Source organism: Ranitomeya variabilis, chromosome 3 (assembly GCF_051348905.1).
Source record: "Ranitomeya variabilis isolate aRanVar5 chromosome 3, aRanVar5.hap1, whole genome shotgun sequence".
Classification (NCBI taxonomy): Eukaryota; Metazoa; Chordata; class Amphibia; order Anura; family Dendrobatidae; genus Ranitomeya; species Ranitomeya variabilis.
The window spans coordinates 569,216,284-569,360,462 of NC_135234.1; the positions used below are offsets into that span (position 1 = coordinate 569,216,284).

The 144,179-nt window shown below is 42.1% G+C and overlaps 1 protein-coding gene across 5 annotated transcripts; it reads right to left on the reverse strand.

The window, feature by feature from the left end:
- Window positions 1–329: 329 nt before the first annotated feature.
- SCEL (sciellin) lies at window positions 330–118,545 on the reverse strand. Of its 5 annotated transcripts, XM_077297199.1 has the most exons (26): window positions 118,426–118,543; window positions 86,514–86,556; window positions 85,415–85,541; window positions 85,267–85,329; window positions 81,336–81,401; window positions 78,729–78,794; window positions 73,638–73,661; window positions 73,476–73,538; window positions 66,811–66,879; window positions 65,644–65,676; window positions 64,976–65,050; window positions 59,340–59,384; window positions 54,733–54,798; window positions 52,005–52,076; window positions 51,228–51,287; window positions 47,813–47,872; window positions 46,891–46,947; window positions 45,298–45,351; window positions 43,000–43,056; window positions 41,992–42,042; window positions 14,118–14,582; window positions 13,549–13,587; window positions 12,746–12,823; window positions 9,898–10,006; window positions 4,746–4,848; window positions 330–1,763 (listed from the first exon to the last, which is right to left on the reverse strand). In XM_077297199.1, exons 2-26 carry the CDS (start codon window positions 86,545–86,547, stop codon window positions 1,747–1,749), a joined length of 1,953 nt encoding a protein of 650 aa, XP_077153314.1. In that variant the 5' UTR covers window positions 86,548–86,556; window positions 118,426–118,543; the 3' UTR covers window positions 330–1,746. The 5 variants fall into 5 exon arrangements, with proteins under 5 accessions (XP_077153314.1, XP_077153315.1, XP_077153317.1 ...); XM_077297200.1 differs by lacking the exon at window positions 43,000–43,056 and having other exon boundaries at window positions 1,613–1,763; window positions 118,426–118,545; XM_077297202.1 differs by lacking the exon at window positions 66,811–66,879 and having other exon boundaries at window positions 1,613–1,763; window positions 118,426–118,544.
- Between the last annotated feature and the right edge of the window lie 25,634 nt (window positions 118,546–144,179).

The window sequence follows — 144,179 nt, forward strand, 5'->3', positions numbered from 1 at the left end:
GTCCATATCAAGTTGTTTATTCTTCAACCAAGGGGTCAAGGGTGGTATAAGGGCAGCTATGTCACTCATTTTCTAAAGCCTCTGACATTTTTACACTGTTAATTATAAGAAATGATAGCATTCTTGTGAATTGATTGTTTTTCATGTCATTCTTCATGTATTCAAAGATTATTTGGCGTATCTCAGCTATAGTTTAACCAAATGCACCCTGGAATAAGTACGAAATACCTGATGCTCATAGGCTCCAGAAGTAATTCCTTATTGATATGTAATATGTTTGTTATTATCATGCTGATGTTAAAAGATAAATAAATCTCAACAAGAAAGGATTGGTATTAAAATAATTATATATTCTTATAGTTGACATTTCATGTTTATCAAAACAGAAAAAAAGTTTACATTTTGATCATAAAACATAGTTTTAGTGTTAAATGACTAAATATACCCATAGAAGAAAATATATTTGTGCCACTATAAGTGCTTAACATAAGAAGTCCCAAACGCATGATTTCAATTTAATCTATCTAACAAATTTACTGATACATTCTGAAAATTTGTTAATAAATCATGTAACAGAAGAAAAAAATAAAAATATTTAAAATTAGGGCTAACCATAATAGAGTATCTTAATTTTGTTTAGATTAGGAAAGATAACATGTGCACTGTTAACTGCTGGATATATTAGAATATATATATAAGACATAGTATTCACTTCCCTATACAAATGCCCATTGGGCTCAAATTCCTACTAAAAACACATTCATGTCCTATTTAGACCAATGGGCTTTAGAAATGGACCACTTTCACATGGCAGTACATGGCAAGTCTTCTGTGATTCGGATGCACTCATAGGGTCCAATAACGAAGCAAGTCCATTTCCTTTCAGACATAATGTACATTTAGTGATCACTATGGAGACTGAATGAGACATTTGCTGATGAAGGTGGTCATGGTGGAGTAGGATTTCATTCCAAATTTTGCAATGGGGCCCCATCAGTATTTGTTACTCCTCTGGATTTACCTGTAACTTACAAATATTAAAGCAAAAAAGCGTCTAAAACAGAAGTAGCCTAAGGGCTCGTGCACACAACCGATTTTCTTGTACGAGTGCTCTCCGTGATTTACACAGATTATACTTGTACCCATGATATGGGGCCATGCACATGTCCAATTTTTTTTTTCCTTGAACCAAGTGGTCAGAGGAAAAAATTGGAGACGTGTCCTTTTTGATCCGAGGGTCTGATCAAAAATCGGCAATGCAAGTGTATGGGTCCATGAAAAACACTGGACCGCACTGGAATGACATCTGATCTAACTCTGCATTGGATTAGAATAATTGGACTGTTTTTCTCAGATGTGTAGAAAATAGTCTTCTGACAATACCTCAGGAGTTAAAATATTGTGTAATGAAGCTGCTTCGGTGATCCCTGACATAAACCCATCATATCAGATTTATTTGGCAAGAAACCTGTCTACATTCATTCCTTATCGTGTAGACTAATGGCTAAACCACAGTAATCCTATTAAGTGTATTGTTAGACAGCAATATATTGTATTATTCAGTCTGGGAGACAACAGGATGTTCTAAGGCTCTAACACGACTTATACAATATTACATTATTATTCCTAAAGCCCAATATATTTAAATAGTAATGAGTTTAATCGTTATCCTATATACCCCCACCCCTGTTGTTTGAAAGAGTGCTATTGAGCCATGTTTCATATGTCTTCTCTTGGTTTACAGTTTTAGATGATCCATTTTTCTGGAAAAGAAAGAATAAAATATTTTAGGGGTTATATACAAAATAATACGATATTGCCTTAAGTAACACATCTATGACACCACATACAGCTGGAGTGATCCTAATCTAACTAATAAAACATGGCTTGTGCGTAAAATAACCAGAGTTAATGTGATTTGTGAAATAACTGATGTTGCTCTTCCTCTCATTTGTTCACTGCTGACAAACGTGTCTAAGATTTGTCATGCCATCAGTCTTTTGCACTATAGTCCAATACTGTGACCTAGTTTCTGTCTTTTGCAGCTGGAGATGTGACCAGTCTGACTACACTTTTGGAGGCCAAATTGGACATGCTCATAGGAGATATGCCAACTTGACTTTTGATTTTTTCCAGATAGCTTACTAAACAATCACCCTCAGAACATGCATGTCTACAGCCCATAATTCACACATTAGCAGCATTCACTTTAAGCTGAAAAATTATGATATTTACAATCAAAATAATCTCTATGATTTTCTTCATCTTCAAAAAATTTACGGACACCTTATATTTTTTACAGACAGGTCAAAAAAGTGGCCAATTTCAGATTGAGAACTTGGACTGCACATAACACTAAATGTTTTTAATTTCTGTGCTACTACTAGACCATCAAAGGATCATCATACATGTATAGTGGTAGAAGTCATCAATAGACCTGGTTATCCACCTTGGCTATTCCTCCTAATAGCCAAGGTGGATAATCAGGTCTATTGATGACTTCTACCACTATACATGTATGTTTATGTGACAGAACACAACAGATTCCTTATATAATTTATGTCCATATGAAAAACATGTTCACATCCTACAGAAAAACTATTCAGATGCATGGAATGGATTTTATATGTTAACATATCTTTAATGTATTGTTAATTCAAAATAAGCATGGCTTGTTTGAAAAGATCTTGACATATCACTGTTTCATGGTTTCATCAGAGGTGAGGGTTCTTCCATTTCTCTAAAAAAGTGCAACTTGATTTACCATAATTAGATATGAAAATCTGAAGTTACTTTGAGCAAGTTGAGAAAACAGTAAGAACAAGGTAAGAACAAAGCCAAACAATAGAAAAGGCAATCCATCTGACAATCCTGGTGAGATAAGGCTCCATGGAGGAAGGGAGGTAGCTAGCCACATGTAAAATGTAATGGACTTGAACATGGCTATTGGACTGCATAATAAAGGTATTTTCCCTTTGCCCTGTGAGAGCTGTGCGGGCACATGCATCTGATCTCAGTGATAATAGAAATTATAACATGTCTGTGCTAATAATTTGTAGTGTGCTCCTGCTGGTTGCCATAAGACAGGCAGGACACTATAGAAATGTACCCTAAGGGTGATGTTTATTTGGTGGTAAGAGAGGATTGTTCACTTTGCGCTATGAACAAGTTAAAGGAAAGACTTTTTGTTTAGACAAAGGTTTTTATAATTGAGACTGAGACAAAGCATCTATCAGAGAGCTTATGCATAGCCACCGCCTATCTTACTGATACTTAGATCACTATTTTACACATTAATAGATTCAGTTATTATTCACATTTTGCTTAATTACAATTTACTAATTCCTTTTGTTTACATTATTTTCATTTGTAAAGCGGTTGATAAAATTGCTTTAATCAATGGACTTAAACCTTGTACATATTAATTTATTCCATTTAATGTTAGGGGTCGAGATCCCGCCTCTGCACATGGGGAATCTAGAGCCATCTCCGCTGCGGTCTCCCATCCTTCTCCAGCCGCAGTGGAGCCTGCTCAGCGGAGATGTCGGTCCCAGCGTCTTTCTTAGTCTGACTCTGTCCAAAGGGTCACTGCTGCTTTTCCAGTTTCTGCCATTAAAGCCAGTACTGGGCAGCGGCGAGCAGACGCTTCTGGGACTAAGTCCTGCTTTTCTCGTTCTGAGCATGCCCAGAGTAAGATCTCTCAGTGGAGATCGAGGGTCACATGTTCAGATACTGCAGCTAAATCCATTGGTCCTCCAGGAAGGTCCTGAAGGTGCTCAGGCTCTGTAGCAGCCTCTTATTGGTCCTTCTAGGAAGGTCCTGTTCTTGCTGCAGCTATTTAAGGTTCTCATGACCGCACGGCCATGCGCTAGTATTGAATCAATTTTGTGCATGCGCCAGTGTGGTCACATTTATGTGTGTGTTCAGGGACTCGGCTGAAATAAGCCCCTAGAATGCCGGCACCTCCGGCAAGGAGATTGTGTGTGTGTGGATCTAGGGCCCCGGCTGAAATAAGCCCCTAGAATACCGGCTTCTCCGGTGAGGAGATGTATGTGTGTGTGACCACAGACTGCCTTCAGCTCGGCAGTTAGCTGTGAACTCCTGTGGGGTTAACAGGGCACAGCGTCTTGTTTCCGTGCGACTCTGTGAAGTAACAGAGGTCGCTTAAACCACCATATAGTGCCGTCATTTGCTAGCAGCAGGTTCCTCCTGCACGGTGGACCCCGGGCTGCAAATGCACCAATAATAACATCTATATTTACTCGGTGCGTTCCGCTAGCCCTAACATTTAGTTTGTCAAATACCAATGGAAAGGCCATTTAAAGTCTAATGCAAAAGCCTATCACATATTTGAGGAAACCCCTAGGATACGTGAAAAGTTGCTGGTCAGTGAATGTCTGACCTCTAGGTCCCCACCTATTCCAAGGAGAGAGCTCCAAAATGGAATGACAGCCAAACATGTGGGATCTTGGCAGTTGAAAAAAAGAACAAATGGAGCAAAGATATTTTAACAATGTGCTCAGCTATCGCTGACGGGCCCATGTAGAATTACGGTAATGGTGCTCATGCATAGCATTTTGGAGAGACATTTTGAATCATCACCGATCCTATGGATAGATGATTAAGGGTTATGCCCAACAATAAAAGGTAAGTGAGATAAAACATGACAAAACAACTTTTAATACATGTGTTTAAAATCATGATTCCCTTATGCTGTCAGTTAGCGTGTTTCCTTATGTACTTACCTCTTGCAGCAAAGTAGCAAGGCTCACAGTGAATAGTCTGCTTATAGATCCACATACTGTCTCCAGCCTTAAGATTTTCTAAGGTGCCAGAACATGCTTCACACTAAAAGAAAAGGCATTTTTCATATCAATAGAATGACGATCTCAGCTCTCTCTATGTCAACTGCAATGTATTTTCATATGTTTTTCTTTGGATTTTTTTTCTAGGTTTCTTTTTCTTAAACCATGTATAATTAGTTATTTGGGGACATCAGTAATATAGTATAATATAACATTTTGCATATATATTATTTAACTCTTTGTCTAAAATATATACAGTATATTTATAAATACCTGTATAACTTAATAAAAAGTATTAGTTAATGTAGTGGTAGGCGTCACTTGTGTTACTGTTGTTCTCTAACAGTGGCATTTAACAAGCGCCTGCAAGGGGGCTCATCATTCCATGCACCCATAGGCACTCGTGTGAGGTTATGCGGGTCACCGATGGGTTGATATGATAGCAGGGGTTCTGTAGAAAACCTCCATGCTTGTCATTATGCAGCTCATTTGAGACCCAGCCTGCAGCCGGGCTTCAAAGCAACAGCGATTTCTGCTAGATAGAGCGATGCTATGGCATCGCTATATATAGTACATGGGATCAGACAATTGTAGCTTCGAATCTCTTGCAGAGACTAACAAGAACAGTGAAAAGTAAAAAAATGGTTAAAAAAATATGAAAAAAAATACTGAAAGTTTAAATCGTACCCTTTTTCCCCATTAAAAATGAAAATAATAAAAATACATATAAGTGGTATTACCACATTCAGAAAAGTGAGGTCAATCAAAATATAAAAATGACTAACCTGATCGGTAAACACAATAAACCCCAAAAATTCAGGAATGCCAAAATTACGTTATTTTTGGTCGCTGCAATTCCATAACTAAATGCTGTAACAAGCCATCAAAACATCACATCTATCCCAAAATGGTATCAATGAAAAGGTCATCTTGCAAAAATAAGCTGTCACACAGCTCCATCGACTGAAAAATGGAAACATTATGAGTTTTGGAAAATGTCGACACAACCCCAAAATTGTATTTTGCAAAATTCAGATTTTTTTTCCACCACTGAAATAATGAAAAAACCTGGACATGTTTGGTATCGCCGTGGTATTGATGAGAAGAATCATATTTCACGATCATTTTTACCACAAAATGTGCACCATAAAAACAATTTACCACAATCTGGATTTTTTTCTCGTTTTCCAGTACATTAATGTACAAATGAATGGTGTAATTCAAAAGTACAACTCGTCCTGCAAAACACAAGCTCTTATAGGTCTATATGGATAGAAAAATAAGAATAATGGCTCTGGGAAGAAGGGGAAGAAAAAAATAAAACGCAAAAGACAGAACTTGGCCCCGTCATGAAGGGGGTAATTTAGACTTTCGTTAAAGAGTATGGAATTGAAATTGTTTCTGTATTACATGTATCTAAGTACACAGAAGTGGGACTAGGCACACTATAAAAGGTGAGCTGACTAAAGAAGTGGGTCTAGGCACACTATAAAAGGTGAGCTGACTAAAGAAGTGGGTCTAGGCACACTATAAAAGGTGAGCTGACTAAAGAAGTGGGTATAGGCACACTATAAAAGGTGTGCTGACTAAAGAAGTGGGTATAGGCACACTATAAAAGGTGTGCTGACTACAGAAGTGGGACTAGGCACACTATAAAAGGTGTGCTGACTAAAGAAGTGGGTATAGGCACACTATAAAAGGTGTGCTGACTAAAGAAGTGGGTCTAGGCACACTATAAAAGGTGAGCTGACTAAAGAAGTGGGACTAGGCACACTATAAAAGGTGAGCTGAATAAAGAAGTGGGTATAGGCACACTATAAAAGGTGTGCTGACTAAAGAAGTGGGTCTAGGCACACTATAAAAGGTGTGCTGAATAAAGAAGTGGGTCTAGGCACACTATAAAAGGTGTGTTGACTAAAGAAGTGGGTCTAGGCACACTATAAAAGGTGTGCTGACTAAAGAAGTGAGACTAGGCACACTATAAAAGGTGAGCTGACTAAAGAAGTGGGACTAGGCACACTATAAAAGGTGTGCTGACTAAAGAAGTGGGACTAGGCACACTATAAAAGGTGTGCTGACTAAAGAAGTGGGACTAGGCACACTATAAAAGGTGTGCTGACTAAAGAAGTGGGACTAGGCACACTATAAAAGGTGTGCTGACTAAAGAAGTGGGTCTAGGCACACTATAAAAGGTGTGCTGACTAAAGAAGTGGGTCTAGGCACACTGTAAAAGGTGAGCTGACTAAAGAAGTGGGTCTAGGCACACTATAAAAGGTGAGCTGACTAAAAAAGTGGGACTAGGCACACTATAAAAGGTGTGCTGACTAAAGAAGTGGGAGTAGGCACACTATAAAAGGTGTGCTGACTAAAGAAGTGGGTCTAGGCACACTATAAAAGGTGTGCTGACTAAAGAAGTGGGTCTAGGCACACTGTAAAAGGTGAGCTGACTAAAGAAGTGGGTCTAGGCACACTATAAAAGGTGTGCTGACTAAAGAAGTGGGACTAGGCACACTATAAAAGGTGTGCTGACTAAAGAAGTGGGACTAGGCACACTATAAAAGGTGTGCTGACTAAAGAAGTGGGTCTAGGCACACTATAAAAGGTGTGCTGACTAAAGAAGTGGGTCTAGGCACACTGTAAAAGGTGAGCTGACTAAAGAAGTGGGTATAGGCACACTATAAAAGGTGTGCTGACTAAAGAAGTGGGTCTAGGCACACTATAAAAGGTGAGCTGACTAAAGAAGTGGGACTAGGCACACTATAAAAGGTGAGCTGAATAAAGAAGTGGGTATAGGCACACTATAAAAGGTGTGCTGACTAAAGAAGTGGGTCTAGGCACACTATAAAAGGTGTGCTGAATAAAGAAGTGGGTCTAGGCACACTATAAAAGGTGTGTTGACTAAAGAAGTGGGTCTAGGCACACTATAAAAGGTGTGCTGACTAAAGAAGTGAGACTAGGCACACTATAAAAGGTGAGCTGACTAAAGAAGTGGGACTAGGCACACTATAAAAGGTGTGCTGACTAAAGAAGTGGGACTAGGCACACTATAAAAGGTGTGCTGACTAAAGAAGTGGGACTAGGCACACTATAAAAGGTGTGCTGACTAAAGAAGTGGGTCTAGGCACACTATAAAAGGTGTGCTGACTAAAGAAGTGGGTCTAGGCACACTGTAAAAGGTGAGCTGACTAAAGAAGTGGGTCTAGGCACACTATAAAAGGTGAGCTGACTAAAGAAGTGGGACTAGGCACACTATAAAAGGTGTGCTGACTAAAGAAGTGGGACTAGGCACACTATAAAAGGTGTGCTGACTAAAGAAGTGGGTCTAGGCACACTATAAAAGGTGTGCTGACTAAAGAAGTGGGTCTAGGCACACTGTAAAAGGTGAGCTGACTAAAGAAGTGGGTCTAGGCACACTATAAAAGGTGTGCTGACTAAAGAAGTGGGACTAGGCACACTATAAAAGGTGTGCTGACTAAAGAAGTGGGACTAGGCACACTATAAAAGGTGTGCTGACTAAAGAAGTGGGTCTAGGCACACTATAAAAGGTGTGCTGACTAAAGAAGTGGGTCTAGGCACACTGTAAAAGGTGAGCTGACTAAAGAAGTGGGTCTAGGCACACTATAAAAGATGTGCTGACTAAAGAAGTGGGACTAGGCACACTATAAAAGGTGTGCTGACTAAAGAAGTGGGTCTAGGCACACTATAAAAGGTGTGCTGACTAAAGAAGTGGGACTAGGCACACTATAAAAGGTGTGCTGACTAAAGAAGTGGGTCTAGGCACACTATAAAAGGTGTGCTGACTAAAGAAGTGGGTCTAGGCACACTATAAAAGGTGAGCTGACTAAAGAAGTGGGTCTAGGCACACTATAAAAGGTGAGCTGACTAAAGAAGTGGGTCTAGGCACACTATAAAAGGTGTGCTGACTAAAGAAGTGGGTCTAGGCACACTATAAAAGGTGTGCTGACTAAAGAAGTGGGACTAGGCACACTATAAAAGGTGAGCTGACTAAAGAAGTGGGTCTAGGCACACTATAAAAGGTGTGCTGACTAAAGAAGTGGGACTAGGCACACTATAAAAGGTGTGCTGACTAAAGAAGTGGGACTAGGCACACTATAAAAGGTGTGCTGACTAAAGAAGTGGGTCTAGGCACACTATAAAAGGTGTGCTGACTAAAGAAGTGGGTCTAGACACACTATAAAAGGTGGGCTGACTAAAGAAGTGGGACTAGGCACACTATAAAAGGTGTGCTGACTAAAGAAGTGGGACTAGGCACACTATAAAAGGTGTGCTGACTAAAGAAGTGGGTCTAGGCACACTATAAAAGGTGAGCTGACTACATTTACTTCTTGATGCAAAGTAATTCTCAGCTAGCATTATCCAGTAATTGTCAATCCCATTAGTTCTAAGGAGGTTTTAGGGTTTACGCATTTATATTTATTGATTACAAGCAAATCAGTTCTTCCCTTTACAAAATCACAGGAGTATAACTGGTATACACTTTGTATTGAATAGGTTTGCTTTAAAAAATAAATTAAAAATAATAGCAACACAACGCAAAGTTACTGTGTATACTGCTGTACAATAAGCTTCTCCATTTAACACAGTGACTGTGGAAAGATCTTGGCTGTAGCCCAAAGTCCAAATACAAAGAAGTATTCTAATATCAGCCTAAATCATCCCATTACATCAGGGAGGAAGCTTTAGATTTATTCAGAATGCACCAAAAAATTAAGAATAAACAACTAATATATTACTTTTTGGGTCTTGAGGGTATATGGCTGTTTGTTTTTTGCTTTAAATCAATATTAATAAATAGATATTTTAGTTCAAGGTTTGCTTGTTATGTTACAGAACTAGAACATGAACACTAATAATCATCATATATGAATGGAGCTACATCACTTCTTTATAAGTACTGATTGGACACTACAAGTACAAGACCAATTTCCTGTAAATGAACTATAACCTACTCAGTGAATATCAGTTTTATTGTTAGATACTGGTAATGTTACATTATCTTCCTTGTTCATCCAACGTGTTCATCCAACTAGATCCGTTATCTTACATGTGTTATATTGGCTGTTTCACTTACCTTGAAGCATGTGGCATGGCAGCAAATGTTCATGTCTTTCAGAATCATTTTGGCATCAATGCCAAGTGGTTTGCGACAATAAGTACACATATCCTTTTCCATGACAGATCTGATAAATGAAAATAGTACACATAAACATACTTATAGACAGACACCTAATAACGCTTTTTGTCCTCAAGACAGAATAGAAATAAATGTGCATGCCACAGCAATAAATTTAAATGAATAAAATTGTGACTATTGTAATATGCAATATAATTGGAATGTCTTCAGTGAGATCCCCACCAGCACCGTAAGAAAGTCTCACGGTGCAGAGACAAGTTCACCTGGAGAAATTCATTGCGGTAAATTTGAACTGCGGTGAACTCGCCTTTGCACCTTGCGACTTTCTCACAGTGCTAGCGGGGATCTCACCGAGGTCACCGCAGTTCAGCCTGGCTGGAAACACAGCCTCAGTGACCGTCGGTAACCTTGATGATGTCACAGCATCAGTTGTTCTCAGCCAGGACAGTTGCATCTTGGCACTTGGTTGAAAACTGTTTATCCTCCAGGCACAGATTACGGTGTGGCACAGAACGATGGACAGGTGAGGGATATTGTTGTTTTTTAAATTTTGTTTTATTACAGGAGATGAGGATTTCAGTGGAATTAAAGGTACCGTTACACTAAACGACTTACCAACGTTCACGACCAGCGATGCGATCGTTGGTAAGTCGTTGTGTGGTCGCTGGGGAGCTGTCACACAGACAGCTCTCTCCAGCGACCAAGGATCAGGGGAACGACTTCGGCATCGTTGAAACTGTCTTCAACGATGCCGAAGTCCCCCTGCAGCACCCGGGTAACCAGGGTAAACATCGGGTTACTAAGTGCAGGGCCGCGCTTAGTAATCCGATATTTACCCTGGTTACCATTGTAAAAGTAAAAAAAAAACACTACATACTCACCTTCTGATGTCTGTCACGTCCCCCGGCGCCCACAGGGTTACGCACTGCTGCCGAGAGCTTCCTGCACTGACTGAATGTGTCAGCGCCGGCAGCAGCAGTGACGTCACCGCTATGCTCTGCTTTATGGCCGGCTGGCGCTGACACATTCAGTGCAGGGAAGCCGCCGGCGGGGGACGTGACAGACATCAGAAGGTGAGTATGTAGTGGTTTTTTTTTTAACTTTTACAATGGTAACCAGGGTAAATATCGGGTTACTAAGCGCGGCCCTGCGCTTAGTAACCCGATATTTACCCTGGTTACAAGTGAGCACATAGCTGGATCGGTGTCACACACACCGATCCAGCGATGACAGCGGGTGATCAGCGACGAAATAAAGTTCTGGACTTCTAGCTCCGACCAGCGATATCACAGCGGGATCCAGATCGCTGCTGCGTGTCAAACACAACGAGATCGCTATCCAGGACACTGCAACGTCACGGATCGTCGTCGTTCTCACTGCAAAGTCATTTAGTGTGACGGTACCTTAAGTGTTAGGTGAGAATAACTATGTTTGTTATTTTTAAATAAAAAATTTAAAAGTGTGTTTTGTTTTATTTCAAATAAAGGGCATTATTCTGTGTTTATTTATCATACAACTATAGGATTAATAATGGATAGTTGTCTTATAGACACCTCTCCATTAGTAATCTGAGGGCTTAATGTCACCTGACAGTACAAAGGTGACATCAACCTCACAAATATGAATCCCACTTGCCACTGCTCTAGGGCAAGTGGAACGAGCTGGGCAAAGCGCCAAAATTCTGGGTGGCTGCTGGCAGCTATTTTTAGGCTGGTGGGGTGGGCAATATCTATGGCTTCTTACCAGCCTGATAATACCAGCTCCCAGCTGTTTGCTTTAGCAAGGCTGGTTGTCAAAATGGGGGAGACCCCACACAGTTTTTTTTAATTATTTTAAAAATTCTAAATATGGCATGGGGAACTCTCTATTCTTACTAAAGCTGATAGCTGAGGGTTGCAGCCCCCAGCTGTGAGTTTTACCTGTCTGGTTATCAAAAATACAGGGGAACCCAAGCCATTTTTTTTTTTTTATTATTTATTTACAGTGCAGGTGGAGGCTTATAAATACTATCATCCTATCCTGCTCTCACTGTTATTAGCATCAGTAGGCCATCGGCTGATGGGAGCAGTAGCCCCATCCATCAGCTGACACCAGTGACTGGAGGTGAACTTTATACCTCCGATCACAGCTGCTTGCTCACGTTGTCATTTGATAGCGTGAGAGCTATGGCTCTCTGACCGGCAGTGATGATTTTACTGGCAATCAGAAACATTGTTTGCCACGCTGTCATGAACATGACAGCGCAGCGAACACCCGGTGTTCGAGGGTTGTAACCCAAACAGTAACACGGACTTCCTGGTGAAGTCCATGTTCAGTGTCCATGCTCGGATAGTAGGTGTTCGGTACGGATGCCAAACTTTACTGTTTGGGTTCACAAATCTTTATCTATGTAGAAACAGGAGGTCAATTTTCCCTACATGTGTAACTGCAAAAGTCCCTGGCAGGGGGGAGGAGGGAGCAGCTGGGTCAGGAGTTGAAGAGGGGAATGATAAATGCAGGGACAAGAGACTTCCTGTTTCTACAAAGAGCAAAGAAAAAAATAAGAATTTACTGAGTAGAAAGGCAAAGTGAGCAATTGATAATCTGGTGATTGCAATATGTTAATAGGAAAAAATTGTGCTTCTTTAAGGTAAGCTAGTACTGACACTGCCAATCTATGCAGAATGGCAGGCTTGTCAGTCACCTGGGATAACATGCAAAATCCACTTAAACTTTGATCATAATGCTTGGAGATAAGTCCAGTCAGCTGTAAGTGTCCACAAGTGTGTGCGCTGCTGATACTTACCGATCAGATGTAGAGTAAACGGTTTTAATTGAATTGGATACAATGTTTGATCCATATGAATTCGAGGAGGAGTTCCGGCTAAAAGAAAGGATTCATTTTTACTATATGTCAATGCTATTACTGATTCTAGTAAATTAGGATCTAAAAAAGTTGCAGTAAAACTTAGACTATAACTACAGACAGGGGGTTCTCAATAGGAGAGGGGTCTTGATAGTAAAATTATATAGCAGTCCTTTTCATGTGACCTGTACAAAATGCACCCATCCATTAGACAATAGCAGTCAGGAGGATGGGCGCAGTTAGTCCTAAGCAGCTTCATTGGCTGTGTACATGAGATATGTACCTATGATTACAAACCTGCATCTAATATTTTAATTGTAACTCCCTGTGTTTTATGTAATATAGATTAAATGGGGGTTTCTGAATGGGGAGCTATGCTCTATATGTTATGTATATCTTTTGTATTTGCATTAATTACTCCACTGGTCTGAATAGAATGTAAGTTAATACTTATGCTCAGATAATCATATATGGAAATGTTTCTTGGTAAGTTGCAGTATCAGGCTTCATGCACATAGAATAGCTTTGTTATTGGGCTCTATTGAGGCAAACCTCCCATCTAGGCTTAATTGACATTTTTTTGTAATTAACAAGTGACATCCTCTTGCTGTTTAGAAACAATTGTATAACTGGTGAGAAATATGTGAATATATGTACTCGTTAGTGGGTTATATAGTGATTACTTCACTAATGAATAAAAGTATTTAGAAAATAAGTATACTATAAATGTAATATTTCAGTACCTTACATCTCCATAAGATGAATTCGGAAGAGATGAATAACTGAAAGACAAATCCATGTGCTAATTTTGAAAAACATTCCCAAATACAACAATATTTGTAATTATAATTATTCAAATTAAATACCGAAAATAAACTGTGAATATTATTTTTAAAGGGGTTACCTGGGCCATGTCTAAAACCAGGGAGGGACTGTAGCATGCTGAATCCTAACAAGGTGCAATAAACTCACTGTTAGGATTCTACTCTTTCTATCTTACTTGACTGCTTATGTGCAATTTTCATACTTGTGATCCTTGTGTCAACCACTTCTCTTCTCTCCCACTTATCTGAATGGTCTTAATATAGATAAAGAGATAGCATGTGCTAACAAATATTCAAATTGCATATGAGCATATGACCGACCACTTGACAACTGCCAGGCATGTGATATTACTCCCCATTAGGAGTCAGTATGTTACACTTCTTCCCTAGTTTTAGACATGTCAAGGACAACCCCTTTACAATAATTGTAATTTATAAAGAGGCTAAAAGTTGTTTATAGAGAATGTCTCTTTTTGTTATTAATTTACCTTGTCTCATGAGTAACAGTCACATTCGAACGAGAATTTGGTCCATCAGTGTTGTCTCTGTAAGAAGTAGTTGTACGGCGAGATGGAACATCATAGGTATCATCAGTGACTTTGTAGGATGAAGAGGTAGTTGACCGTCTGTTTGGCACATCCTGGTAATCAGTAACTTTAGAAGTAGTGGTTGAACGTCTGCTAGGTACATCATTGGGTCTTTCCATAATATTGTAGCTGGTTGTTGTGGAGGAACGTGTGTTTGGTGCATTATTGCTTTGTTCCTTTACATTGTAGGTGGTAGTTGTGGTGGAACTTCTTTTTGGCCCATCACCGGCTTCTTCTTTAACATTGTAGGTGGTAGTAGTGGTCGAACGTCTGTTTGGCAGATCATTGGTTTCTTCCCTGACATTGTAGGTGGTAGTTGTGGTTGAACTTCGATTTGTAAGATTAGTACTAGCAGGCTTGGTTGTGCTAATATGATAAAAGAAAATAATTTCAATACACTCTTGTATTGCACCCCAGATTACTGACTTAATGTTGTAATCAACCATTGTTTATAATGACATTTCAGGATGATCATTCAGATGCAAAATGCAATTTCTGCAGAGAGAGAAAATTTCTAGAAAATGATCATTTAAATACTTCCACTGCTAAATATTGCACTTAGAACCAAAATGAAGGCATTGGGTAAAAATGAGAACCTTTACTACATTCCTGTATCGTTGCAATCAATAGACTACATCAGTGATCCCCAACTCCAGTCCTCAAGAACCACAAACACATCATGTTTTCCGGATTTCCTTAGTATTGCACAGTTGATGGAATTATAACCTCAGGAGTAATAAGGATAGCCTGAAAACAAGATCTGTTGGTGACTCTTGAAAACTGGAGTTGGAGAACATTGGACTACATGATGATCGTTATTCCATAGAGACATGCTGCAGCATTGTAAGACATCACATACTATAACTGTTGGCAGATATGCAACAGATACAGAATTGTGTGCAGGAGGAGATTACACTTTTCTGACAGTAGATGGCGATGTTGTTACTGTTATATGCTTAGTTGAATTTAATGCATAGTCTGGTACTTTGGTTTCACTTTCTCTCTGGTAAACGGTCTTTTAGACGTCCTGTTATGCTGTATTAAGAAGCTGATGCATGTACCTCGTGTTATGTGTAGATGAAAGCTGAATTACCCCATATAATCTACTCCCACAAGTTTCTTCTGCGACCAAACTATGCAACAATAATACCCTCAGACATACAGTTATATGAAAAAGTTTAGGCACCCCTATTAATCTTAAGCTTAATGTTTTATAAAAATTGTTTTTTTTGCAACAGCTATTTCAGTTTCATATATCTAATAACTGTTGGACACAGTAATGTTTCTGCCTTGAAATGAGGTTTATTGTACTAACAGAAAATGTGCAATCTGCATTCAAACAAAATTTGGCAGGTGCATAAGTATGGGCACCCTTATCATTTTCTTGTTTTAAATACTCCTACCTACTTTTTACTGACTTACTAAAGCACTTTTTTTGGTTTTGTAACCTCATTGAGCTTTGAACTTCATAGCCAGGTGTATGCAATCATGAGAAAGGCTACTTAAAGTGGCCACTTGCAAGTTGTTCTCCTGTTTGAATCTCTTCTGAAGAGTGGCATCATGGGCTCCTCAAAACAACTGTCAAATGATCTGAAAACAAAGATTATTCAACATAGTTGTTCAGGGGAAGGATACAAAAAGCTGTCTAAGAGATTTAACCTGTCAATTTCCACTGTGAGGAACATAGTAAGGAAATGGAAGAACACAGGTACAGTTCTTGTTAAGGCCAGAAGTGGCAGGCCAAGAAAAACATTAGAAAGGCAGTGAAGAAGAATGGTGAGATCAGTCAAGGACAATCCTCAGACCGCCTCCAGAGAGCTGCAGCATCAACTTGCTGCAGATGGTGTCACTGTGCATCGCTCAACTATACAACGCACTTTGCACAAGGAGAAGCTGTATGGGAGAGTGATGCGAAAGAAGCCGTTTCTGCAAGCACACCACGAACAGAGTCGGCTGAGGTATGCAAAAGCACATTTGGAGAAGCCAATTTCTTTTTGGAAGAAGGTCCTGTGGACTGAGGAAACCAAGATTGAGTTGTTTGGTCATACAAAAAGGCGTTATGCATGGCGGCAAAAAAACACAGCATTCCAAGAAAAACACTTGCTACCCACAGTAAAATTTGGTGGAGGTTCCATCATGCTTTGGGGCTGTGTGGCCAATGCCGGCACCGGGAATCTTGTTAAAGTTGAGGGAAGCATGGATTCCTCTCAGTATCAGCAGATTCTTGACAATAATGTTCATGAATCAGTGACAAAGTTGAAGTTACGCAGGGGATGGATCTTTCAGCAAGACAATGATCCAAAACACCGCTCCAAATCTACTCAGGCATTCATGCAGAGGAACAATTACACTGTTCTGGAATGGCCATCCCAGTCCCTAGACCTGAATATCATTGAACATCTGTGGGATCATTTGAAGAGGGCTGTCCATGCTTGGCGACTATCAAACTTAACTGAACTGGAATTGTTTTGTAAAGAGGAATGGTCAAAAATACCTTCATCCAGGATCCAGGAACTCATTAAAAGCTACAGGAAGCGACTAGAGGCTGTTATTTTTGCAAAAGGAGGATCTACTAAATATTAATGTCGCTTTTCTGGTGAGGTGCTGTCATGGGGAGACTAGGTGTGCGAGAGCTAATAACCCGGGCCCCTGCAATTTCCCTCAGACTAGGGAAATCCTGACTGACCCTCTACCTGGAGTTTACACTGATGGTGTGCATGTCCAGGCCTCGAACCTCACCCTGTCTCCTGTTTCAACCCTAGGCTGAAACCTCCGCCCACCACACAGTGAAGAGGTAATACACCAATACCCACAGTTAGCACAGAAAAAGATAAAGGAAAATATACACCACGCCGCAGTCACTCAGGAATACACTATAAATGTGCAGGGCAAAATAAATACAAATATAGGAAGGAGTAAATAAGACTAAGGAAAATACACCACCAGCAACGAATCTCCAACAACCAGCTCTCCACTTCCGACCGAGATAACAACGCACAAGACAGAAGCTATAATCGGCGACGCCCAATGATCAGGAGAACAATTTAAAGACAATGGGCATGGCCCAGCTTCCAATCCGAGGATCAGGTAAATTAACCCCGGAACAGCTAGATAAAATCTAGCCGACGCCAATGAGCAAATAGTGGTCAAAAGCGGAATTACCGCTGTCTGTCGAACGACCTGGTCTGAACAGCGTCCGACATGACAGTACCCCGCCTTCTACGAGGGACCCCAGGGCCCTCACGGCTTATAGGACCCGGCTTGTCTGGATGGCGACGATGAAGAAACCTGACCAGCCGATCCGCATGAATATCCGAGGCTGGTACCCAGGACCTCTCCTCAGGCCCATAACCATGCCAGTGTACCAAGTACTGTAAAGTGCGACGCACTACACGAGAGTCAATCACCTTGGAGACTTCAAACTCCAAATTACCATCCACCAAGACTGGAGGTGGCATAGGCGCCGCGTCCACAGAACCCACCACCTTCTTTAGAAGAGACCTGTGGAACACGTTGTGTATCTTATACACCGTAGGGAGCTCCAATCGGTACGCTACTGGGTTAATGACGGCGGTGACCCTAAATGGACCAATAAACCGTGGACCCAATTTAAGGGATGGTATTTTGAGTCTTATGTTTTTTGTGGATAACCACACCCAGTCATCCACACTCAGGTCCGGACCTGGCACACGCCTACTGTCAGCCACACGTTTGTACCTAGCACCCACACTCAACAGGCGCTGTTTAACTCTCCTCCAGACTGATGACAATTGTGCTCCTAACTGATCCTCCTCCGGAACGCCGGAAGAGCCCCTCTGACTCAAGGTACAAAATTGAGGATGTAGCCCGTAAACACAAAAAAACGGAGACTCCCCAGACGACTCCTGGTGGTGATTATTGATGGCAAACTCAGCCAAAGGAAGAAAGGTAGACTACTCCTCCTGGTTATCAGAGACAAAGCAGCGTTGGTACTGTTCCAAATTTTGGTTCATACGCTCAGTCTGACCATTTGACTGAGGATGGAACGCCGAAGAATGAGACAACTTGATCCCCAGCCGTGAGCAAAATGCTTTCCAAACTTTTGCCACAAACTGAGACCCCCTATCAGACACGATGTCAGATGGAACCCCATGAAGTCTGACCACCTCCTGCACAAATACCTGAGCCAGAGTCTTAGCATTAGGCAACGAAGGCAAAGATACAAAGTGCGACATTTTAGAAAACCGATCAACAATCACCAAGATGACCGTGTTCCCAGCTGATGAGGGCAAATCATTGATGAAATCCATGGAGATTTCCGTCCATGGCTTACCAGGTACTTCAAGAGGAAGTAGTGTGCCAACAGGACGGGAGCGGGGCGTCTTAGCCCTAGCGCACGTGGTACAAGCTGACACGTATGAGAGCACGTCCTGTCGGATCTTGGGCCACCAAAACCGACGTGACACCAACTCCAAGGTACCTCTAACCCCTGGGTGGCCAGCCAGGACAGCATCATGATGCTCCGCCAAAACCTTTAAGCGGAGATGAAGCGGTACAAAAGATTTGTTGATGGGAAGCTCAGATGGTACCTCCTCCTGAGCCTCGGCAATCTCAGCCTCAACCTCGGTAGTGAGAGCCGAAACCACAACACCCTTTTGGAGGATGGGTACTGGATCTTCCCGAGGTTCACCCCCTGGAAAACACCTGGACAGAGCATCCGCCCTAGTGTTTTTAGACCCCGGTCTGTAAGTGACAACAAAATTGAACCGCGTGAAAAACAATGTCCAGCGAGCCTGCCTGGGGGGACAGATGCTTGGCTGACTCCAAATACAGCAGATTCTTATGATCGGTAATAACAGTAACCTGATGTACTGACCCCTCCAAGAAGTGTCGCCATTCCTCAAAGGCCAACTTGATTGCCAACAACTCTCTGTTGCCGATATCGTAGTTACGTTCGGCGGACGACAGTTTCTTGGAGAAATAGGCGCACGGACGCAAACCACTCAAAGATGAGCCTTGAGATAGTACCGCCCCCACACCAACCTCAGACGCATCGACTTCCACAACAAAGGGTTTTGATACGTCTGGCTGCACAAGAATGGGGGCTGAAACAAAACTGTTCTTAAGAAATTCAAATGCGCGCACAGCAGCCTCAGGCCAAACGGAGAAATTGGTACCCTTTTTAGTCATGTCAGTTAGCAGTTTAGCAATGATGGAAAAATCCTTGATAAATTTCCTATAGTAGTTAGAAAACCCAAGGAACCGCTGAAGTGCTTTCAGGTTATCAGGACGTTCCCAATGCAGCACCGCTTGCACCTTAGCGGCGTCCATTTTAAAGCCAGAAGCAGACACAATATAACCCAAGAAAGGCAACTCTTGAACAGAAAATACACATTTCTCAAGTTTAGCATACAGCTTATTCTCTGAGAAGCTGTAACACCTGCCTGACATGATGTAAATGAGCATTACGGTCGCAAGAATATATGAGGATGTTATCTAGGTACACGATAACGAATTTCCCCAAAACATGCGAGAACACATCATTGATGAAATGTTGGAACACTGCAGGTGCGTTAGTCAACCCAAAAGGCATCACCAAATTTTCAAAATGACCCTCAGGGGTATTAAAAGCCGTCTTCCACTCATCACCTTGACGGACTCTTATGAGGTTGTACGCCCCCCTGAGGTCAAGCTTGGTAAACCACTTAGCACCCGCCACCTGGTTGCACAAATCTGGTATCAGTGGCATCGGGTATGGATCACGAACCGTAATCTGGTTCAACTCCCTGAAATCCAAACACGGGCATAATCTGCCATCTTTCTTCTTCACGAAGAAGAACCCTGCTGCCACCGGCGAGGATGACGGCCTGATGTGCCCTTTGCTCAAGCTTTCAGCAATATAATCTTTTAACGCTTGCCTCTCCGGACCGGAGATGTTAAACATCCTTGCTTTAGGCAACTTGGCCCCTGGTTTAAACCTGATAGAACAGTCATAGGGACGATGTGGCGGCAACTCTGAACAACCCTTTTCAGAGAACACATCCACAAAATCCAGAAGTGACTCCGGAACGTTTGAAGTCACCGCAGCCACACATGTGGCCAGGCAATTCTCCTGGCAGAACTCGCTCCACTGAATTATGTCCTGAGTTTTCCAGTCAATTACCGGGTTGTGCATGGACAACCAAGGAAAACCCAAAACCACCTGAGCAGGAAGATTCCTGAGCACCTTACATGTAACCCGCTCGGAATGTAGAACCCCAATGTGGAGTTTCACCTCAGCCACAAATTCAGTAATCTCCCCCTGAGAGAGAGGATCAGCATTGATGGTGACCACTAGGGTTGAGCGACTTTCATTTTTTTAAGGTCGAGTCGGGTGTTGTGAAACCCGATTTTGTCCAGAGTCGAGTCGAGTGCAGTCGGCCGATTATCGCTGAAAGTCGGGGATCGACCGAAACACGAAACCCAATGCAAGTCAATGGGGAAGCATAGTCGGCAGTGAGTGGAGGCCAGGAAAACACCTACAGTGCCCATTTTAATGCCAAAAACATCCATTCTTGTTTCTGAAGCTTGTCAGTCTTTATTAACTTTATAATAATAGTTGGGCATTGGAAATTGGGGGTCATTTGGCAAAAGTTGTGGGGGGTAGGGCTGGTTCAAGGTTTTAGTGGGCACAGGAAACGTGGACTACGTCACGGCGGTGGAGCAGTGAGAGGTAAGTATGTCAAGTTTGCAAGTGCTGTGATCCTAAGCAAGCAGGGGGGCCCACTCGTTGGCATTGGCACTGGCACAGGGCCCCTCAAAGTACAGCGGTGTGTTTTCACGGCGGGGGCGCCTCCCACCAGCAGCGACACTTTTGCGTACTCTGAGGGGCCCTGTGCCAGTGACGTCGCCAACGAGTATGCCCCCCCCACCTGATGAAGGAACCTGCACTTTCATCTGCACCTTCCTCTTTGTCCCTGTGTAAGGTGGTATAACATGCGGGAAGGGGAACCTTACTTTCAGCAGGGTCAGATTCTGGCTGTGTAGAGTGCAAGGGGAATGTAGTGGTCTGGGTCAATGTACCAGCAGACTCATCTAGCAGTGGCTGGGCAATGGGCAGGATGAGGAGGAAACAGATATAGGGCCAAAGAATAAAGTAGGCTAAATGCAGTTCAAAATTGGTAACAGGACTAAACAGGCGGCACTGCTTTGTTCAGTGGAGTAGCAAACCCAAGAGCAGCAGACACTGTTTTAAGGGCCCAACCACACTAGTAGGCCAAATGCAGTTTAATATCTGATACTATAGGCCGAAAGCCAGAAGGTAGAAGCTCAGCTGTATTCAGTTGAGGACAACACCAGGCAGGGGCAGACACCGTTAGTAGGCCGGAACCACCAATCTTTTAAAAACACAGCACTTAAAGAGAGCCAGAAGGTAGAAGCTCAGCTTTATTCAGTTGAGGACAAACACCAGGCAGGGGCAGACACCATTAGTAGGCCGGAACCACCAATCTTTTAAAAACCCAGCACTTAAAGAGAGCCAGAAGGTAGAAGCTCAGCTTTATTCATTTGAGGACAACACCAGGCAGGGGCAGACACCGTTAGTAGGCCGGAACCACCAATCTTTTAAAAACCCAGCACTTAAAGAGAGCCAGAAGGTAGAAGCTCAGCTTTATTCATTTGAGGACAACACCAGGCAGGGGCAGACACCGTTAGTAGGCCGGAACCACCAATTTTTAAAAACACAGCACTTAAAGAGAGCCAGAAGGTAGAAGCTCAGCTTTATTCATTTGAGGACAACACCAGGCAGGGGCAGACACCGTTAGTAGGCCGGAACCACCAATCTTTTAAAAACACAGCACTTAAAGAGAGCCAGAAGGTAGAAGCTCAGCTTTATTCAGTTGAGGACAAACACCAGGCAGGGGCAGACACCGTTAGTAGGCCGGAACCACCAATCTTTTAAAAACCCAGCACTTAAAGAGAGCCAGAAGGTAGAAGCTCAGCTTTATTCATTTGAGGACAACACCAGGCAGGGGCAGACACCGTTAGTAGGCCGGAACCACCAATCTTTTAAAAACCCAGCACTTAAAGAGAGCCAGAAGGTAGAAGCTCAGCTTTATTCATTTGAGGACAACACCAGGCAGGGGCAGACACCGTTAGTAGGCCGGAACCACCAATTTTTAAAAACACAGCACTTAAAGAGAGCCAGAAGGTAGAAGCTCAGCTTTATTCATTTGAGGACAACACCAGGCAGGGGCAGACACCGTTAGTAGGCCGGAACCACCAATTTTTAAAAACAGCACTTAATGAGAGCCAGAAGGTTGAAGCTCAGATTTATTCATTTGAGGACAACTTGAATTAGGGACTGCAGACAGACTTACCAGGCTGTCCCCTGTGTGGACCATGCATCCAATACATTAACCCATTGCGCCACAAAGGACACGTAACCTTCCGTGGCCATGCCTACCGCTCCATGTGTCTGTTGTCAGGTGTACCTTTGGACTCACAGATTGACAGAATGAAAGGACAATGTGGTCTTTAACATGCTGGTGGAGGGGTGGGATGGCTTTTCTCGCAAAAGAATTGTCAACTGGGTAGCTCATAGCGTGGTACAGCGTAGTACATCATGGCTTTATTAATATTAAATAAAATAAAAAAATAGGCTCTATGCACTGTAAAATTGGTTCCAGGGGTACACGGGCAGCAGTGGTCAGGTCAGTGGAGGCCTAGTGGAAGGAGGGACCGCAGACAGGCTTCGAAGGCCTAACATACTAAAATGGGCTGGCTGTAGGCACCTTAGAATTGGTTCCAGGTGTACACGGGCAGCAGTGGTCAGGTCAGTGGAGGCCTAGTGGAAGGAGGGACCGCAGACAGGCTTCGAAGGCCTAACATACTAAAATGGGCTGGCTGTAGGCACTTTAGAATTGGTTCCAGGGGTACACGGGCAGCAGTGGTCAGGTCAGTGGAGGCCTAGTGGAAGGAGGGACCGCAGACAGGCTTCGAAGGCCTAACATACTAAAATGGGCTGGCTGTAGGCACTTTAGAATTGGTTCCAGGGGTACACGGGCAGCAGTGGTCAGGTCAGTGGAGGCCTAGTGGAAGGAGGGACCGCAGACAGGCTTCGAAGGCCTAACATACTAAAATGGGCTGGCTGTAGGCACTTTAGAATTGGTTCCAGGGGTACACGGGCAGCAGTGGTCAGGTCAGTGGAGGCCTAGTGGAAGGAGGGACCGCAGACAGGCTTCGAAGGCCTAACATACTAAAATGGGCTGGCTGTAGGCACTTTAGAATTGGTTCCAGGGGTACACGGGCAGCAGTGGTCAGGTCAGTGGAGGCCTAGTGGAAGGAGGGACCGCAGACAGGCTTCGAAGGCCTAACATACTAAAATGGGCTGGCTGTAGGCACTTTAGAATTGGTTCCAGGGGTACACGGGCAGAAGTGGTCAGGTCAGTGGAGGCCTAGTGGAAGGAGGGACCTCAGACAGGCCTCGAAGGCCTAACATACTAAAATGGGCTGGCTGTAGGCACTTTATAATTGGTTCCAGGGGTACATGGGCAGCAGTGGTCTGGTCAACGGAGGCCGATTGTAATGAGTGTCTGCCAGTTAGTAGTCCAAAACAACAAATAAATGTGAATGTCTCGCATTAAAACAAAACAAAAACACTAAAGGGTGCAATCATTAGGTTCAGGGGTGGGATCCTCTGCGTTGTTTCAGACCTACTAATTTAGCGCAAAGTATTTACTGTGGTAAATAGAGGACACTGCCCCTGACTATGTTAAGTACCATCATACATGTCAACACAATGGTATTGTCAGTGGCAGGTATGGAAGGATGTCAGCGCATAGACTAAACATTGGTGGAAGTGTGAGAGATAACTGTGGAAGTGGTAGACCAATGTTTGACCTGGGGGTGGGTGAACTCTCTTGTGGCCGGCGGTACAGGCCCAGGGCCCCTCATGTTACAACAGTGTGTCTGACGTTGGGTGCGCACCACCACCGCCAGAGACACTTTATTGTACTATGAGGGACCCAGTAGCAATGCCGTCGACCAAAAGCGAGCACACCCACCTCTTCAGACAAACAGCAGTCTCACGGGTGCTTGCGCCAAGTCGCAATACCACGGCCCCGTGTGTGGAGTTTGGCCAATTAGGGAGGTGTAAACATGTCGTATGCTGGACAATCAGCTGCAGCAAATTAGACATTAGAAAAGTAATTCACAGTAGTCCACAGGCAAGAGCTTTTCATAGGAAAGCTAGGTGTCGGCCGGGCAAGGTGGGGCAAAAGATTTCGAAATCCAGTTGTGGTTCATTTTAATGAATGTTAGATCATCAACATTTTGGGTAGCCAGACGAGTCCTTTTTTTGGTTAATATTGAACCTGCAGCACTGAATACTCTTTCTGATAGGACACTTGCTGCCGGGCAAGCAAGCTCCTGCAATGCATATTCTGCCAATTCTGGCCAGGTGTCTAATTTTGATGCCCAGTAATCAAATGGGAATGACGGTTGAGGGAGAACATCGATAAGGGATGAAAAATAGTTAGTAACCATACTGGACAAATGTTGTCTCCTGTCACTTTCAATTGATGCAGCAGTACCTGTCCTGTCTGCGGTCATAGCAAAATCACTCCACAACCTGGTCAGAAAACCCCTCTGTCCAACGCCACTTCTGATGTGTGCACCCCTAACACTCCTAGTCTGCTGCCCCCTGGAGCTCGTGTGAGAACGATCACGTGCGCTGTGTGCTGGGAATGCCTGAAGCAAACGGTCAACAAGAGTTGATTGTTTGGTTGCTAATATTAGTTCCAAGTTCTCATGTGGCATAATATTTTGCAATTTGCCTTTATAGCGTGGATCAAGGAGGCAGGCCAACCAGTAATCGTCATCGTTCATCATTTTCGTAATGCGTGTGTCCCTTTTTAGGACACGTAAGGCATAATCCGCCATGTGGGCCAAAGTTCCAGTTGTCAAATCTCCGGTTGTGATTGGTTGAGGGGCAGTTTCAGGCAAATCTACGTCACTTGTGTCCCTCAAAAAACCAGAACCCGGCCTTGCCACGCAACCAATTTGCAGTGCCCCCGGGAAAGCTTCCGCATTAAAAATATACTCCTCCCCATCATCCTCCTCGTCCTCCACCTCCTCTTCGCCCGCTACCTCGTCCTGTACACTGCCCTGACCAGACAATGGCTGACTGTCATCAAGGCTTTCCTCTTCCTCTGGTGCAGACGCCTGATCCTTTATGTGCGTCAAACTTTGCATCAGCAGACACATTAGGGGGATGCTCATGCTTATTATGGCGTTGTCTGCACTAACCAGCCGTGTGCATTCCTCAAAACACTGAAGGACTTGACACATGTCTTGTATCTTCGACCACTGCACACCTGACAACTCCATGTCTGCCATCCTACTGCCTGCCCGTGTATGTGTATCCTCCTACAAAAACATAACAGCCCGCCTCTGTTGGCACAGTCTCTGAAGCATGTGCAGTGTTGAGTTCCACCTTGTTGCAACGTCTATGATTAGGCGATGCTGGGGAAGGTTCAAAGACCGCTGATAGGTCTGCATACGGCTGGAGTGTACAGGCGAACGTCGGATATGTGAGCAAAGTCCATGCACTTTGAGGAGCAGGTCGGAGAACCCAGGATAAGTTTTCAATAAGCACTGCACCACCAGGTTTAAGGTGTGAGCCAGGCAAGGAATGTGTTTCAGTTGGGAAAGGGAGATGGCAGCCATGAAATTCCTTCCGTTATCACTCACTACCTTGCCTGCCTCAAGATCTACTGTGCCCAGCCACGACTGCGTTTCTTGTTGCAAGAACTCGGACAGAACTTCCGCGGTGTGTCTGTTGTCGCCCAAACACTTCATAGCCAATACAGCCTGCTGACGCTTGCCAGTAGCTGGCCCATAATGGGACAACTGGTGTGCAACAGTGTCATCTGTCGATGGAGTGGTTGGCCGACTGCGGTCTGTGGAAGAGCTGTAGCTTCTGCAGGAGGACGAGGAGGAGGAGGAGGAGGGGGTGAGAACGCCTACAGCCAGCTGTTTCCTACACCGTGGGCTAGGCACAACTGTCCCGAAATTGATGTCCCCTGTGGACCCTGCATCCACCACATTCACCCAGTGTGCCGTGATGGACACATAACGTCCCTGGCCATGCCTACTGGTCCATGCATCTGTAGTCAGGTGCACCTTTGTACTCACAGATTGCCTGAGTGCATGGACGATGCGCTGTTTAACATGCTGGTGCAGGGCTGGGATGGCTTTTCTGGAAAAAAAGTGTCGACTGGGTAGCTCGTATCGTGGTTCAGCGTACTCCATCAGGGCTTTGAAAGCTTCGCTTTCAACTAACCGGTAGGGCATCATCTCTAACGAGATTAGTCTAGCTATGTGGGCGTTAAAACCCTGTGTACGCGGATGCGAGGATAAGTACTTCCTTTTTCTAACCAGAGTCTCATGTATTTAATATTACAGTCATGAAGCACCAATATACTCTGTATAACTGAGTGGTAAGTACCAACTCTCTCTAGGCACTCCTCAGGTGCCCTTCTGGGACTACTCCAAATCAATACATAGACAAAAACACGGAGGAAAAAAGTCCACTTCAACATATTTAGAAAACAATATACAAAAGATTTATTAAGTAATCAATACAAATACAAATATGTAAAATACAAAACATGGGTGTATTGTTAATACCGCCATATAGCAGAAGACACATAGGAGGAAATGTGGCAATGACCAAGTCAGGGGGGGAGTTCACATATACACCTTTTGGGTGGCAGCGTCAGCTCAGAAAGTAAAGAGAATGTACGACCAAATACAATCACTACGTCTAATTCACATGGCACAAGTAGCCCAAAGTGCAAAGGTCATATCTTCATAGGCACATATAATTGCTGCTTACCCATTATGGATCAGGTGTGTTCTCCCCACCTCACTCGGTCCCCCCGGACGCGCGTTTCGCGTGGCTTTTTCAACAGGGTGTATCCATAGTGTGTCTCATTGTGTTTAAATATCATAGACCCGGAAGTAGAATCGGTGACGCCGGCGCATGCGCAGTAGCGTCCAGAGTGCATCGTTCAATAGGGCCATCACAGTGGGGAGTGTATGAGAGGCGGAGCTCCACCTTCCAAGCACAAGAAGTGTAGTATTTGTATTTGTATCAAATATTTGTATTTGTATTGATTACTTAATAAATCTTTTGTATATTGTTTTCTAAATATGTTGAAGTGGACTTTTTTCCTCCGTGTTTTTGTCTATGTATTGATTTGGAGTAGTCCCAGAAGGGCACCTGAGGAGTGCCTAGAGAGAGTTGGTACTTACCACTCAGTTATACAGAGTATATTGGTGCTTCATGACTGTAATATTAAATATTGTTTTTCTGTGTTTCCCACAGCAGTTAGTCAGAAGTCAATGGATTTTCGTAGTCGGGACCAGACATGGTTGTCTCGGCTGCAGGAGGCCTTTAAGGAGGATAATGTCGGCTCTACTATTGCGAGTGGTGGTGATTCTAGAGAGAGGATTGCCAGGCTAAGGTTATTGCTGCATAAAAGGACAAAGCTGTGGTGGAATAGGGCCACTTTGGGGCAATACCTGACTCGCAACCTGATCCCGAGGGGCTTACGTGTCCAAATTTTCCCCTCTTATCCGATTGAAGACGAGGTATTCAAAACCGAATGGGAGAATATTGCTAATATATGTTCCAGAGGTTTCATCGGTTTGCTTATTAAGCTAGATGAAACCAAACTAGTGGAACTGGAGAAGGAAATTGACGATATTCAACTATTTATAAAAGAAGATTTGACACCAGAAGCATTGGGGAAACTTAATGGTGATCTTGAGAGTGATTTCCTCAAATGGGAGCAAGAGATAAGTGCGGTTAAGACAAAAAAACTGCAAAGAGACAATTCAGACTACCGCGATAATCACGTGTACAGGTGGAGGACAGGGAGAATGAGAACTCGTCCAACATCACTGGTTAGGTCGGGCTCAATGTCATCCGCTACTTCAGTGGATGAACTGAGTGTGACATCCGACCAATCTAAAAGCACACATGGTGATAGAGGGAGAAAAATACAACCTAACAGAACTGCAAAAGGAAGATATACCTCCCAAAAGAGAAAATTCACCTCCCCTCCTACGTATGAGCGGAAGGCGAAAAATAACAACTTAGAGGTGATTAATCTATCTACCCATCCCCTCTCCAAAACTCAGTCTGAAGTCCTTAAACTTGGTCTTAATTTTGTTCCATCTAATCAGTTTAATTTTTTTACAGTTGTAAAAGACACGCATTTATTTTGTCGTAAATTACTATTGAAGAAGTTACACGCCCCAAAAAACTCTGGTAATCAATCTCCTAGTGATGTGGAAGCCGTTGCTCTATCGGCCCTGGAGGATCTACTTGAGGAACAACAGCCAGATTCAGTAGGTAAATTTCCTTCTTCAGTTTTGCCCAGATCATCCACCTTCCCCCCTTTGTCTCTGTGTCCACAGATAGACATTTTTTGCAGATTGGTCATCGAGGATCTAGTTAAGATTCCAAGGGGACTTTACAATGACAATCTAACATCAGATCAAAGGAAGGCGTTGAGGGAGCTACAGGCTCTGGACACAGTAGTTATTAAACCTGCAGACAAGGGGGGGAATGTGGTGATCTGGCCAATTGAAAAATACGAAAAAGAGATATTTCGACAATTAAAGAACAAAGAAACATATCGGTGTTTACCCCAAAATCCCACCTCGGTTTTCTCAGGAGAGTTGGAATATATCTTGGAGTTGGCGAGCGAGTCGGGTGTTGTCCCCAAAAGGGTCCTTGATGGACTTATGCCAAGGTCTCCTAAGGTGGCTACCTTCTATGCCCTGCCCAAAGTGCACAAAGATGCTGTTAACCCACCCGGACGTCCTATTGTCTCTGGCATAGGAGGGCTATGCGAGAATATTTGTAAATTCATTGATTTTTATTTAAAACCTTTGGTGGAGACGCTGCCCTCCTATGTCAGAGACACTACTGACGTGTTGAGAAGGGTGGACGGGCTGTCTCTGGAGGCGGGCATGATTTTAGTCACCATTGATGTGGAGTCATTATACACCTCGATTAGACATGCAGATGGTCTGAGGGCCGCCCGCTTCTTCCTTGAGACTACCAACTGGGATGGCCATTTTTCGGAATTTATTTTGGAATTGCTTGAGTTTATTCTAACCCACAACTATTTTGTTTTCAAAGATAAGTTTTATTTACAGTTACAGGGCACTGCAATGGGCGCGGCGTGTGCGCCTTCGTATGCAAATTTATTCTTGGGTTACTGGGAAAGGTTTATTTTCCAGGGCGATGGCGCACACGCCGCGGACCCAGTGGTGGGCTGGTTTCGCTACATTGATGACACTCTGATGGTGTGGAGTGGTAGCGAAGCCAGCCTATCCAAATTTATGCAGGCCCTGAATATTAACAACTTTAATTTGAAATTCACATATACTTGGCATTCTAGGGAAATTAATTTTTTGGACATTACGTTGTGTGTTGCCGAGGATGGCTCCATTGAAACAGACTTGTATCGCAAGGAATCCTCTGTGAATTCCTTGCTTCATGCCTCCTCGGCACACAACTACTCGGTTATAAAAGCCATCCCAGTTGGACAATTCTTGAGGAATAGGCGGGTGTGCTCTACGGATGCCCGCTTTGAGAGACCGTCCGCCATCCTCACGGAACGGTTTAGGGCACGAGGATACAGTCATCGTAGCATTAGGGCAGGGTATGGAAGGGCCAGACATACACGGAGAGAGGACTTGCTTAGGGGGTCGAACAGATCAGGAGCGAAGGATGAGATGGCAATTAGATTCATTTCTACTGCGAATTGCCAATGGCACCGTATTCGTGAGGTGTTAAGCAAACACTGGTCCGTGTTGCAGACCGATAGTGCCTTGGCCCCATATCTCACAAAATCTCCTCTGATGACACAAAGGAGAGCCAGAAACCTGAAAGATACTCTGGTAAGGAGCCATTATATAACAACAAAAAATAAAACATTTCTTGGTGCGAGGAGCCCCAGACAGGGATGTTTTCCTTGCGGCTCGTGTGTCGCGTGTCCGAACATCCTTAGATGTGGGACCTTCAAGAGTTCAGATGGGAGCAGGGAATTTAGGATAAGAGAGTATATCTCATGCAACACTACTTTTGTGGTCTATTATGCGACCTGTCCCTGCTCCCTGATCTATGTCGGTCTCACATCTAGGGAACTCAAGGTTCGGACGCGCGAACATGTAAGGGATATTTTGGCAGGCAAAGAAGTAGAAGACCCATCGGTCTTAAAAACATTACCCAGGCACTTTCGGCTGTTTCACGGATCAGACCCTAGGGGCTTAAAAGTGAGAGGGATAGATTTAATACATGGAGGTGTCAGGGGTGGCAATCTGACCAAGTTACTCGCACAGTGCGAGTGCAAGTGGATTGTCACCCTTGACACCCTTGCCCCTAAGGGACTTAATGAGCAGCTCAGCTTCGCTCCTTTTCTGTGAGAGTCCCGTAGGTTCTCTGTTGTGTTCGTTACATTACTTGGCTCCAAAAGTATACTTCCATAATTTTCCGGCTTTGTTCTGACATGCAGCGATATAATAGGGATGTAATATGGAAAATGTTCCATGACCTTTGACCTGGCTGTCCTCTCTTGGGTGACTCTTTCACCATTCGCTTTTAATATTTTTTTGTATTTACTGTCTTGTTGTGTGTTTTCCTTTTAGTTTTTATTAGTCGTCCATGGCTACGCACTGGTGATGACGCCGCAGCAAAACCCGGTGAACGTTTCGGAACCTGAAGAGAAGGAGTGTCCTTTACATATTGCCTATATGTTGTCTATATATATATATTTTTTATACGTGGTCTACGTTTTTTCATGAGTTTACACTTTATGTGGTTTTTATATGCTAACATTATTCTTTAGTGAATGTTTGTATGAGTTGCTAGTATGTTTATATGATTTGTTCTAGTTTAGGGGTTGGGGGTCATTAGTTATTCACTAAGTTTCACTTGATATCCCTGCGTCTTTCAAGAATGTGCAGGATCATATAGCAATTTTAACCTTGTTGGTCTATATCTTAGCACCGTGAGAGGACCCTTTGACATTGAATATGTACTTTGGGACTGTAAGCGACAACTAACACATAGTACAATTTATTCCCCAGTGTGTTATGGGGTCTGTTTTATTACATATACACGGAATCACATATATGCTTCACACGCATGATATATGTTTTGTTCACATATTTATATGTATGTTATTGTTTCTTTTTGTATTTTGTCTTTTTATTATAGCGCCCCTTTTTTCTTCCTCTTTTTCTTTTTCTTTTTCTGTTATTGTTTCTATGTAACTGTATACACTCTGAACATATGAGGTGCGTTATTATTTTCTGCACCTTTTTAGCGTCCCGCTTTTTCACTCTATTGGGGACGTTTCTAATCTATCTAGCGTTCCGGTTTACGTATATTTCGGGACGCTGCGGCGTTCTGTTCTTTGAGCGATCTTAATTTTATCACTAAAAAAATGGCTGTAGCCAGGGCTTTTTATTGAGAATTGGTGGTGCGCATGCCCGGTGTCGTCCATTGTAGCCATCTTCTTGTGGACCTATCACTTACAAGTGGGGAGTGCTACACTTCTTGTGCTTGGAAGGTGGAGCTCCGCCTCTCATACACTCCCCACTGTGATGGCCCTATTGAACGATGCACTCTGGACGCTACTGCGCATGCGCCGGCGTCACCGATTCTACTTCCGGGTCTATGATATTTAAACACAATGAGACACACTATGGATACACCCTGTTGAAAAAGCCACGCGAAACGCGCGTCCGGGGGGACCGAGTGAGGTGGGGAGAACACACCTGATCCATAATGGGTAAGCAGCAATTATATGTGCCTATGAAGATATGACCTTTGCACTTTGGGCTACTTGTGCCATGTGAATTAGACGTAGTGATTGTATTTGGTCGTACATTCTCTTTACTTTCTGAGCTGACGCTGCCACCCAAAAGGTGTATATGTGAACTCCCCCCCTGACTTGGTCATTGCCACATTTCCTCCTATGTGTCTTCTGCTATATGGCGGTATTAACAATACACCCATGTTTTGTATTTTACATATTTGTATTTGTATTGATTACTTAATAAATCTTTTGTATATTGTTTTCTAAATATGTTGAAGTGGACTTTTTTCCTCCGTGTTTTTGTCTATGCAGAGTCTCATGTAGTGTGAGCTGGACTGGAGAGCTGGAGATCGTGGAACTTTCGGGTGTGCCGGTGGACATGGCAGTCTGAGAGACGGTTGGAGACGGTATTGTTTCCGCCGGTGCCCTAGATGCAATATTTCCTCCTACAAAACTGGTGATTCCCTGACCCTGACTGCTTTTGGCTGGCAAAGAAACCTGCACAGATACTGCCGGTGGTGCGGAAAATGGTGGCCTTACAGTGACGGAAGGGATGTTGCGTTGCTGACTAGCTTCATTGGCCGAGGGTGCTACAACCTTAAGGGACATTTGGTAGTTAGTCCAGGCTTGAAAATGCATGGTGGTTAAGTGTCTATGCATGCAACTAGTATTGAGACTTTTCAGATTCTGACCTCTGCTTAAGCTAGTTGAACATTTTTGACAGATGACTTTGCACTGATCAATTGGATGTTGTTTAAAAAAATGCCAGACTGCACTCTTCCTAGCATCGGATCCCTTTTCAGGGATTGCAGACTGAGCTTTAACCGGATGGCCATGCTGTCCTCCAACAGGTTTTGGCTTTGACACGCGTTTTGGGCCAGATACGGGCCCGGCAGATGGAACCTGTTGCGATGTTGATGCCTGCTGCGGCCCCTCCTCCACCTCCGCTTCTGAACTACTGCCGCCTGCACCCTGTTCCCCCAATGGATGCCAATCGGGGTCAACAACTGGGTCATCTATTACCTCCTCTTCGAGCTCGTGTGCAACTTCGTCTGTGTCACTGTGTCGGTCGGTGGTATAGCGTTCGTGGCGGGGCAACATAGTCTCATCAGGGTCTGATTGTGGATCAGTACCCTGAGAGGGCAATGTTGTGGTCTGAGTCAAAGGAGCAGCATAGTACTCTGGCTGTGGCTGTGCATCAGTGCACTCCATGTCAGAATCTACTTGTAATGGGCATGGCCTGTTAAGTGTTTCACTTTCTAAGCCAGGGACGGTATGTGTAAAGAGCTCCATGGAGTAACCCATTGTGTCGCCTGCTGCATCCTTCTCTCTTGTTGTAGTTTTTGCTGAAGAGGACAAGGAAGCGACTTGTCCCTGACCATGAACATCCACAAGCGACGCGCTGCTTTTACATTTACCAGTTTCAGAAGAGGAGGCAAAAGAGCTAGAAGCTGAGTCTGCAATGTAAGCCAAAACTTGCTGTTGCTGCTCCGGCTTTAAAATCGGTTTTCCTACTCCCAGAAAAGAGAGCGTTCGAGGCCTTGTGTAGCCAGACGACGAAACTGGCTCCACAGCTCCAGACTTAGGTGGAATATTTTTATTCCCACGACCACCTGATGCTCCACTACCACTACCATCATTACCAGCTGACAATGAACGCCCACGGCCACGACCTCTTGCACCAGACTTCCTCATTGTTTTAAAAACTTAACCAAAGTAACTTTATTTGTTGCTGTCAAACAACTTACACGGTGAGCTATAACTTCAGAATGATTTCAATATCCCTTAACAGGTTGGTGAGACCCCAAGGAAAATCAGGCACAATGTTACACACTCTGTTTTCTGTGGCACAAAATCACAGAGATGCCACACACGCAGGACTGTCACTCAAGCACAAATGTCAATATTAATCTCCCACCTATTTTTTTTTTTCTCAGGGAGACCAAATAAGATAAAATGATTTTTTCAGGGACAATTTAGAAACCAAATAATTAAAAAAAAAAGGCTTTCTATGGCCCACTGAGTGAGAGATGGCACACACAGGAGTCAGGAGTGGCACACAAGCCCTGACTGAGGCCAATATTTTTCTCCCACTGATTGATGTAGTGATTTTTTTTCAGGTAGATTTTAGAACCCAAATCAAGCAAAAAAATAAATAGGCTTTCTATGGCCCACTGAGTGAGAGATGGCACACACAGGAGTCAGGAGTGGCACACAAGCCCTGACTGAGGCCAATATTTTTCTCCCACTGATTGATGTAGTGATTTTTTTTCAGGTAGATTTTAGAACCCAAATCAAGCAAAAAAATTAATAGGCTTTCTATGGCCCACTGAGTGAGAGATGGCACACACAGGAGTCAGGAGTGGCACACAAGCCCTGACTGAGGCCAATATTTTTCTCCCACTGATTGATGTAGTGATTTTTTTTCAGGTAGATTTTAGAACCCAAATCAAGCAAAAAAATAAATAGGCTTTCTATGGCCCACTGAGTGAGAGATGGCACACACAGGAGTCAGGAGTGGCACACAAGCCCTGACTGAGGCCAATATTTTTCTCCCACTGATTGATGTAGTGATTTTTTTTCAGGTAGATTTTAGAACCCAAATCAAGCAAAAAAATTAATAGGCTTTCTATGGCCCACTGAGTGAGAGATGGCACACACAGGAGTCAGGAGTGGCACACAAGCCCTGACTGAGGCCAATATTTTTCTCCCACTGATTGATGTAGTGATTTTTTTTCAGGTAGATTTTAGAACCCAAATCAAGCAAAAAAATAAATAGGCTTTCTATGGCCCACTGAGTGAGAGATGGCACACACAGGAGTCAGGAGTGGCACACAAGCCCTGACTGAGGCCAATATTTTTCTCCCACTGATTGATGTAGTGATTTTTTTTCAGGTAGATTTTAGAACCCAAATCAAGCAAAAAAATAAATAGGCTTTCTATGGCCCACTGAGTGAGAGATGGCACACACAGGAGTCAGGAGTGGCACACAAGCCCTGACTGAGGCCAATATTTTTCTCCCACTGATTGATGTAGTGATTTTTTTTCAGGTAGATTTTAGAACCCAAATCAAGCAAAAAAATAAATAGGCTTTCTATGGCCCACTGAGTGAGAGATGGCACACACAGGAGTCAGGAGTGGCACACAAGCCCTGACTGAGGCCAATATTTTTCTCCCACTGATTGATGTAGTGATTTTTTTTCAGGTAGATTTTAGAACCCAAATCAAGCAAAAAAATTAATAGGCTTTCTATGGCCCACTGAGTGAGAGATGGCACACACAGGAGTCAGGAGTGGCACACAAGCCCTGACTGAGGCCAATATTTTTCTCCCACTGATTGATGTAGTGATTTTTTTTCAGGTAGATTTTAGAACCCAAATCAAGCAAAAAAATAAATAGGCTTTCTATGGCCCACTGAGTGAGAGATGGCACACACAGGAGTCAGGAGTGGCACACAAGCCCTGACTGAGGCCAATATTTTTCTCCCACTGATTGATGTAGTGATTTTTTTTCAGGTAGATTTTAGAACCCAAATCAAGCAAAAAAATAAATAGGCTTTCTATGGCCCACTGAGTGAGAGATGGCACACACAGGAGTCAGGAGTGGCACACAAGCCCTGACTGAGGCCAATATTTTTCTCCCACTGATTGATGTAGTGATTTTTTTTCAGGTAGATTTTAGAACCCAAATCAAGCAAAAAAATTAATAGGCTTTCTATGGCCCACTGAGTGAGAGATGGCACACACAGGAGTCAGGAGTGGCACACAAGCCCTGACTGAGGCCAATATTTTTCTCCCACTGATTGATGTAGTGATTTTTTTTCAGGTAGATTTTAGAACCCAAATCAAGCAAAAAAATAAATAGGCTTTCTATGGCCCACTGAGTGAGAGATGGCACACACAGGAGTCAGGAGTGGCACACAAGCCCTGACTGAGGCCAATATTTTTCTCCCACTGATTGATGTAGTGATTTTTTTTCAGGTAGATTTTAGAACCCAAATCAAGCAAAAAAATTAATAGGCTTTCTATGGCCCACTGAGTGAGAGATGTCACACACAGGGATGGCACTCTAGCAGAAATGCCAATCTTAATCTCCTACAAAAAAAAAACAAAAAAAAAAACAGGGACTGTCCTACAATTACTATCTCCCTGCAGTAATCTCAGCCAGGTATGGCAGGCAGCAATAAGGAGTGGACTGATGCACAAATTAAATAAAAAGTGTGGACAAACAAAAAAGATAGCTGTGCAGAAAGGAAGGAACAAGAGGATTTGTGCTTTGAAAAAAGCAGTTGGTTTGCACAGCGTCGTACACACACAGGCACAGCAACGCAGCTATCAGGGTCAGGGAGCCTTCTAGGGCAGCCCAATGAGCGACAGCGCTGAGCAAAAAAAAATGTAGCTTCCACTGTCCCTGCAAACAAAAGGTGGTGTTGGACAGTGGAAATCGCTACAGCACAAGCGGTTTGCAGCTTTATGTACCCTGCCTATCACTATCCCTGCTTCTGAAGAAGCGGCAGCAACCTCTCCCTACACTCAGATCAGCAGCAGTAAGATGGCGGTCGGCGGGAACGCCCCTTTATAGCCCCTGTGACGCTGCAGAAAGCAAGCCAATCACTGCAATGCCCTTCTCTAAGATGGTGGGGACCAGGACCTATATCATCACGCTGCCCACACTCTGCGTTCACCTTCATTGGCTGAGAAATGGCGCTTTTCGCGTCATTGAAATGCAACTTTGGCGCGAAAGTCGCGTACCGCATGGCCGACCTCGCACAGAGGTCGGATCGGGTTTCATGAAACCCGACTTTGCCAAAAGTCGGCGACTTTTGAAAATGAACGACCCGTTTCGCTCAACCCTAGTGACCACGCGGATAGGATGAGACAGTTTTTCAATCCTAAAACCTGCTGTGCGCGCAAACTCCTCATCAATGAGATTTGTGGCTGAACCACTATCCACAAAAACAGTAATTGGCAGCTCACTGCCAGCGATAAAAACCTTAGCAGGGAGCATGCATTGAGAAACCACCATTGAGGATATACATAAGCTTAGATTGGTCTCCTCCACACCCTCTGAGCTTAGATGTTTTCCGCCATTGCGTTTTTCATAGACAGCAGAGGACAGATGTTAATAAAATGACCAGTTTTACCACAGTAAAAACAGGCTCCCTGCTTCCTGAGCTCAGGGACTCGACGCTTCACATGTGACACCCCTGCGATTTGCATAGGCTCCGTGGGCTCACCTGCAGCAACCTCACGTGAACCTAAACCCTCTCCCATAGGCGGTGTCTCATGCTCCCCCTGACGCAAACGGCGATCAATGCGGACAACCAGACTCATAGCGGAATCTAGAGAAGCAGGAGTCTCGTACATCAGAAGGGCTTTTTTAACCCTTCCAGAAACCCCATGAATAAACTGACTCCGCAATGCTGGATCATTCCATTGTGTATCGATCGCCCAGCGACGAAATTCAGAACAGTAATCCTCTGCAACTCGCTCCCCCTGGCGAATAGTGCGTATCTTAGATTCTGCTAGAGCCATTCTGTCAGGTTCATCGTAGATTTTTCCAAGAGAGGAAAAAAAACTCTCCACAGAGTCAAATGCAGCAAAATCAGATGGCAAAGAAAACGCCCATGCTTGGGGATCCCCGCTTAACAATGACAACACCAGGCCCACACGCTGAGCCTCATTACCCGAGGAGATCGGGCGCATACGGAAATATAGTTTGCAAGCTTCACGAAAAGAAACAAATTTACTGCGTTCCCCAGCAAATTTTTCAGGCAAAGGGAATTTAGGCTCAGCAACTCTTCCTGTTGCTCCAGCTTGCACATTAGATACTGCTAGTCCCTGTTGCTGAACTGCCCCCCTCAACTCAGTGACCTGTAGGGACAGCGCCTCCAACTGGCAGGTTATGGAAGTCATGGGATCCATGACAAAAGAAAAAAAAAGAAACCCCTTTGTTTTTGTTTTTTTTTTCCTTTTTTGTTGTTGGGCCGATTATAATGTCACGGGGAGACTAGGTGAGCGAGAGCTAATAACCCGGGCCCCTGCAATTTCCCTCAGACTAGGGAAATCCTGACTGACCCTCTACCTGGAGTTTACACTGATGGTGTGCATGTCCAGGCCTCGAACCTCACCCTGTCTCCTGTTTCAACCCTAGGCTGAAACCTCCGCCCACCACACAGTGAAGAGGTAATACACCAATACCCACAGTTAGCACAGACAAAGATAAAGGAAAATATACACCACGCCGCAGTCACTCAGGAATACACTATAAATGTGCAGGGCAAAATAAATACAAATATAGGAAGGAGTAAATAAGACTAAGGAAAATACACCACCAGCAACGAATCTCCAACAACCAGCTCTCCACTCCAGACCGAGATAACAACGCACAAGACAGAAGCTATAATCGGCGACGCCCAATGATCAGGAGAACTATTTAAAGGCAATGGGCATGGCCCAGCTTCCAATCCGAGGATCAGGTAAATTAACCCCGGAACAGCTAGATAAAATCTAGCCGACGCCAATGAGCAAATAGTGGTCAAAAGCGGAATTACCGCTGTCTGTCGAACGACCTGGTCTGAACAGCGTCCGACATGACAGGTGCCCACACTTATGCACCTGTCACATTTTGTTTGAATGCAGATTGCACATTTTCTGTTAGTACAATAAACCTCATGTCAAGGCAGAAACATTACTGTGTCCAACAGTTATTAGATATATGAAACTGAAATAGCTGTTGCAAAAAAAAAAATTTTTACAAAACATTAAGCTTAAGATTAATAGGGGTGCCCAAACTTTTTCATATAACTGTATTCATTGAGTAACATTGGGCATGAGAGAAAAGTCAGCCAACCAGGCCAATTTTAGCCGCATTGGTTTTTTCTCTAATGTTTTTGGGTCTCTTTACTGTCACTTATGGCAGACGTCAGGAAACATTCACTATCCACAGAATTGGTCATATCTTGCTGGTCACTGGGTGTCCACCACTGAGGCTTTCCCGATTTCAACAATAAAGCTCTAAAGTACACCGTTTGAATACAGCAAGGCCTCACATGTGAGCCACCACTCTATTAATTATTTATTATCTATGAAACTGTCGGAAACAGTAGAGTACATAGATTTTTGAATGGACTGGTAGTGTGTATGTGTAGCCAAAGCCATCACTTTATTCAAACAGGGCTCTTCAACGCTCCGTTCTCTGGATCGTGGAGTTTCCTGCAATGGGGCCTACAGCGATCAACACCTTATCACCTATCCTATGTTGAGACAACCCCTTCAAAGGCTCATGTGCTATGCTACATTATAGTTCTTTAATAATGTCACCGCAAAGGTGCATTCATTTTTTGCTGCCCCGCTGCATGCCTCTGTTTTAATAGAGAGGCATGCAGAGGATTTCTCTGTTGGGCCCTGAGTGAAGAAGCATTGCTTGAAGGAGAGAATAGCTCCATACACACAGTCCACTAAAGCATTCAAGTAGGTGCAGAGCTGTACAGTCTCAATGCACAAGGCTCTGTTATGTGCAAAAGCCCTTCATGTGATTATCCATTAAGATTAATTTGGGGCTTTTTTTTTTTTTCAAGGATCCTGGAACTGTATAAATGACAAATTTTTGATAATGTAATACTTTCTATGCATTTGTTCAGTATTTATATTTATGTAACAACCAGAAATTCTGTACTTAGTACAGATCCTATTATAGCATTCCACTAAGGAGTTTTTGGAGGAAATACATTTATTCATTAAAAAAGTAGTCCACTTATGAGAAATAGTCATATATTCACAGGATTAGTGACAGATTCAAGATCAATGGGGGTTTCAGACCATGAAACCTTTACTGACCACCAGTGTACCATTGTGCCCCCTGTTTGAATGAAGCGGCGGTTGTGCATGTGTGTAAGTCTATGCATGGAATGTCAGTGTGCATGCGCGACCAGGGAACACAAGTTACTCATTCTGGCGGGGGTCTCAGCCACCAAGCCACCATTCATCTAGTATCTATCACCTAACCTGTGAATTGTTTTTAAATATAATACTCTGAAATACTGTCTATTGAATACTGCTATGATAGTATATAGCTGTGGAACAAAAACATTCGACTTACATACAATTTCATTTTGAGTGTTGTTTCCACTCCCGAGTCCCGAATGCATGTAATAATGAATATCCCTCTCTGACATGCCTAATAATTGGTATAGAGCGTGACAAAGCATCCTGAATGTGAATGGCAGTAATTGTCCACATTCAGACTCTAAATTTAGCAAGCATCATTTTCGTGCAGCTGAAATTAGTCACAAGTGCTCAGCCCTTGTGTTTTCTGATGCTTGTTAATTATTCCCATGTATTTCAAGGACACAATTTCCACCGTACTATACATAGTAGTAAAATATTAATTAATATAATGCTCCATTTTTTTAACAGAATGCAAAGTAGATGAGGACTAAAGTTCAGAACAAAGCTTCCATGGATCACTGTCAGAGAATGTGTTCCATATTGTCCATTATTTTATTTCAGAAACTGAGCTGTTTCCTATATCAAGAAATCATATTCCTGATTTAAAGTTTCTAAAGAAAGAAGCAATCTGATTTATTTCTATAGAAAGTCCAATAGGGGGATGACCATGATGTCTTGTGAGTACAAATATATACTGTATATAGTGTAAACATGTTCTAAGTATATATACAGGATAACGTACCCTATACCATAAATGATAAGCAAATAATTATGTAGTTCTTAGCTCCCCCTATTGGTGGAGGAATCACAAGGAAAATCAGTGAAAGACCATCAAAATTTCAGCAGCGGCACCCTAACTATGAGAAAGTGATTGCTTAGTGATATGTCAACAATTCCAGCAAAAGCCTCTTCAGAGAGGAAGAGGACTTTAACTCTAGTGCCAACTGTTGGAAGTAGCAATCATAAAAGTCAATATCGAGCCTTGCCACTTGCCAAATTTGGTTTAAAAGGAATCTGTCACCTCAAATTGGCGGGCTATGTAAATGCCCTGTGTCTTGTCTGATGGGCAGTGTTTCCTCTTCTTTCATTCACCCCTTCCTTCCCCGCTGTCCACAATATTTTCTTGAATTTGAGTAGGTTTCTTCCGTAGTTCACGTGTGCGCAATGCAATCTTGCCTCGTGCACGCGCAGTATGCTTTGCCTAACTGTGGGGAAAGCTGAAAAGCATTACTGCACATGCGCTGGCACACTATGTCCCGAAAGTATTTTGCTGTGTTCTGGGACATAGTGCGCCGGCGCATGCGCAGTAATGCTTTTCGGCTTTGCCCACAGTACGCGAGGCAAGATTGCATTGCACACGCGTGAACTACGGAAGAAACCTACTAAAATTCAAGAAAATATTGCGAACAGCGGGGAAGGAAGGAGTGAATGAAAGAAGAGGAAACACCGCCCATCGGACAAGACACAGGGCATTTACATAGCCCGCCAATTTGAGGTGACAGATTCCCTTTAAGTCCTCTTCCTCTCTGAAGGGGCAATTTGTATATTTAATTTCCCAGAGGACCATGCATGGTGTATAAGTCTCCTCACTCGGACATGCCAGGCCTGGCTTGTCACTCTCCACAAGGAGAAATGTTACCCTTTATATTCTAGCAATAGGGAACGCATTTATCTTTTATTTTACCTTTTTATCAATTTAGATGACATATATTGGCTTAAACTTAAATTGACCACTTCATGGTGAATTAAAAATCCAAATCACTATGTGAATACATTGGGTTTAAATTAGCACGATGTCATCCAGGGTCTAAAAATTAATCACTTAGACTCACCAAACATGACAGTGTAACCAGTAATTATGTCAAAAACTAGACTTCAAGAATATGGAGCAATGAATTACCAATGGTTGGATGCTATACCACAATGTCATAAAGTATTTCATTGCAATTCCATTACAATTCTTACCCTTTATTTATATCTCCACCAATGGAAACGAGGTCATCTAGATCTTGACTTCTTAAAGATAAAAATACAGAATAAAAGAATCATAAATAGATCTGACATTAAGGGAGAATTTTTCATAGCCAAATTAAACAATATCTGAGGGTAAAATCCTCAGCAGCAAAACTTTCGGTATAAAGTTGATGCTCAAAAAAACCTTAAAACATTACATTCTCCATATCAATTACACGATGCTCTGTTGCAACATTTACTTGGTCCCCTGAAGGTCTCTGAATCCAGCCTTCAACGATGACATGTTGACACATGTGACTTCTACAGCCTGTGATTGGCTATAGCTGTCAAAAAAGTCATTGCTGGACGTAAGAATGTAGAGACCAGGCAAGTACCGCCATGGACAAGCAAGGGGAGAAACTTGTTACCTAAAATTCACATGAAATGGAGCAGGAATAACGTGAGTTAACTGCGCTGCTGAAGAATAGTAGAAGGATACAGGCGACCGAAGAATGCTCAATGCGGTTTATTTGTCAAAGTATTTCAAAGTCATCAAAGTCAAACCATATTGAACATTCTCCGGTCTACTGGATCCTTCTACTATTCATTGGTGGCGCAGGTGCCACACGTTTTTCCTGCCCGGTTTGACATCTAGATTCCTCGTGGGCTTGCAGCAGCTGACATTTCGTGCTTTTACGGTGGTTGTGTCTTACACAACCTCATCAGGTGAGCACCTACAGGTGCTTCTCACTAAATTATAATATCATCAAAAAGTTAATTTATTTCAGTTCTTCAATACAAAAAGTGAAACTCATATACGATATAGAGTCATTACAAACAGAGTGTTCTACTTCAAGTGTTTATTTCTGTTTTTTTTCATTTAGCCATATTATCTATCACGAATAGGGGGCTTTTACACTAATGTATTAAGAAGAAATACCTTCCTCCCTGCAATTTTTTGCGGAGTTGAGTATCAATTGCATGAATTCTATTATCTGACCACCAAACTGGCTCTCTTACCCTTTCTTTGCAGTTGTAGTAGTTGTAATATCAATGAGGTTATCAAGATTTCCCGTTCTAATAAAAAAAAAATTGAATTAACGCAATTCTACAAATAAATTAAATTTACCAAAATAACATAAAATAAAATTACAATACATAGGACTTGTGTTCATATGAGGAGATGACTGCAGAGTTAAAGGAAATTTGTCAGCAGGATTTCACCTCTAAACTTTATTTGCACATGTACAGTAGCTCATTCAAAGACAAATTCAGCAATACCTTTACATGTCCAGCTTGTTCCTCCATTGCTGATAATTCAGCCTTTGAATTGATATACAAATGAGACTGAATAACTATTTATAGATCTGGAGTCTCTGTCACTCCAGCTCTATTTCCGCCCCTTCTGCTGACAGGCAGCCTCTAAGCTGTGTGACTTCAAGCAAACCAGCCAATAGTCAAACAGGAGGAGGTGGTGCTGAGAATAGAGCTGGAGTGACAGAGGTTTCAGATCTACAATAACTCTTTAGCCTTGCATATTGGCTTATGAATTTAAACAATGATCTATCAGTAATGGAGGCACAGACTGGCCATGTAAAGGTATTGCTGGATTTGTCTTTGAAAAAGCTAGATAAGTAGTTTGGGGGGGGAGCGAAATCCTGCCGAGAGATTCCCTTCAATGTACTGTACATTTGATTTGCTGATTCCACACTTTGGATATGTACACAGTGAGTTTTTACATCAATTTTGAAGTGGATATGCTTTTAATCCATGTTAAAGAATATTCAAAATATTTAAAGTGTTTTATATGGATTTTAAAGCAAATTTGATTAAAAATCCATATAAAAATGATCATTGTGAACATACCCTAAGAAATGTGCAAGAAAATGATAGTTTGGAAATTATCATTTACATACTGCAAGAAAAAATATTCTTAATTTTGGAAGTACCGTATACTCTGAAATTAGTATCTGTTGCAGTATTCCTACAAAATATTTCAGATTTAACCCTTGGCATTTAAAGGGACATAATCCACTGCAAACTCTAGTTCAAAATCTGATGTTGATAAGTAGAGATGAGCGAATCACTTCTTACAACCGTGGTCTGGGTCAGTGCTCTCAGCTGTAGATAGGAACTGCATAAATTCCCTGAGATTCTGGGGGCTGTTTTATTCGGTGGCCTGACGAAATCTGTGTGGTGTGTGGCGCGTGGCACATAGGCGACGTCTTGCCAATTCGGCTAGTAAAATACTGATCCTGGGATCCTACAAGGTAAGGAGATTTGTGCAGGTCATGTCCATTGACAGAGAGCACTGACATGTACCATGGAGTAAGATTGTGCAATGCGAAGCGCTCAACTCTATTGATAAGGTATTATTCACACTAGTCTACAGGAGCCGGTTTATTAGGACTGGTGTTTTGTATGCCAGTCTTGAGCCATGGTATACTGGAGAAGGATGCACTAAATTCATTAATGTTTAGTGCACCTTTCAGCTGCTGTGCATCAGAAATGTACTCCAGAAATGATATGCCTACCGTCAGACAAACATTGAAATTATAAGACCACTCATGTTCGTAGCTCTGTGTGCTCATTCACATGGCTGAGGTAGATGTGATCTGGCCACCATTAACCCAGCACAGTCTTGTTTGTTCATTTGGAAAGTATCCTGACCATATCCTAAGATGTCTTACTTCCATCCAGTCCTGATTTTGGTATAAAAGAATTCAAAATGGTTCAAAGGAGTTAATGAGTAGCTGATTTTAGGAAGTGATCAGATTGCTATTCACATGATGGTTTTTTTTAAGGTGCTCATAACTGACAAGTTTTTCAAGCAGAAACTACTTCAGGAAATTTGGCATTTTTTTTCTTAAATAAAAATGCTTACAAAGCTCAATAAAATGGCAGGTGTGCTTGTAGCCTACTATTGTATGGTATAGATTGGCTTTAAAGTGAGAAATGACTGAAGCATCATCCGCTTACTTCTTTTTAATATGTGGCAGTTTTGGAAAGTTAAATAAACTAAAAAAATGATCAAAAGTCTGAACATATTAATATAAATTTAATTTTTCAATAGACATAAAAAAGGAACAGTCTTACAAGCATTTTTTAAGTGATTTTTCAGGCATATTTCAGAGCAGACCTGCTCCAAAAAAAGCCTTAAAAATGAGTGACGTACAATTAGAAACCCTTTAGAAAAGAAAAGCAGTAACCAGAGTTGTTGCCATTGGTGTGATATTTGCTTTGTACCACATAGGATACATCTCTCCACACGCGTAGTCCTTGCTTAATTGCCTGAAAAAACTAAGAAAGAACAGTTACCTGGTTTTGACATCTGGTTTCTTAATTTCAATCAAGTTGTCAAGGTTATCATCCCTATAAGTAGAGAAATGTTTACAGTCTATATCTTGACAGCATCATGATTCAAAATTATATCTTAATACTGCTGCAAGATGTTTTTTATGACACAGAGCGCAGTGTGTGCAGTGATGATTCTCCGGTGCCAGCAGTGGGGCCGAACGGTCGTGTAAATTGCAAGTATGCGATATGCATAAATCCCGCCACATTATGACTAGGAGTGCACGATCTCACTCAACGCAAGGGAATTGAGCGAAGGCTCAGATATCTAGTCGGAATGTGACCAGGAGTATGTATATCACATACTTACAGTCATGTGACCGCTTGTTCTGACCACCCAGGACAGAAACTACTAATAGCGTGTGACTGCAACTTTTTGTCATAAGCCAGGACAACCCCTTTAACGACATCTGCGTGAATTTTTTTTTTGTGACTGCAATTTAAGAGCCATAACAGCATTTATTTTATGTTTTACTGATGCAGTCATATGGGGTCATTTACAAAAAAAAGAAAAAACATTATGGGGGTCACTGTATGAATTAACAATGAATTCTTACTATTCTTATAACTTTTTATATGGCGTGGGAACCCCTCTATTCTTGATAACCAGTCTTGCTAAAGCTGACAGGTGAGGGTTGCAGCTGTCAGTTTTACCTGTCTGGTTATCAAAAATACATGGGAACCCCGTTTTATTTTTTCATTATTTATTACGCAGGCAGCGACTGATGAATACTCCCATCAACCGTTACCTGCTCTCACTGTTAACAGTTGAACTCAACTCTCAACATTGGCCCCTGCTAGTGCTGATTGCAGAGTGAGCAAGGGACAAAGATGTGAGCCGTCTTCAGCACCTGGCACCGGGGAACAGTGCAAACAGTACTGCTGATTGCCAGGTGCCGGTACGTGTGATACTGATGTGGCACACGGGCAGCACATGGTTGCCTCTCTTTGGGTTCTCCCCCTTGAGAAAGCTACATGCGAAATGCATGTCGGGGCAGTGCTGGTGGGCTAGTATTGCACCTCCCTCATCATGGGTAAGCAATATAATACATGACCTATCTCTCTTGTCTCACTTTGTACTTTGGCTATCGTACCCTTTACTATATATGGTGCTCTGAGCTTGATCATATAGGTGTATGGCACATTGAGTGCTGTTCTATATGCTGGATCTATTTATTGCTCTCCATAATTATTCCTCCTTATTTGACACATTTATATATTGATGGTAATTATGTTGTGTGTATTGTTTCAATAAATTTTTTTTAAATTTATTGTTGGTTTGCGGCTACTCCATTTTTTGCTTTTGATTATAGTGTTTGGAGTACTCCACCGCTTGATCATGCGGTACTGATCTATTGTGAGTGAGGACACTAAACCTTAGTTCTTTACCTTGATAACGTTTTTTTGTGCCATACGAATTTTTTCTCACCGGTATATTCTACATTTTTGCACAGAATTTGATATAAAGGTTCACATGTTTGCACTTATAAAATAGAACACACATAAGATGAAATAAGTAAACCAGTACGCCTGTTCGGAAATTGTTCGAACACTTACTTTTTTTTAAAGTTCTTTGCTGTATTTGATATTTCAATAAAGTCATCCAGCTGTTCCCTTAAAAGAAAAGTTACAATATGTAAAGCATAAATTTAAAAGTTCAAATATTAATATTTACACTTCACTTTACAATAATAGGTATAATATGAAGAATAGAAATGTATATTTAAAAATGTAAGACAAAATAGATCTTGTGAACAAATGGGATTGAAAAATGATCAATTGTATGATCTAATTCCATCCTTAACACTAAATATTTAGGCCCGATTCATTATTTGCATTTTTTGAAGTCATTTTTCTTTCTTTGTTTTGTGGTATTCACTGAAGTTTATAACGTCAAATCTATTAAAATGGTGCACGTGGGTCATGAATTTGGCGCAAAGTAAAAAAATGGTCTTTTTTCCTGTCATTAACCATTATTGCGACTTTTTAAGCAAAATCTCACAAAATATGCAACTTTTAGAAAAGATTTAAATAAAGCTACAGATTATGACTTTTTTTTAAATGAAAACATCTGGATTCTGAACAAAAAGGGAAAAAGAAACAAAAACAACAGAGCACATATAAAATAGACTTCAACAATGACACAAATAGAATAATAAAATGGGTGCAAACAAAAGGCATAAAACTCACAAGACTAGACAAAAAACAGGTGCAAATGTAATGGTGAATTGAGCCATAGTTTATGCAGCCATTAGAAGGCCGTTTTCATGGAGCTTCACTTTTATCCTACACAGATTTGTATGAGGAAATTAAAAAGCATCATGTTTTTCCTAGCTGTGCTCCATTTAGGTAGCTAACATTGTAATAGTAAGTATCTTGTCCTCTAACAATAGTGATGATCAGTATAAATGTAAGAAGCAATCATGTAAGGCTTCAGTAAGTACAGACATATTCTTTCAGCTTGGGGTGTTATTTTTACCTCTTCTTTGCTTTGTCTGTGGTGGGTTTGATGTCAATGAGGTTATCAACATCTTGAGCACTATTAAATCAATAAAAACAGCAAAAATTAGCTATTTAGTAAAACCTCTCAGCAGACAGGAAAACCGGTCACAGTCCGTCTACTCATACTCACATTATACATACAAAGGGTTTCTTTGTCAACTCCGCTTTATGTCTATGTGTCTATATTAATAATGTCTCACTAATAATGTACCGAGCAGCAGATTTCCCTTTTTATGGGTGCCGGTTCAGAGGCATAACATGTAGATCAGGGTCTCCTACCTATCTACAGTGGACTATATGTAATATGTAGCTATCAAAACCCCTCAGCACAACTGCTAAATCTGCACCCCTTATAGCTATGCCCAGCGTAAAGCTACGTGTCTTCCATGGTCTGAGCTACTGTGTTTGGTGGCTTGGGTATTCATTCATCATTTGGTCCTAACAAAGCATGAGATTGCTATGTGAGAAATTTCACCAATGTTGACCTGTTTTGTATACTTTGTACTCAGATCCCAATTTTTTTCTCTTTCTGAGAGCTCTTCAGCACCTTCATTCTTGCCAATCATTAAGGCTGGTTTCACACTTGCGTTTTTGTCTGCAGCGTTTTTTGCACAAAAAACGCATGCGTTTTTCCCCCTATATTTAACATTGAAAACGCATGCGTTTTTTTGTACGCGTTTGGTCGCGTTTTCAAACGCATGCGTTTTTTTCTGCATGCGTTCTTTTTCAAAAATGCAACCTGTAGTATTTTTTTGCGCGTTTTTTTTGCCGCAAAAAAACGCATGCGTTTTTTCGCGGCAAAAAATGCATTGCTGTCTATGTAAACGCATGCGTTTTTAAGCACATGCGTTTGTTTGCGTTAAAAACGCATGCGTTTTTATAGAAAAAACCCAGAAAACAGACTGAAAAGCCACCCACCACCATCAAGGTGATAAAGGGATCCAAACCCTAACCCTAAGGGTATGTTTCCACGGTCAGGAAACGCTGCTTTTTTGACGCTGCGCAGAGCTGCAGCGTCAAACAAGCAGCGTCCAGATGTTCCAGCATAGTGGAGGGGATTTTATGAAATCCCGTCTCCACTATGCGTGGAAACCCGCACGCGGCGGCCCTGCGACTACGGACATGCTGCGCGTCTTTTCAGATCGCAGCATGTCCGTTCACCTTGCGGGGACGCAAGGCATATCACAGGGCGCTATGGGAGAGAGCGATCATCCCGGATGTGAAGAGTTAACACATCCGGCATGATCGCGTCCCAGAAAGGGGGCGGGGCTTAGCGCCGAGCGGCTTCGCCGCTGCGGCGATACCGCCGGCCATCCTGACAGTGGAAACATACCCTAACTCTACCCCTAACCTCACCACTAACCGTTTAATGAACATTTTCTGACAGTCATAGTGCCACGTATTTAAGTGCCACGTATCACTTATTTCAGTGCCACGTATTTCAGTGCCAAGTATTTCAGTGCCACGTATTTCAGTGCCACGTACCACGTATTCAGTGCCACGTACCACGTATTCAGTGCCACGTACCACGTATTTCAGTGCCACGTACCACGTATTCAGTGCCACGTACCACGTATTCAGTGCCACGTACCACGTATTCAGTGCCACGTACCACGTATTCAGTGCCACATACCACGTATTCAGTGCCACGTACCACGTATTTCAGTGCCACGTACCACGTATTCAGTGCCACGTACCACGTATTCAGTGCCACGTACCACGTATTTCAGTGCCACGTACCACGTATTTCAGTGCCACGTATTTCAGTGCCACGTATCACGTATTGAGTGCCACGTATTTCAGTGCCACGTACCACGTATTCAGTGCCACGTACCACGTATTCAGTGCCACGTACCACGTATTTCAGTGCCACGTACCACGTATTTCAGTGCCACGTATTTCAGTGCCACGTATTCATTGCCACGTATTTCAGTGCCACGTACCACGTATTCAGTGCCACGTACCACGTATTCAGTGCCACGTACCACGTATTTCAGTGCCACGTACCACGTATTTCAGTGCCACGTACCACGTATTTCAGTGCCACGTATTTCAGTGCCACGTATCACGTATTCAGTGCCACGTACCACGTATTCAGTGCCACGTACCACGTATTCAGTGCCACGTACCACGTATTTCAGTGCCACGTACCACGTATTTCAGGGCCACGTATTTCAGTGCCACGTATCACGTATTTCAGTGCCACGTATTTCAGTGCCACGTATTTCAGTGCCACGTATTTCAGTGCCACGTATTTCAGTTACGTTTAGGGGATAGGGGTAGGGTTAGGGTTAGGGTGACCAGGACATTCTTCTAATAAAAAGCTACCCCTAACCCTAACCCTAGCTAATTCTACTATTAGTGGATTTTCTAGTTGATTTTTTCATGGGGGGGAAAAAAAAAAAAAAAAACCGCATGCGTCTAAAAAGTGCGGCATTTTGCCGCGACATGCGTTTTTTCACCACATGCGTTTTTTCAAAAACGCATGCAGATCAAAACGCAAGTGTGAAACCAGCCTAAGTGATGGAGAATCCTAGAAATATGCCATCACTTACTAGGATAGGAATATCCTTTTAAGCATATGGTCCACAGAAGCATTAGCCACAGTATGGACCTGCATTGTAGTCCGTATGGTGCTTTAGTTCTTCAAGGGGGGAAATACCTCTATGATATGGCATATGCTCAAACATGTCTGTCACAGATTCCTCCAGTGAGCCTCCATGTGAATTCTGAAGGCAGTGCAGGGCACAGTATGGCCTGTGCTATTCTATACTGCCATATTCCGGACCATTGTGATGTGGATCCTGAATATAGTTCAATGCTCTTTTGTTTACTGTCACTTTTGAAATCTAGACAGCAGTGGGTCAATTCATTAAGATTGATGTTGGGCATGCCGGTTTAAATGAAGGGCTCGCTGGAGTGTGATTCTCCAAATTATTTATTAGGCACACACCACTTAATGAATTCAGCGCACCTCCACTTTGGGGTGCAATTCTGGGTGCCTCACCAGGAATACTACGCATTTCTGGGGTAAGAAACGTCAGCAATTTTAATTAAACTTACAGGAACACGCATCTATGCCCTGTCCTGCCCCAGTTCTTCCCCACCTCAATTTTGGTGGAGCAGCTTCAAACTGAAATATATCCCTGTTGCGAAAAATGTAGCAGCTTTTAAAAGCTTTTTAAGCCAGTTCTCTGGGGTAAAAGCTTTGATGAATCGCCCCCTTATGATCATCACAATTTACAATGTTTATATCTCTTTATCTGCAAAGTTTGTCAAAAATGTCAGAAGTGTCAGGTTATCACTGATAACTTATCAGGAGTGACTGCACACAGGATAGTTATTGAAAGGTCACAAAATAAAAGATAAATTGCGACAGAACGACATATTACCTTTTATTGCTGGGCACTTTTGAGGTTGAAATTTCAATGAGATTATCAATATCTTGGCTTCTGTTAGAAATAGGAGAACTGAGATTAATATATACTGTTATTATAGCTAAGTCTAGTTATAGATAGTGACAGACATTTTCCTATAATACCGTTAGGTCCCCCAAAAGGAAAAGTATCACATGCTATTGATGCAACGGACAGAGATTGTGACCCAATAATTAGATTAGTCAGAACAATTTGCGGACATGCAGGAATGTGTCATACTTTTTTTTAAAAGGGTTTTTCTCAAATATTAAGATATCTTCTAACTGTGGGTAAGGGGTTAACTAGCTCATTACCAGGGATCTGACATAGAGACCCAGAGCAATCATAAGAACGGGACTCTGAAACCGGAGATCCGGACTTTGCAAAGTCCCATCCTGATTGGAGCGAAGGTGCACATGCTCACGATGCTCCATTCAGGATGGGACGTTGCAGAGTCCCGTTCTCCGTTCCCAGTAGGTTCCCCAGTGATCGGCAACATATTCCCTATCTTGTTTATAGAGGGTAACTTGCTATTTTAGGAAAAACCTTTTAAAGTGAAATCCAAAAAATGAAATTCTCAAAGAAAGGTATAATCACACGCAGCAGATTTGTAGCAGACATTTCTGTCACTGTCCCATTCACTAGAATGAATGACTGATCAAATTGAATGATTTTAGATGAATAGAACTGATTTTCAGTGGAAGCAAAAAGTGATGCTGACTAGTACTGTAAATCCACTTGAATCAACTATACCTCTGCTTTCTTTCCATTGGACTTCTTCTTTCTCCAGTTTCTGAAATGACTGGCTTACTGGGGTATGAAGGCCTTAAAAATTAATATTATAGCATTACATATTAGTACATGCCTGTGGGTAATTTCATTAGCCATTTTTTATGCAATTAATAGTGATGATGAGCGAATATTACTCATGATTTCCCGAGCACGCTCGGGTGTCCTCCGAGTATTTTTTAGTGCTCAGAGATTTAGTTTTCATCGCCGCAGCTGAATGATTTACATCTGTTAGCCAGCATAAGTACATGTGGGGGTTGCCTGGTTGCTAGGGAATCCCAACATGTAATCAAGCTGGCTAACAGATGTAAATCATTCAGCTGCGGTAATGAAAACTAAATCTTCGAGCACTAAAAAATACTCAGAGGACACCCGAGCGTGCTCGAGAAAACTCGAGTGACGAGTATATTCGTTCATCACTAGCAATTAAACATTATTATTGAGGCAATTTTCATACTTTTTATATACAGTAAGAAAATAAAATTGGAATTATAGTAACATTAATATACCAAAATTCCAGTATATTTTCAGAAAGTATAAATCTATATACTTTTAGAAAATGCCAGCCGGCATTTTATAATCATACACGTTTTCATGTACAGACATGGGTTTGGTTTTTTTTTATAAAAAAAAAGGCAAATAAATTATGTAGGCACCTCTTAAACACAAAGGTTAAATATGATAAGTATACATTGGAATCTTTAAGAAGTCGTTAAAATTACAGAGATCCAAAATCTCTATGGTCTACATGTCATTATTAACGTCATAATGTTGGTAAGTGTCCTAATAGATTGACGATCAATGGGGCTGATTCATCACTAGCGTAGCCCCTGCTCATGCTATACCAGTCATGATGGAGTAGAAAAGGCGCATGCCACTTAATGTGAGTGGTGTTTGCCTCTGTGCGCCAAACCCAGAAATGTTACATGAGAATGGAGTAGTAATTCTGCCGTAAAAAAGTGCAACGACATTACATGAATCGGATGAGCAGGTGTGACCACACTTTGTGGAGCCCCAGTTCTGCCCATTTTGGCAAAGCTGATCCAAAGTGGCAAAAAGTTGACTTTTTTTTGTTCTTCTCTGCCATTCTTTTGGCATAAAAGCTTTGATGAATCAGCCCCAATGTGTATAAAGGCGTCTTGACTTTCCCCCGACAGATAAAGCTGGGAGAGAGAAGGTTCTAGCACATTGGATTACCAATAGTTGATTCTTAAATTATCATATAGAAAACCGGAGCACTTGGCTAAGCCGAGATCTCCCGTGTATGGATGAATCAAAGGAGTTACGTGTTGTCTAAATATCTAATGTGTATGGGGGACTTTACCTAACTCTGGAGTTACACCAACGTTAAGAATTTTGTTATTCAATTTCATATTTGGAACAGAAAAACAAAATTCACAACAAGGGCTGTATCCATCATGTTTCCGTTATGCCATTTGTCTTTTTTTAAAATAGTACAGCATACAGGGATATTTGTTCGGGTAAGGATGATGGATTTTTTGGATGTTTACTTGACCTAAGGGTTCATTCAGATGTGCCTATTATACAAACATGTGCTGTCCGAGAAATATAGGAACAGCACACTGACATGTAATTCAATTGGGTTGTTCTCATGGACCAAGTGTCTGTGTGAAAAAAATTGCAGCCTGCACTTGTCTTTTTCCTTATATTGGATGAGACTCGTCCAATCAAATCATGGATGGCACATGGATGGCACACGAACGTAAAATACAGATATATGGATGGCACACCGATGTCACACGAATGTAAAATATGGATATATGGATGGCACATGGATGGCACATGAATGTAAAATACGAACATATGGATGGCACACGGATGAAAATCATCTTATTGTTTGCAAGCCATTGGTACATGAGTAAAAATGTTCATGTGAACCATTGACTTGCATTGGTCAGTGCGCGGGCAATCAGTATGGTACACGGACGTTCAATACATTTTTCAGAATGAGTCTTAAATGTGACAATCAGAGAACATATATTGTCTCTTAGGCTTCTTTCACACTTCAGTTGTTTGGCGTCAGTCTGCTCCGACATAGTGACGGATCTACGGATCCGTCACAATTGTTGAGAAAACGGTTCTAACGGATCTGTTTTTTTGACGGATCAGTTACTTGGGGGTTGTCTGGGAAAAGTATATACTTTTTGGAGCATGCGCAATTGAAAAAACGGATTGGGGCAACGGATCCGCCGAAATGGCGGTTCGCGCCTTATCCGTCGCGTCCGCCATTCCATAGAATGGCCACCTATGGGCGACGGATCCGTCGCGACCGTCATTTCGGCGGATCCGTCAAGACAAGACATCCGGCTAGACAATGTCTGCCAAATTTCGACGGATCCGTCGCATGGCAGATGGAACGGACGACCATCCGCCACAATCCGTCGATAATGCATGTCTATGGGAAAATAGCGGATCCACACCAAAAAAAGGCGAATCCGCTATTTGAGGAAAATGGCGGTTTCAGACTGATGCCAAAAGACTGAAGTGTGAAAGAGGCCTTACTAGTAAGGGATTGATAAATTAAAAAAAATAAGGAAATTAACATTTTATGATTAGGTTTTCATTTACCAATAGCAAAAGAAACTTTACAAGCAAACGTATTTTCCATTTGGGCAGAAAGCATAGCCAGAAGATAAAGCCGATGTAAGATAACTTTACAATGTTTATTTACCGCTCATCAGTTTTGGCAATAGGTGATCTTGGTGGTAAGTTTGGCTTTTCATCAACATTTTGAATCCTAAAAGTGAAGTAAGTCAAATATTACATACATATGATGAAAGCCATTAAACCCCTTCTTGATGTCCGCCATACATTTGTCACTATCAGCAGCATCTAACAGGCGCAATAAGGGTAGTGTGCTAATTCAGGTGCTCATCTCCTCCCACCCACCTTGCAAGGCAATCATAGAGGGCCAAGGTTTGTCATGGCAGCCGGGTCCTTATGAAGGCCCCTGGTGTGAAGCCCAGCCTTGAGCTGGGCTTCATAGGAGATGATCATTTTGTCTATATACTGCAATATTTTAGAATTTCACCATAACTATAAGATGTGCGTACTCCTGCCAACATTCCAACTAGATGGGGGCAGCCTCACTCAATGCAAGTGTATTGAGAGAGCCCAGAAATAGTCTAGTTGAAATGTGGCCTTAAAGGGACTCTGTCACCTGAATTTGGAGGGAACAATTTTCAGCCATAGGGGCGGGGTTTTCGGGTGTTTGATTCACCCTTTCCTTACCCACTGGCTGCATGCTGGCTGCAATATTGGATTGAAGTTCATTCTCTGTCCGCCGTAGTACATGCCTGCACAAAGCAATCTTGCCTTACGCAGGCATGTACTATGGAGGACAGAGAATATCCATCAGTGAGCTCGCTCTCACAGGAGAGATTACAACCCATATCTTCCTTTTCTTCCTTTTTCTAAACTTCTTTTAACTTATTTATACCAATAAAGCTTCTCTCATCTTTGATAAGATCATGAATCAGGCTAATAAGAGTACAGAAAAAGAAAGACAAAAGTTATAAACTTTATCAGAATAAAATCACTAATGGATCCCAGTTAATTACGGTATGTAGCCATCAATAGACAGTTGAACACAGAGGTTTAGAAGGCAAATGGTGCAAACATTTTTACCCCAATTTCAAAAATTATTTTTAGGCAAAAAATACATACATGAATGTAAAAAAATGCCCCCATACAATATCCTTAAGCTAAAATCCTGAAATTCAAGTGAAACTGTAGGCATCTTCTATTAAGTTATCAGTCACCCATCTTACTTCCAGCAAGCTCAGACAAAGAAGCATTTAATGTACTACTTCTATACAATAGATTACATAAAATGGATCTACTATGTTATAGCTAACGCAGGGGAAGCTGCATTAAACAAGTAGTTAAAGAACCCCAAAGACAGACTCTTCATATTCATGCACTGCCTCTTTGGGTTTTCCTTTATGTGTAACACAGTTTTGCCCAAATTCTTACTATATAAATATTGCCTAAATCAGGGGTGGAGAACTGCAGGCCCACGGGCCGTTTACGCACATCGATGGCCTTTTATCCGGCCACTGGACAGATTCCTGGGGACCGCAGTGCTTGGGCCGGCAGCTGTATTTTGCCGGCCGCCAGCCCTTTAGTTTGTTCTTGCTCTGAACACTGAGGCCCGTGCAATAAAATATTACATCCTGACACCAGTGCCAGTGTCAGGACGCACTTTGTGGATGGAGTTAGTGCACAAATTGTACGGCCCCTGAAGGATGACATAAATATCCAAATGGCCCTCGGCAGAAAGAAGGTTCCCGACCCCTAGCCTAAATATTAATTTAATAATTGAAATACAGCAAGGGTTTTCTAGGAGATTTCTTGGTTCTGAATCTTATTAACCCAATGCTTCTTGGTAACTGATCAGCTGATTGGGGCTGCATTGTACCGTAACAGAGATAGCGCCATGCATTGTATAGTGGCCACTAAAGATAATTGCATCCCTTTTCCGTTCCAGTGGGGAGAAAACCTGTGCTACTATAACACACACATATATATATATATATATATATATATATATATATATATATATATATATATATACACACACACAGACACAATATATGGCGTTGTGCCAATTTCGTTGTGCTGCTACATCTTCAATTGACAGATCAGTTGGGGCATCTGGAGTGAATGACTACTGTAATTGAAAATTTTCATCCTTGTGAACTAGGCTTTTTCTGCAGCCTGTGCATGGATTTCTGTAAACCCCATTTAGATGGACAAAACCTTTGCAGACATTTCTATCACAAACCTGCTGCCTGTGATCAGAGTAAACCTGTGGATATCTGCGTGTATAACAGTGCACGGTCAGCATATTGAACATATACATGATATAATTTTATATATACTGTGTATATATATATATATATATATATATATATATATATATATATATATATATATAAACTGTATTAGTGATCGTTCTGTCCCATCATTATTCCTCAGCTGGTGGAAAGAGGCCGGGAAACAAGCGTTGAACAACTTCAGTATTGTCGATCAAACTCATTTAGCGGCCAGAGGTCAGCGCATGTAAATACCACCGAAATACTTTTGTGTGATGTGCAATATGTTAGCATTTGGGCCCCATTTAAACTTTGCCTAGGGCCCCACTTTGCCTAAAACTGGCCCTGCCTACAAGTGTACAATGATATTATATAGTCACCATGTGACAAGTGGGCCTGTGTAACTTCAAATGCCAGGGCTGAATTTTAGTCCCAGTCCAGCCCTATATATATATATATATATATATATATATATATATATATATATATATATATATATATATATATATATATATATGTATATATATATATATATATATACAGTACAGACCAAAAGTTTGGACACACCTTCTCATTTAAAGATTTTTCTGTATCTTCATGGCTATGAAAACTGTACATTCACACTGGCGGCATCAAAACTATAAATTAACGCATGTGGAATTATATACTTAACCTTAACAAAAAAGTGTGAAACAACTGAAATTGTGTCTTATATTCTAGGTTCTTCAAAGTATCCACCTTTTGCTTTGATGACTGCTTTGCACACTCTTGGCATTCTCTTGATGAGCTTCAAGAGGTAGTCACCGGGAATGGTTTTCACTTTACAGGTGTGCCCTGTCAGGTTTAATAAGCTGATTTCTTGCCTTATAAATGGGGTTGGGACCATCAGTTGTGTTGAGCAGAAGTCTGGTGGATACACAGCTGATAGTCCTACTGAATAGACTGTTAGAATTTGTATTATGGCAATAAAAAGGCAGCTAAGTAAAGAAAAACGAGTGGCCATCATTACTTCATGAAATGAAGGTCAGTCAGTCTGAAAAATTGGGAAAACTTTGAAAATGTCCCTAAGTGCAGTGGCAAAAACCATCAAGCGCTACAAAGAAACTGGCTTACATGAGGACCGCCCCAGGAAAGGAGGACCAAGAGTCACCTCTGCTTCTGAGGATAAGTTTATCCAAGTCACCAGCCTCAGAAATCGCAGGTTAACAGCAGCTCAGATTAGAGACCAAGTCAATGCCACACAGAGTTCTAGCAGCAGACACATCTCTACAGCAACTGTTAAGAGGAGACTTTGTGCAGCAGGCCTTCATGGTAAAATAGCTGTTAGGAAACCACTGCTAAGGACAGGCAACACGCAGAAGAGACTTGTTTGGGCTAAAGAACACAAGGAATGGACATTAGACCAGTGGAAATCTGTGCTTTGTCTGATGAGTCCAAATTTGAGATCTTTGGTTCCAACCACCGTGTCTTTGTGCGATGCAGAAAAGGTGAACGGATGGACTCTACATGCCTGGCTCCCACCGTGAAGCATGGAGGAGGAGGTGTGATGGTGTGGGGGTGCTTTGCTGGTGACACTGTTGGGGATTTATTCAAAACTGAAGGCATACTGAACCAGCATGGCTACCACTGCATCTTGCAGCGGTATGCTATTCCATCCGGTTTGTGTTTAGTTGGACCATCATTCATTTTTCAACAAGACAATGACCCCAAACACACCTCCAGGCTGTGTAAGGGCTATTTGACCAAGAAGGAGAGTGATGGGGTGCTACGCCAGATGACTTTGCCTCCACAGTCACCAGACCTGAACCCAATCGAGATGGTTTGGGGTGAGCTGGACTGAAGAGTGAAGGCAAAAGGGCCAACAAGGGCTAAGCATCTCTGGGAACTCCACCAAGATTGTTGGAAGACCATTCTCGGTGACTACCTCTTGAAGCTCATCAAAAGAATGCCAAGAGTGTGCAAAGCAGTCATCAAAGCAAAAGATGGCTACTTTGAAGAACCTAGAATATAAGACATATTTTCAGTTGTTTCACACTTTTTTTGTTAAGTATATAATTCCACATGTGTTAATTCATAGTTTTGATGCCTTCAGTGTGAATGTACAATTTTCATAGTCATGAAAATACAGAAAAATCTTTAAATGAGAAAGTGTGTCCAAACTTTTGGTCATATATTTGGTATATATATATGTGTCTATTGAATATACCCGATAATGTCATGTAAGACGCTGAATTATTATCAAAAACCTGTGGTAGGCACAGTTTTCTTATCGATCAATGTGAATTAGGATGTATAATGCGATTTGAGATCATGGCTTCTTCCCTTCTTCTCAGAGCCACAACTGCTGGATTGCTAAACTGCACTCAGTATTGTGCACACAGGCGCCATTATTTTTGCATAATTCATCAACAAACTACTAAACTTAAAGAATATCCTGAATAGACAAAGGTGGACATTTTACCTGGGTGAGGTGGGTGGACTTGGCTTTTCATCTGTCTTTTCAAACCTAAAAAAACACATTCATCTCATCATAACCAATAAATCAGAATAATGGTATGAAACATGTATTCCTGATATTAATGCCGTGAAACCTAGCACCACTGGTTTTGTTCCAGTTTGACAATTAGCAATGTATTGCTTACAACGGTGACATTGTAGATCATGCACTGAGTGCGCTATTGAAAGGGCGAGCGGTTACCATAGCAACCTGAAAAATGTAAATGTCTATCGCTGTCAGTGAACTGCGAAGATTAACACTAGCTGAAGAAATGTTAACCAGCAAATATCCTCACATGGTCCACTGGCATCCTACTATATGCCCAAAGCCTAAATTACACATGTTTATAGACTCTTATATACAATATGCCTGTTATATATTGTGTTAACATGTCCATACCTCACTAACAATGTAATTTGTTCCATAGATGTCACTTGTGTGATTTATATAGTAATAATGATAATAATTTTTCATTTCTATAACGCCAACATATTACACATTTGAGGGGTCATGTACAAACAATAAAGACATAGCAGAGTAACACATAGCTCACCAGTTACATTAGGAGGGATGGCCCTGCTCTCCAGCTTACAATCTATAAGGAAATGGCAGGACATAATAGGTAGAACGTGCTTTTCATGTGTGGTCCAGCCTTCATAATAGATATGGGTTCTGATATGAAGCTTCATGATCCGGTTATCAGCCAGTATCTGTCATCACAGTCACCAGCGAATATTGGGCACATGGAGGATGTGGAGACAGAAGAATAAGAGGGACCAGATTTTGAGGAAAATGTAGGAAGAAGGAACAAGGGAGAGTTAGATTTGTGAGGTGAGGTGATAGGTCGGTCTAAAGAGATGTGCTTTTAGAGCACACTTAAAAATGTGGTGACTAAATTTTAATCAAATTATCTGGGGTGGTGCATTCTAAAGTGCTAGTACAGCACGAGAGAAGACTCGGAGATGGAAGTGATTATGGAGTATGTTCACTTGTAGATCAGTTTCAGAACTGAGAGCATAGGTAGGGTGATGAAAATTGATGTGGGATGAGATGTATAGCGGTGCAGATTAGTGGAGAGTTTTGTGGGTGAGGGAGATAAATTTCTATTGTACTCTGTAGAAAGTAGTTAACTGGTGTAATGACTGGTACAGGATGGAGGCATTGGTGAAGCTGCTGGACAGACATACAACCCTGGATGCTGCATTTAGGATGGATTGGAGCAGACAGAGTTTAGTTAAAGGGAGACCAATTAGTAGAGAGTTGCAGTTGTCCAGATAAAAATGAATAAGAGCTACGACAAGAGTTCTTACAGTTTTCAAAGTAAGAAAAGGTCAGATCCTGGAGATGTTTGTAAGTTGCATGTGGCATGAGCCAATGAGCGATTGGATATAGGGATTAAAGGAAAGTTCTTTGTCAAATATGACCACAAGAGTGGGAAATTTAATAAGCAAATTGTTTCTTCAGAGAGAAAGAGGACTCTATAGCATCACCTGTTGGAAGTAGCGATCCTGCAAGTTTGTTTATTCATGAAATTCTAGACAGACTCAATGATATTGAGAGCAGGGCTGTTAGGGGTCGAGTTCCCGCCTCTACACAGGGGGAATCTCGGGCCATCTCCGCTGCGGTCTCCCATTCTTCTCCTGCCGCAGTGGAGCCTGCTCAGCGGAGACGTTGGTCCCAGTGTCTCGCTCAGTCTGACTCTGTGCAAAGGGTTACTGCTGCTTTTCCAGCTTCTGCCATTGAAGCCAGTGCTGGGCAGCGGTGAGCAGACGCTTTTGGGACTAAGTCCTGCTTTTCTCCTTCTGAGCATGCCCAGGGTAAGATCTCTCATTGGAGATCGAGGGTCACATGCTTGGATACTGCAGCAAAGCCCATTGGTTCTCCAGGAAGGTCCTGAAGGTGCTCAGGCTCTGTGGTAGCCTCTCATTGGTCTTTCTAGTAAGGTCTTGTACTTGCTGCAGCTATATAAGGTTCACATGGCCGCATGGCCATGCGCTAGTATCAATGCATGTTATGAGTTTTGCGCCAATGTGGTCACGCTTGTGTGGATTCAGGAACCCGGCTGAAATAAGCCACTTAGAATACCGGCACCTCCAGTGAGGAGATTTGTTGTGAACTCTGTTTTCAGGCTCCCTCTTGTGGTCACAGGTGGTATTGTGTGACTTTTGTTTTGGGCTCCCCCTGGTGGCTTTGTTTGTTATCCTGCGGGTCTGTGGCTGATCAGCTGCCTCGCTATTCACTTGGGAGTTTCCTATTTAGCTCTGTTTCACTTCCACTTGTTGCCGGCTGTCAATGTACTCAGTGCTATTCTGATTACTCCTGATTATCTTCGGTTTCAGTCTCTTCAGGAGAAGCTAAGTTCTGTTTAATTATTTTTTGCTCATCAGTCTGCAATATGATTTCTGTGTATGATGAGTTTAGTCCAGCTTGCTAATATGTGATTTCTTCTGCTGGTTTGCTCTGGGGTACAGAGTTGCTTCCCCCGCACCGTTAGTTGGTGCGGGGGCTCGAGCGATCTCTGTGTGGATATTTTGAATAGGGTTTTTAATTGACCGCACAGTTCCCTTTCTATTTTCTGCTTTCTAGTGTTAGCGGGCCTCATTTGCTAAATCTAATTTCATCTCTGCGTTTGTGCTTTCCCCTTAACTCACCGTTAATATTTGTGGGGGGCTATTCTATATCTTTGGGGTCATTTCACTGAGGCAAGTGAGGACTTTCGTTCCCTCTAGGAATAGTCAGTTTCTCAGGCCGTGAAGAGACGTCTAGGATTTTCAGGTCACGTTCCATGGCTGCCTATAGTTGTTTGCGGATAGGATCAGGTTGCGGTCAATTCAGTTACCACTTCCCCAGAGTTTGTAGTCGGTTTAGTTACTTAGCTAGTCCTACTTGCGATCCTTGCCACTAGGATCATAACAGAGATTGTGTGTACGGTTTCAGGGCCGCGGCTGAAATAAGCCACCTAGAATACCGGCTCCTCCGGTGAGGAGATTGTATGTTTGCCTCCTTGACTGCATGAGCACAAGCTGCTATCTGCTCAGCAGTTACTGTGTATTCTTGTGGAGTTTAACAGGACACAGTCCTTTCTTTATAGCGACTCTGTGAAGCAACAGAGATCGCTTCTACCGCCATATAGTGCCGCCGTTTGCCAGCAGCAGGTTCTTTTCCTGCACGGTGGACGGTGGTATATTTACTCGGTGCGTTCCGCCAGCCCTAACAGTGGCTGTGTGAAGGAACAGCATTACTTCCAAGACTCTTTATTTTTCTTTATGCTGAAGATTAATTCTTAATGACATTGGTTGTATAATTTGGGGTTGTTGTCTTGCTGCAGAATGAATTTGGAGTCAATCAGACACCTCCCTCGTGGTATTACATGATGGATAACTATCTGCCTGTATTTCTCAGCATTGAGGACACCATTATTCCTGACCATATCGCCAACTCCATTTGCTGAAATGCAGCCTTAAACTTGCAAGCACCTTCCACCATGCTTCATTGTTATCTGCAGACACTAATTATTGTACTGCTCTCCAGTCTTTCAACACATCTTCTGTTACAGCCAAGTATTTCCCATTTTGACTCATCAGACCAGAGCATCAGCTCAAATTTTTCTGCACCCCAGTTCTGCTGTTTTCATGCATAGTTGAGTCACCTGCTTCAATGTCAAAGGTATGGTAATTATTGCATGAAGACCTCTTTTGGACAGACTTCTCAAAACAGTATATGGGTATAGCTCGATTCCACTGGTTGCTGTTAGTTCTAAGCTGATCTGTTAGTTCTAAGCTGATTGCACTGCTGAACATCTTCCAATTTTGAAGGGTGGGAAGTAAGCATAATGATTGTTTCCTGTACTGCTGCACTAATTTTTCTTTTGCCAACCACAAAAGCGATTGAACAAGCACATTTTGAAACCCCAGTCTGTTTTGAAATCTTTGCCTGCGAGAGACCTTACTGATGCAGGATAACTGTTGTCTTGTTGCTTCGCCCAGTCTTGCCCTGGCGTTTTAGCTGTGACATGAAGCTGTTTTCCTCAACCTCACCTTTTTAGCAGAATTTGGCTATTCATCACAGCTGTTTCTGATTCAGTTAAAGACTGTTTCAGATTACATATGAAAATGATGATCATTATCATTGGTTTGGTATCTAAATATAATCCTTCAAAATCCCTAACTTTGTCCAAGTGTACCTAAAAGAATTGATGCTGTATTAAAAGCAAAAGATTGTCACACTAAATAGTAATTTAATTTAGATGTGTCTTGTTTATTCACTTTGCATTTTCTTTGATAAAAAAGAAACTATTAACTCTTTTGTTGTTAATAGGGAAAGCATTCTTATTTAGAAGTATCTTTCCACAAATGTCTAATTCTTTCGCACTGTAATGTATCTCTAATATCAAGTTTATAGATACTGCCAGATTGTCATCATTTAAGTATTTAGGGAACAAATTTAGCATTTCCATAATAATGTCAGGCAGTGTTTTCAAACTTTTTCATTACAGAAACTAATATGTTTTCCATATTCTTCCAAATTTTCATTAATTTTCAAGTATCTGTATAATAAATGGGATTTTATTCTAATGCATGGTGCAATTTACAACTAATGCTAAGGTATCTGATATACAAACTTTTAATTGCTGCTATTGTTTTTTTCACACTTGTTATTTACCTGATGCATTGCTAACCCGGCTGTCAGTCATTGCTGGGACATGGTTACAGCCACAACTTACTAAGTACTGAATCTGCTTCAGCCACACCTCTAAGACTGAAAGTCGGAGGCTGCCAGGGGGAATAAAGTTAATTTCATCCCGGCAGCCAGGTTTTCAGTGCGTCAGCCACACAGCTTTAGAACCTGCAAATTCACCTCATATCTGCAGGTTAATAGTTTTGGGGACATGATATGTTCCTTTTAATAAATTCAATTTTTATAAGATTCATTAATTGATTCATTTTTTAGTCTACAATGTTTCAATAAAAATATATTTTTACAACATTCCAATCAATAATACTTGTAAGATTTAAAGCGTACCTGTCATTTCAGATAACCTTTTAGAATAAACTGTTAGAAGTCTATTTTGCGCCATTATATGACTTGTATCCTGTATTTTTCACAAATTGTGTGTCACTTCTAGTTTTCAGTTGTCACTAAGCTGGATGGTGAAGACTAGGTGCTATATCTCTCATAAGCAGGATTCCTGTTTTTATATAACTCATGCTCAGAAGCTTTCTTGAGTATACTACTGAATAAAGCAGTATTAAGCACTGTAGCTGTGAATCCAGCAGTGGTAAAAATAAAACACTTACTAGAAAGCAGTCTAGTCACAATGCTTCTCACTCTGCTCTTCCCTCCTACTCTCTCCACTCTTCATAAACCTAAATAGGCAGCTGCTATCTGATCACTAAATGAGCTGCCAGACCATCTTGTTTTAATCAAGGTAGATTTTATCAATTTTTAGAGAAAATAATGGGTTCAGCATGCAGGGAGAGGAGAAAAATTAGTTTATAAGTAGACAGGGAAGCATATTTCTCACAAACTTTCTGATATTCGCTGATACTAATGATTTCTGCACAGGGTATTGGAATAGAAGTGACCAAACAATACTCTACCTTGATCTGGCACTATCAACAAAGGCGGCTCTGGGTTGTTTATCTGTGGTCCTTGTATCCGATGAGTAAATAGTGCTAAAAAAAAAAGATTGGTTGGTTATAAAAAGGACTTGTTTTGTGACAAAATTTATTTTCTATCATCTATCATTACACTAGCCCCCACCATTTATCATTATGCATATCGAGAGTCTATTCAACCAAATGTTTCCTTTTTTTGTTCTGAAAAGAACCGACCATTTTTAGCCTGTGTTGCATCTGATTTATTTTTCATCCAATTAAAAAAAACTATAGGAGGTTAAAATACGTGATTTTTTTTTCATAAGCAAGGGATGTGTTCAATCAAATGAAAAACAATTGGAAATCAGATGGCTTTTGTCTTCATTCATTGTAAACAGATCCGTATATACTTGAATGGCTGATACTCATTCCCAACAACAGGAGAGTAGGAAGTGCACTGAGTTTAAAGGAGCATACACAGGGATTCGAAAAAAAAGGGATATTTAAATAGTTTGATTAAACTTTAAGGATCCGTCCAATAATCATTTAATAAACAGACAACAAACTGATGTGTAAATATGCCATTTTCCCATAACACCAGTATGTATTGGGAATGTATTGGCCTTAACAGTTCCTGTAAAGTAAAATTAATATTATGAAACAATACTTACATTTTTTGCCCTTCTGGTTTGCCTGGGACAACCCTGTTGAAAAGTAATTCACCAGCATGAGTATATTATATATATTGTTACTTATTATATAATTTCTCAGGAATATTTGCATTGTAGGATATGCATTAGCCCTTATTAAGGGCTCATCATTATTACAAATAACTAGTAATATAAAAACATAACTAAGTAAATAAAATCTGAAAGGTGATGATATGATTTATTAAGCAGTACCAATCCAAAATTAAGTCACGTTTCAGCCTCAAACATAGACCTTCATCAGACGGATTGCTGAGGTGTAGAGGTAACAAAGTGCAGCACTGATAGAGTGATTGTTAGTCGTTTTCTATTTCTCAATTTTCTACAAATTCACATAATACCTGCCCCTTTTGACTGATTTAGCTTTATTCTTGTCGGCAAGCATACTAAGCCTCTTTCTTACTAGGAAACATATTGTATCATAGCCCTTCATTTATGATAAAGACGTTATTTCATTTTTTTAATTTATGTGAAAAATGTCCAATTCAAAATGTGAAGGCTGTAATCTTATTAATATAGAGAAAAAGAGCAGCACATCAAAGAAATAAAATAATGGAATCTTCTTTATTGTATTACAAAAATGGATACAAAAAATCCATTGCATTGGAAAAGATTCACATGAAAGCCATGAAAGACTGATGCGTTTCCAGCTTAACAATAATGCCTTTACTATTGTTCCGACTATGAGTATGTGCGTTATTGTCAGTGTTTACTGGCTTTTCCAGCGTAAAGTTTTTTATTCTTTTTTTATAACGGATGTACCGCTCTTTTTCTCTATGTTTGTGAAGTGGACGGTTTGCTGGAGCACTGGTACCCATACACACCAAGGCAGGGAACACGATATGGACTATGGATGTGATGAGCCTTCCCTTCAATCCACACTTGTCAACCCAGGGTAATTTATTTGCACTGAACATAACCGGATTTGTACCATCCTGCCATGGTCCCATGCCTAGACACTAATACCAGTAGAGAAAGATGAATGCAAGGATGGCAAGGTATTTTTTTTGTCCTTTATCTACTGTTTAATACTGTGGTTGTGTCGGTGTTATGGATAAGCTATAAATGAAGATTTACATCTAATTTTTAATTATTTACATTTAAAAAGTGTTAAACTTTTTTTTCTCTTACTGTCTAGTTTCAGTTGTTGTAGTGGTGGTAGTATTGGTGTTGTTGCTGTTTGGCGGAGTCCACGATTTTCTGTTTGTGAACATAGCATATAATAATAATATCAATTCATTGTATTTCACTAACAATACTAATAGAACAGCAATCTTTAAATGCACATTCATAGGTAAAAATAATTAGTATATATAGAACTTTTTCTCTAAATATATATTTCAAATACACATAACATCATTCAGTTATATTATTAGACTATTAGACTTATTTATATATTTTTTCATTTACTTATGTTTAAAAAAAATAAAAATAAATGTATATATACATATATACAGGGTGGGCCATTTATAGGGATACACCTGGGTGGGCCATTTATAAAGTTGGATCCAAAATGGCCGACTACAAAGTGGCCACCATGGTCACCACCCATCTTGAAAATTTTTCCCCCTCCCAAGTGCTAATGTGCCACAAACAGGAAGTTGATATCACCAACCATTCCCATTTTATTTAGGTGTATCCATATAAATGGTCCACCCAGGTGTATCCATATTTATATATATACACTGTATATGTTTAGTAAAAAGTTCCCACTTGGTTTACATTACTTTTTGCACTGGGACGCATATAGTATTGTCACTGGCAGTGTCGCCTTGTACATTTATTTTATTAAACTCAGTAGCAGCGCAGACTGGAAAGAACACAGAATTCATTCACGATTCTTCAGTAACTAAGGAGTACAATGTTCTGAAGGAAGCCAAAGTAAGCAACGCTTGCCCAGCATAAACAGTGATTCATACAATTGTTCATTATGAAAAAAAAATCCATTGAGTATTCCCACAGATGCAGATTTATTAAAACACAATCAGCCAATTATAATTTATTAAACTTGTGTAACCTATTGGGCAATGTATTAAACTTGTGTATACCATAGTTACACCAAAAGAGTGTGTTGGAGCCTAAGTGCATCAGTCAAGTTATAAAAAAAGAGACAACTATGCAAAAATCTATATAAAAAATATTTTAGAATGATTGTATCATATTTTATTTTAGATAAAGCAATTTTTAATTGTGGTTTCATAAGAGAATATATAGCGGTTCCAGAAGATTACCTGCACCAATGCTTAGAAACTCGACCTTCTCAACACAACCTTACTCCCACCAGCCCGCCACTAAAAAAGTTTACTGGCTTTTCATATTTTAGCAATATATTTTTAGGTTAAAAAAATTGTGTGTTATAAAGGTTGTCCACTACTTTATCATTGATGACCTATCTATAGAATAGGGCATCAATTTTTGATCAGTCAGTGTCCGACACTCGACGCCCCAGCTGATCAGCTGTTTTCGGTGTCGGGGTTGGCAGCTACAGGCCAGAAATATTCACATGTGAAGCTGGCCATTATCTGATAGTAGCTGAAGCAGGGTACTACACATCTGCCTCCTATTCAAATCAGTGGAGGCAGATGTCTAGTACTTTGCAGCAGCCACTACAAGAAGACCGAGCAGGTCCAGAAGTGAGTATTTACGGCCGGCGGCTGCTGACGCCGACACCGAGAAGAGCTGATGGGTGGGGGTGCCGTGTGCTGACCCCGATCAATCAGAATTGAATGCTAAAGTAGTAGACAACCTGTTTAATTAAATTCCCAATTTTTGATTGTAATGACCAGAGCTTTGTTTTCTAATACACAGAGCTCCAAATCTCAGCATATATTTATGTCATAATGTCTACCTGAAGCCACCAATAAAGAGTATAAGAGAGCAGACATTTAAATTCAAAAATAAAAAAGTAAGCAGTCAGCTCCCCCATTGGTGGCTGTAGGCAGTCATGTATTGCTTATACTCATGCAGGAAATTTAGAGCTCTATCAGTAAAGTAGAGTTATTGTCACAATACCCGGGTATTAATGCTGCAGGGGAACTGCACCCAGCAGCAACGGAGCTGGACCAGAAACCGGGTAACTAACATGAACACCAATGGGACCTTTCACATGAGACAGAGCGATCAGGTAAAGCAAAAAAAACTACGATCATGTGACAAAGTGGGAGGCGGTCAGGGGGCGGAGCCAGACACTGGGGAAACAGAGAATGGACAAGCACAAAAGAATAATGAAACAAACAGAGGTCTTAGTCAGGAGATTACAAGATATTAACAGGGAAAGTCAAAGAATAGTCAGAAGCCAAGCCAGAAGTCAGTAATCCAGGGAAACGAATAAAGCAGGTGACAGCAAGACACAAAGCAAGCCAGCACACACTTCAGAGGTCAAGCATACAGACTGCAGAAAAACCTATAGCTGACAAGGATACCAGGTTAGGAGCGAGTATAAATAGCCCTCCCATCTTGAAAGAGAGGCTAAGAACATTAACCCTGAGAGTACAAGACATAACCTTGTCCTAACCATGACAGTTATATTATGAACTTAATCAGTACGGAATTATGGACCAGTTGATTGAAATAAAGAAAATTATTTTCAATAGTGGACATTAGCTGCTAAACGTGCTGACTCCAAACAGTTACTGAATCCTTGGTGTTGAATAGAATCGTTGACCATTATTACACATCAGTCATATTTGTGTGACAAGCTGATAATAAAGCTTAGTAATAGAACTGGGGAGCAGCTACAAACTGGCTGCCAGTGTAATGCATCATTTTTCCCTTTACAACCTGTAGTTTTCTATTAGTTATAAAAATACTTTCAGACCTTGTCATGGCTCACAAATAGCAATCTCATTTTCTCTACCCTGTTGTAATGGATCCAGCTACATACTAGTTCAGGCTATGTTTGCCATCTGAAAAAAATGGTCCCACTTACCTTTAGCATTAAATTAATATGCTAGTGCACAAATACACTGTGACCAATCTACAAAATACTTACACTGTGCATTAGCACACAGCAATTAAAGAGGGTGTCCACTACTTTAGTATTGATGACCTATCCTATTGATAGGTCATTAATGTCTGCTCGGTTGGGGTCCAACACCGGCACCCCCGCCAATCAGCTGTTATCGGTGATGGCCGGAAGCATTCATTTGTGAAGCTGGCTGTTTTCTGATAGTGGCTGCCGAAGGCTGCTACACATCCTATTGATTTGAATAGGAGGCGGATGTGTAGTACCGTGCCTCGGCCACTACGAGAAGATGGAGAAGCTTCGCAAGTGAGTACTAAACGCCAGCGGCCGCCATCACTGATAGCATCTGCTCAGCGGGGGTGCCGCAAGTCGGACCCCAACCAATCAGACATTGATTACCTATCCTAAGGATAAAGTCATCAATGTAAAAGTAGTGGGCAACCTCTTTAATAAATATTTAAATTCCACCATTGCTCATTAAAGTAAGGGACATCTATATGAGGTCACTTTGTCATGGTTGGATCGCTTTTACACTTTTGATAAAAAAATGAAACCAAGTTCCTTATATTTTTAACATGTACAACAATAGTGGAGTTCATGTATTCATTAGTCGCAGTGTGCTGACGCATAGGGTATACGTACATTGTGGTGTATTGGCCACCGCATATTTGTGCACCTGTGCATTAATTTATGCTAAAGGTGAGTGGGCTCTTTTTGGTCTATTTTTTTTCTAGTTTGCATTGAGATGGGGATGGCCCCCTCCCGAGCTATGCACCCTTATTCACCCATCTCTTCCAAAAAAGTTTCATTGTGAGCTAAGCCTGGTTCCTATGTCTTCCCCATTTCACATGGGCACATGGAGAGGTATTGATTTAAGATTATTCATTCAGTTCCATTCCACAGGTGTATTGAATCCAGCCCCTTCCCATGCAGTCTACCTTTGCAAACATTTGTGAATGAACAGTTTATTCTAAAGAGCTCATTGAATTCAAACGCAATATTGTAATTTTATGCCACCCTTATTACAAGTTGGTTTGTGAAATATCTACCATCCTAAACATTCTAATATCAACTGAGAGTGCTATTATTGAAAATTAGAAGTGTTTAACCCCTTCCTGACATATGACATACAGTTATGCCATATGGTGTCTCAGAGTAGATGATGGCTGTGATATTCAGCTCCACTTACGACTGTTATTCTCTTTAATGCCGCTGTCAATCTATGATAGCAGCATTAACTGCACTTTTTTTGCAATTTTGCCACACTAGAACATTTTTACCACTTTCCAGTACATCACATGATAAAATGAATGGTTTAATTCAAAACTACAATTGTTCCCACAAAAAAAAAAGCCCTAATTTTGATATGTCAACAGAGAAATAAAAAAGTTATGGCTCTTCAAATGAAAGGAAAAAGCAAAAAAAAACAAAACACAAAAACGGAAAATATCCAGGTTGTGAAAAGAGGTTAAAAACCAGAGCATCTCCATGAATTGTCAGGCCATGTAAAGTTACAGAAAAGGGACACCAAGGGCTGAGGTATATAGTGCTTAAAAGTCACCAACGTCCTGATAATTCAATAACTGCAGAGCTCCAAACCTCATCTGGTATTGAAAAAAAACTGCACCTGGAGCAATGGAAATATGTTCAATGAAGGTACAAATCACACCTCTATCTAGCAGTTTTAAGGTCAAGTCTGGGTTTGGAGAATGCCAAGAGAACATTACCTGCCTGAATGCACTGTGCTAACTGCAAAGCAATGCTATAGGGTTGTATTGTAGTGGCTGGCCTAACTCCCTTAGTTCCAGTGACTGTTAATCTTAATGCTTTGGTATACTAAAACATTTTAGTTAAGTGTGTGCTTTTTGGGGAGGCCTTTTTCTGTTCCAGAATGACAGTGCCCCTTTCAAAAAAATCAAGGTCCATAAAAGCATGTTTGGTGTGGAGCAAAACAACTGGCCTCACCACCATGACCTGACCTCATGGGATGAACTATAAAGGAGATTGACAGTCAGGTCCTCTAGTCAAGTAACCTCAGAAATGTACCTCTGGATGAATGAGTACAAATTTCTACAGACAAATGCCAAAATCTTATAGAAATCCCTTCCAGAACAGGAACATTCTATAGCTGCAAAGCTCCATATTAATGCCCATGGATTTAGAATGGGATTTCATAAAAACTCCTGTAGGTGCCCCTAAACTTGTGTCCATATAGTGCGTATATATATATATATATATATATATATATATATATATATATATATATATATATATATATACACTCACCGGCCACTTTATTAGGTACACCATGCTAGTAGCGGGTTGGACCCCCTTTTGCCTTCAGAACTGCCTCAATTCTTCGTGGCATAGATTCAACAAGGTGCTGGAAGCATTCCTCAGAGATTTTGGTCCATATTGACATGATGGCATCACACAGTTGCCGCAGATTTGTCGGCTGCACATCCCAAAGATGCTCCATACAAGGCAGGATGGATCCATGCTTTCATGTTGTTTACGCCAAATTCTGACCCTACCATCCGAATGTCGCAGCAGAAATCGAGACTCATCAGACCAAGCAACGTTTTTCCAATCTTCTACTGTCCAATTTCGATGAGCTTGTACAAATTGTAGCCTCAGTTTCCTGTTCTTAGCTGAAAGGAGTGGTACCCGGTGTGGTCTTCTGCTGCTGTAGCCCATCTGCCTCAAAGTTCGACGCACTGTGCATTCAGAGATGCTCTTAGGCCTACCTTGGTTGTAACGGGTGGCGATTTGAGTCACTGTTGCCTTTCTATCAGCTCGAACCAGTCTGCCCATTCTCCTCTGACCTCTGGCATCAACAAGGCATTTCCGCCCACAGAACTGCCGCTCACTGGATTTTTTTTCTTTTTCGGACCATTCTCTGTAAACCCTAGAGATGGTTGTGCGTGAAAATCCCAGTAGATCAGCAGTTTCTGAAATACTCAGACCAGCCCTTCTGGCACCAACAACCATGCCACGTTCAAAGGCACTCAAATCACCTTTCTTCCCCATACTGATGCTCGGTTTGAACTGCAGGAGATTGTCTTGACCATGTCTACATGCCTAAATGCACTGAGTTGCCGCCATGTGATTGGCTGATTAGAAATTAAGTGTTAACAAGAAGTTGGACAGGTGTACCTAATAAAGTGGCCGGTGAGTGTATATATATATATATATATATATATATATATATATATATATATATATATATATATATATATATATATATACACATACACACACACACACCCCAATAAGGAAGCGCTTGCATATGCTGTGGAGTTTTCAAGAGAAGTCTGGTAGGTTCCATTCTTCTTCCTTAATAAGATCATGAAATTGGTCAAGGTGTAAGTGTTATTAGACCAGAAGGATGAGTAAGGGGCACATAAGCATTGAGAAGTGGTCCATTTTGATTTTTTAAGTGGGCTTCTCACCATGTAAAACTCAGTTCTCCAGTTGTGTTTTACATAGCAACAACTTGCCAAAATGTCAAAATAGTCCAAATCTTGTAACATTTGAGCACAAGACTCCATATACCATTCAGATGATGTATAGAGTCAGCTCTTCTGAGAGTTATAAACTCTCAGAGCAAAAGAATCTCACCAGATTTTGTTGTCTATCTGCATTTTGCGTGTTCCTTACGTGACTGTCAGACTATTTAGATGAGCCAGTAGTCAAGAATGAGCTTTCTTATGAACACTCATTCGTCGAGCATTGGCACATCTAACTTGGCTATAAAACGTTCAGTTAACAACAGTACATAACAGTAAGGAGGAAAGTAAGGTATAATCTGTTGCCATCATGGATTCCGTACCTTTTGGATTCCTCTGTAATAGTTGTCGTTGTTGTTTTGTTACTCGGAGCCCAGGATTGTCTACTGAATGTAAAAATTAATTCATTGTGTCAGACTCACAGCCCAACAAAAAATGAGTAATGTACATGACAACCCATACCTATAATTGAGAAACATTCGTACCTTTTGTTGGTGGCTTCTGGTCCACTAAATGGAAACAAAAACATACTTTAAGGAGGCATTAAAGAAACCACAAACTGTAACTTATGTAAGGCACGTAGGATGATTATTGTGTATAAAAGTTGTTGTTTCCTCAGGTTCTTTACTGCCATACTTACATGATTATTATAAAGAAAGGATCATACTCATTACTAACATTAATTACATCTCGTGCTGGAAATTGTCTTAGTCACGATATATGCTATTCCAGTCATGATAATGACGGCTGGTGCCCAATAGGTGGCGCAATTAACTTTGACAATGACTGAATACCTTTAGCAGGTCACTCTCTTAAGAGGACTGTCCCTGTTATTGTGTCTATTGTTTTATCTTTAGCAATTTCCACCATTAAACATCTTTGAAAAATAAGAAATATGAAGCTTAGTTAAGATATTAATTACTTGTGCATTTACTAGTTGTTTTATCTGAAAAGTGCCTTCTGTTAATATAATTGATTAATTTTATTTTTTAAACAATTTTACACGTAAAATGTGTGTTAAAGGACAGTAGGTAATTAATATATTTAGTGTATTAGATCAGAGATACAAACAATATGTTATTAGAAATTAGGGGCAAGGACAATAACCATATGAAACTGAGTCAATATCAAAGATACAAATCTTTTCTTCATTTCTTATTCTTTTAACAATCTTTTTATCAATATTCACCCTTTGTATAAGCTACATTGGCAAAATAAATTAAATATATATTTTATAATATGTCTACCTCAGACCGTATGATAACTGAATTAATTTAACCTATATTTTAGTGTTACATTATATAATGTAATTGAGTTCATCATAAAATAGCTCTCCAGTCTTAATAACTAGAGAACACCATATGTGCACTTTTTAAAGAGGATCTGCCTCTTCTGTCATGTCTAATATAATAAATGCTTACATTAAAAAAAAACTAAAAAAAAACAATTATTAGGAATTATCTTTCCCTAGCTCTCTGTGATGTGATTGTTCCTCTGTTATTCCTCTGAGAAAGTGGGGCTTTACCGGTTGGCGGTGTCTCTACACACCGTCACTGTCCAGTCAGTGCTGAAAGAACCAGACTGTACAGGGAAACACTCTTTTGACTGGAGGAATGGAAAAACCAAGTTAACAATTTATTTATAAATTTCCAGAAGGAATAATATATATCTTGGTACCGTGTTAGCCAGTAGATAGAAAGATGTTTAGAATTGAGAGTCCTCAGTGGTTCAACCACTGAGGACTCTCAATTCTAAACATCTTTCAGAAGGAATAAAAGAGATATTATTCCCACAACCATCTCCCAGGACTTTTCCCGATCATCCCCCACCCTCTGGAACTCACTTCCTCAGCATATCAGCTTGTCCTTCAGATGTGGCCTGAAAAGATACTGCTTCATGAAAGCCTACACTGCAATATCCCCGCTGCCAGCTCAGTACAACCTGCAAGAACCACACTGTCGCCTCGACACTACCGGAATTGCTGCAACCCCCCAACCTATTGTCTTCTTCCTCATTACCATGTAGATTGTGAGCTCGTGAGTGCAGGGTCCTCTCTGTACCAGTTATGTTCCTGTTAGTTCATTTATTGTACTTGTATTTTTATATATGCATTGTGTGTAAACCCTTATCACATGTACAGCAATGTGGAATTATTGGTGCTTTAAATGAAATAATAACATTACATAATACAGAGTTCTAGGTAAAGATGTAGAATAGTTATTTCATTGGGAATAAAAGCATTTACTAAAATAGACATGTCAAGAGAAAGGACAAGTCTTTTTCTAAAAGAGAAAGATATACATCAAACACACTTGAACGTATATATTGGAATAAAGGTATCAGTGAAGCTTATGCTAAGCATGTAAAGGACAAGTAAAGCTGCAGCATGCAAGTGGTACTTACTTGTATAACATCATTATATTGCACTTTATAGACATTGTAAGTCCCAATGGGGAAAGTGATGGCAATCTAAATTCCCTATCAGCATGTCTTTGGGGTGTGGGAGGAAAGCTGCAAACACCGGGAGAACATTCAAACTTCTTACAGATGTTGTTCTTGGTGGGATTTGAACCCTGGACCACAGCACTTTAAAGCAACAGTGTTAACTACTGAGCCAACATGAGCAATGTGATTGATCCATAAGTCTGGAAATAAAAACTGTTCAGTAAAAATAGGAAGCTTAATCGAAATATCAAGTCGCAATCAAAAACCTATGAACCCTGATGAGGTGAAGTTCCAGTTTTTAGCTATTCAAAAAGTAGAGCAGTTGTATTATGGTCGTACTCATTATATTAATCTTGGCAGGTCCTGGTAGCATTCATCCACTCTCCCCAATGGCACATGTCAGAGGAAACAAAGTTGTTCTTTAACATACCTGAACTTTTGTTCTTGCAGGAGAGAAGGCTCTGGCAATAGAGAATTTCCTTCTCACCAGTAAGTAAAAATATGTCTTGGCTGGCAGTTGCCATAAATGTGTGACCAGGATCTACAGCTTGCTCCTGTATTTTGTGCTCAAATTCATCACTATTTTCAAAATATCTTCTTACTAACAGTGAATGACACAATTCTATGTTACCCTCAGAAGCTCAGGACCAATCAAGACCTTGGTATGATGTGTCCATAACGGGAGCTCCATCCACCATTTTGCTTATGCTGCTTGTTGATTTTATGATGCATTTTGGATGAATAAATGAATAGAATCGTCTCTCTGGTGCCTTAGAAATGCGTTGTTCCTGGGTTGGTATATTGTGTTAAGGTACCTTCACACGAAGCGACGCTGCAGCGATAGCGACAACGATGCCGATCGTTGCAGCGTCGCTGTTTGATCGCTGGAGAGCTGTCACACAGACCGCTCTCCAGCGACCAACGATGCCGAGGCCCCCGGGTAACCAGGGTAAACATCGGGTTGCTCAGCGCAGGGCCGCGCTTAGTAACCTGATGTTTACCCTGGTTACCAGCGTAAAAGTAAAAAAAACAAACAGTACATGCTCACCTGCGCGTCCCCCAGCGTCTGCTTCCTGACACTGACTGAGCTCCGGCCCTAACAGCACAGCGGTGACGTCACCGCTGTGCTTTCACTTTCACTTTAGGGCCGGCGCTCAGTAAGTGTCAGGAAGCAGAGGCTGGGGGACGCGCAGGTGAGTATGTACTGTTTTTTTTTTTTACTTTTACGCTGGTAACCAGGGTAAACATCGGGTTACTAAGCGCGGCCCTGCGCTTGGTAACCCGATGTTTACCCTGGTTACCAGTGTAAAACATCGCTGGTATCGTTGCTTTTGCTTTCAAACACAACGATACACAGCGATCGGACGACCAAATAAAGTTCTGGACTTTATTCAGCGACCAGCGACATCACAGCAGGATCCTGATCGCTGCTGCGTGTCAAACGAAACGATATCGCTAGCGAGGACGCTGCAACGTCACGGATCGCTAGCAATGTCGTTTCGTGTGAAGGTACCTTTAGTTCTCAGTCTGGAGTTAGGGTTAGGGTTAGGGTTAGGCAGGAAAGTTTCTACTGCTGATTTGCTTAGCTGGCAGAGGATTGCCTTCACTGATACAATGTTAAATCTAACATATTTGGATATTATCAGATTGAGACAAATTTTCAATCTATGCTTGTAAACAATATTTCTATTCAATGGCAGCAAGCGGAGAACATGGAAATTGGAAGGAATTAAAGTGCAAAGAACATTACAATAGTGTATATTCTTTGTTATACAAGTTTGGGACTGCCCATTTAATGTACAGTAAAGGCTTACTGTGTGAGCAATTACTATGAAATTAAACTAGCTGTAAGTGATGCTGATAACAAGCCTCAATGGCTGTAATCTAATTAAATTCTCAACTATGCTCCTAAAGATGGCATGGATATGACATCATCAGAATAAATCACCAATTATGGCGCCTGGTATTCTGTAACTAGACCTTTCACCAGGGGCTGTAATGCCCAATGCCCTTTAATGTCTGACATGCTCGTGCATCATTAATTTAAGCTCAGTAGGCCATTTTTTAGGCCACTTCTTTACCTACTCTCATTGTACTGAATCGGTTAACCGCACAAGAAGTGATGTGACGTGCTATTGGCCAGATTAGGGTGTAACATTAATAAATGCACATCTATTATAGTGCACTTAGTTCCATTCAACATACTTAACATGGAAACTGCTGGCCAGTATCATTACAGGCGTTTCTGTTTCATAAGTTGTTAGGAAATCTTTCATTAACATATAATTGATTCTGAAGTGTATACAGTCTGTTTCCAGCAGCAGAATTCTTTTAATATTTTGTATTGAGCTCTGTATTTCTCTAAACATTTGAATGGAGTTTGTATATTCTCTTCTTGGGTTTTCCTTCGAAAGTCTGATCTCCTCCCACACTCCAAAGTATACTGATAAAGAATTTAGACATATATGGATAACAATGCCTGTAAAGTGATGCGGAATATAATAGTGTTATATAAGCAAGAAAATTAAAATAAATAAATGAAAAGTAAGTAAAATCAGCCTCCATTTATCAAAAATATATTTCAGTCCCATAGTGTTATCTCATCCAACTTAACTCGGAAACTTTTAGCAACTTTCATGAGACCAGCGATAAGCCACCCATCCGGTTTACTAATGGGCGGGATTATGATGGGTGGGTCGGAATATCACTGGGAGGTAAAAGTTACCAATAATTAGGATCGGTCAAACTGTCAGATCTTAAAGAAGCTACAAAAACAGCATAGCAGATTTATAAAAAAAGCCACCAAGCTAAATGCAAAACACTGAATATAGCCAGCTATAATATTGACAGGCACTGCATGATTTCACATCTGTGAAGATTTTCTTGGACTTTTGTATATTACATGTCCCGTTATGTCAGCATTATTAGCTTGGCTATATAAAGTAACTTGTAATGTGAGCTCCATAGTGGGGCGCTAATGATCATTGATTCAGTGGCAGAAGTGCAGATGCAGATCAATGCTCCAAATGCAACGCAACATTGACAAGCTGAACAGCAACCTGTCAATGCAAGGCTAGCCAGCAGCCACAGTCAGAGGCACATCTGTGGGCACCTTCGTTTTTAGGCTCTACCTCATGGGGACTCTTTCCAGAGTGGCTGCTTTATTTCCTCCTTCATATGTGTTTCTTGATGGAATTCTGTGAGGAAATATGGAACCACAGGTTGTAAACAAAAATCACAGATTATTATAATCCGTGTTACGGTACTGGAGATTATGGCTATGTTCTGTAGAATTTGCTGTAATGAAATTGTAATGGTTAAAATACAATGGATCTTTTCTTAAATCTCTACAGAACGTTGATTTTCTTGCTTCTTGTGTCTTGGCATACTGTATGTAAAAATCTAAATGGAGCCAGGTTTGCTAACTTGGCTTTTTACGTTTTCTGGACAGTTTATTAAAAAAAAAAATCACAGACGGATGAAATTATTTACTTACACTTTGTAAAACCATAATAAGTCATAAAGATTATAAGGGATAATTTTGACAAGCTCCACTCACTGTGAAATGTAAAATGATGATAATTGCAGTCAAAATAATATGTAGAACTTTCTTTAGCCTCAAAAAAATCACAGCCCCTTCATTTTTTTACAGACAAGGCAAAAAAAGTGTCCTATTTTTATGGACTTTCCTTGAATTTCTGGATGGATAGTAACAAATTTGAGCAAATCTGGCAAATTTAGATATCTTCAGATTTGTCTCGTCTCTAATGTTGGTACATATTGAAAATTCAACTCTGGGGGAATGAGTTTATGCTTAGGGTGTATAACTGCAAAGTTGTACTTTCTTCCGTTTGTTTCTATATTCTTTCTTTAAACTATGATTATTTCTAAGCCTACAACATCTAGATTTCACTGTTATGCAAAATACATTAGTAAGTCATTTCAAACTACCCTTGTCTTTAAAATGCTCCATAAATTTCATCAGGCCGGGTTGAAGATACCAATTTTACAATCATTATGATGATCATTACTAAATTCTGAGCATTACTTACAAATGACTAAATAGATTAATGGAATGTTTAACTTTTAGTCCTACAGCGTTATATTAGCAGTGTTACATGGTATTAATTCATATGAGTTGTTAGTGAGTAAAAGTTTAAACATGCAAAAAGCTTGGCTCATGTACTGTATTGTTACATGTGACACATTTCCTATTTAAATTCATAACCAGACTTTTTTCTTATTCCATTGATCACCTAACATTACTTTGAATCGATATATCAAGATAAGATATCAAGAAAATATAAACAAATATTATAAAATAAAATACCAAATAATTTCTTCATTTTTTTGGCAGCTAAGTCATTACTGAAATGATTCTGGAGTATATGAAAGTGGTTTTACATAAATAATGCACAGTTAATATTAATATATTCATAAACGCATGTGTATAATATGTTTACATTTTGCTTAGTGGTCAAATTACTTAATTAATATTTGGGAAGACTGGTTCATGATCAAGACCATCAAAAACCTCCTGCTGCGTTCTCATGGTCAAAGTGGGAACTAACTTTTCTGCAATATATAGTTTGACTTTCTGAATTTATTAAATTCTCGTACTCTGGGGCAGCCTGTGGGGGGTCTTCATGTGGAGCTCTGATTAGATATTCATCTGTATGACTTCGGACAAATCAATGATCCCTCAGTAACCTGCCCCCTATTTTACATACTTAATATAATATGGTTTGAAAAAAAAAATCACATTCAGCAGGCAGGCGGCTGCGGCTCCTGCGCTGTAGCGTGATCACATCTATAATATCCATTTCATTATTTTCTTTAGGGATATAAATTTCTTCAGAAAAATAAAATCTTTCTCAAAATGGCGCAAAACATGCCTGCGCAGTAGCAACTACCGGCGATCCGTTAGATGCTACTGCGCAGGTGCCGCCAGTGCCATTTTGATGGAGACAAATATTTCTTTCCTCTAGCAAAATGGCACCTGCAGTGTCTGCCTGCTGAATGTGAATTTTTTTTTAAAACCATATTATATTCAGTATGTAAAATAGGGGGCAGGACACTGAGGGATCAGTGACCTCTCATAAGCCATACAGATGAATATATAATCAGAGCACCACATAAAGACCCCCGACAGGCCGCCCCGGAGCACGGGCATATCAATAACTCAAAGCTGAAAATAAAGATTAAACAACAACCACAAGACGGATTTCTTCAACCAAGGTATTATTTTTAATCAGTATAACAGCGCCAACCTGACACTGTGTATAGGTTACTGTGCACAATCCTGCTGACAGGTTCACTTTAGTGTTTGCACACTAGACAAGGAAACACCTCAACCTCCACCACCCTGGTGGTTCTCATCAGTTCCACAGTGATGAAGTTCTTATCTTTCCTTAGTTATATTATAAGCCATACATGTAGACATCATAACTGAGGCCAGTGATTGACCTTATGACTGCATGACATTCAGTAATTGACTTTTGAGGTAAAATTTCCCATCATTACACCAGGAGCCAAACAGGACCTTCCTGTGATGAATAAAGATCCTGGGAGGCAGAGTCTACTCATTACAAAAGTGCAATTGTTGCTATGCTAAGTAGGAATTTAATCATTCCCTTTTATGATTAATAGAAAATCTTCATAATATACACATGACATTAAATTCTATGTTCAGAAATTGTTTGTGATTGCTAATAAAATGCAAAAAAAAACCCAGATACCTGTCTAAAGCGTCATCGGATCTAAATCTGTTGTGAATAGGCTTCTTCTCTTCTTTATCCATGGCGCTGTAACACAACACAGACCACAATTCATGTTACTAGAAAACATGCACATTTCACGGTTCAACAAAACGTATTTCAGAAATTCTCTGACCCAAATGAGACTTCTACCATGTTATAATTACATACATTGGTATATTTCCAACAGACTGACTGAGGACGTTCAGTAATATCCTTCTACTGTTAAAAAAATGTAATTAATCCTTCACAAATATCATTCCTTAGCCCAAAATTTATTTGGAAATCAACAGCACATAATGTTAGCTTATGTCTCCCATTTGTAAAGATAAAAAGGACACAGCAGTTCCCATTACAATCTAGGATAATGCAGCTACACACCAGATCACCCAGTATCAATGCACAATATTTTAAAGGGAATCTGTCAGAAGGTTTTTGCTATGTAATCTGGGTACAGTATGAGATAGGGGTTAAAACACAGATTTTAACAATGTGTTACTTATTAGGCTGTGTGCTGTTGTTTACTTATAACTAAGGTTTTATCACAAAGTCATTATCATGGCTGCGAATAGCTGGTGTGCGGGTATTCTTTCAACTCCACCCCTCCTGTGATAAGCAGCTCACTGTTTGTAGACTATGCACACTGAGAGCCTGGTGTGGGCGGGGGCAGCTTTCTCAGCTTTGCTTCATGCCTAATCTAAGAACTCTGATTATTTCACAACTGCTGCACCCAGTAATCTAAGGCTGGTTTCACATCTGCGGTCTGGAGGGCTGCGGATGGCAGCGTACTTCCTCCCTTCTTCCTGCTTGAAGCCCTGCCTACGCTCCGCCTACTTCTGTATGCGTCCTGTGTTTCCCTGCATACCTATCTTTAACATTTGGTACGCAGGGACATGCGTTGCATGCGGATGCATCCGCATGCTGTGATTTTACATGTGCAGCAATCACACGGAAATGCAAACCGACCGCAAATATGAAACTAGCCGAAGTGATACATGGTTGGATTCAGGGTCTCTTTGCCTACATTACGCTGCTGTCAGGTGAGGTAGAAAAAAATCTGCTGAGATTCCCTTTAAAGGGAATGTGTCACATTTTACTTGGGGTCCTTTCTGTGGGCTTCATGAGGAGCTGAACAGATTGATATATAGTTTTTTAGCGAAAGATTTGTAGTAATTTAATTAAACATTCGATGCTTAGGAGTCCACTGGGCGGTCCTAATTAGTGATTGACAACTATGTATGTTATGTATAGTCATACACAATACTAATTCTAAACATAGAAGGAGCAGATGTTTAAATGAATAAAAAATTATATAGAAACTTGCATTACAACCTTTATATCCATTTGTTCAGCTGCATCTGCTTTATAATATGTTTAATCCAATATAGAAAAACTCTCCTTCGTATTATCATAAAGAATATTTCTTTATTAATTCAAAATATCACAACAACACAATTATATAAAAACTTTTTCAATAAAAATTACAGGGAATGTCCATGATGCAGATAAGAAATTTAATGTCATTATGCAATGCAGTTTCCATGATCAGTATATGTCGGATCCTACAATATCTAAAAGCATAGTGCCTCTAAGGGTAGAGTTGATACCTAAACTCAGTGCATCTTACTAATCATCCATGTGAAAAAAAAAATCTCAAAGTGTATATATATCCCATCTAAAGAGTGCAGTAACAACTATATCATGTGTAAGAAAGTGCAAAATGCAAAGCAAGTCTACCAAAAAAGAAGGAATATAGCAGATACCATTTACGTTAAAGCTTATAATTGTATGCTGTTGTTTACTTGTAAAGAAGGTTTTATCAGTTTTATCAATCGGAGAATATCATTGCCAGGTCTGCTATGCACAAGACTGCTAATCAGACTCCGCCCCTCCTGTGATAAGCAGCTCACTGTCAATAAATTATTTACATATAGAGCCAGGTGGGGGTGCGGGCAGCTTTCTCAGCTCTACTGCATGCTACATCTAAAAATTCTGATTGTGTCACACCTGCTGCACCCAGTAAATCATTATGCTCTCAGATGAGGGAGGATTCTCTTTAATTTCTACAGTGGGTACGGAAAGTATTTAGACCCTTTACATTTTTCACTCTGCTTCATTGCAGCCATTTGGTAAATTCAGAAAAGGTCATTTTTCTTCTCATTAATGTACACTCTGCATCCCATCTTGACTGAAAAAAACAGAAATGTAGACATTTTTGCAAATTTATTAAAAAAGAAAAACGGAAATATCACATGGTCATAAGTCTTCAGCCCCTTTGCTCAATATTGAGTAGTAGCACCCTTTTGAGCTAGTACAGCCATGAGTCTTCTTGGGAATGACGTAACAAGTTTTTCACACCTGGATTTGGGGATCCTCTGCCATTCTTCCTTGCAGATCCTCTCCAGTTCCATCAGGTTGGATGGTGAACATTGGTGGACAGCCATTTTCAGGTCTCTCCAGAGATGTTCAATTGGATTTAGGTCAGCGCTCTGGCTGGGCCAGGCAAGAATGGTCACAGAGTTGTTCTGAAGCCACTCCTATGTTATTTTAGCTGTGTGTTTAGGGTCATTGTCTTGTTGGAAGGTGAACCTTCGGCCAAGTCTGAGGTCCAGAGCACTCTGGAAGAGGTTTTCATTCAGGATATCTCTGTACTTGGCCGCATTCATGTTTCCTTCAATGGCAACCAGTCATCCTGTCCCTGCAGCTAAAAACCACCCCCATAGCATGATGCTGCCACCACCATGTTTCACTGTTGGGATTGTATAGGGCAGGTGATGAGTAGTGCCTGGTTTTCTCCACACATACCGCTTAGAATTATCACCAAAAAGGTCTATCTTCATCTCATCAGACCAGAGAATCTTATTTCTCATAGTCTGGGAGTCCTTCATGTGTTTTTAGCAAATGTGGGCTTTCATATGTCTTGCACTGAGGTGAGGCTTCCGTTGGGCCACTCTGCCATAAAGGCCCAACTGGTGGAGGGCTGCAGTGATAGTTGACTTTGTGGAACTTTCTCGCATCTCTCTATTGCATCTCTGGAGCTCAGTCACAGTGATCTTGGGGTTCTTCTTTACCTCTCTCACCAAGGCTCTTCCCCCACGATTGCTCAGTATGACTGCACAGCCAGGTCTAGGAAGACTTCTGGGGGTCCCAAACCTCTTCCATTTAAGGATTATGGAGGTCACTGTGTTCTTAGGAACCTTGTGCACTGCAGAAATTCTATTGTACCCTTGGCCAGATCTGTGCCTTGCAACAATTCTGTCTCTGAGCTCCCTGGCCAGTTCATGTCATGATTCTCATTTGGTCTGACATGCACTGTGAGCTGTGAGGTCTTATATAGACAGGTGTGTGCCTTTCCAAATCAAGTCCTATCAGTTTAATTAAACACAGCTGGACTCTGATGATGTAGTAGAACCATCTCAAGGAGGATCACAAGGAAATGGACAGCATGTGACTTAAATATGAGTGTCTGAGCAAAGGGTCTGAATACTTATGACCATGTGATATTTCAGTTTTTCTTTTTTAATAAATATGCAAAAATTTATACATTTCTGTTTTTTCAGTCAAGATGGGGTGCAGAGTGTACATTAATGAGAAAAAAAAATGTACTATTTTGAATTTACCAAATGGCTGCAATGAAACAAAGAGTGAAAAATTTAAAGGGGTCTGAATACTTTCCGTACCTACTGTATGTTTTGTAAAGTCAATAAAATCTTTATAAAGTGTATCTAACCATAAGTGGATACAATGGAAATGGATACAAGTTGGATCCTACAGAGTTTGCACTCGTGGTGAAAAAAATAATTATTTGTTCTATGGTTCCTACTTATATTAAAACAGTTTTCTCATAACGCTTTCAAACTGTTTTCTCATAAAGTTGCAACAATGCAAAGTTTTCATTTAATTTAATTATTACCTGTCCAAGTCCTCTTGTGATTTATATCGGTTCAGAACACTTTTCCCAAAGTTTTCATCTCTACTGTAATAATTGTAAAGAAAAAATGAATGTAAACACAGATAACAGACACCAGTGCATACATTGACGGTACCATAGCTTCTATTACATCTTCTCTTCTTCCTCTTCTGGTCGTTTTTTGATCCAACTACCGTCCTTTAGTAGGGTCCTTTTCTTGTTAGTCTCCTGTATCACATTCTGTCTGTTCATTGATCCCAGAGTGTTACTTTTGGCATCTATTGGGGAGAGCAGAAAAAAAAATTAATGTCTGTGAAGACATTGCACATATTCACGTTGCATCCATTTACCATTTTTTATATACAGCTCTGGCAAAAATTAGGAGACCACTGCAAAATGTTCAGTTTGTCTGATTTTTCTCTTTATAGGTATATTTTTGAGTAAAATGTAAATTGTTCTATTATTCTATAAACTTCTGACAACATGTCTCTGAATTTCCAAGCAATAATTTTTTTTTTCTGAAAAGGAGAAATGGTCAAAATGAAAAAAAATAAGCAGTGCTTTTATACCTCAAATAATACAAAGTAAACAAGTTCATAATCATTTAGAAACAATAATACTAATGTTTTAACTCAGGAAGAGTTCAGAAATCGATATTTTGTGGCATAACCATGATTGTTAATCACAGCTTTCACGCGTCTTGGCATGCTTTCCACCAGTCTTTCACGCTGCTTTTGGTGCAAATATGTAAGCAGTTCTTTGTTTGATGGCTTGTGCCTATCCATCATCCTCTTGATTACATTCCAGAGGTTTTCAATGGGGTTCAGGTCTGGAGATTGGGCTGCCCATGGCAGGGTTTTGATGTGGTGGTCTCTTAATTTTTGCCAGAGCTGTATATAAAAAAATATAATAAAAACCTGTTTTCAAGGGAAGTGCTCAGCTCCTCTTTACAGGCGCATACCCCTCCATTGTCTCCCAGCTTTCTGGTTGCCGATACATTCTCGTATATTGACAGATCAAACTAGCGGCATTATTGCAACGGTGACTGCAGCGTCCCAGAAGGAATAAAGTTCATGTTATACCGGCTATATGTCGCACTCTCACTTCAGAGGCCGGGCACCTTCATAACGCTATTAACCTGCAGAATAACCCTGCATCTGCAAGTTAATAGTGACATGGTTCCCTTTAAGGGATTGAACACATTCATTAGTTTGCTTTACATATTATTCCCATGTTTATTTAGATATTACCATTTCCAGATTTGTTAAAGCTGAAAGTAGACATGTTTCAAACCTGAAAAACATAAAACAAAAGAATGATATTAGAGAATAATATTCTGTGATAAATGCTATTGTCCAGCATTATGTATGTGAATATTGAAATTCTTTGCACATGTTATTTGTATATATTTCCAATTTAATGTTTAATTTAGACCTGGAGTATAAGGGTGAAGCAATGGGTGAAAAGTGCTGCCTTATCAAGTAATAATGATTTGCCCTACAGCATATATGTCAAACTCCCCATCATGCATCCTCTGCATTTGACCTCTCAGCACAGCTGGGGCAATGACATCCCTATTTTGTGCTGCTGTTCAGAGCAGTGAAGTGCTTCAGAGCACTAGCTGCTGAGACCAGAGAAGTGGGGGAAAAAGGAGAAGTGAGTATTTTTTTTATGTGGTGCCTATTATACTGTATAGGAGACTATGTGAGGCCCATTGTTCTCTATAGAGGATTAAGTGGGGAACATTATTCTATATGGAGGACTATGTGGACCTCATTATTATGTATGGAAGACTAAGTGGGGCCATTATTCTGTATGGAGGACTATGTGAGGCTATTATACTCTATAAAGGACTATGTGGGGCACATTAAACTGTGTGGAGGACTGTGTGGGGCCATTATACTGTATGGAGGATTATGAGGGGCTCATTATACAGTGTGAAGACCTGTGTGGGGATTACAGTTGGGGCATCATACTGTGTTGTGGTCACCATACTATGCTGGGGAGGTTGAGGGTGGACTACTGTAGGGTTATCATACCATGCATGTGGAGGATACTGTGGAGAAATTCAATGTGGGGGTATCATACTGTGTTTGGGGGACACCTTTGTAGGCATCATACTTTCTGTGCAATGAAAGGGCAATATAAGGACTTCAATAGGAGGAAAAATTACTTTGTAAGGGCAATTTATCATTTACAATTGGGCTCCATTCTTCCCAATTCTTTACTGTTTTTGTATAATTCTTTACTGCTTGTTGTCATGGGGATCTTTCTAGCAGCGTTAGCCGAATATGCTTACAAGCTCTCTTTTCTGTTGAGCTTGTAAGCAAGGCCCTGAGGTTGGCTGGATAACTTGAGCACACTATTAGCTTCGGCACTGCTGCAATGTGCTAAATAAAGGCAAATATGCCCTATATTTTATTTTATGCCCGATACAATTATCATTAGCAGCACATACATTTGGGCCAGCGATGCAACAATGCAGAATGCATGACCAGTCATCAATCAAGAGGTCTTAAGTTTGTTTCTATATGAAATGGTTCATCGTTAGATTTGTTAATAAGCAAAAACTTCCTAAATTGTTGACATTTTTTTAAATAAATATCATGGTTGGCCTGCGACTTTGTCCAAGTTTTTAAGTTTGGCTCTCTGTGTATTTGAGTTTAAGATCCCTGCCCTACAGTGGCCAGTACTTCATGGCTAAAATACCAAAATAGTCTTGTAAAATGTATTTGGAATATTAATTCATTACTTATTAATGACTGATACGAAAACAATATAACTGTTTTATTCCAGAAATAGTGGCACACATGTCCATGAGCTATAAATGATATCGCAAGTCAGCTTCATAGAAATAAGAGGGCTGATCTGCAGTACCACAGCCTGAGATCAGAGTTGGTGGAGTTTTCAGGAGAAAGATAACATCTTTCTAATACTGTGCAAACCCTTTTTTCTTTTTTATTTATTAAAACAGAAATAATTTCTTAATAACTGAGAATTTTTAGTAATTTTTTTTCTCTACTTTTAGAAGTTGCTACATATTAAAGCACCACTCTGGCCTTTTTTTAAATTTCCCTGCCAGAGTGGTATCACTAATGCACGTGCCCTGCCGTCTTCTTCTGTCAGATTGCTCCAGTGTTTGGTGGATGAGCCAGAGGTCACCACTCAATGTAAGTCTATGAGAGCCAGAACGAGGCCAGAACGAGGCTCCCATAGACTTACACAGAGCTTGGGACTGTTACCTCTGGCTTCTGGTCAGTCAGAAGCAATGGTCACAAGATGGAGAAGAGCAGAAGACAGTCCTGAGAGGAGGTAATTATATTATTAAGGATATGGAACTTAATTATTGGCACCACTGCAGCGCTGGAATAACAAAAAACACCAGAGTGTTGCTTTAAGAGCGCCTATGCCAACTTTCTACATGATATGCAGGTTTTAATGGTGTTCTTTGTATACAATAATGTGGTTTTAACTTTGGTTATAAGTATGATGATGAATGAAAAGAAGATGAGTCAGACTCCACACCTCTGTAAAATATGCAGATATTCTCAGTGAAACTGGCAGGTTTTGCAGTCACTCCTGCTTTGCATGTTGCCAAATATTTTGTTTGACTGATCCAGTCATATGAAACCAGGGAGTTTGGGCAGTGGTCACATACTTGTTTCTAATGACATTTCTATTTGCATAATCACTGCCTTGGATGAACTGCACTGAAAGGATAAGGTTATACCATACATTTCACAGGGAACTTTTAGCTACTGATAGTAGTTGACCGCTTCAATCTCTGACAGTGTCAATTAACAGGCACCAGCGGGGGGAGTGCATGATTCCATGTGCTGATCGACATTCCTGTGGCGTGATTGCAGGATGCCGATGGGTTGCATTACAGCCGAGGGTCTGCTGCAGACCTCCGTGCCTGTCATGATAATTCTCCTGTTAAAGCCAGCCTGTAGCTGACATTCATAGGAAATCATGATTTTTCTATAATGCACTACTATGTATAATGCTAATGCACTACTATGAATAACACAAGCGATGAGTTGTTCACAGTTTCAATTCCCCTATGGGGACTATTAAAGACAGAAGTAATAAAAAAAATTCTAAAAATATGAAAAAAACACAAGTTAAAATCACCCACTTTTTGCCCCATTAACCCCTTTCTGACATCGGACGTACTATCCGTCGAGGTGGTATGAGCCCCATTGACCACCGACGGGATAGTACGTCATGGCCAATCAGGGCCGGCTGACTATCGCAGCTGACATCCGGCACTATGTTCAAGGAGCAGTCACGGACCGCTCCTGGCACATTAACCCCCAGCACACTGCGATCAAAGATGATCGCAGCATTCCGGCGGCACAGGGAAGCATCGCACAGGGAGGGGGCTCCCTGCGTGCTTCCCTGAGACCCTCGTAGCAACGCGATGTGCAGGCCCGGATCCAAAATGGCCACGGGGGGCCTTCCGGTTCCTGCAGGGAGGTGGCTTTCAAGCTCCTGCTCAGAGCAGGCGCCGGGAAGCCTCCCTGCACTGCCTGTCATGATATAAATGAGGTATCACTGTAATCGTTCTGACCCAAAGAATAAAACTGCATTATCAATTTTACCAAATGTGGAACAGTATAAGAGCCCCCCCAAAAGAAATTCATGAATAGCTGGTTTTTGTTCATTCTACCTCACAAAAATCGGAATAAATGCGATCAAAAAATGTCATGTGCCTGAAAATGGTACCACTAAAAACGTCAACTCGTCCCGCAAAAAACAAGACCTCACATGACTCTGTGAACCAAAATATGGAAAGATTATAGCTCTCAAAATGTGGAGACGCAAAAAACTATTTTTTGCAATAAAAAGCGTCTTAGTGTGTGAAGGCTGCTAATCATAAAAATCAAATTGGACAACAACGTTTGGGGTCCAATTTCTCCTGTTACCCTTGGAAAAATACAAACTGGGGGCAAAAAAATGATTTTTGTGGAAAAAAAAGAATTTTTGTTTTCATGGCTCTGCGTTATAAACTGTAGTGAAACACTTGGAGATTCAAAGTTTTCACAACACATCTAGATAAGTTCCTTAGGGGGGTCTACTTTCCAAAATGGTGTCACTTGTGGGGGGTTTCAATGTTTAGGCACATCAGGGGCTCTCCAAACGCAACATGGCGTCCCATCCCAATTCCAGTAAATTTTGCATTGAAAAGTCAAATGGCGCTCCTTCCCTTCCGAGCTCTGCCATGCGCCCAAACAGGTTTACCTCCACATATGGGGTATCAGCGTACTCAGGACAAATTGGACAACTTTTGGGGTCCAATTTCTCCCGTTACCCTTGGTAAAATAAAACAAATTGGAGCTGAAGTAAATTTTTTGTGAAAAAAAAGTTAAATGTTCTTTTTATTTTTAAACATTCCAAAAATTCCTGTGAAACACCTGAAGGGTTTATAAACTTCTTGAACGTGGTTTTGAGTACCTTGAGATGTGAAGTTTTTAGAATGGTGTCACACTTGGGTATTTTCTATCATATAGACCCCTCAAAATGACTTCAAATGTGATGTGGTCCCTAAAAAAAAAATGGTGGTGTAAAAATGAGATATTGCTGGTCATCTTTTTACCTTTATAACTCCCTAAAAAAACCAAATTTGGTTCCAACATTGTGCTGATGTAAAGTAGACATGTGGGAAATGTTACTTATTAAGTATTTTGTGTGACATATCTCTGTGATTTAAGGGCATAAAATTCAAATTTGGAAAATTGCGAAATTTTCAAAATTTTCGCCAAATTTCCATTTTTTTCACAACTAATCGCAAGTAATATCTAAGAAATTTTACCACTATCATGAAGTACAATACATCACGAGAAAACAATGTCAGAATCATCAGAATCCGTTGAAGCATTCCAGAGTTATAACCTCATAAAAGGACAGTGGTCAGAATTGTAAAAATTGGCCCGGTCATTAACGTGCAAACCACCCTTGGGGGTAAAGGGGTTAAAAATAAAACAATAAAAAATAACACATATTTGGTGTCGCCCTATTCATAAACATCCAATCTACCAAAATACTGTATAATATACATTAATTCAATCGACAAACGGCGCCATGAGAAGCGATCAAAAAATCGTATCTACTCAAAAGATGATATGAGTAAAAATGTCAGCTCAGGGCACAAAAAATAAGCTCTCACACAGCATTTTATCCCAAAAATTGAAAGTATAAGGGTCTCGGAAAATGGCGACACAAGCAAAGTTTCTTTTTTTTACAAATTGTATCCCCACATAAATAATAAAAACTATACGTGTTTTGCATCTGTGTAATCATACTGACCGGGAGCATCATATTGCCAGGTCAGTTTTACTATATGTAGAACATGGTAAATAAAGAAAATACTTTTGCAATTTCAACCCTCTTGGAATTTTTATCCTGCTTTCCAATGCATTACATGATAAAACGAATTATGTAGTTCAAAAGTACAACAAAAAACAAGCCCTCATCTGGCACTGTGGATGGAAAAATAAAAAAAAGTTATGGTTCTTGGAAGAAACGGAGGATAAAAAAATTGAAAAATTGACCGGGCGTGAAGGGGTTAAAACTAATGCCAGTTAAAATGTACGCACGCAGCTAGGAGCAATGATTCATAGAGGAGTATATATGGAGATTAACATTTTTATGTTATTACTAGCATTTAATTTAAAGCTTAAAGGGATTGTTCCCTTTCAGATAATGTTCAGCCCTAGTTGCATTTTGTTAAAAAACAACACAACATTCTGTAATCACCTTCCCCTGGTCCACCAGTGAGTCTCAGCCGCTGCTCCTGTGTCAGGCATTGGCTGTGGCATCACATTAGCACAGCAGCCACTCAGTGAATTCATACAATGTTATAGGGGCATTATGGAGAGTAGTAGTTTCGCGGCTTTGCAATACCTGGGATGCCACATGTTGAAACGATGGTAGATTCTAATGATCCATTAAAATCAAACAGTCAAAGGTGCAAAATAGCCAACTTGGCAAAAAACTGATTTGTCACCAGATTTCACAGTGTAAACTGCATACATTGTTATACACATCTCTTAGGGCCCCGTGAGACTTGTGCACTTTGCTTGTTAGGATGTTTGTCAGAAAGGCTGTATCATTTTTTTTAAAGCTTACATTTAATCTTGGCCCATATAGTCTGATTGATAGCTCCTCAGTGTCCCTCCTCTGTGTTACTGCTGAGATCTATCATGGCTCAGCGTAAGCTGCAGCTGTCTGACAAGCTGGGTGGGTGGAAATTGAATACACTTGGACTCATGAACGCTCTCACTTTAGCTGCTCTAATAAAAAATTATTTTAATATCATTATATAGCCGCTCTGACATGAATCTACAAAGTAATTACATCAAGTCTAAGAAATCTACTAAGTAATATATAGTTTGTATTGTGAAATCTGTAGCAGATCTGCTTTCAAGGGGTTGTCCAGCCTTGGGGCTCAATGTGACTACAGACTTGTGGATCCTCATGCACACACAATTTGCCATGTCAGAATTATCTGGCACCAGCGGAGAGACTGTGTGGTCATATGACTGCAAGTATGCGACTTGTATACTTCCAGAAACATTCTGACTAGACGTGTCCAGCCTTGTTCGGTTCACTTGTATTGAGCGAGTCCGTGCTCCTTTAGTCGGCACGTGACAGCATGTTTGAAAATCGCATACTTGCAGTCACACGACCACCCACTCCGGGAACGAGCATCGGAGGATACTGACGGCGCACATACTGCACGCTCTGAGAATTCGCAAGTCTTCAGTGACATAGCAAGTCTTCAGTGACATAGAGTGACTGCAGACTTATACCCCAAGCCTGGACAACCCCTCTAAGTCATTCAGCCCCAAAGACTTACTTATAGTTATCAATTAGCATTAGGATAATCATTAAAACTAAAATAAAGCAGTCTAGTGATGGACATTATCAGAGCGTCTGAAAAACAGTCTTTTGTTATTTTATTAGTTACTTTTTCAGCAAAGTCAATACTGAGTCTCATACAATTCAAGAGTAAGGCAGATACCTATACTGTGTCCTTCTACCATGCAAAAAACACATTTCCTTCTAGTGGGTTCCTTTGAACAATTTGTGCAATGCTGAATATAACTAAATTATAGAAAAAATGTGTCATATTGAAATGAAATGAAATGAAATGTCGTATCTTTTTCTTAAGGAATAATATGTCTAGCATGCCTGTCACTTCCTTAGGGTGATATACAACATTCAGAATTAATAAGAACAGAATAACCTGTTAGTCCAGCAATTCTGCAGCCCTAGGCTTAAGCCTCTGTTGCCTTCCTACATATTGTGTCCTAATAATAACATAGTTACAGCTTATAGTGTCATAAAACAACAAAAAAAATGTGTGTGGCTCTAAGCACATGTTCTCAATGGGACAAAGACATGTAAAAGTACTGATAACAGTGATACCTCAACACCTGACCTATTGAGACTCATCTCAAAGAATAGGACCTGGACATTGGGTGTTCATCTATTGATGCATTTAGAACTCAATCTTTTGCTAAATAGTAACCATTCAATTAGTCAGCTAATATAGTGATGAGAGTAACAATGTTTTGAACTTTTGAATTTCAGGCTCCATATCTTACCATCTACTACTGCTTCAAATGTGAGACTACCATTATTTTTTAGACAATCATCTTGGCTATCTCATACAGCAATTTTACTTGCCACTATTTAGCATATAATTAGTGATGCAGATTCTTGTCATGTCACCACTTTGTTACTGTTTTGCACCTAAAAATCAAATTTAGAATTTTTAATATTTTGTTAGTATCTTGTAAATCCACCTTTGGCTTTAAACCCTGCCTGAATCCTTCTGGGCATGTTCTCAATCAGATTCAAACATGTCTCTACTGAAATCTTATCTCATGTCTCTTCTACACATTCCCAAAGTTTTTGTATATGGGTTGATTCACTTGGGTATGGTTACAGTTCTTTTTCTTCATCTCTACCTACAAGTATTAGATTGGGTTGAGATCTGAGGAGTATGGAGGCCAATCTAGCACCTTTATTTCAATGTCATTGAACTATTTCTTCACCAATTTCTACGTATGCTTAGGTCGTTGTCCTGCTGGAACATGAAGTCTTCCTATTGATACTCATAGTACTTGATTGTATGAAGTAACTCATCTTGTAGGATACTTATGGAGCGCCCCCAGACGCAGGGCCACGGGGTACTCGGTACCGGGCCTCTCTGTCTCAGTCCTGGGGTTGTCACGGTGGCTAGACCCGGTCCGTGACCCTGCTAAGGGGCGTCCAATGAAAGGTGTGATGGTGGTGCGTGGTGCAAGTCGCGATGAATAACGAGGACACAGGGTTGCAGTCTCTTTACCTCTTTACTGAAGGCTTCAGGGTCCGCAATCCAGAGCACTGCTAACAGGGCTGGCTGAGACCGGCCGGTCCGAAGGCACATCCAGAGTTTCCTTTGCAGGTGGAAATGAGTGCCTACCTTCTAGCGCCTGTGTGTTGTAGTACCTCCCTGCTGTGCACCATGGGATAGTCCTCACAACTGTTGTGTCTGTTTCTGATGTTCTTTCTCACAACTATCGTTTCTGTTCTGATGTTCTTCTCCGTCCCCCAGATGATATGGCTAGGACGCACCCGTATGACGGGTAGGCCTGGAGTTATTCTGGGACCCTAGAGACGCCCCTCTCCCACAATTGCCTCCTATGTCTGCTTAGGTGATTTAGGTGAGACAGCCAACCTATAATTAACTGTCCTGCCGCTGTTTGAAGTAATGCTTGGAGCCCAATACTTCCTCGGCGTTCCGGCCACCGGCTACGCGCCTCAGTAGGATGTTGCCACGATCTTAGGGCACGACTCCTACTGGTTCTATTCTCCTTTGTGCTGTGATCTCGTTTCTAACTTCTCCACAATAAACCTCGCTTCGTGTCCTTTCTTAGGATGCCACCGCAACGGGTGCAGGCGCGGCTCCGTAACGTTCTGTCCTTTTCGCTAGGCCACTGTCAGGATCCCACCCCTGACAGAGACCCCCCTGAATCTTCCCCGCAACACCCTCTGCCACAGGATGTTGCCTGGGCAAAACCCAGTCAGCTTCTCCCTAACTTCCTATCCAGCCCCCAGTTTTACCAGATTGTGAGGAGTGGCCTAATACATAGAACCCTTTGCTCCCCCTGGTGACCAGAGTGTGAAGTGTAATGTGTGACTGTAATACCTGGTCAGGTGAACTCCTTTAGTGCCATCAGACGTACCATCACTCCCCTTAGTGGCGGAGCGTCAGTACTGCAACGACCAGGACTCTGGGGCGCTGCACTTACATATAGCTCAGCACTGAGACCACCATTGATTCTGGTCAAGTATCCAATATCATCAGGTTTCCTCCAGCGAACTTGACGGTTCCTTCAATTTCTCCATCCGTTAGCCCCTTTTCCCATTATTCCTTCCAGGCCCATTTGCACTCATCAGAGCCTAGTCTATTCACTTTCATCTCATTATTCCAAATCACCCGTTTCCAATCTTCTACTGTCCACTTTTTGTACTTTTTTGCAAACTCAAGCCGATTCTTCTTATGATGATATTTAAGTCCAGGTTTCTTCACCTTTCTTTGAGCCACCATTCCAAACTTGTGTAACATGAGTCACATACTGCTTGTCTGGATGTCTGTGATCTTATTATTATGAAGCATACAAGTCACCCCCACTGCCAGATCTGATAGACCTTGTGATGGGCGACTTGTTGACTCCGATATTTTGCCTGGACGTCCACCTCTTGGCTTTTCAATGGATTGACAGACATCATTTCGCAGTCTTCCAACTGTCATGGCACCCACATGATGCAGATTGGCAATTTTCTTGGCCAAGAGACCGCTATCAATGAGCTGGATTATGCTGTTTCTCTTTTCTTGGGAAATCTTCTTCATAGCTGCTCTTTGATTTTTACCAGTGACCTTTTGCTTGGGAATCAACCTACAACACACTGCGCTATTAGGGAATGTGAGAACAGGTTGTATTTTATACTGTAGTATACAGGAAGAAAAAAAATTTACTATCACCACAAGCAAAACAGTAACAATGCAGTGTTATGACAAGAATCTGCATAACTAATTATATGTAAAATTGTTGCAAGTCAAATATATGTATGAAATAGCCAAGATCTATGGTCTATAAAATGATGGTAGTCTCACATTTTAGGCAGTAGTGGATGGTGAGATATGGAGCCTGAAAATCAAACGTTAATTGTTACCCTTTTGCTCATCACTGTATGTCACAATGCCAATTTAAAATATTTGACAGGAGTGTAGAATTGTTGGTTATTTCTCGTTGTTACAGCCTCCAGAAAAATTGCTTAACTTAAGTCTGTGTCCTGAATAATAAAAAATAGGTCTATAATAGTAACATAGTAACATAGATAGCAAGGCCGAAAAAAGACATTTGTCCATCCAGTTCAGCCTACATTCGATCAGAATAAATCCCCAGATCTACGTCCTTCTAAAGTACCTACTAACTGTAAGATACAATATTGTTACCTTCCAGGAAGACATCCAGGCCTCACTTGAACCCCTCGACTGAGTTTGCCATCACCACCTCCTCAGACAAGGAATTCCAGATTCTCACTGCTCTAACAGTAAAGAATCTTCTTCTATGTTGGAGGAAAAACCTTCTCTCCTCCAGACGCAGAGAATGGCCCCTTGTGACCATCACATTCCTTGGTATAAACAGATCCTCAGCGAGATATTTGTATTGTCCCCTTATAAACTTATACATGGTTGTTAGATTGCCCCTCAGTCATCTTTTTTGTAGACTAAATAATCCTAATTTTGCTAATCTCTCTGGATATTGTAGTTCCCCCATTCCCTTTATTAATTTTGTTGCCCTCCTATGTACTCGCTCTAGTTCCATTATATCCTTCCTGAGCACCGGTGCCCAAACCTGTACACAGTACTCCATGTGCGGTCTAACCATGGATTTGTACAGAGGTACAATATTACTGAAAATACAGAGGTAAATTTAATTGAAAATACCATGACCTTGTCATGATCCGGCAACCAACAGGCCAGTTGCCTTAAGGACCAAAAACAGTTCAGTGTTTGACACACACACAAATAGTACATAGCAACTTGGCAGTCTTAGGGACAACTGGCTACATATGGCAGTACACTTTTCTAACCATTAGCAAGGTACAAAAATGTTTTATGAGTTTAATGACAAACTGAGCAATATAGGCAGACATGGGGATGCAGGTCACCGCCTACTTTGCAAATCTGTATAAGGCCCCTTTTGAAGAAGATTATTATAGAAATATATTTTAGTAGAGTGTTTAATGCTCATCAGAAGACTGCGTGGCACTAATTTTTGTACAACGTATAATACCACTACAGGATTGTCAAAAATATGTTGGAGAAACACCGAACAATTCTTATCAATGATCCATTTTTAGGATCCTCGCTAAGAATAGATGCCAATAAAACCACGCATTACCTACAGAAGGTCTAGGACCTTGAAAAGCATTGTAACCCCAGAAAATTAAATATAATATACAATATAATCCACATTTCTTGATAATCAACAGCTACAAATGCAAGTGCTGCAAAAACAACAGAGATACAGTGGAGTCATGTATTAGCAACACTACAGGAGACATTTCATATAATAACTTCCCTTAATTCCTTGTATGTGATTTACATATTAGAATGTAGCGGTGGCCTTAAATCTGTGGGCTGCAAGACCTAAAGTCGAAGCGCGAGAATCGGTAAGAAATGTGGTGAATTTGTCCAGGTATGCAGCATCACTGCAAGACTGCAATTATTTTATATTTTACAGTTTTACCCATCAAACAAATGTCAGAAACACATCTGGATTGTTTCCAACATCTCCACAAACAGGAGATGTTCAGGCTCAGAAGATGAATTGTTTATTTTTCTGGTCTTAGACAAACGTCTAAGGATACGTGCCCACGATCAGGAACTGCTGCGGGTTTGATGTTGCGTATTTATGCAGCATCATACCCGCAGTATCCAGCTGTGACAGCATAGTGGATGGGATATCTAGAAATCACTCATGGAGACTGACATGACTTTTCTGGCCGCAGCATGTCAATTTCTCTTGAGGAGATGCGAGTCTCAGCAAGGGAAATTTTATCAATAACCTGTATTGGATACGGTAAAACCGCATGGTTCAGTGAACATGCGCTGCGTCCAAAGAGCTGCCAATTCCGGATCATGAGCACCCAGCCTAAAAAGCTATTAATTATTAGCCCGAAATGCCTGTATCATCACATGGTTCTTTTTTTAATCTGTATCCATACCCGAGATGTGAGATTAATCATCATTTATTTTCAATTGAAACTATATAATAATTGTTTTGTACATTAGTGATTATATGTATTTATCCATTACATATGTAGCCATGAGTTATTCCATGAAAATCCCTTTTTTCCCCTATAATCAAGACCCTCTAGCCACCATGGAACATTCATGTTCTTTACTTCCAAAAATCAATTTTTATATTTTAATACAATAGTTACTTCTTATTGGATGATATAGTGTTCTAGAAAGTTTCTATTTATTCATCACATGCAGTGAACTACATTTGTATTACTGTGCTTCATCATTCTATATCAGGGGTGGGGAATCTTTTTTCTGCCAAGGGTCATTTGGATATTTATACCATCCTTCGGGGGCCGTACAAACGCCACCCACAAAGTACATACTGACTCTGGCACTGGTTTAAGGATGTAATTAGTGATGGGCGAATATACTCGTTACTTGAGATTTCTCGAGCACGCTCGGGGGTCCTCCGAGTATTTTTTAGTGCTCGGAGATTTAGTTTTTCTGGCCGCAGCTGAATGATTTACATCTGTTAGCAAGCATAAGTACATGTGGGGTTGCCTAGCAACAAGGCAACCCCCACATGTCAGATTCCAAGGCTCAGTCATGCCTTCACCAGTCCTTGTCAGTCCTTTTCTAAATCAATATATACCATGGCAAAGATATATTCAGAAAGGATTAGAATTTTTTTATACTCATACAGAATACAAGAATTAGCAAACCTCACTGAAGTGTGACAATGTGACTGGTTACAATGGCTATCTGGAGGAATTTTGGGAAATCCCATAGACTTCAAACTTCGCACTATTTTATGGCTCCTATTCTTAGATATCAACCTAAAAAGCAAAAAAAAAACCTTAATTCTGGCGTTTTTATTTTTTCTCTTGTTACGTCATTTACTGATCTAGTTAATTATTTTTATATATTGATAGATCGGGTGATTCTGAATGCGGCGATACAAAATATATGTTTTTTTTTTAATTATTATTATTATTATTATTATTATTTTATTTTGAATGGGGGTGATTTAAACTTTTATGCTTTTTATTTTTGTAATATTTTTAAAAACTTTTTTTTACTTTTTAGTAGCTTCAATAGCCTCCATGGGAGATTAGAAGCCATGATAATCTGATTGCTTGTGTTACACAGAGCAGGGCTTCAGCCCTGCTTTGTGTAGCGGAAATACTCACTTACTATGAGCACCGACTGCTGGGTGGCGCTCATAGCTATCCGGCTATGACAACCACAGGGGTCTGCTGCAGACTCCGGGTTGTCATGCCAACCCTTCGGTGACCTACAGTCATGTGACACAGGTGCCAATGGGTGGGGTTTCTGACGCGCTTTCGGCTTGATCATGTTAAGTGCCTCTGTCAGAGATTGACAGCAATATTTAACATGTTAACAACAGCGGGTGGATCGCGATTCCACCCACAGATTTTAGGGGCACATGTCAGCTAATGAAATCAGCCGACACGTGACAGAAAAGAATGGGCTCATCGCCGGAGCCCACATCAAAGGGGGAGACCCGACATGTCGTGAAGGGGTTGAACAATCTCTTGTATTTAGGAATTGGAAGACTAGCTAATACAAAATAGTTCTTTGGTTTGGCACTAACAAACTGATACATTATGGAGATAAATAAAATAGATTTAATAGATGTTTAATAGAGCAGAAGAACTTTCAAATTGCACATGTCCTCCCTGCAGTCTTCAGATGGTTTACAAAAGTCTAGAGATGACACTACGTGGATAAGGTGTAGAACCCCATACACAGGAGGCTGTATACCTCTATGTATGATCTTGTTTTCCTACAATCTAGGTAAGAAAGTCATCAAATAAATATTGCATAATAATAAAACTGATAGGCCAAATGCTCTTCAAGCTTTAGAAATTTAAGATAAGTGGAGAGCCTACATTTTAGAGGAAAACAGTAGAAAGATTTGTGAACATTGGTTTATATTTGGGGTGTTTGGCGCAAACAGACACAGTCATCTTACATCTTATTTATAGATGTCACTTTAACATTTGCCTTTCCCATATGTAAATATTTCCAGGATTTCCCCATTCTCTCTGTGAATAGGATTACTAAGCTCCTGCCCTTATAATGAACCCAGCATGCCCTGTAATTACGCTTCAATCACTCTTAAAATCCACCCAGTTTTGCTTGAGATGGTTTGCTAAATTAAAAGATAGCATGTCAAAATGAAGACATTGTAAGTATGTGATAAGAATAGTATGAGTCATTGATGATCTTTAATGTTCATAATAATATGTACAAACAGCATGATTATGTCTGTATATGAATATATACGTATGGGAGTGGTGCATGTTAATATATATATATATATATATATATATATATATATATATATATATATATATATAGATATATATATAGTCTAAAAAGGTATCCCCTACCCCCACAGTTACATATTGAAGCTACTTAAATCATACAGCAATTCTAGTTACATAAAAGGGCTTGTGCAGTTTAGAAAATCCATATTCATATTCATATACCCTCTTGAGGAACTTTAAGTTGACTTCTGTTTAGGTCTCTCTTAGCTGGAGCAAAGATCAGTTTAGAGCTTCTCACAATGTAAATTGCCCCCTGACTAAGCATTACATATGCAGCTTATTGATGGGTACTGTGCTATACTTGCTTTCCCCTGTGGTGGCGCTGTAGAGAAACTAAGCTCGTGTTGCCAATTCTTCCCTCAGATTCCTGTTGATCACTTTGAAGCAAAGTGTGGTGACACTTTGTGATCGATTCACCATCCAGGAACATTGTATGAATTAGAAGAGAAGATGTGGAGTCTGTCTCTTGTCTCCTGGACTGTTGCATTTAGTAAGGAGCAGTATGCAGCAGCTACATGGCCATCCAACCATAATGGGATTTTAAGGGACACCCTGTTTAAGCCTTTTGGACATGTGACCATTGTAGCACATCAGTGGTAGTAGCAGTAACACATTGGTCACTGCTGTGGCTACAGTAGCCACATTCTATTTCTGCTGGAAGGGGAAGCTCGGAGAACCATGGGGTACCTGGGTAGCATTGTTGAGTGGATTGGTAGGCGAGTATACATTTTTAAAAACTGTTTACACCAAGCTACATTGCATTGTCTGTCTTTCAACAACATAATATAGGTAAAAATATATTTTTTCTACTACTGTTATCACAAAAACCTAAGCAATATGATGGTGGCCTCCACCATGGCTCAATCTGTTTCAAAAACTTAGAAGACACATGCCATGTGCCAATGAAGAAGTGGCATAATGAAGGGAAGCAAAGTTTGCCTAATTTCTTAGACTGTGTGTACCACTGTGATTATGTCCACTGATCTTTTGCATGCCCGGTCTAGTTTTAAGCTGTCTACACTTAAGACCGTAATAATCAATCTTCCAATTCATCTGTGGTCCCCGGAGTGATTTTACTTTACCCCCTCTCCTACCTTATCATGCAATGGACCAACTGACTGCTCTCTTTTTTGCTACTACAGCAAAGAAGCAAAGGGTATAGGGAGAACGTCTGAGGTTGTGACCAGAAGGACATAAGAAGGATAGCATATTGTATGTGGAAAGGGAGGTACGCAGTACTGATTTTAAGTTGGAGCACAGAAATCATGCTGCTGAGGACTAATGGGAGCTTAAAAAGAAACAAACAAAAATACGATACATGCGGCATCCGTTTTCACATGTACTGAAGACATGTGCACACACATCCCCATTATAATCTATGGGGCTGCGCACATGTTCTTGTTTTTTGTTTTGTCCGAGTTTTCATGTGTCCATGTGTCACACACGTAGGCATGACTGTTTTTTTCTGGCAGCACGAATGACAATAACGTACTACATGTGCGCACACGGATGACTTATGTGTGACATCCATGTGCCATCCATGTGACACATCCCAGAATGGAATTCAGAATAGATTTTTATGTGTTAAAGATGTGTAAAGATGGGGCTATATAGTTAAATATGAGGTAAATAGATATTAGATAGATAATACATAGCTATTAGATAGATAATATATAGATATCTGTGAGGTATATAATTAGTGCCTTGTGTGTGTAATGTGTATTAAATTAATTAATTTTAAAACTGACGGGAGTAACCTACTGAGCCTTGTTCAGAATGTTCTCAGAACAAGGCTCAACAGTGTTCCTCGCGGTCAGCGGCAGGCTCTCCACCACAGTACCTACACCCCTGCATGCATATTTTAACCTTCCTAAAATATTTTTTTTTACCAAAGCACAGAAAAAGATTCTCCATCATTACTCTTTAACAGTGTCTTAGGTAATGAAATACCCCATATAATTATTTTGTATTTCAGTTTGTAGGCTTACAATTCTTTTTGAAGCCAGAATTCAACTGTAATTAATTAAGTGTTAAATATCTCAGAGACTAGAGCCAATCTGGCAAATGCTGTCACATGGCACAGTTGTAGTATGCTGTCTGCCTACTAGATAGCGTAATTAAATGTGAACAATGTGTTTTCTTTTTTACACTAACGATTATGTGAAAGGAAGTGCCTTATGGTACCTTTACATGCAACTATTTTCAAACCCCAAAAATTGGTAAAAATATGACAATTTCCATTAGGTCAAGCCTAGTAGGTGATGGGGGATGTCCAGCAAAGTCCATTATTATTGCCTAACAAAGGCTCATGGATGCGGTAGGCACCCATGACCTGTGTAAATGTCACTATGAATGATGGACCATCTTCTGCATTTTCACTGGGAAAACATTTTTACAATTGTTCAAAAATTAGTGAATCGTGAGAGAAACTGAGCAGTGTAAATGGGTCCTACATATGCATTATCTCACACCGCTCAGTGAAAGACAGACAACCTTCTCTACATTTTGACCTGCTTTCAGAAATGAATAAATCATTATACGGGTATTCTATGCTACATAAATTTTCTCCCATCCATTGTTAGATAGGCTGGTCCACTATTCTCCACTGGTTCTCTCTTGGTTCTCCTGTGCTGGAAGACCACAGCCAGGAGAAATTAAATAGGAAAAAAGTAGGATCAGGCGGGCACGTTGGTTCCTGTGTAGATAAAATTCTGCCAGAAGTGTCTGGCAGCAGCCTATTCCCGCCGTTAAAAAATACATACTTGTTTAGATAAGCCATGATTGAATGTATAATATATGGTGGAGTCAGCAGGAATATCTATCTAAATTGTATGGGTGCCATAAGAATCTTAAGTTAAGAATCTAGATCTTCTGGTGTGTTAATGACATGACTAACGACAAGCGAAAAAAACTTTCAAATCCAACACATATATCTTATTTCCTTCTCACAATATAATGTTCTTAAAATAAGAATGGAACCATCTATAATTGCGATAAACTGATAAATATTTAAAAAATAAAGAAATACAGTATGCTGCCTTAGTTTTTTTGATCCGTATTTGACACGATGCGACTGTTCGTGATTAGGGAAAGGGGCCCTGAACCGTCCCCTAGGACTGGGGCCCTAACTAACATGTAAGACAGAAAGCAAAGCAGAAAGCAGGGTGGATAAAAATCAATGTTTTTTTAGAAAAAATCAAAAAAATCGGATTTTTTTTATTTAAATCGGATTTTTTTTATTTAAATCGGATTTTTTTCAATAAACTGCTTTTTGAGGAAAATATTTTACCATCCAAAGGTTCTTCCATCATGAGATAAAGCTGAGTTGTTTAACTCAGTAGAATAAAGGCTGTATATGTGTAACATTCACAATGCCATGCTCTTCCAGAGGTTTCTGTAGGATTAGTGGGCAGTTTCTCTCCTATATTATCACAGACGCTCGCTTTACTTATGCAGTTCTCAAAACTGAATTTGACTCAGAGGTCCCAGCCTCTTCTTCATGGCAAAAATGTTACAACATGAACAGAGTTGAGAAAAAGACCTTAATCCTATTGTTCTACAAACCTATGAATACAGAATCAACCCCTTCAGTGCCAAGTCCAAGAAGTTAGACAATATGTTTCTGATTGTTTGGAGTGGAATAGATCTGCACAACACAAGAAGAATGTGAATCTAAGTGTGAGGAGGAGGAAGGGCAAGCAGACAAGAAAATGAAAGTGAAACTTTGAGCACAATACTGCAGCATAGCCACAGACAGACAAGTCTGGATCTGTTTGTGTGTATGATCTGAGGTTTATTACATTCTTTCCTTATAATGGCAGCAGGCCGTAAAAGAGACCCAGTTTGGGAATATTTTAATGAAGCTCCTTCGCCTATCGGTAAGGCAGGCATGCGTGCAAAAACGATGCAACAAAGAGATGCAAGGCCTGGTGGCGCGAATGAGGCAACATCATGAGAAGTGCGGTGATGAAGATGACCAAAGAAACACTTCTGAACAGGCAGGATCTTCAGGTTGGTAAACATTTTTATTGAATCCTATTTCTAAAGACTGAACTGTCATGTGTGAGAAAAATTATATTTCTTATTATTACTGCATGTTATTGTCATTTGGTACAGTTATGAAGAAAAACAAATATTCCTTTTGGGGCAGGGGCAGTGATGTGTTGTGTACAATAAGCAGAAATTGTATAAACAATAAAATAACAGCATTGACTTTTTTTGTTTAGGGGAATTCATGGATTCTGGAAACTATCCACCTCCAAGATCACCATCATCCTGTTCTACAGTTTCAGAGTTATCCATCCAGGATAGTGCTTCATTAGCAGCAGCATCATCATCAGACACCCACAGCCACATATCACCATCACCCAAAAGGAAGAAAAAACCTTTACCTCCTGGAACCACCATAGATAGGTTTGTGATAAGAACTAGCAGATTAGAAAAAGAGTTGATTGATGAAAAAATTGCCCAGTTTATTTATGCAACGAACTCTTCTTTCCGTCTGACTGAGAACCCACATTTCATTAATATGGTTCAGTCACTGAGACCAGGATACAGTCCACCCAGCAGAGCTGATGTTGCAGGGAAACTGCTGGATCAAGTGTATGACAGAGAAATGGAGCAATGTGTAACAGCTCTGGAGGGTAAAATTGTTAACCTAAGTATTGATGGGTGGAGTAATGTCCACAATGATCCTATTGTATGTGCTTGTATAACAACAGAAGAAGGTAAAGTCTTCCTTGCACAAACAACTGATACGTCAGGAAATGCACACACAGCAGAATACTTACAAGAAGTGGCAGTAAAAGCTATAACGACATGTGAACAAAAATTCAAATGTCTAGTATGCAGTTTGGTCACTGACAATGCTGCAAACGTATCCAAGATGAGAAGAGATTTAGAAGAGCAGGGAGGGAATACAAAGCTGCTAATAACATATGGTTGCAGTGCTCATTTGCTGCACCTCTTAGCCAAAGACTTAAGTGTTCCAGAAATAAAGGCTAATGTTCTTGAAATTGCTAAATACTTCCGTAATAATCATTTTGCTGCAGCAGCTCTGAAAAGGATGGGTCGAACCAAGCTAAGGCTCCCACAAGATGTTAGATGGAACTCTGTGGTGGACTGTTTTGAGCAGTATATCAAAAACTGGCCTATTCTGATGACACTTTGTGAAGAAAATCGAGATAAAATAGATGGCACTGTCACGGCCAAAATCCTCAACATTGGGCTTAAGAGAAATGTTGAACATATGCTGAGCTTCCTGAAACCCATCTCTCAAGCTTTAAACAAAATACAGAAAAATAGCTGTTTTATTGCGGATGCTGTTGAAATTTGGAAGGAACTGAGTGAACACTTAAAAACAGAACTACACATGGACAGAATTAAATTACAAGCAGTAAACAAACGAATGGGACAAGCACTGACTCCAGCTCATTTTTTGGCAAATATTGTCAATATCCAATATCAGGGTCAAAACCTAAGTGCTGAGGAAGAGGAGTTAGCTATGACATGGGTATCCAGCAATCATCCATCTTTAATGCCAACTATAATAAACTTCAGAGCTACGGGGGAACCATTCAAGAAATATATGTTTGCTGAAGATATTTTAAGGAAGGTCACACCAGTAAACTGGTGGAAGTCACTTAAGCGCTTGGATTTAGAGACTGTTCAAGTAATGATTTCACTTTTAACAGCAGTAGCTTCTTCTGCAGGTGTTGAAAGAATATTCTCTTCCTTTGGACTCATTCATTCTAAATTGAGAAATCGGTTGGGACCCAATAAAGCAGGAAAGCTTGTTTTTCTTTTCCAGATTATGAATAGGAACAAAGAAGAAGATGATGATGAAGATGACGACAAGTGAGCTACAGAGGACAGCAGGGACAGTAGTATTTAAGTTTTTCATGTGTCGGCTGGGCTGACAGTCTAAGTTTCTTAAAATATATATATATTTTGTTTAGCCAAATTAGTTAACAAACATGGATGTTTGTTTAAGCAAATAACTTATGCTGTAATGTTGTTATTGTTTCAGTTGAATAAATCTATTTAAATTGTTATTAAGGTCAGGATTATTTTTCTCCTTCCTAAGTACAACAGAACAGTGGTGTCCAAATATGAATGATTAACCCATTAAACTGGGGAGAAAAAAGTAATATAAAATGTGATTGTAAAAATCTTCATCTACAGACATGTTAAAGTAGCAAGAACTAGTTTAGGTAGAAACTTTGATTTAAATCACTGATTTAAATCAAGCCTTACTGACTAGTGATTTAAATCGTGATTTAAATCGTGATTTAAATCAGTTAGATTTAAATCAAATCCACCCTGGCAGAAAGCAACAAACATACAAACACTCACCAAAGGTAGAGAGGTATGTAGGGAGGATTAGACATGTGCCAACCAAATTGTGTAACGCTCGCGCTCAGACTGGTTGGCGCGGGCGAGCAGGGGTGTGGACCCACTGGACCGCAGACCAGACTTCCCTGGAAGGGGTTTAGCTAAGTAGCTTCCTAGGTGTTCGCTGGAGCCTCTGATGGTGAGGTCAGACTTGTGCTGCAGGTAGCTATCAGGTACCACTCCAGGGTGGTGTCTGGCTGTGAATGCTGATCCCACCAGGGAACAGGACACAGACAGGCAGTCACGGCTGTGACACTGACTGACGGACGGATACGGCAGAGACCCTGACAGGCGGTCTGGCTTGACGGAGACACAGGCAGGCAGGTGGGCACTGCAGAGACATGGGCTGACGGACAGGTATGGCAGAGGCCCTAACAGGCGGACTGGCTTGACAGAGACACTGGCACTCTGGCAGACAGGTGGGAACGGCTGGCACTCAGGCAGGACAGGAGGACTGAACAGGAACACTGGCAGGACCGGTATACAGGCAGGCACAGCAAGTACTTAGGAACAGGTAGGGATCTGTTCCGACAGGAGAAACGGAGGAAGGGAAAGACCGCAAGAGCGGAAGCAAAGCAGGAGCACAGGAGGAGGAGCCAATGGCAAGAGCCAAGAATGGAAACGCAGGAGGCGGAGCCAAGAGCGGGAGGCGAGGCAGAAAGCAGAGAAGGAGAAGACAGAGCTTAGAAAGAACTGCAAGGAGCAGAACCGCAGCGCGATAGCTGAGCAGAGCCGCAGAGTGCAGAGCAAGGCCATAGAGTGAAGAGAAAGCAAAGCCACAGAATGCAGAGCTGAGTGTAGAGCAAAGCTAGACACAGAATGCAGAGCCGAGAGCAGAGCAGTGCAGGGCACTGAGTGCAGAGCCAAGAGTAGAGCAGGACACGGTATGCAGTCAAGAGCAGAGCAGGACACGGAGTGCAGAGCCGAGAGCAGAGCAGGACACAGAGGGCAGAGCCGAGAGCAGAGAGGTAGTAGAGATGAAAAGAGAATCCAGCTCAGGAAAAATATATACAAAGAAAAATTCTTTATTCCAAATGTTTAAAAATAGAAACACTGCATGTCAGGATCAGCAATAAACAGTGGATGGAAGGACAACCATGGTTAAGCTCTCGGTATTCTTAGTCCACAGCAAGTCAGAGAGGTGCTGAGCCACTGGTAGTGGCAAACAGAGCAGAGAGATAAGGCAGAGGTACACACAGCAGAGTGGAAATGGTTAACAAGCAAAGAGACAACAGGAATGGACATAGACCAGATTTCAGACAGGAACAGACACAGATACTAGAACTGGATACGGATACAGGCCTGCGGATTGCAGGCCTCAGAGTCAGATACAGAAGTAAAGGAACACAGATTCAGACCAAGGTATGACGCTCCACTTGGTGGCGAACACAGACCAGGGTACAACGTCCCACTGGATGGCGGACACAGAGACAGAACCAAACACCTCAGCAGCAAAGTGCTGACTAAGGAAGTAAGTTTGCTCAGGTGTCATCCAATGGGTGAGGACGCCTTAAGAATCAGAGGCCTCTAGGATATTGGCCAGGGACACCTTAGGGAGGTGCACACAGACTGAATAAGAATCTGGAGTTGCTGGCGCGGCCCCCCTATACACACAGACAGTAAGTGTACACAGACCAAGCGGCCATAAAGCACACGGCATGGAGCCGGCAGCAGACAGATCTCACAGCATGGCACAGGGTGAGTGAGTTGATGTATCAAGCAGGTGGGGGATGGAAGGCCATGCAGTGATGCCGGCATGGTTGCTACAAATTGGAATAGGACAATGAGGAAAGCATACACACAAAAACAGCACACAACGATCTCCAGTAGCAACAATTATTTCCAAATCAGCACAGCGTCTCCAATGAGCTAGGAAGCAAAGCTTTTACTGGCAAGGAAGAGAAGGTCTGGGCAGGTGTTATAGAGAGAGGTTATGACCTTATCAGAAGCAGCTGAAATAGAGCTGCATGATTCTGACCAGCAAAGAAAGGGTTATTAACCTCTTCAGGACCAAAGGAAAATAAATCCATTTAATATAAGACACAAACACACAGGCTAAATTCACAATACATAGTGATCTTCCAAGGCCGGGGTCACACTACCGTGGAATACGGACGAGTGCTATGCGAGAAAACAGTGTTAATCTATGGGGCAGCTCACATCACCATATTTTTTCTCAGGCGTATTCAACGTGCATGTAAAATTGCAGCATGCGCATGTCATACTGACGCCATACGGATGCATAGGTGCGAGAAAATCGCATCATCGCATTGCAAACACATTGCTCACAGATGACCATGTGGAGAACACTAGTACGACTCTCAGCATGGAGACTCGGACCGATTTTTCATACGATAAGTGTTACCCCAGCCTAACTCCAGATCTCCCAGGAGGACGTGACACACTCGTGACAGTATCATAGATCTCACCCATGTGTTAGATGCCTATAAAGCTGCCAGTTCAGGTCTCTAAGCCCATTGTTGGGCCAGGATGTGGTCTTGTAACATGGGTGGATATGTGTAATATGTCATCCTAAACTGGCCAATATATTAAAAATGCTTACATGGTTGTTTATTGTAGTTATATAACCAGCCGCAAAGTGACATATGCTAATTTTATAAGCAATAATGTTTTTATGGTTTGTGTTAAAATGAAGTATCCTCTAATGAGCAATAATGAGCAAATGTATTAACATTTATTGCCTTTATTAATAACCTTACAGTTTTTTTAGGCCATGTTCAGACACACGTGAAAATTTACTGTACATACCAATGTGGATGGGATTTTCAAAACTCCATCTAAATGTAAAGGAAATATAGGCAGGTCGCTTTTTTAAATCTGCAGAACGCTCATTATGTTGTAGAAAATTAGCAGATTTTACCCATTCTGCGTATACTTATAATTCCACTAATAAATCTACATAACAAATTCAGACAATATTCTCCTTTACTTCCTTGTGCTGATTTAGCATGAAGCCACACCATTGTATGATGATCCAGGCTTCGCATATGTCTAAAGCTAAATCTAGAATTCTGCTGGTTTTCTGTGAAAGGGAAAGCGGAGATGACAGATATATTGTTAATTCCCAGCTGTTAGATTACATGTCTGATCATGAAATAAAGCAAAATCCAGGTCTGTTTCCAAGACAGCAGAAGTTTAAAAGCAGTCACAGATATGAAAAAAAGACATGAGACAGCTCCCAATCAGTACTTTCCAAAGCTACTTACAGTACAGGCAATCTGCCTTCAGAACATATGTCACAACAGGTCCACAGCACTTTTCATAGGGAAGTGCCATGGGTGCAGCCACATTTGTTTTCTTCTAGTGTCCCAAATGTGAGGCATCAGCCAGGAGAGACATCCTTCAGATTTGTAGCTTTGGGGTACGCTCACATTGATGTTTATTCTCTCTGGTGAGAGAATCGACTCAATTATACGAATGACATTTGGATCAAACTTTGTCAGAGTCCAAGTATCATCTGAGGGTGATCCGATTCTCTCGCATCAGAGAATGATATCAGAGGTGCGGAGAGGACGAAGAACTTAATTTCTCCATTGTGTTAATTGACTGTGCGAGAACATCGGACTGCACTCGTATGACATTAGAGTGCAGTCTGATGTTTCACACGCATCAATTGAATGGGTGAGTGCGAGCCGATCATTGGAGGCACTCACAGCATGCCGAATTGGCATGAGAAAATAATCGGATATCTGCACTGCCCAATAATATAACATTATATTATATTGTTATATGGTTGAACGAGCCCTTACAAAGCTTACTTTATTTCATCACTTTGTCTGAATAATTGCTGTAATGTGCTTGGCTGGAAAACTGCTCCAAAATGATTTGCCCTCATTTTAAAACACAAGATCCACTTCTGTACAGTCTGGCAAAGATGATCTGAGACTTCATGCTTTTTGTTTATAATTTTCATTGACTGCTACATGCAACAAATCACGTCATTATGCTCTGTACATTATACAGTCAGTCATACATTATCCAGGGTTTTAGTTGTGTTGAGCAGTATTCTAGTCTACAAAAGCTATCCCCTATCTCCTGACCCTGCGTGCCACAGCTCTGTTCTCCATCCATAGGGACGATGGAGACAGCCTAGTTTTTATATTACCTATATTATGTCATCAGTGCTACAGACTTCCACCACGGCAGCAGCATGCACGTTTATCACAGCACTAATCATACTTTCACCCTGGGGCCTTATAACGGGACAGAATGAGCGACTCCGTTTAAGTGAATGGCAGCTTTTATAGCAGAGAAACCTACAGTAATCACAAAATAATCGCCTAGAGTGTACATGAGTAATAAATGGCATTTTTTTAAACATTACAATAGAAACTACTGCTAGTATTTCATCATTTAAGGGGGTTTAAATGGAACGTTCATCTGATTCATGCTGCCCGAACAACAGCTCCATATTGCCGACCTGTATGCCTAACTATGATGTCTCAGGGAAAGATTACTTTGAAGTTTCGACCAGGGACAACTAGGATAAGGAGTCTAAGAGGCAGGTAAACATCGGGTAACTAAGCGCAGGGCCGCGCTTAGTAACCCGATGTTTACCGTGGTTACCAGCGTAAAAGTAAAAAAAACAAACAGTACATACTTACATTCCGGTGTCTGTCCTCCGGCGTCTCAGCTTCTCTGCACTGTGAGCGCCGGCCTGCCAGAAAGCGAGCACAGCGGTGAAATCTGACGTCACCGCTCTGCTTTCCGGCTATGGCGCTTACACAGTGGAGAGAAGCTGAGACGCCGGGGGACAGACACCGGAATGTGAGTATGTACTGTTTGGTTTTTTTACGTTTACGCTGGTAACCAGGGTAAACATCGGGTTACTAAGCGCGGCCCTGCGCTTAGTAACCCGATGTTTACCCTGGTTACCCGGGGACTTCGGCATCGCTCCAGCGCCGTGATTGCAACGTGTGACCGCAGTCTACGACGCTGGAGCGATAATCATACGATCGCTGCGACGTCACGGATCGTGCCGTCGTAGCGATCAAAATGGCACTGTGTGACAGTACCCTAACACGCAAAGGAAGAGACCACCAAGTCTCAGGGAACGGATGGATAGAAAATGGGAACGAACATCTTGGACTAGACATCCTAATTGCATGGATCCTTCCTGCTGTTTCAAAGAATGTTTTCTCTGAAATGCTGCAGAATTGTAGCATAAAACATACATGGCTGCAATAAAGAAAGCCAATCTGATTTAGGTTGTCTGAGGTTGACTAGCATTAATCACCTGACAGGTTCTCATTAATTTGTGGTTTATTACTCTGGACCTTAACAGTTTTCTGATTTCCGTATCAAGATTTCTGACACCATTTTGATAGAAAGGAGAGTGGCCAATCCACCGAGATCAAACATTTATGGCATATCCTCTTAATATGTAATAAATGAGAAAATTCCAAAAATTTCAACATTTAAAGCTAAGTGTCAATAGTTACCAAATAAATACCCAATAACAGTTGGATCTAATCACATATTACAGTACATAATGTCACAGAGACACAATGAAAAGAAAAGTATGCATAAGACTCATACAAAACTGTAACACGTGATAAGGCTGAAATTCATATGTAAGGAGATGGACATACTACTCATGTTCCCCCTTGAATAAACAATTGTATATGGTGTAATGTGAAATGTGATGTATAATTTGAAATGTGATGTGAGTTAAAGCTATTGGCGATATTGATGATGTGTATAGTTTGACAGTAGTGATAGTGAGGGTTAATGCTTGGTACTAGCCCAGAATAGGAGGGGCTGAGTTGAAGGGAAAGTGTCAATTTCCTGTTAGAATGTCAGATAGGGCATGGAGTGCATAGTGAAAGGACCTGAGATCCATTGTGAACAGTGCCGCATTCTGGGTTGTCCTTAGAGTGAGAGGAGACCAAAGGAAAGAGATAGCAAGATCCGGAGCAGAAGTGACTAAGTGACTGAGTGATCATTTGGAGTCTGGTCCTGGGAGAGGACATCTAGCAGAAAAGCCCAGAGTTTACAAACTTGCAAGATAATGGGCCTAGATAGGACTGAATACGAAATATGAATAGATTATCTAGAGCGGGAGTTCTAGAAAGTCACAGAGATGAAAGCTAAGTCAAGCCATGCTGGCATCCTAAGGGGAACAAAGACACAGAACCGTGGGGCAAGTAAAGGACTCTTGCTAAGTAGGACTGTAAAGATGAGCTGGGTTGTGATGAAATACTGAGAAACAGTGTAAACAGAGGACAAGTAGAAAGAGTAAAGAGTAAACGTGAACATAAAGAACAAGGGAGAGGGAATGAAGGAAACTGGGTGGAAAATGCTTCCAGATGTAAAACATTTATAAGACTGTGTGCCTGCTATCCCTTCCAAGCTCCTGTTCAGTAGAAAGGTTATTTTCAAATGTGGTCTCCCTAGACTGTCCAACATCTGGTCCTGGCAAACCAGCAACATCGGTTGCATGCAGCCTGCACACCCATAGTCCACACACCCAGCCAGGACCCCCACTTTCATGTATTGTGGTGGGGATCAAGGGATGAGCACCTCGCCCACAGCTACCACCCCATGCTGCATTACACAAATATTTATTTTTCATTTCCACATGTAGCAAAAGGAATGTTTCCTCAATTTAAAGATCTTTGGGGGTTTGCCTGGCACTCTAATTAGTAATTATGTAAAATATATGGAGCAAACCCTATTTATGAATTCTGTAGTATTTTTCGTCACTAAACTAATGGGTGTGTGAAAGACTTGTCTCTGCCTAAAGAACAATCCAAAAGGTTGAGTCAAGATTTCGGTTTTACTTGATCTTTTTCTGTTTGTTGAATTTCTAGATGAACTGGTTACATGTAATGGAAGATATTGGCAAGTGAAGGAGATGACAGATATGTTCATTGTGCAACACCCGAGAAACAAAATAGATAAGACATTTCATACAGCGATATAACTGCTATTATGTAAAGCCCAACCTAATAAGTAGTACCGATAGATGTACTGGAATTTGGAAAAGATGTTCTCATTACAATGAGGGCTTATTAGGGCATTTAGACATCACAGAGACGTTCTAAGAGTTACTGGCTCTTGGTTCGGCATGCAATACATGGACAGCCATGCTTTTATAAAGGCGGAAATGGTTTTTTTCACCATTTCATCCAATTTCGATTTTTTTTCCTGCTTTTCTTTTGTACATTTATATAGTAAAGTGAATCATGTCATTTAAAATAAAAAACGCATCCCATCAAAAACAAGCATTCATAAATGGCTATGTTGACAAAAAAATAAAGTTATAGCTCTTGGAAAAAAAGGTAGAAAACAAAAAAACAACAAAAACAAATAATGACCTGGTTGAATGGGGTAAAATGGCATACTTTTGGGACAGTTAAAAGGGTTGAATCACCTTGACAAACCCTCTCTAAAGTAAGGGTACCGTCTCACAGTGGCACTTTGGTCGCTACGACGGTACGATCCGTGACATTCCAGCGATATCCATACGATATCGCTGTGTCTGACACGCAGCAGCAATCAGGGACCCTGCTGAGAATCGTACGTCGTAGCAGATCGTTTGGAACTTTCTTTCGTCGCTGGATCTCCCGCTGTCATCGCTGGATCGTTGTGTGTGACAGCGATCCGTTCGCTTGTAACCAGGGTAAACATCGGGTTACTAAGCGCAGGGCCGCGCTTAGTAACCCGATGTTTACCGTGGTTACCAGTGTAAAAGTAAAAAAAAAACAAACAGTACATACTCACATTCCGGTGTCTGCGTTCTGCGTCTCTGCACTGTGAGCGCCGGCCGGCCGGAAAGCGAGCACAGCGGTGGCTGGCGCAGACACAGTGCAGAGACGCAGAACGCCGGGGGACAGACACCGGAACGTAAGTATGTACTGTTTGTTTTTTTTTACTTTTACGCTGGTAACCACGGTAAACATCGGGTTACTAAGCGTGGCCCTGCGCTTAGTAACCTGATGTTTACCCTGGTTACCCGGGGACTTCGGCATCGTTGGTCGCTGGAGAGCTGACTGTGTGACAGCTCCCCAGCGACCACACAACCACTTACCAACGATCACGGCCAGGTCGTATCGCTGGTCGTGATCGTTGGTAAATCGTTATGTGAGACGGTACCCTAAGCTGTCCTTATCTCAAACATAATATTGACGTAAATGCACAACATAAAAAAGCCATGACTTAACTTTCCCCATTTCATCCCAATTGGAATTTTTCTCACTTTTATGTATATTATATGGTTAATGGTGTCATTCAAAACTAGAAAGATGATGTAAAACAAACCTTCATATGGCTGGAAAAATAAAAAAGTTATAGCCTTAGGAAGAAGGTTGCGAAATAGCGAAAGCACAATAAAAAATGCCAAGGAATGAAGAGGTTAAAGAAGCAATGGTGCTGATTTGAGTGATGTAATATCCAAGATATTTCATCTGTCCAATTTTCCCAAATCTGGAGAAGGAACAATCTAAAAATACCATCCAGCAGAACTTAAAGATCATCTACCAGCCAAGGAAAACACCTGGACACTCTCCTATCCCGAGACTTCTGTTATATTATGCTCTGCACTGTACTGATTTCTTAGTGATTATCTGTGATAAACGTTATAGCATCATAGTAATATCTCAAAAAGTATCTCACTGATATCCATGGACACTGGAAGATCTTTATTTGGTGACATCTGACTATACATCTGATTCACTTCTATGACGGGTTGTCCAGCACTTTTACAATGATCGATATCTGATTGATGGAGGTGCAGCACCCGGCCCCCCTGCTGATCAGCTGTTCCGGGTGCTGGTGGTTCATTAGAATGGGGGCTAATGAGAAGTACTCAGCCCAACCACTATACAATAGACGGAGCAGTGCAGTGCAGCTCTGCAACTCCGTGCATCCAGTTACTACAGCCATCGGGAACAGCGCATCGTTGGGAGTGAAAGTGTCACACCCCCACCAATCAGATATTGATGTCCTGCCCTAAGGATAGGCTATCAATGTGACAGTCCAGGACAACCCCTTGCAAGGGAATCTGCCAGCAGGTTTTTGCTATGTAATCTGACAGCAGCATGATGTAGGGACAAAGACACTGATTTCAGCGATGTGTCACATAGCTTACTGGATGCAGCAGGTATGACAGAATCAAAATTTTCTCTGCTGCAGATCCAACAGAGCTCAGAATGCTGATCCCTGTATAACACCGCCCACACCACTGATTAGCTGCTTTCTGTATACACTGTATATTGACAGCAGAAAATCAGTTGGGGGGGTGTGAGGCTGGATCAGAAGGCATCTAGTTCTCCTGCTGATAAAACATTGATTTTATTGAAACAAAACACATCCTAGTAAGCGACACATCATTGGAATCAGGGTCTGTGCCCCTACATCATGCAGTTCTCAGATGATAGAGCAAATACCTGCTGACAAATTTCCTTTAAGTTCTATCTCTAACATCCCGGACAATGCCATCACAGGCAACAATGCAGATGCTGACCTGGTTTATTGTGAAGCCAAGACCACTGTGCTACCCACACAACACAGTCAATGAATGGCTGACTGGACTATTAGTTATACCAATACTATTGTAACTGATTTCTAAGAACTTTTCCAACTAGTTACAATTCAGAAGTAAATTGCGCCCACTGTGTTCTCACAGACTGCATGAAACTAGGGATATTGTGAATATGCTGGGATCTTATTACAGCAATAATTCTGCTTTCCCATACACGTCGCCATTACATCTATAAAATCCACACGTTGGTTCTAGATGTTAAGCAGCCAATAAATGCTGAGATCTGTAATTTCCATCAGTCGTGTTGGGTTTTTTATGGTCTTAAGAGTGAAATGCTGCTGAGTATGTAATTACAGTACAAACACTTCTAATAAAACCTGCCTATATAACACTAATGTGACTTTTTAACAATAGATCAACCCAGTGTGAACACAGCTTGAGTCCTCTTGTACTGGCATGCCCCCAATAAGCTTTGACGCCAATGCCGTGGCCAGCTGGGTACGATAAACCAGACCTTTCCTTGTAGATGGATTTTATGATGCTATACGCCACCCACAGAAGAGATCTTGGTGAGGTTTTGAAAACCCTTTTTACACGTCCCATGGTGATGTTCCTTACTAGTCAGCCATTGAAGAAATGAACAGATTTATTATTAGCTGTGCCTAAAAATACCCCGTAACCCAAAATTATCCCCGTGTGGTAATCCCAGCTGATCCTGTGCATCCCACCCAGTCTGACAAATTTGACAATTTACAATCATACAGCAAGTACTAAAAATGCAATCCCTGTCTATTCATGACCATGAAAAGCAACTCAACTCGTTTTTCCAGGTTGGGGTGGGGAAACCTGTCTTTTTATAAGTGTCCTATGCACAGTGGAGGGGAGAACACTAATGGCATTTCGTCACTTGCGATCCACTCAGTGCATTCCCAAGAGAGATGTCATTATTACAATCATTCCTGCTATTTAAAATGACATATAATAATGTTATTTACCCAGGTCTCAAGTTTTACATCTTAAAGTGTTACATAAATAAAAATCACCGATATACAAAATTAATTATTAAATGATCAAATTATAATAAGAAATTAGAGATATTTCCAATAAAAAGATCTAATCTTATTCATGTGCATGAATGGGATGCGAATTTCTCCTACAAAGTATAATAACTTAAAGAACTAGCCTCAAACATATAATATTCATATGTAAGATATAATTATCATAAAAAAAAACAAGAGCAGTGTGAATGTAAAGAATTCCCCAGACTATATTTATTATATCTAGGTTGAAACATGTGTAGCATTGCATTTGCTAACATCAGGGAGTAGTATTACAGTTCCCGTGCTCTAAGCTGTCTTTTTATTGGTTACGAAGAATTAGAAAAAATATAAAAAAACAACATAAACAATACTTATATGTGAAGTGATGTGAAATAAGTAATGCAACACTCACAGGTGATATGGTCAGGTACCTGTCTACACATGGTGACACAGGAGTAGCGCAGAACATAATAAACCGAATATCCAAAATGATGCAAAATACAGTTATAAATAAATTAGAACGCAAAGCAACAGTGAAAAAGTACATAAACTACTCACCGCAGCAGGACCAGTGGTCTATAGGCACAGGAGTCACCTCTCGTGTAGGTATAAATGGACTCTAGTGAGGGAAGGCAAGAAAACATCCGTATGACTTGTAGCTCATAGATCGTGACTCACTCCTCTCGGAGGCGGGGTGTGGAAAGGGTGTCACCTGCAAATTCCTTCTACCTGCTAACTTTGTGTGTATGGGAGTCAAAGCACTTTCACATTTTTGTCATAACTACAGTAAATTAGTAAGGCAGAGGCCAAAGACAGAACCATCTAGAACGTGTTGTGTTTTGAGACCGTCCATTTGACAATACAACTTTTAATGTGGCATGCTAAGATCACATAGACACATAAATGCTTCATATTTACAGTGCTGGAGGGAACACACTGAAGAACCCGCAGAATGCTGCTTATCGTCTTACAAGCCGGAGGGCTAAAAGATACCGAAAAAATATTTAACCCTGTGATCCAAAGATTGCAATTTAAGTTTTGTACAGGTGCAGAATAATAATAATCAGCCCTTGCAGTTGTATGGTGCCATTAAGTTGGTGCCCATAGTCTGCGGGGAAGCAAATAAGGCAGCACACTGCAGCGCTGAAACATGCAAACATGAAACACGAAAATTGAACTGCATTAATGCACTAGAAATATGAAAAATGAGAGCGTTTAGCGCATATAAATGGCCAACTTTATGTGTACCTGGTAGCCACTTTACGGCATCTCTCTTATACCAGGTCCTACGCTTTCCTTTCCTCGCTGAGAATAAACATCTCCATCTGAATGGGTACCTATGAAAACCTCTTCTTAGACTACATTCTCTCTCTCTGTGAAGGGGTATTGGACCTGTTGCAATTAAAACACCTGTGGCTAGGAGGCGGAGTGCTCGGTCAGAAGGCTAAATAATACATTTGAAAAAACTGACCGTCACATCCAAACATAGACTAAGTGTGAACAGGTGCTGAACCTAGAGTCACCAACTCTAATACAGTCAAGCAAATAAGGCAGCACACTGCAGCGCTGAAACATGTAAACATGAAACATGAAAATTGAACTGCATTACTTCACTAGAAATATGAAAAATGAGAGCGTTTAGTGCATAAAAATTGCCAAAGGAAAGTGTAAGACCTGGTATAAGAGAGATGCCGTAAAGTGGCTACCAGGTACACATAAAATTGGCCATTTTTATGCGCTAAATGCTCTCATTTTTCATATTTCTAGTGCAGTTATGCAGTTCAATTTTTGTGTTTCATGTTTGCATGTTTCAGCGCTGCAGTGTGCTGCCTTATTTGCTTGACTGTATAAGAGTTGGTGACTCTAGGTTCAGCACCTGTTCACACTTAGTCTATGTTTGGATGTGACGGTCAGTTTTTTCAAACATAGTCTGCGGGGGTCTTAGTGAATCTCTGTATGCCTCAGATATCATGTGGAACATTATTTCTGGGGAAGAATATCACTGTATACATTGACAAGCAATCTTTTATCTACTCTCGATCATCTGAGACTGATGGGAATAAAATATCGCGTTGGTGTTGTCAATAATATTTGGAGCTACAAAGAGTAGGCAGGACTTAGTAAAGATGCCAGAATAAAGCAAAAGAAGTTTTATACAATAATACATCCAAATTATCAATAATGTGCAAGTGTAATTAAATACCTACCGCTCGCCATCATTTCTGGTTTCCAGCACCACTCCAGTCCCACATGACTTCTGCAGCTTTACTGCAGAGAATTAAGTAATGTAATAGACAAACCATTATTTCATATATTTAGGGACCCTATAGCAACGGGCTCTGTTCCACAGGACTGGCGCATAGCAAATGTCGTACCAATATTCAAAAATAGCTCTAAAAGTGAATCTGGAAATTATAGGCCAGTAAGTCTAAACTATATGGTTGGTTAAATATTTGAAGGGTTTCTGAGGGATGTTATTCTGGATTATCTCAATGAGAATAACTGTTTAACTCCATATCAGCATGGGTTTATGAGGAATCACTCCAGTCAAACCAATCTAATCAGTTTTTATGAAGAGGTAAGCTATAGACTGGACCAAGGTGAGTCATTGGACGTGGTATATCTTGATTGTTCCAAAGCGTTTGATACCATGCCACACAAGAGGCTGGTACACAAAATGAGAATGCTGCGTCTGGGGGAAAATGTGTGTAAATGGGTAAGTAACTGGCTTAGTGATACAAAGCAGAGGGTAGTTATAAATGGTATATTCTCTAACTGGGTTGCTGTGAACAATGGGGTAACTGTCATGATCTGCTTAGTTTGTGGGATTAGGTAGTTCAGAGGTTAAATTGGACGGCCTCACTATGGGATTCTGGGAGGCTTCTTATAGCCTCATTGTGGGGTCATTCCTTGTCGCTTATACTCTGACCATTGGTCGAGTGTGTGTGACCCTGTTGTGCCTGTGTCTGTGCTTTGTGCCTGTGTTACTTTATGCTTGTCTGGTTCTGATCTGGTTCTGTCCCCATTTAGAGTTCTGTCTGTCCCTCCTGTACTGTGCTGCTATCTCCATGTATGACTCCTTGCTTACATTCTGACTATTCTCTGAACGCCCCTCCTGTACCACGCCGCCATCTCCGTGCATGACCCCCGCCTGTCTGACCTGGGTTCCCCTCTCCTCTACTTCAGGGTCCCTGTAGAATCCTGCACTAATCTCCAGCAGCAGGATGCTAAGCCCCGCCCCCTGTGGTCACATGATCGTAGGTCCTTCTGTTCTCTGCCATACTCAGTATGCCGCTCAGGTCCCGTCTGCCTGAACTTTCCCTGCGGTAACTGACCCCGGGCTCTCCCACAGTGTGGGTGAGTCACCCTGTTCAGCCGTGGCAGTGCGCCGGTGCTGACAGGATCCTGATATTATAAGCAAACGTACATTTTTTAGGGTTGGGGAAAGTTGTGTGTTTTTTCTGTGCAAATTAGCAGCATGGATCCTGTTATGACCCAAATGGCAGAGGGTCTCAGAAATAATTACTAAGTCTGCAAACACAAAAAACCAGCTCATAGGGCAGTGGTAACTGAGCTGACCATATATCTAATCCTAGCACCACAAATAGCAGCAGCCAGGGAACGTGCCTACGTTGGTTCTAGACGTCTCGCGCCAGCCGGAGAACTAACTAACCCTAGAAGGGAAAAGAAAGACCTTTCTTGCCTCCAGAGAAAAGACCCCAAAAGTTGGATACAAGCCCCCAACAAATAATAACGGTGAGGTAAGAGGAAAAGACAAACGTAAGAATGAGCTAGGTATTTGGCAAAGAGAGGCCCACTAGCTAATAGCAGAATATAGTAAGATGACTTATATGGTCAGCAAAAACCCTATCAAAATATCCACGCTGGATATTCAAGAACCCCCGAACCGTCTAACGGCCCGGGGGGAGAACACCAGCCCCCTAGAGCTTCCAGCAAAGTCAGGAATCACATTTAGTACAAGCTGGACAAAAATAAGAGCAAAGCAAATAACCAAAAAACAAAGAAGCAGGACTTAGCTTAATTTTGCACGAACCAGGACCAGCAGACAGGAGCAAACAGAAAGGATCTGATTACAACGATGCCAGGCACTGGACTAAGGATCCAGGAAGTTTATATAGCAACACCCCTGGACTAACGACCCAGGTGGGTGCCAAACTGAGGAAAGACAATCCCAGAGTCATATCACTAGTAACCACAAGAGGGAGCTGTAAGAGTCAGGTCGGTCTGGTAGTTGGGGGCAGGTATATCTCGCCTAGATACCTGTCCTATGTGTGTTAGGCTGCTCTGTGTCTTCAGCATACTCATGGGTTAATTAGTGCAGGTTCAAAAGATGACCAGCTGGAGGAATCAGGCGTCAGCCTGGGGCACACAGAATGCTTGTCTGTGTGGGACAAATGTGAGTAAGGAGCTGTGCTCATGACCTGTGTTATGTTTGCTGGGTGGGAGTAGCCCCCCAGTTGTTAGATAGGAACGTATTTGTCTAGTAAGTGCCGGACAGGCAAGGATTTTCTTTTATGCTTTGTTTTCTTTATGTTGCTTTCACCTTAAATAAACCTGACCAGAGGTCAGCATACTTCGTAACCAGCTGTACGCCTCAGATTCAATGCACAAACCACGTGACCTTTGACCCCAGCAAAGGCGATCCCGGAGTGTTTTGTCACATTGTGGTGGAGAACGCGGGCACTCCGTGGCACAGGCGACAGTATGGAAGACGTGGTGAAAGCACTAGTGCAGTCCACTGCCATACAGCAGCAGGCCACTGCCACACAGCAGGAAGCTAACCGCTTGATGGCCGCACAGCTGAAGGAGTTGGTGGACGTGACGACTGCAGACCGCCAGCTTCTCCAACAGGTGGCGCAGCGCTTGGTGAGCATGCCTGAGGCTAACCCGGAAGCAGAGTCCAGGAGAATCCATGTGAGTCGGTACTGGCAAAAGCTGACCGCAGAAGATGACGTCGAGGCGTACCTGACAACATTTGAGCGGACAGCGTTGAGAGAGAAGTGGCCGAAGGAACGATGGGCCGATCTAATTGCTCCGTTTCTCTCCGGTGAGGCCCAAAAAGCTTACCATGACTTGGACCCGGAAGTCGCTCAGGACTTTGAGAGGCTGAAAGCTGAGGTCCTGGCCCGGCTGGGTGTGACGACGGCTGTGCGTGCACAGAGGGTACATCAGTGGACCTATCAGCCTGATAAACCGCCGCGATCGCAGATGTTTGACCTGATCTACTTGATAAAGAAATGGCTGCAACCCGAGGTACTGACAACTCCAGAGATAATCCAGCGGATCGTTCTGGACAAGTACCTGAGAGTATTACCACCGGCGCTGAAAAAGTGGGTGAGCCAAGGAAATCCTGCGACAGCGGATCAACTTGTGGAATTGGTGGAGCGTTATTCCGTGGCGGAAGGACTTCCTGACGATACCTCCACCACCCGGTCTGTGCCTCCTCCTCGTGGAACCGGTAAGACTGTTCCAGGGACTGCGGGTGAAGGAAAATTACCTAAAACTGTGGGGGAGGTACCCGGGACTGCTCGCGCTCCGAGACCGAGAGTGTCGGACTATGGTCTCAATAGGGGGCCTGTTAGGTGTTTCCGCTGCCATGAGAAGGGCCATGTTTCTGCGAACTGTCCTGTTACCGCTGAACCCATGCAATGCGATGTTACAGACTCTAAAAAACGCATGTCTTTGGTTACACGGCTAGTGAGTGTGAATGCGGGTCAAAATGATGCAGCGAAACATCTGTGTGAATTATCTGTTGATGGGAAAAATGTTGTGGCATTGCTAGACTCTGGAAGTGTGGTGACTCTAGTGAATGCCAGTCTGGTGGCACTCCCGTCTGGCCCGTCTGACAAGTTTTCTGTAACATGTGTGCATGGTGACACCTGCTCGTATCCTACAGCGGTCATATGTATTTCCACTCCATATGGGTCTGTGCAACACAAAGTGGGACTCATTCCCGCGTTGTTACACGATATAATCCTGGGTAGGGATTTTCCCCATTTCTGGCAGTTATGGGAGAATCAGTTGCTCCTTCACGGTAGCTGTGAACCTTCCCCCATGCCATCTGGAGGTCCTGAGTTCCTAGACGAGACCCCACAAGAAGATGTTGCTGGGGAGGTTATTGAATCTAACCTTCATTTCCCCTTCTCAGTTATGGCGGGGGAAACTGAGGAAACTGAGGAAACCCAGCGAGAGGCGGAGGCAGACAGCCATCCAGCACCCTGCCTACCCGATTTGGGAGTCCAGTTGGATGACTTCCACAGCGAACAAATGAAAGATCCTACCCTGACTCAGGCTAGGAAAAATGTAAAAATGATAGATGGGGTACCCGTAGAACCTGTCACTAGGCTAGCGTACCCATACATGGTTCTTGAGAATGATTTACTCTACCAGGTAGAGAAAAAGGGGGAAGACACTATGCAACAGTTAGTGGTACCCAAACCTTATCGGCGGAAGGTACTGGACCTGGCCCACGGACATATAATGGGGGGGCATCTGGGGGTACAAAAAACCACAGAAAGGATATTGCATTGTTTTGTGTGGCCTGGAATACACAATGATGTGCGTAACTATTGTGAGTCCTGTCCAGAGTGCCAAATCTCTGCGCCTAAACCTCGGTTCTGTAGCCCTTTGGTACCCCTCCCTATTATTGGGGTCCCATTTGAGAGAATTGGGATGGATTTGGTTGGGCCCCTTCCCCGGTCCGCACGTGGGCATCAACATATCCTCGTCATCATGGACTATGCCACTCGTTACCCCGAAGCCATCCCTTTGCGTAACACTGCTACCAAAACGATCGCCAAAGAGTTGGTACAAGTGTTTAGTCGGGTGGGAATTCCAAAACAGATACTCACCGACCAGGGGACTCCCTTTATGTCAAGGGTGATGAAGGAGCTCTGCAGGCTCTTACAAATAGACCAGGTGCGTACGTCTGTCTATCACCCTCAAACAGACGGTCTGGTGGAGCGGTTCAATAAAACCTTAAAACAAATGCTCCGGAAGGCGATAGACAAAGATGGGAAGAACTGGGATTACTTGTTACCCTATTTGCTGTTTGCCATTAGGGAAGTTCCCCAGTCTTCCACAGGATTCTCGCCTTTCGAGCTATTATATGCCCGTCGTCCCCGTGGACTGTTGGACGTCGCAAAAGAAACCTGGGAAGGTCAAGTCACTCCCTTTAAAACGGTGATAGATCATGTAACGCAAATGCAGGACCGTATTGCTGCTGTCATGCCCCTTGTGAGGGAACATATGTTACAGGCCCAGGGAGCCCAGAGGCAAAGTTATGATAGAGGCGCCAAGGTCCGTACGTTTGCACCCGGGGATAGGGTGTTGATCCTAATCCCTACGGTGGATAGTAAATTTCTGGCAAAATGGCAGGGCCCCTTTGAGGTCATGGAACGAGTTGGAGAGGTGAACTATAAAGTGCACCAGCCTGGTAAGAGAAAACCAGAACAGATTTATCATGTAAATCTGATAAAACCCTGGAAAGACCGCGCTGCCCTAACAGCGGATCTGCCCCGTCCGGTTTGTTCACCTACCATACCGGAGGTGCAGATTGCCGTGACTCTCTCTGAACAACAAAAATCTGAGGTTAAGCAGTTTTTGTTGCAGAACCAACAGTTTTTCTCGGAAAAACCTGGCCAGACTAGGCTAGTGAAACATGAGATTGTCACAGAGCCTGGTGTCACAGTTCATGTGAAGCCATACTGGATTCCGGAAGCACGCCGTGAAGCCGTCTCCCGGGAGGTGAAGGCAATGTTGGACTTAGGAGTCATTGAAGAATCGCACAGCGCCTGGTCCAGTCCAATCGTGTTGATACCTAAGCCGGATGGCTCTATACGGTTTTGCAATGATTTTAGGAAACTGAATGCGGTTTCTAAATTTGATGCCTACCCTATGCCCCGGGTCGATGAGTTGATCGATCGGCTGGGTAAAGCACGATATATTACGACCCTGGATCTAACAAAGGGGTACTGGCAGATCCCTCTGGCCGAAGCGGCCAGAGAGAAGACGGCATTTGCTACACCGGAAGGGCTGTTCCAGTATATCTACATGCCGTTTGGACTTCACGGAGCCCCAGCAACGTTCCAGAGACTGATGGATCGAGTCTTGAGGCCCCACAGGCAGTACGCTTCTGCCTACCTCGATGACATTGTAATTTACAGCATGGACTGGGGGACTCACCTCCAGAAAGTACAAGCGGTGATTGATGACCTGAGAGACGCAGGCTTAACGGCGAATCCCAAGAAATGTCACATCGGCCTTGAAGAAGCCCGATACTTGGGTTACGTGATTGGCAGAGGGGTGGTTAAACCCCAGTTCGACAAAATACAGGCAATTCAGCGCTGGCCGCAACCAGTGAACAAAAAACAAGTTCAAGCGTTCCTGGGGATTGCCGGCTATTATCGCCGGTTCATACCCAACTTTGCAGCCACTGCCACCCCCTTGACGGATCTTACCAAAGGGAAGGATTCCGTCATGGTAAAGTGGACTTCAGCGGCCGAAGAGGCCTTCCACAGCCTGAAACGGGCTTTGTGCTCTCAGCCCGTACTAGTGACTCCCGATTTCAGCAGCGAGTTTGTGGTGCAAACTGATGCCTCTGATACTGGTATAGGAGCTGTCCTTTCCCAGGTGAAGGACGGAGTGGAACACCCGGTCCTCTACCTCAGCCGGAAATTAAATGTACATGAGCGGAGGTATGCCGTGGTTGAAAAAGAGTGCCTAGCCATCAAATGGGCTCTCGACTCCCTCAAGTATTACCTGGCAGGTAGGAAGTTTAAGCTGGTCACAGACCATGCCCCTCTCAAGTGGATGCACCTCCACAAGGACCGTAATAGTAGGGTAACTCGCTGGTTCCTTGCCCTGCAGGCCTACTCTTTCACAGTAGAGCATCGCCCAGGGGCGCAGATGGGAAACGCCGATGCCCTATCCCGAGTGCACTGTTTCGGGAGTGTCCTTGCTCGACCGGAGTGGTCTGAGCAGGAGGGGGGGATATGTAAGAGTCAGGTCGGTCTGGTAGTTGGGGGCAGGTATATCTCGCCTAGATACCTGTCCTATGTGTGTTAGGCTGCTCTGTGTCTTCAGCATACTCATGGGTTAATTAGTGCAGGTTCAAAAGATGACCAGCTGGAGGAATCAGGCGTCAGCCTGGGGCACACAGAATGCTTGTCTGTGTGGGACAAATGTGAGTAAGGAGCTGTGCTCATGACCTGTGTTATGTTTGCTGGGTGGGAGTAGCCCCCCAGTTGTTAGATAGGAACGTATTTGTCTAGTAAGTGCCGGACAGGCAAGGATTTTCTTTTATGCTTTGTTTTCTTTATGTTGCTTTCACCTTAAATAAACCTGACCAGAGGTCAGCATACTTCGTAACCAGCTGTACGCCTCAGATTCAATGCACAAACCACGTGACCTTTGACCCCAGCAAAGGCGATCCCGGAGTGTTTTGTCACAGAGCCAAAAAGTCTAATTCACAACAGTACCCCCCCCTTAAGGAGGGGTCACCGAACCCTCACCAAGACCACCAGGGCGATCAGGATGAGCAGCGTGAAAGGCACGAACTAAATCGGCCGCATGCACATCAGAAGCAACCACCCAGGAATTATCCTCCTGACCATAGCCCTTCCACTTGACCAGATACTGAAGCCTCCGTCTGGAGAGACGAGAATCCAAGATCTTCTCCACCACGTACTCCAACTCGCCCTCAACCAACACCGGAGCAGGAGGCTCAACAGAAGGAACCACAGGTACAACGTACCGCCGCACCAAAGACCTATGGAACACGTTGTGAATGGCAAATGACACCGGAAGATCCAAGCGAAAGGACACAGGATTAAGGATTTCCAATATCTTGTAAGGACCGATGAAGCGAGGCTTAAATTTAGGAGAGGAGACCTTCATAGGAACAAATCGAGAAGACAGCCATACCTAATCCCCAACACGAAGTCGGGGACCCACACCGCGGCGGCGGTTGGCAAAACGCTGAGCCTTCTCCTGTGACAACTTTAAGTTGTCCACCACATGATTCCAGATCTGCTGCAACCTATCCACCACAGAATCTACCCCAGGACAGTCAGAAGGCTCCACATGTCCCGAGGAAAAACGAGGATGGAAACCAGAGTTGCAGAAAAATGGCGAAACCAAAGTAGCGGAACTAGCCCGATTATTAAGGGCAAACTCAGCCAACGGCAAGAAGGTCACCCAATCATCCTGATCTGCCGAAACAAAACACCTCAAATAAGCCTCCAGAGTCTGATTAGTTCGCTCCGTTTGTCCATTAGTCTGAGGATGAAAGGCAGACGAAAACGACAAATCAATGCCCATCCTAGCACAAAAGGATCGCCAGAACCTGGAAACAAACTGGGATCCTCTGTCAGACACAATATTCTCAGGAATGCCGTGTAAACGAACCACATTCTGAAAGAACACAGGAACCAGATCGGAAGAGGAAGGCAGCTTAGGCAAAGGCACCAAATGGACCATTTTAGAAAAGCGATCACATACCACCCAGATGACAGACATGCCCTGAGACACCGGGAGATCTGAAATGAAATCCATGGAAATGTGTGTCCAAGGCCTCTTCGGGACAGGCAAGGGCAAGAGCAACCCGCTGGCACGAGAACAGCAAGGCTTAGCTCGAGCACAAGTCCCACAGGACTGCACAAATGACCGCACATCCCGTGACAAGGAAGGCCACCAAATGGACCTAGCCACCAAATCTCTGGTGCCAAAAATTCCCGGATGCCCTGCCAACACCGAGGAATGAACCTCGGAAATGACTCTGCTGGTCCACTTATCAGGAACAAACAGTCTGTCAGGTGGACAAGAGTCAGGTCTACCAGCCTGAAATCTCTGCAACACACGTCGCAAATCAGGAGAAATGGCCGACAAGATAACTCCCTCTTTAAGAATACCAACTGGTTCTGCGACTCCAGGAGAGTCAGGCACAAAGCTCCTTGAAAGAGCATCAGCCTTCACATTCTTTGAACCTGGTAAATACGAGACCACAAAGTCAAAACGGGAGAAAAACAATGACCAGCGGGCCTGTCTAGGATTCAGGCGTTTAGCAGACTCGAGATACATCAAATTTTTGTGATCAGTCAAGACCACCACACGATGCTTAGCACCCTCGAGCCAATGACGCCACTCCTCAAATGCCCACTTCATGGCCAGCAACTCCCGATTGCCAACATCATAATTCCGCTCAGCAGGCGAAAACTTCCTAGAGAAGAAAGCACATGGTCTCATTACCGAGCAACCAGGGCCTCTCTGCGACAAAACGGCCCCTGCCCCAATCTCAGAAGCATCCACTTCGACCTGAAAGGGAAGTGAGACATCAGGCTGGCACAAAACAGGCGCCGAAGTAAACCGGCGCTTCAACTCTTGGAACGCCTCCACGGCTGCAGGAGCCCAGTTAGCAACATCAGAACCTTTCTTGGTCATATCCGTCAAAGGTTTAACAACGCTAGAAAAATTAGCGATAAAACGACGGTAGAAGTTAGCAAAACCCAAGAACTTCTGAAGACTCTTAACTGACGTGGGTTGAGTCCAATCATGAATAGCTCGGACCTTGACTGGGTCCATCTCCACAGCAAAAGGGGAAAAAATAAACCCCAAAAAGGGAACCTTCTGTACTCCAAAGAGACACTTTGAGCCCTTAACAAACAAAGCATTCTCACGCAAAACCTGAAACACCATCCTGACCTGCTCCACATGTGAGTCCCAATCTTAAGAGAAAACCAGAATATCATCCAGATAAACAATCATAAATTTATCCAGATACTTCCGGAAAATATCATGCATAAAGGACTGAAACACTAAGGGAGCATTAGAGAGCCCAAAAGGCATCACCAAGTACTCAAAATGACCTTCGGGCGTATTAAATGCTGTCTTCCATTCATCTCCTTGCTTAATGCGCACAAGGTTGTACGCACCACGAAGATCTATCTTGGTGAACCACTTGGCACCTTTAATCCGGGCAAACAAGTCCGACAACAGAGGCAAAGGATACTGAAATGTAACAGTGATTTTATTCAGAAGCCGATAGTCAATACAAGGTCTCAAAGACACGTCCTTCTTGGCCACAAAAAAGAATCCCGCACCAAGAGGGGAAGAGGATGGACGGATATGCCCCTTCTCCAGAGACTCCTTGATATACGAACGCATTGCGGCATGCTCAGGTACAGACAGATTAAATAGTCTTTCCTTAGGAAATTTACTACCTGGAATCAAATCTATGGCGCAGTCACAGTCCCTATGAGGAGGCAGAGCACTGGACCTGGACTCGCTGAATACATCCTGATAATCAGACAAATACTCAGGAACTTCCGAAGGAGTAGAGGAAGCAATAGACACCGGCGGAGAATCAGCATGAATTCCCTGACAGCCCCAACTTGACACAGACATTGCCTTCCAATCCAAGACTGGATTGTGGGTCTGTAACCATGGCAGACCCAAAACGACCAAATCAGGCATTTTATGCAGAACAAGAAAACGAATCACCTCCCGATGTTCAGGAGTCATGCACATGGTTACCTGCGTCCAAAACTGCGGTTTATTTTCCGCCAATGGCGTAGCATCAATACCTCTAAGAGGAATAGGATTTACCAACGGTTCAAGAACAAAACCACAGCGCTTGGCAAATGACAGATCCATAAGACTCAGGGCAGCACCTGAATCCACAAACGCCATAACAGGGTAAGAAGACAATGAGCAAATTAAAGTCACAGACAAAATAAATTTAGGTTGCAAATTACCAATGGCGACAGGACTAACAACCCTTGTTAGGCGTTTAGAGCATGCTGATATAACATGTGTAGAATCACCACAGTAAAAACACAACCCATTCTGACGTCTATGATTTTTCCGCTCATTTCTAGTCTGAATTCTATCACATTGCATTAAATCAGGTGTTTGTTCAGACAACACCACCAGAGGATTAGCGGTTTTGCGCTCCCGCAAATGCCGGTCAATTTGAATAGCCAGCGCCATGGAATCATTCAGACTTGTAGGAATGGGGAAACCCACCATCACATTCTTAATGGCTTCAGAAAGGCCATTTCTGAAATTTGCGGCCAGAGCACACTCATTCCACTGAGTAAGCACGGACCATTTCCGAAATTTTTGGCAATACACTTCAGCTTCATCCTGGCCCTGAGAAATAGCCAGCAAGGCTTTTTCTGCCTGAACTTCAAGATTGGGTTCCTCGTAAAGCAATCCGAGCGCCAGAAAAAACGCATCAATATTTGCCAATGCCGGATCTCCTGGCGCTAGCGAGAAAGCCCAATCCTGAGGGTCGCCCCGTAAAAAAGAGATAACAATTTTAACTTGCTGAGCTGAATCTCCAGATGAACGGGGTCTCAGAGATAGAAACAATTTACAATTATTCCTGAAATTCCTAAACTTAAATTGGTCTCCAGAAAACAGTTCAGGAATAGGTATTTTAGGTTCAGACATTGGACTACTGGTAACAAAATCTTGTATGCCCTGCACACGAGCAGCAAGCTGGTCTACACTTGTAATCAAGGTCTGGACATTCATGTCTGCAGCAAGCACAAGCCACTCAGAGGTAAAGGGGAGGAAGAGAGGAAAAAAAAAAAACTCAGAATTTCCTTTCTTATTATCCCACTTCTGCAATGCATTAAACATTCAATGTTGGCCTGGCATACTGTTATGACCCCAAAGGCAGAGGGTCTCAGAAATAATTACTAAGTCTGCAAACACAAAAAAAACAGCTCATAGGGCAGTGGTAACTGAGCTGACCATATATCTAATCCTAGCACCACAAATAGCAGCAGCCGGGGAACGTGCCTACGTTGGTTCTAGACGTCTCGCGCCAGGCGGAGAACTAACTAACCCTAGAAGGGAAAAGAAAGACCTTTCTTGCCTCCAGAGAAAAGACCCCAAAAGTTGGATACAAGCCCCCAACAAATAATAACAGTGAGGTAAGAGGAAAAGACAAACGTAAGAATGAGCTAGGTATTTAGCAAAGAGAGGCCCACTAGCTAATAGCAGAATATAGTAAGATGACTTATATGGTCAGCAAAAACCCTATCAAAATATCCACGCTGGATATTCAAGAACCCCCGAACCGTCTAACGGCCCGGGGGGAGAACACCAGCCCCCTAGAGCTTCCAGCAAAGTCAGGAATCACATTTAGTACAAGCTGGACAAAAATAAGAGCAAAGCAAATAACCAAAAAACAAAGAAGCAGGACTTAGCTTAATTTTGCACGAACCAGGACCAGCAGACAGGAGCAAACAGAAAGGATCTGATTACAACGATGCCAGGCACTGGACTAAGGATCCAGGAAGTTTATATAGCAACACCCCTGGACTAACGACCCAGGTGGGTGCCAAACTGAGGAAAGACAATCCCAGAGTCATATCACTAGTAACCACAAGAGGGAGCCAAAAAGTCTAATTCACAACAGGATCCCCTGCAGGCTTTGGCCAATCAGGTCAAGCATTTAACCCAAATGTTCCAAAAGCTCAATGTGGAACAGCACACGTTGGCCCATACCCAACAGCAGTTGGTGGACACCGTGCAGGGGGCTGTTGCGGCAGGGTCTCCTGGTTCTGAGAGTAGGGACATATCTGTGGTATCCCCTGAATCTCCGGTCAAATTACCTGATTTCTTTTCGGGGAATAAAAAGGAGTTTAGGTCCTTCAGGGAGGGATGTAAGCTTTTTTTTTTTCTTTACGGCCCTGTTCATCTGGGGACGAGTTCCAGAAGGTGGGAGTTGTCATTTCTTTACTGCGGGGTGCCCCCAAGCATGGGCTTTTTCTCTGTCTCCCACAGCCCCTGAGAGAATGACAGTTGATGCCTTCTTTGAAGCCTTGGGCCGCATATATGATGAGCCTGACAGAGTACATATAGCTGAAGATATGGTCATAAGTGGGCGTCAGGGTAAACGCTCGGCTGAGTGGTTTTGTGCGGAGTTTCAACATTGGGCAGCGGAGGTCTCATGGAATGATGCCGCCCTTCATGCCTTATTCCGCAGAGGCCTGTCCGAACACCTCCAGGATGCTCTGGCCCTCCATCCACCACCTGACAACTTTGAGGATGCTATTACTCAGGCCGTGAGCATGGACCGCAGGCTTCAGGCTAGGGGTGCCATGCAGTCTGAGACATCCCTATTTTCCGACAGCAAAGAGACTGGTGTCGCTCCTGAACTCATGGAAATTGGCGCCACTTCGGTCAAGGAGATGGAGAGGAGACACCGCCGGGAGAAGCAGCTCTGTTTTTATTGCGGGGAGTCTGGTCATTGGATAAAAGATTGCCCCTCGTTCTCATCATCCTCCAAAGTGACGGGAAACGACTAGGTCTGGGCAGCCTCCAGTGGTCGAGGAGGCTGCCCAGACCGGCAGGTACTTTCTTCCTCATGTCCTAAAGTTTTTCTAAGGGTTGAACTACTGGTAAAAAATGTTCGTTTTTTTCTCTACAGCACTGGTGGACAGTGGTTCATCACTCAACCTGGTCAGCTCTGATGTCATTTCCCAATACCAGATAGGGACAGTCAGGCTTCCTACACCACTTAAAGTCGTGGCTTTCAACTTATCTCTTATTTCTCAAACTGGGATCATTTCTGTTTCTGAAAAGTTTGTGTTGAAAATTGGTTCTTCCCATGCGGAAGAGATTGAATGCTTTGTCATGGACAAATTACCAGCAGGGCTGGTGCTGGGCATGGCGTGGCTTTCGGTGCCATAACCCAGTGATTGACTGGGAATCTGGGGAGATTGTTAAGTGGGGGTCCAAGTGTGCTGACTGTTACCATAAATCTAATTGTTGTGTGAAAATTGCTAAACCTGTCTCTGTGTCTTCTAATAGTATGGAGGGTATTTCGGAGTACCTGAGAGACTTTGTTTTCTGAGAGTGAGGCTGAGGCGTTACTCCCCCCCCCCCCCAAGGCCATTTGCTTGGGCCATCGATCTGATTCCTGGAGCCAAATTGCCCAAAGCTCGCCTGTTCAATCTGTTGGGCCCCGAGCGCCTAGCTATGAAACAGTATATTTCTGAAAGTCTCCGTAAGGGGTACATTAGACCCTCAGTTTCTGTCACGGGGAGACTAGGTGAGCAAGAGCTAATAACCCGGGCCCCTGCAATTTCCCTCAGACTAGGGAAATCCTAACTGACCCTCTACCTAGAGTTTACACTGATGGTGTGCATGTCTAGGCCTCGACACTCGCCCTGTCTCCTGTTTCAACCCTAGGCTGACACCAACCGCCCACCACCCAGTGAAGAGGCAATACACCAATACCCACAGTTAGCACAGACAAGGATAAAGGAAAATATACACCACGCCGCAGTCACTCAGGTATACACTATAAATGTGCAGGGCAAAATAAATACAAATATAGGAAGGAGTAAATAAGACTAAGGAAAATACACCACCAGCAACGAATCTCCAACAACCAGCGCTCCACTCCGGACCGAGATAACTACGCACAAGTCAGAAGCTATAATCGGCGACGCCAAATGATCCGGAGAACTATTTAAAGGCTATGGGCATGGCCCAGCTTCCAATCCGAGGATCAGGTAAATTAACCCTGGAACAGCTGGACAAAACCTAGCCGATGTCAATGAGCAAATAGTGGTCAAAAGCGGAATTACCGCTGTCTGTTGAACGACCTGGTCTGAACAGCGTCCGACATGACAGTACCCCGCCTTCTACGAGGGACCCCAGGGCCCTTACGGCTTATAGGACCCGGCTTGTCTGGATGGCAACGATGAAAAAACCTGACCAGCCGATCCGCATGAATATCCGAGGCTGGTACCCAGGACCTCTCCTCAGGCCCATAACCACGCCAGTGTACCAAGTACTGTAAAGTACGACGCACTACACGAGAGTCAACCACCTTGGAGACTTCAAACTCCAAATTACCATCCACCAAGACTGGAGGTGGCATAGGCGCCGCGTCCACAGAACCCACCACCTTCTTTAGAAGAGACCTGTGGAACACGTTGTGTATCTTATACACTGTAGGGAGCTCCAATCGGTACGCTACTGGGTTAATGACGGCGGTGACCCTAAATGGACCAATAAACCGTGGACCCAATTTAAGGGATGGTATTTTGAGTCTTATGTTTTTTGTGGATAACCACACCCAGTCATCCACACTCAGGTCCGGACCTGGCACACGCCTACTGTCAGCCACACGTTTGTACCTAGCACGCACACTCAACAGGCGCTGATTAACTGTCCTCCAGACTGATGAAAATTGTGCTCCTAACTGATCCTCCTCCGGAACGCCGGAAGAGCCCCTCTGACTCAAGGTACAAAATTAAGGATGTAGCCCGTAAACACAAAAAAACGGAGACTCCCCAGACGACTCCTGGTGGTGATTATGGATGGCAAACTCAGCCAAAGGAAGAAAGGTAGACCACTCCTCCTGGTTATCAGGACAAAGCAGCGTAGGTACTGTTCCTAATTTTGGTTCATACGCTCAGTCTGACCATTTGACTGAGGATGGAACGCCGAAGAATGAGACAACTTGATCCCCAGCCGTGAGCAAAATGCTCTCCAAAATTTTGCCACAAACTGAGACCCCTATCAGACACGATGTCAGACGGAACCCCATGAAGTCTGACCACCTCCTGCACAAATACCTGAGCCAGAGTCTTAGCATTAGGCAACAAAGGCAAAGGCACAAAGTGCGACATTTTTGAAAACCGATCAACAATCACCAAGATGACCGTGTTCCCAGCTGATGAGGGCAAATTGGTGATGAAATCCATGGAGATTTCCGTCCATGGCTTACTAGGTACTTCAAGAGGAAGTAGTGTGCCAACAGGACGGGAGCGGGGCATCTTAGCCCTAGCGCACGTGGTACAAGCTGACGTGTATGAGACCACATCCTGTCGGATCTTGGGCCACCAAAACCAACGTGACACCAACTCCAAGGTACCTCTAACCCCTGGGTGGCCAGCCAGGACAGCATCATGATGCTCTGCCAAAACCTTTAGGCGGAAATGAAGCGGTACAAAAGATTTGTTGATGGGAAGCTCAGATGGTACCTCCTCCTGAGCCTCGGCAATCTCAGCCTCAACCTCGGTAGTGAGAGCCGAAACCACAACACCCTTTTGGAGGATGGGTACTGGATCCTCCCGAGGTTCACCCCCCGGAAAACACCTGGACAGACCATCCGCCTTAGTGTTTTTAGACCCCGGTCTGTAAGTGACAACAAAATTGAACCGCGTGAAAAACAATGCCCAGCTAGCCTGCCTGGGGGACAGACGCTTGGCTGACTCCAAATACAGCAGATTCTTATGACCAGCAATAACAGTAACCTGATGTACTGACCCCTCCAAGAAGTGTCGCCATTCCTCAAAGGCCAACTTGATTGCCAACAACTCCCTGTTGCCGATATCGTAGTTACGTTCGGCGGACGACAGTTTCATGGAGAAATAGGCGCACGGACGCAAACCACTCAAAGATGAGCCTTGAGATAGTACCGCCCCCACACCAACCTCAGACGCATCAACTTCCACAACAAAGGGTTTTGATACGTCTGGCTGCACAAGAATGGGGGTTGAAACAAAACTGTTCTTAAGAAATTCAAATGCGCGCACAGCAGCCTCAGGCCAAACGGAGAAATTGGTACCCTTTTTAGTCATGTCAGTTAGCGGTTTAGCAATGATGGAAAAATCCTTGATAAATTTCCTATAGTAGTTAGAAAACCCAAGGAACCGCTGAAGTGCTTTCAGGTTATCAGGACGTTCCCAATGCAGCACCGCTTGCACCTTAGCGGCGTCCATTTTAAAACCAGAAGCAGACACAATATAACCCAAGAAAGGCAACTCTTGAACAAAAAATACACATTTCTCAAGTTTAGCATACAGCTTATTCTCTCTGAGAAGCTGTAACACCTGCCTGACATGATCTAAATGAGCGCCACGGTTGCAAGAATATATGAGGATGTCATCTAGGTACACGATAATGAATTTCCCCAAAACATGCGAGAACACATCATTGATGAAATGTTGGAACACTGCAGGTGCGTTAGTCAAAAGGCATCACCAAATTTTCAAAATGAACCTCAGGGGTATTAAAAGCCGTCTTCCACTCATCACCTTGATGGACTCTTATGAGGTTGTACGCCCCCTGAGGTCAAGCTTGGTAAACCACTTAGCATCCACCACCTGGTTGAACAAATCTGGTATCAGTGGCATCGGGTATGGATCACGAACCGTAATCTGGTTCAACTCCCTGAAATCCAAACACGGCGTAATCCGCCATCTTTCTTCTTCACGAAGAAGAACCCTGCTGCCACCGGCGAGGATGACGGCCTGATGTGCCCTTTGCTCAAGCTTTCAGCAATATAATCTTTTAATGCTTGTCTCTCCAGACCGGAGATGTTAAACATCCTTGCTTTAGGCAACTTGGCCCCTGGTTTAAACCTGATAGAACAGTCATAGGGACGATGTGGCGGCAACTCTGAGCAACCCTTTTCAGAGAACACATCCACAAAATCCAGAAGTGACTCCGGAACGCTTGAAGTCACCGCAGCCACACATGTGGCCAGGCAATTCTCCTGGCAGAACTCGCTCCACTAAATTATGTCCTGAGTTTTCCAGTCAATTACCGGGTTGTGCATGGACAACCAAGGAAAACCCAAAACCACCTGAGCAGGAAGATTCCTGAGCACCTTACATGTAACCCGCTCGGAATGTAGAACCCCAATGTGGAGTTTCACCTCAGCCACAAATTCAGTAATCTCCCCCTGAGAGAGAGGAGCAGCATTGATGGTGACCACACGGATAGGATGAGACAGTTTTTCAATCCTAAAACCTGCTGTGCGCGCAAACTCCTCATCAATGAGATTTGTGGCTGAACCACTATCCACAAAAACAGTAATTGGCAGCTCACTGCCAGCGATAAAAACCTTAGCAGGGAGCATGCATTGAGAAACCACCATGGAGGATATACATAAGCTCAGATTGGTCTCCTCCACACCCTCTGAGCTTAGAAGTTTTCCGCCGTTGCGTTTTTCTTAGACAGCAGAGGACAGATGTTAATAAAATGACCAGTTTTACCACAGTAAAAACAGGCTCCCTGCTTCCTGAGCTCAGGGGCTCGATTCTTAACATGTGATACCCCTGCGATTTGCATAGGTTCAGTCGGCTCACCTGCAGCAACCTCACGTGAACCCAAACCCTCTCCCATAGGCAGTGTATCATGCTCCCCCTGACGCAAACGGCGATCAATGCGGACAACCAGACTCATAGCGGAATCTAGAGAAGCAGGAGTCTCGTACATCAGAAGGGCTTTTTTAACCCTTCCAGAAACCCCATGAATAAACTGACTCCGCAATGCTGGATCATTCCATTGTGTATCGATTGCCCAGCGACGAAATTCAGAACAGTAATCCTCTGCAACTCGCTCCCCCTGGTGAATAGTGCGTATCTTAGATTCTGCTAGAGCCATTCTGTCAGGTTCATCGTAGATTTTCCCAAGAGAAGAAAAATAACACTCCACAGAGTCAAATGCAGCAGAATCAGATGGCAAAGAAAACGCCCATGCTTGGGGATCCCCGCTTAACAATGACAACACCAGGCCCACACGCTGAGCCTCACTACCTGAGGAGATGGGGAGCACACGGAAATATAGTTTGCAAGCTTCACGAAAAGAAACAAATTTACTGCGTTCCCCAGCAAATTTTTCAGGCAAACGGAATTTAGGCTCAGCAACTCTTCCTGTCGCTCCAGATTGCACATTAGATACTGCTAGTCCCTGTTGCTGAACTGCCCCCCTCAACTCAGTGACCTGTAGGGACAGCGCCTCCAACTGGCGGGTTATTGAAGTCATGGGATCCATGACAAGAGGAAAAAAAAAAAAGAAACCCCTTTTTTTTTTTTTTTCTTGTTGGGCCGATTATAATGTCACGGGGAGACTAGGTGAGCAAGAGCTAATAACCCGGGCCCCTGCAATTTCCCTCAGACTAGGGAAATCCTGACTGACCCTCTACCTAGAGTTTACACTGATGGTGTGCATGTCTAGGCCTCGACACTCGCCCTGTCTCCTGTTTCAACCCTAGGCTGACACCAACCGCCCACCACCGAGTGAAGAGGCAATACACCAATACCCACAGTTAGCACAGACAAGGATAAAGGAAAATATACACCACGCCACAGTCACTCAGGAATACACTATAAATGTGCAGGGCAAAATAAATACAAATATAGGAAGGAGTAAATAAGACTAAGGAAAATACACCACCAGCAACGAATCTCCAACAACAAGCTCTCCTCTCCGGACCGAGATAACAACGCACAAGACATAAGCTATAATCGGCGACGCCCAACGATACGGAGAACTATTTAAAGGCCATGGGCATGGCCCAGCTTCCAATCCAAGGATCAGGTAAATTAACCCTGGAACAGCTGGAAAAAACCTAGCCAACGCCAATGAGCAAATAGTGGTCAAAAGCGGAATTACCGCTGTCTGTCGAATGACCTGGTCTGAACAGCGTCCGACATGACAGTTTCCCTGGTTGCAGCAGTTTTTCTTTGTTAAGAAAAAAGATGGCGGCCTACGTCCCTGCCTCGACTTTCGAGAACTAAATAAAATTACTGTCAGGAACACATATCCCCTACCGTTGATTCCTGATCTCCGTAACCAGCTCTCTGGCTCCAAATGGTTTTCTAAACTGGATCTGAGGGGGGCTTACAACTTAATAAGAATACGAGAAAGGGATGAGTGGAAAATGGCTTTCCTTACGGCCAAGGGGTTGTTTGAAAATCTAGTAATGCCATTTGGTCCGGAAGATCGATCATGGGTACCAGCCAGATAGGTACACTCTGACCGCCTGGTTCGTGCATTTCATGCCCAGCATCCTGGGAAACCTGGGGGTCCAGAGGTCCCCCATTGAGAGGGGGGTACTGTCATGATCTGCTTAGTTTGTGGGATTAGGTAGTTCAGAGGTTAATCTGGACGGTCTCACTATGGGATTCTGGGAGGCTTCTTATAGCCTCATTGTTGGGTCATTCCTTGTCGCTTATACTCTGACCCTTGGCTGAGTGTGTGTGACCCTGTTGTGCCTGTGTCTGTGCTTTGTGCCTGTGTTACTTTATGCTTGTCTGGTTCTGATCTGGTTCTGTCCCCATTTAGAGTTCTGTCTGTCCCTCCTGTACTGCGCTGCTATCTCCGTGTATACTTCTTGCTTACATTCTGACTATTCTCTGATCGCCCCTCCTGTACCACGACGCCATCTCTGTGTATGACCCCCGCCTGTCTGACCTGGGTTCCCCTCTCGTCTACTTCAAGTTCCCTGTAGAATCCTGCACTCATCTCCAGCAGCAGGACGCTAAGCCCCACCCCCTGTGGTCACTTGATCGTAGGTCCTTCTGTTCTCTGCCAAACTCAGCACGATGCTCAGGTCCTGTCTGCCTGAACTTTCCCTGCGGTATCTGACCCCGGGCTCTCCCGCAACCTATTCAGCCGTGGCAGTGCGCCGGTGCTGACAGGATCCTGATAGTACCGCAGGGGTCGGTGTTGGGACCTGTTCTCTTCAACATATTTATTAACGATCTGGTAGAAGGTTTACACAGTAAAATATAGATATTTGCAGATGATACAAAACTATGCAAAGCAGTCAATACGAGAAGATAGTATTCTGCTACAGATGGATCTGGATAAGTTGGAAACTTGGGCCGAGAGGTGGCAGATGCGGTTTAACAATGATAAATGTAAGGTTATACACATGGGAAAAAGGAATCAATATCACCATTACACACTTAACGGGAAACCACTGGGTAAATCTGACATGGAGAAGGACTTGGGGATCCTAGTTAATGATAAACTTACCTGGAGCAGCCAGTGCCAGGAAGCAGCTGCCAAGGCAAACAGGATCGTGGGGTGCATTAACCCCTTAAGCCCCAAGGGTGGTTTGCACGTTAATGACCGGGCCAATTTTTACAATTCTGACCACTCCCTTTATGAGGTTATAACTCTGGAACGCTTCAACGAATCTTGGCGATTCTGATGCTGTTTTCTCGAGACATATTGTACTTCATGATAGTGTGTAAAATTTCTTCGATATAACTTGTGTTTATTTGTGAAAAAAAAAACAGAAATTTGGCGAAAATTTTGCAATTTTCCAAATTTAAATTTTTATGCCCTTAAATCAGAGAGATATGTCACACAAAATAATTAATAAGTAACATTTCTCACATGTCTACTTTACATCAGCACAATTTTGGAACCAAAATTTTTTTTTGTTAGGGGGTTATAAGGGTTAAAACTTGACCAGCAATTTCTCATTTTTACAACACCAATATTTTTTAGGGACCACATCACATTTTGAAGTCATTTTGAGGGGTCTATATGATCGAAAATAGCCAAGTGTGACACCATTCTAAAAACTGCACCCCTCAAGGTGCTCAAAATCACATTCAAGAAGTTTATTAACCCTTCAGGTGTTTTACCGGAATTTTTGGAATGTTTAAAAAAAAATGAACATTTAACTTTTTTCTCAAAAAATTTATTTCATCTCCATTTTGTTTTATTTTTCCAAGGGTAACAGGAAAAAATATACCCCAAAAGTTGTTGTACAATTTGTCCTGAGTACGCTGATACCCCACATGTGGGGGTAAACCACTGTTTGGGTGCATGGCAGAGCTTGGAAGGGAAGGAGCGCCGTTTGACTTTTCAATGCAAAATTGACTGGAATTGACATGGGACTCCATGTAGCATTTGGAGAGCCCCTGATGTACCTAAACAATGAAACCCCCCTCAAGTGACACCATTTTGGAAAGTAGACCCGCTAAGGAACTTATCTAGATGTGTGGTGAGCACTTTAACCCACCAAGTGCTTCACAGACGTTTATAATGCAGAGCCGTCAAAATAAAAAATCATATTTTTTCACAAATATGATTTTTCACCCCCAATTTTTTATTTTCCCAAGGGTAAGAGAAGAAATTGGCCCCAAAAAGTTGTTGTGCCATTTGTCCTGAGTACGCCGATACCCCATATGTGGGGGTAAACCACTGTTTGGGCGCATGGCAGAGCTCGGAAGGGAAGGAGGGCCATTTGACTTTTCAATGCAAAATTGACTAGAATTGAGATGGGACACCATGTCACGTTTGGAGAGCCCCTGATGTGCCTAAACATTGAAACCCCCCACAAGTGACACCATTTTAGAAAGTAGACCCCCTAAGGAACTTATCTAGATGTGTTTTGACAGCTTTGAACCCCCAAGTGTTTTACTACAGTTTATAACGCAGAGCCGTGAAAATAAAAATTCTTTTTTTTTTAACAAGAATTATTTTTAGCCCCCAGTGTTGTATTTTCCCAAGGGTAACAGGAGAAATTTGACCCCAAAATTTGTTATCCAATTTGTCCTGAGTACGCTGATACCCCATATGTGGGAGGGAACCACCGTTTGGGCGCATGGCAGAGCTCAGAAGGGAAGGAGCGCCATTTGGAATGCAAACTTAGATGGATTGGTCTGCAGGCGTCACATTGCATTTGCAGAGCCCCTGATGCACCTAAACAGTAGAAATCCACCACAAGTGACCCCATATTGGAAACTAGACCCCCCCAAGGAACTTATCTAGATGTGTTGTGAAAACTTTGAACCCCCAAGTGTTTCACTACAGTTTATAACGCAGAGTCGTGAAAATAAAGATTAATTTTTTTCCCACAAACATTTTTTTTAGCCCCCCAAATTTTTATTTTCCCAAGGGTAACAAGAGAAATTGGACCCCAATAGTTGTCCAATTTGTCCTGAGTATGCTGATACCCTATATGTTGGGGTAAACCCCTGTTTGGCGCACAGGAGAGCTCGGAAGGGAAGGAGCACTGTTTTACTTTTTCAACGCAGAATTGGCTGGAATTGAGATCAGACGCCATGTCGCGTTTGGAGTGCCCTGATGTGCCTAAACAGTGGAAACCCCCAATTCTAACTGAAACCCTATCCCAAACACACCCCTAACCCTAATCCCAACCATAACCCTAACCACACCCCTAACCCTGACACACCCCAACCCTAATCCCAACCATAAATGTAATCCAAACCCTAACCCAAACTTTAGCCCCAACCCTAACTTTAGCCCCAACCCTAACCCTAACTTTAGCCCCAACCCTAACTGTAGCCCCAATCCTAACCGTAACTTTAGCCCCAACCCTAACTCTAACTTTAGCCCCAACCCTAACTTTAGCCCCAACCCTAACTGTAGCCCTAACCTTAACTTTAGCCCCAGCCCTAACCCTAACTTTAGCCCCAGCCCTAACCCTAACTTTAGCCCCAGCCCTAACTGTAGCCCTATCTCTAGCCCCAACCCTAACCCTAGCCCCAACCCTAGCCCCAACCCTAGCCCCAACCCTAACCCTAGCCCTAACCCTAGCCCTAATCGTAACCCTAGCCCTAACCCTAGCCCTAACCCTAACCCTAGCCCCAATGGGAAAATGGAAATAAATACATTTTTTTAATTTTTTTATTTTTCCCTAACTAAGGGGGTGATGAATGGGGGTTTGATTTACTTTTATAGTGGGTTTTTTAGCGGATTTTTATGATTGACAGCTGTCACACAGTAAAAGATGCTTTTTATTGCAAAAAATATTTTTTGCGTTACCACATTTTGAGACCTATAATTTTTCCATATTGTGGTCCACAGAGTCAAGTGAGGTCTTGTTTTTTGCGGGACGAGCTGGCGTTTTTATTGGTACCATTTTTGGGCATGTGACATTTTTTGATCGCTTTTTATTCCAATTTTTGTGAGGCAGAATGACCAAAAACCAGCTATTCATGAATTTCTTTTGGGGGTGGAATGTTGACATCATTCCACGTTTGGTAAAATGGATAAAGCAGTTTTATTCTTCGGGTCAGTATGATTACAGTGATACCTCATTTACATAATGTTTTTATGTTTTGCCGCTTTTATACGATTAAAACTATTTTATAGAAAAAATAATTATTTTTGCATCGCTTTATTCTGAGGACTATAACTTTTTTATTTTTTTGCTGATGATGCTGTATGGTGGCTCGTTTTTTGCGGAACAAGATGATGTTTTCAGCGATACCATGGTTATTTATGTCTGTCTTTTTGATTGCGAGTTATTCCACTTTTTGTTCGGTGGTATGATAATAAAGCGTTGTTTTTTGCCTCTTTTTTTTTTTACGGTGTTCACTGAAGGGGTTAACTAGTGGGACACTTTTATAGGTCGGGTCGTTACGGACGCGGCGATACTAAATATGTGTACTTTTATTGTTTTTTTTATTTAGATAAAGAAATGTATTTATGGGAACAATATATTTTTTTTCTTTATTTAGGAATTTTTATTTTTTTTTTTCTTA

What these genes read in the sequence shown, in the direction of transcription:
- SCEL (XM_077297199.1), bottom strand. Translation starts at nt 86,547, where the DNA reads ATGTCTACTTTCAGCTTTAACAAATCTGGAAATG. An exon ending in GTTGATAGTGCCAGATCAAG is followed by an intron (nt 59,385 to 64,975) that starts GTAGAGTATTGT and finishes GTGTTTTTTTAG; the next exon opens with GTTTGAAAAGACAGATGAAA. An exon ending in ACTGTTACTCATGAGACAAG is followed by an intron (nt 13,588 to 14,117) that starts GTAAATTAATAA and finishes TTTGTCTTTCAG; the next exon opens with TTATTCATCTCTTCCGAATT.